This window comes from Lactuca sativa, chromosome 3 (assembly GCF_002870075.4).
Source record: "Lactuca sativa cultivar Salinas chromosome 3, Lsat_Salinas_v11, whole genome shotgun sequence".
In the NCBI taxonomy this organism is placed as follows: Eukaryota; Viridiplantae; Streptophyta; class Magnoliopsida; order Asterales; family Asteraceae; genus Lactuca; species Lactuca sativa.
In genome coordinates this window covers 167733365-167877543 of record NC_056625.2, presented here as the reverse complement: position 1 = coordinate 167877543, position 144179 = coordinate 167733365, and positions in this window count along the sequence as shown.

Below are 144179 nucleotides of genomic sequence, written 5' to 3'. Positions count from 1 at the left end.
GAACACTCTAGGGCCGTAAACCCCTAAAATGGTGCCAAACATGCCTTTAAACTTGCCCTTAAGCTTGGAAACTAATAGGGGATCTAGCCTAGGAGTGTTTAAACATCAAAACTCAATGAATTGGGGCATAAAAGTGAGTTTACGGCCCAAGCACATGCTTAGGCCGTAAACCCCTCAAAACCTTGTCAAAATGCCTCCAAAACACTCCCAAACCACACTAGGGCTTATCACATAAATTAGGGGCTTATTCTCTTGGGTTTAGATCACTTAAACAATTAGAATTGGAGGATTAATAGGAGTTTACGGCCCAGACATTTGTCAAGGCCGTAAACTCCCCAAACCAAGCCAAAATGTTGGTTTTCTTCCCCCAAATGACCTTAGACTATTTCCATAAAATAATAGGAAGGATTTAAGGACTTAAACATATGAAATGGAGGGGTAAAAAGGAGTTTACGGCCCAAGCAAGTGTCTAGGCCATAAACTCCCCAAAACACATCCAAATGTTAGATTTAATCCCCCAAAATAGCATCACACTTCATTAGAAATTGCTAGAAAGGTATCAGAGGCTTGAAACTTCACAAAACTCTAAGGGTGAGAGTTTACGGCCGTAAACTCCCTTAGGAGTGTCCCTAGGCCGTAAACTCCAAGTTAGTGCCCTTAGAAGCCTCAAACCCACTCATGCCTTTTATGAAAAGTACTTAGAATAATTCCATGAGCAAGCTAGAAGCCTTAAACACCCTAGAACCCATCACCATGAGTTTACGGCCGTAAACTCATGGTGAGATGTCCCTGGGCCGTAAACTAGTTGATAAGGGTTTATTCTTGGAAAGTAAACTCCATTCCTTAGCCATACACACCCTTAAACGCTACCCGGGACACCCAAACACTTAGCCAAAGTGTTTTCCGCTCCTGTGAGCGCGTATATGTGTTTAATTAGTATTATATATGCTAATTGTATGTGAACATATGTTATCATATGTTAAATAGGTCATTGTGTGTGTTCAAGTCCTTGCGTGACACCGAACGCCCAAACGACACCTTCGTCGGACCTACTTAAACTAGGTGAGTTCATACCCCTGAATGAACCTTTTAAATGTTTTAACATGTTTTATAGGGGGGGGGGGGAATACAAGTGAAACATGCCAGTTATCATATCAATCACATGTGATTGATAACCCGCATGCACAAGATTTTACCACTGTACACTGTTTTACCGAGTAGGACACTATAAATGGCTTTCAAAAAGGGTTTTCACTTGTTCAAGTTCTTACTTTTATTGCTTATCAAAGTCCCATTTTCAAACTGATTTATAAAAGATTCCTAAAGATTTCTAAAGGTTTTCACACTTATTTTACCAAAGAATACAAATGCGATTTTCCTGAGTAATACGGTTTTTCCAAGGTTTTCATGATTACTTTCACTTGTTAGTTACTGCTGCTTCACTTTTACTTATTTTAAATTCCTACTCGATAACGCTTTCACTTCGCGATACGCTTATACCGGATTTTGTCTCTATATCGCTTATACTTGTAGCCTCTTATACTTGATAGACGCTCTTACTTCACTTATTGTCGTCGCTGCTTCGTGATACACTTATACTTGGTACACTTATACTTCACGGTTCGATTATCCCACTCTGTATGCTTATAATTCACGACTCGGATATTTCACTGTACGCTTATACTTCACGACTCAGATATCTCACTGTAAACTGATGCTTCACAAGTCGGTTATTCCACACTGCACACTTATACTTCACGGTATGATTCCACTTGATACACACCCAAGCGTAGTTAGATGTATGTATGTGCTTGTGTAGATGCATATAAATAATGATTGAAGGACTTAGGAAGGTTGTCCGCCCTATTTCCTTTTCTTCGTTGAGATGTGGTCTGGTGGGATCGGATGTCCACCCGAAGGTCGTTTGATTCATTAGTTATATATTATGTACACAAGCATAGACATATGGGTTACTTCAGTCAGTTCAGTTATGAGTCTCTACCTCTAGTTCAACACTTACATTAGAAACCCACTAGTTGGAAGTCTCTACCCACTAATTGGGATGCATCTTCAGGACACGACCTTCTCCGTCGTCTAGTTGGTAACCAGAGTCTCCTGTAGGGAGAGCGGACATTGTGTGTATAGATCTACACGGGATTGACAACCCCGCACCCGGACTGCTAGCTACAGTCCCGGCCTACCAAGCCAACGGGTGGCAAATGTATAGGGTCTGTCTCCTCTGTTTTGACCTTACGAGACGTATCTTTCATTTGATACTGTCTGGGGTCTGTCTCCTCTGTTTTAGACTTTGCTGGACGTATCTTTCATTTGATATTGTCTACGGTCTGTATTCACTGTTTTAGAACTTACCAGTTGTACTTCTCATTTGGTACCTTCTGGGGTCTGCGTCTCCATTTGATTAGACTGAACCAGGCGTGTCATTCGTTCAATACTTTCCTGGAGTCTATGGTTCCTTGCCTAAGTCAGCAGTCCTCACTGCTACGACATATGATATTCCCTGTTGTCGTTTGCTTTCCTCGATAATCAAACTCAGTATTTTGACAATGATAGCAACTTAGGGAAAACTACTTTTTACCACATATAGGATTTTCTGGAAAGAACTCTAATACACTGTAAACACTTAAACTATTACTTTATAAAGTTATTTGAATGAAATGCCACTAAATACTTATGAACTCACCAGCATTTGTAAAAAATGCTGATACTCGCTTATCAAATAACTTGTATTCTCAGGTTAGCATTAGACAGGTACATCCCCGGAGCTGTTGATGAAGATAGCTTAGTACCGCGCTGTATTTATTCTATTACTTGTATTACTTCGATGTATTAATGTAACCATGTAAAAACTATTACTATTAATGCAATGTTTTGTTGTACTTTGACTACTATAATGCATGTGTTGTGATACTTGACATGACGTCATCCACCCCAGAACATTTCCGCCGTTCCGATTTTGGGGTGTGACAGATTGGTATCAGAGCATTGTTTATAGTGAGCTAAGTATATCAATTCATAAAAGATATACAACCTATAAACACAAAGGGATAAAACACTCTGACCAAGAATTATACTTTAAAATATAACCATATTTTACCAAAGTATAATAACATCCAGAATCTAAACACTCGAACAAAAGTATCACAAGAAGAAACAATAATAAAAGTCTTCGGATGTTGAGCACTACAGTCAAACCTGGGTAGTTATGCAATCGTAAGCTGGGATAAATGTAACCTGATCAACTACATTTATCCGAGATGCGATGAACGTGTGCTTGGGAGTGATAGTGGTGTACAACAGGTCTGAAACTTACCAACTAGGATTGCTAGAGCCAAACATAAAGTTAAAATACTATAGGAGTATTTTAGAACACTAAAAGATCCACACTAATCCCAGAATCATAATCAGAAGATAAGAATTAAACAAGAATTAAAATACCATAGGAGTATTTTAGAATCCATAACTAACCTTGCGTGCATAACTAAAAAGGTCCTTATTGATATACCTACAACTAAAGAGGGTGTACTCCCAAGGTTATATATAATAAGGATCCCATAGGCTGAGAATGTGTGGTTTCGCTTTATTTCCTTTTCCTCGTTGGGATGTGGTTCTAGAGTAGTATCACATATTCGAAGGCCTATCGGATCTAAGCTATATATGATTTGTATACCCTGTGTAATCGTAGCAGGACTCGATATGGATCATCTAGTGAAATGTTAATAATCTCTTAGAATTCTGTAGACATTTCCATTCTCGTACGAACCCTGTAGAAAGCCCTACCCACTTCAGTGCTTGACAGAAGAGTTGATTCCGACCCCGAGGAGGTTCATTGAGAAGATTTCCTGTTCGGAAATAAATGAACTGGGTCGAGACTATTGAATTCACCAGGTGCCTATATTCTTTTAGGGACAGTGGTGAGAGACTCGCCTAAACCTCCGAGATTCCAGTCATCCATCATGAAGTGGTGACACCCAGAGTTGGAATCAGAAGGAAGGCGGAGTAGAAATTCAATATGTCTTCACCAGAAAAGAACCCTAGGTAACTACCCGAAGGAAACCAACGTCGATTCTAGTAAAAGATACGAGGCAGACCGAGGGAGCCAATACATGGAACCCGGGAATTGTCTTTTCCTCGTGTTCGTCACACTAATAAACCCTTAAAATAATACAATTTAGTGAGTTAGTGGTTACACTACTCACACTATGTGTTAGGTAAATCGTCGATTCCCGTTGCCAGATACACGATTAGGGCGGATCCCCGCACCTTTATTGAGAGTGCTTAGCCATGAGCTTTCATGAGCCTCTCTTTCCGCAGTTTCGTTCCGACCCGTTGTCAAATCTCTCTAGGCCGGAGAGTGAAACCTTTCCCAGTATAAAAGGTAACTTAGTAGGAACGACTCGCATTTTATGGCCTCTTTCCGATATTCATACACCCACTTCGATTACCAGGACTACATCATAGGGATGTAGGTCAACACTCAGACCACCAGTACCCGAGGCACGGGAAAAATATTATGCCTAATACATTTACGACAGAAATGTCCAGGGTTAGCCATTGTCTCTTATCATCTTGTATTCCTTTCTGTGTAGGAAAAACCATGCCACCGAAGAAGCGCAATCAGTCCACAAGCAAGAAACCTGCTCTCTTATTCGATGAAGCTACGTTCCAAGCTGCAGTCTCAGCAGCTGTAGCAGCTGTCATGGCTCATCTGAATGCTAACACCGCCAATGTTAGCAAGGGCCCTGTCGGAATTTCCAATTCTGGCAATGGACAACAACAACCAATGCTTCCATACCCAGTCACCCAAGAACCTCAAACGAACCCACTAAAGAGAAAACTCAAGATGGAGGAGGGGAGTACCTCGGCCCAAGAACCTTCCGAAGGGCAACGAGCGGAAGCAACCCCTGTCAACCCTTCCCTCCCGACCTCAAGCATACCATACCTAGGAGACCTTCCCCACTGCGGCAAGTGCAGCTACCATCATCATGGTGTCTGTCGGGAACTCCACTGTATTAGATGCAACAGGAAGGGGCACACCTCCCGTACTTGCAGAGCCCCGGTGGAGTTTATTACACCAACCACTAGCGTGGCAACCAATATAGTTTGTCACCTATGTGGTGGAAAGGGACACTTCAAAAGGGATTGCCCAACTGAAAGAAACAACAAAGACACAGAAGGAGCCTGACACTACTGCTTAGGGAGAAGCGGCAAGGAACTCGTTAGAGTTTTGGTACGTCTCTCGATCTCAGATAACTAAGCTAAGAACAATAAAAGACTAATTCAAATGTAAATTCTTCCCAGTAAGGCGAAAGTCACGACACTGTTATAAAATTTAAAATTCATCAGGTAAAACTATAATGGCTAAACATATATGTTATGGCCATGTATATTTAAGATGGACAAACCTAGAGTGAGCGAATGCCGCCTCATTTCCTGTTCCTCGTTTGGTTGTGGATTTAGGGCGGGGTCGCTCAGTCAACAGTCCTCCCCACCTTAAATATACATGACTAGTATATGTGAGGCGATTATAGAAATGCCTCGTGAGAATCCACTCATGAAAAGATACTCTACTCAGAAACACTTAGAACTCTCTATAGTTCCGCGTCGACTCTATCGGTCCAAGTGTCCACGGTAGTGATACATAGGACGAAACCCGAGACGCCTAGAACTGGTATGCCTGTTCGGAACATGACCTATCGATCTTCACTTTATATCATGTCGGAGTGTGCCAACTTTGACGACTCTATTGATCATGGTTTGACTTCGTTCAACCATGTGTTCACCTTTAGTGCTGTGTAAAAGAACTTTCTTCGTAGCCATGTCGGCAAATAAAGGTTCATCAGAACCTAAACCTAACACAAATAATCAAACATAATGCGATCCGTCAATCGTTCCTCTTAACTCAAACCTTCCGAAGTACCCAGGAGAGGGTACTGTACGCTGTTGACCGACCCCTCGTAGTCAGATGGACACCGAAGCCAACGACACAGCAGATACTCTAAGAAGACAACCACCAACCGAAGCATACTCTGTAGAATCCTCCGGGAGTCCCTTCGCGCCTCGCACATCAGGTTCGCGAACCCAGAGAATAGAATTCAAGAGGCTAACCACTATAACCAGGTATACTGCTGGCATCCATCAAGTATTGGCGGTTAAGCCAAGCATGAGCTCTACCACAGACCTCTTTGCAAAACACTTTCACCCTATTCCATGACATAGGAGCCTGAATCAAGAGAATCACTGCGGATTGAGATAGTAAAGTTCCGAGTGATGAGACCCTATACTCACTAGAGATGACCTAAACTGAGGAAACTCAGAACCTTCGGAAGAGTAGTTGCAGTAGATGCACGCACTACTCAGACACCTTGTCCACCCTGTTATAGACAAGTAGTGCTTATCATCCTCCAACCACTCGCAAGGAGGAAATCGTCGTCACCCTGTAGACGATGAATTACACTTTCCAAATTGAATTCTAGGATACCGAGAAACACAGGATAACCTTCGCAGCCAAGAATACTTGGCCAAGTGCGAAAGTAGTTGCGATAAGCCTCATGACCCTGATCCCGAAGTGGGTATAGACTTGACACCAGTCCTGGTGTTAGTCGAAGGGTTATATAGGAGCATGCACTTTACACGCTAGAATAAACCACAGTCTTAGAAATTCCTTGGACTAATAGGTGTTCCACGAATACTATCTCACGCAGGGATAGTGGAACCACCTCCTGAGATAGTCCAACGCTCGTCTGGTGAAACCCTATCTCCTTGACCAGCAGGGTTTCCATATCTCAAGAAACCCTTAGTGCAGATTCAATTTGCACAAGCTTGAGACAGACACTCTACAACAAACCGATAACCATAGTCACGCAACCCGCTCGACGATCTAAAAAGTCTCTATCAGCCAGTTAATGGAAAACACGAAACCAAAGACCATTCGAGATTTCTAAGATCCAACCTGAAGGACTACACTACCAGTACGAGAGAGAACGTTAGGAACTTCAGAATAGCAATCACGCCAGTGATAATCTTGCCATAGAAGTACAATATGTTATAAGTACTGAAAATCTCTACCCTTCCGAGAGCGTAGGACCATCCGAGAATCCTCATGGAGTCATGGTCCAACCCTATTCAGGCCGCTACTACCTTCGGATATACCACAAGATTCACCGCCGATCGATCCACTTCTTAGACTTGACTTGATATGTGGTTTCCCGAAAACACTCTTCGTGCCTCACTCATCTTGATAGAATCCATCGAGAACCCTAACCTTGTAGATACACAAGCTGGAAACCCACTAGTTACACTAGACGGAATCCGCATCCCGTACGTGAGGGTCTGTTGGAATGACAAACACAGACCAGAGATCACTTGGGAATGTGAGGACAACCATATAGGAAGTACTCCCTTACCTCTACTTGGCCATTCATACCTACTTCCTTGCCTAGACCTGAATTTCGGGACGAAATTCCCTCTAACGCGGGGATAATGTGACAACCCAAGTTGTCCCGTTACATTTCCCCGTTACCGTTAACAGAATATTCCACTGTATAAAAGTTCCGTTAATTAGAGGGCGTCAATTTAATAAACATTCCATTTGGTTACATTTAACATGCCGTTAAGTCGTGATATAAAGGAAATAAAAACACAGGACACACATTTCCATTTATTTGGAAAATGTTAAGCTTTATATAGTTACGACCACTAAATCGGGTGCGACCAAAAGCCCCGTTTAACGGCAGTATCGGGTAAAATTCCACTGAGCCCCGACTCGGAACCCTATATAAGGGTGAGTGGAGTCCATTGGAGACTTTTTACACTCTCTCTAGACCCGTTTTTGCCCCGAATCTGCAACCCAACACTTCCAAATTGTAAGTCCACTTACCCTAGCTTGTTCTAAACATTACTAGCTGTAATTATAGCCCAAAAACCATCCTAGAAGGCATGGGATAAGGAGTTTACGGCCCAGGAACACTCTAGGGCCGTAAAACCCTAAAATGGAGCCAAACATGCCTGTAAACTTGCCCTTATGGTTGGAAACTAATAGGGGATCTAGCCTGGGAGTGTTTAAACATCAAAACTCAATGAATTAGGGCATAAAAGTGAGTTTACGGCCCAAGCACATGCTTAGGCCGTAAACCCCTCAAAACCTTGTCAAAATGCCTCCAAAACACTCCCAGACCACACTAGGGCTTATCACATAAATTAGGGGCTTATTCTCTTGGGTTTAGATCACTTAAACAATTAGAATTGGAGGATTAATAGGAGTTTACGGCCCAGACATGTGTCATGGACGTAAACTCCCCAAACCAAGCCAAAATGTTGGTTTTTGTCCCCCAAATGACCTTAGACTATTTCCATAAAATACTAGGAAGGATTTAAGGACTTAAACACGTGAAATGGAGGGATAAAAAGGAGTTTACGGCCCAAGCAAGTGTCTAGGCCGTAAACTCCCCAAAACACATCCAAATGTTAGATTTGATCCCCCAAAATAGCATCACACTTCATTAGAAATTGCTAGAAAGGTATTAGAGGCTTGAAACTTCACAAAACTCTAAGGGTGAGAGTTTACGGCCGTAAACTCCCTTAGGAGTGTCCCTAGGCTGTAAACTCCAAGTTAGTGCCCTTAGAAGCCTCAAACCCACTCATGCCTTTTATGAAAAGTACTTAGAATAATTCCATGAGCAAGCTAGAAGCCTTAAACACCCTAGAACCCAGCACCACGAGTTTACGGCCGTAAACTCATGGTGAGATGTCCCTGGGCCGTAAACTAGTTGATAAGGGTTTATTCTTGGAAAGTAAACTCCATTCCTTAGCCATACACACCCTTAAACGCTACCCGGGACACCCAAACACTTAGCCAAAGTGCTTTCCGCTTCTGTGAGCATGTATATGTGTTTAATTAGTATTATATATGCTAATTGTATGTGAACATATGTTATCATATGTTAAATAGGTCATTGTGTGTGTTCAAGTCCTTGCGTGACACCGAACGCCCAAACGACACCTTCGTCGGACCTACTTAAACTAGGTGAGTTCATACCCCTGAATGAACCTTTTAAATGTTTTAACATGTTTTATAGGGGGGGGGGGGGAATACAAGTGAAACATGCCAGTTATCATATCAATCACATGTGATTGATAACCCGCATGCACAAGATTTTACCACTGTACACTGTTTTACCGAGTAGGACACTATAAATGGCTTTCAAAAAGGGTTTTCACTTGTTCAAGTTCTTACTTTTATTGCTTATCAAAGTCCCATTTTCAAACTGATATATAAAAGATTCCCAAAGATTTCTAAAGGTTTTCACACTTATTTTACCAAAGAATACAAATGCGATTTCCCTGAGTAATAAGGTTTTTCCAAGGTTTTCATGAATACTTTCACTTGTTAGTTACTGCTGCTTCACTTTTACTTATTTTAAATTCCTACTTGATAACGCTTTCACTTCGCGATACGCTTATACCGGATTTTGTCTCTATATCGCTTATACTTGTAGCCTCTTATACTTGATAGACGCTCTTACTTCACTTATTGTCGTCGCTGCTTCGTGATACACTTATACTTGGTACACTTATACTTCACGGTTCGATTATCCCACTCTGTACGCTTATAATTCATGACTCGGATATTTCACTGTACGCTTATACTTCACGACTCAGATATCTCACTGTAAACTGATACTTCACAAGTCGGTTATTCCACACTACACACTTATACATCACGGTATGATTCCAATTGATACACACCCAAGCGTAGTTAGATGTTTGTCTGTGCTTGTATAGATGCATATAAATAATGATTGAAGGACTTAGGAAGGTTTTCCGCCCTATTTCCTTTTCTTCGTTGAGATGTGGTCTAGTGGGATCGGATGTCCACCTGATGGTCGTTTGATTCATTAGTTATATATTATGTACACAAGCATAGACATATGGGTTACTTCAGTCAGTTCAGTTATGAGTCTCTACCTCTAGTTCAACACTTACATTAGAAACCCACTAGTTGGAAGTCTCTACCCAGTAATTGGGATGCATCTTCAGGACACGACCTTCTCCGTCGTCTAGTTGGTAACCAGAGTCTCCTGTAGGGAGAGCGGACATTGTGTGTATAGATCTATACGGGATTGACAACCCCGCACCCGGACTGCTAGCTACAGTCCTGGCCAACCAAGCCAACGAGTGACAAATGTCTGGGGTCTGTCTCCTCTGTTTTGACCTTACGAGACGTATCTTTCATTTGATACTGTCTGGGGTCTGTCTCCTCTGTTTTAGACTTTGCTGGACGTATCTTTCATTTGATATTGTCTGTGGTCTGTATTCACTGTTTTAGACCTTACCAGTTGTACTTCTTATTTGGTACCTTCTGGGGTATGCGTCTCCATTTGATTAGACTGAACCAGGCGTGTCGTTCGTTCGATACTTTCCTGGAGTCTATGGTTCCTTGCCTTAGTCAGCAGTCCTCACTGCTAAGGCATATGATATTCCCTGTTGTCGTTTGCTTTCCTCGATAATCAAACTTAGTATTTTGACAATGATAGCAACTTAGGGAAAACTACTTTTTACCACACATCACTGACCAGTCTTGGTAGAAGGCTGCTTTTATTAAAGAAAATATAGGATTTTCTGGAAAGAACTCTAATACACTGTAAAAACTTAAACTATTACTTTATAAAGTTATTTGAATGAAATGCCACTAAATACTTATGAACTCACCAGCATTTGTAAAAAATGCTGATACTCGCTTATCAAATAACTTGTATTCTTAGGTTAGCATTAGACAGGTACATCCCCGGAGCTGTTGATGAAGATAGCCTAGTATCGCGTTGTATTTATTCTCTTACTTGTATTACTTCGATGTATTAATGTAACCATGTAAAAACTATTACTATTAATGCAATGTTTTGTTGTACTTTGATTACTATAATGCATGTGTTGTGATACTTGACATGACGTCATCCATCCCAGAACGTTTCTGCCGTTCCGGTTTTGGGGTGTGACACCTTGCCACGATCTCCTGATGTACCTGAAACAATAAACGGAAACTTCAAGCCCGAAAGCTTGGCGAGTTCCTGTCACACCCCAAAACCACGAACGGCGGAAACGTTCAGGGGTGGAGGACGTCATGTACAGTATCACAACAGTGTAATATAATAAACAAGCAACAACATCATCCATTGCATTATAAGTAAAGTTTTAATACATGTGTTCTTTGTACGAGTAAGACACCAAAAATATACAATAAAAATAAAAGACGAGACTTGTCTGCTCCGTCTTCTCAAAACCTGGCCTCCGTACCTGTCTACTGATGACCTAAGAATACAAGTTATTTTGAATGCGAGTATCAGCTTTAAAGCTGGTGAATTCATAAGTATATAAGTGTCATTGCCTTGTTTGTGAAAATCTATTATGAAGGCCATGTAAAACGTTGAATGAAAATGTTGATGTAAGTATGAAAAGCCCTAGAAAAAAAACCCTTATTTTCTATAAGTATGAAGTGTAGTCTTCTACCAAGACCCGAATGTTTTGTTATGACTATGTAGTCTTCTACCAAGACTCGAATGTTTTGTAAGTACAATGATAGTTTTCCTTTAATTGTTTAGTACTAAAGTACTTAGTCTGACTCATCGTTTATGTGAAAGTATCACAAAATAAAGTAAACAGGAAAAAGTACTACTGTAAGTGTTGTCACTGGGTACTAGGACTAACACAACATATGTAATTGTTATCCCGAGGTACTAGGGTTAACACGACCTATATAACCTAATGAACATCCGAAGATTGTCCAATTGTCCTCTGTAGCAGCAGCAGGGTGGAGGAAGGGTTAGTCCCTGTAAAGGTACTCCTAGTATAAGTATTAACCGTAGGCATCCGTAGATGTTCATCACCCACTGTTGCTAACAGATGAGTTCCAGAATGGTTAGTCCCATACGTATATCCCGAGGTACTGTGGGATAGAGGCCCACCTAGATATCCCGAGGTACTGTGGGATGGGGTCCTGTCTAGATATCTCGAGGTATTGTGGGATATGCAGGAAGATTTACACAGAAGGTACTAATAAATCATCGTCGCAATTCGAGATACAAGTATTCATGTAATGCGTTCATGTATGCGTGTTCATGTATCATGTAAGTATATGTAAACGTACTCATGTATCAGGTAATCAATTATAAAGGTACTCATGTATCAAGTAATGGACTGATATAGACTCATGAATGAACTGACTCTTGTGTGATTCCTTGTAATAGGAATTATGTTTGAAATCTCCAAATTATCCCTATGATAATTTACTGGAAGGTAATCTGTTGCTCAAGTATGTTTATACACTCTTACTACTCAAAAGTATGAAAAACTAAATGAAAGTTGTAAACTATAACATCATTACAAATACAGGAATATAAGTGTACATGCATTAGTTCAAGAGTGTAAAAATGGTTTTGTAAGACATCATATGGATTTTGAAACCATAATTAACAATGACTTGATGTCAATTTAATATACATTTCAAAGGTAAAACATTTGATAACAATGTGTTTTTAAGATTTAAAACCATTTCTTGTGTCACATTTTGTAGTATGTGAAATCTGTTAAATGAAAGACACAGTTATAAAATACATATCGATGATTTAATAACATGTTTGTTTCTACTTGTATCCCCCCCCCCCTTTAAAGCATTTAAACTCATTTAAAACATTGATTAGGGGTATGAACTCACCTGTAGTTGGTGATTGGGATGAACTGAATGGTATAGGATGGCTAGGTGTCAAGCGAGGACTTGTACACGCACTACGATCCTAATGAACATATAATCACACATATATGCACTCAATTAGACTCAAATCACTAATTGATAATGTTAAGACAACATAGACATCATAAACACTTTACATAAGTGTTTTAAGCCTTAAGGATTGCATCTAAGCTATTGTGGGACAAGGTATTTGTGTTTAGGGTTCCAAAGGACCCTACATGTGAGTTTACTCCCCTTAAACCATCACACATGGAGTTTACGGTTGTAAACTCTTGAGTTTCCGGCTGTAAACTCCCAACCATGGGGGTTTGGTGTGTTTTGAAGTCCCAAATGCTTTATAGAATCATTCTAACTTGGTGGTTCCATCCTTGAAGTGGTTTAAGGTCTAGAAACACTCCATTTAGGAGTTTACGGCCCTGAGGCCAATCCCCTTAGAGTTTACGGCCATAAACTCTAAGTATGGTGTGTTTTTGATGCTTTTAAGTCCTTTGCACTTGTGGTATAGGTTCTAGAGTTTTATTCCAAGCATATGAAGGCATTAGGCACACCTTGGTGCCCCTTTTAGGAGTTTATGGCCCAAGAACCATGTCTTGGCCGTAAACTCACTTTGTTAAGTGATTTTGATGTGGTTTGGTCCCTCCATTAAGTGGGTAACAATTTCTTGTAAAGGTCTAGGGCTTTAGGTGTCATAAAAACACCCCTTTTGTCCATTTCAATGGAGTTTACGGCCTAAGATACATTTGGGCCATAAACTCTCATTTGTATGTGTTCTTTGATGTGTTTAAGGCCTTACACTAAATGGGAACTAGTCTAGATAAAAGCCTTAAAGTGTTAGAGTCCTTAAAACACCATTTTGAGTGTGAAAAGGGAGTTTACGGCCTATGAATCTCTTTGGCCGTGAACTCCCAAACTTGAGTGATTTATGGATTTTTTCTTGTTCCTAACATGCATACATATGAGTCTAAGGCTTTAGCATAACACAAGGGTCGGTTTTGGCTTCGTTTCGGGAGTTTACCGCCCAAGAACACCTTGGGGAGTAAACTCCTAGATCTAATGATTTAGCCATCTAAATCATGTTATAAGCATCTAATAAGCATTCTAATCACTACTAGAAAGAGTAACTCACGTTTTGGTATAAAAACCCGAAGACCCGTGAGAGAGAAAATGGCTTTTCTTTAGTTGGAAATGTGAATAGTGAATGAATTTGGTTCAGAAATCTATTTATAGTCCTGAAATATTTTTGGCAAAAAATATTTTTATTCCTGAATTGATCTCTATTATAATAGAGTGTTGGAATAACAGTGTTGCACAAAACCCTAGTGCACCCACTCTCCTGATATTTCCTGAAGTGTAAACCCTGAATTACTCAATCTTATGTGAAAAAGTCTGAAAATTAACCGTGACCACTATAACTTCTATCGAAGTGATATAGATTGTACAGAATGGATATTTCGGGTTGTCACATCAACCCCCTGTTAGAAGGAATTTCGTCCCGAAATTAGAATTTAAGCAAGTAATAAATTACAAATAACTAAGCAAAAAGGTGAGGGTATTTCAGTTTCATCTGGTCCTCACGTTCCCAAGTGAATTCCGGTCCACGCTTTGCGTTCCAGCGCACCTTCACTATCGGGATACGGCTCTGCTTTGTTTGCTTGACCTCTCGGTCCATGATCTCTACTGGTTCCTCCACGAAGTTGAGGCTCTCGTTGATCTCGATCTCGTCGAGTGGAATAACAAGAGTCTCGTCGGATAGACACTTTTTCAAGTTCGACACGTGGAAGGTAGGATGTACGTTACTGAGTTCTTTCGGTAGATTGAGCTTGTAAGCCACAGGGCCGATTCTTGCGAGAATCTCGAAAGGCCCTATGTATCTTGGATTGAGCTTCCCACGCTTTCCAAAGCGTATCAAGCCCTTCCAGGGTGAGACCTTCAGTAGGACTCGGTCGCCCACCTGGAACTACAATGGTTTCCTACGCTTGTCGGCGTAGCTTTTCTGTCGGTCTCTAGAGGCTTTTAATCGTTCACGAATTTGAACGATCTTCTCTGTCGTTTCCCGAATGATCTCCGGACCCGTGAGAGTGCTTTCGGGAACTCGTTCCTTAGCTAACTGGGTATCACCCACTTCAGCCCAGCACAGAAGGGATCTGCACTTTCGGCCATAGAGGACCTTGAATGGAGCTGCCTTTATGCTCGTATGATAACTGTTGTTGTAGGAAAATTCAAGAAGGGGTAAATCGATATCCCAAGCTTTTCCAAAGTCAATCACACAGGCACGCAACATATCTTCTAAGGTTTGGATAGTTCTCTCACTTTGCCCGTCGGTCTGTGGATGGTAGGCTGTACTCATGTCCAGCCTAGTTCCTAGGGAACTTTGTAATGACTGCCAGAACCTCGAAGTGAATCTACTATCTCAGTCTGAGATGATAGATAAAGGAACACCGTGCAGCCTTACAATCTCCCTAATGTAAGTTCTAGTAAGTTTCTCCATCTTGTCTGTTTCTTTGATCGGTAGGAAGTGTGCAGACTTGGTCAGTCTATCGACGATGACCCATATGCAATTAAGTCCACCCGTCGTCTTGGGCAACTTGCTTATGAAGTCCATAGTGATCCGCTCCCACTTCCATTCTGGTATCTCCGGTTGTTGTAGAAGACCGGAGGGTTTCTGGTATTCGACCTTGACCTTTGCGCAAGTAAGGCATTTACTCACGAAGGTAGCAATATCTGCTTTCATGTTAGGCCACCAGTATAGCTTTTTAAGATTCAGATACATCTTATCTGAACCCGGATGGACGGAATAACAAGTGTTGTGAGCTTCGGTCATGACCAAGTCTCTGAAGCCACCGTGTTTCGGTGTCCAGATCCGATCCATGAGGTATAAGGCTCCGCCACCCTTGACTTACAAGTTCTTTTCCATCCCTCTAAGGGATTCACCCGCCATGTTTTCAGGTTTCAAAGCGTCGAGCTGAGCCTCCTTTATTTGCGTGGACAAGTGTGAATGGATAGTTAGAGTCAAAGACTTGACTCTACGAATAGTATATTCTTTCTGACTTAGGGCGTCGGCTACTACATTGGCTTTACCCGGATGATAACGAATTTCGCATTCGTAATCACTAAGTAGCTCGACCCACCGTCGTTGTCTCATGTTGAGCTCTTTCTGGTCGAAAATGTGTTGTAGACTCTTATGGTCTATAAAGATCGTGCTTTTTGTACCGTACAGGTAATATCGCCAGATCTTCAGAGCAAACACAACTGCTCCAAGTTCGAGATCATGGGTTGTGTAGTTAACCTCATGTGTCTTCAGCTGTCTCGAGGCATAGGCGATGACCTTACCTCGCTGCATCAGAACACATCCGAGTCCTTGATTGGATGCATCTTAATAGACAATGAAGTCTTCTATTCCTTCGGGAAGGGATAGTATCGGGGCGGTGCACAAGGCTCGTTTGAGCGTTTGGAACGCTCTTTCTTGTTTCTCTTCCCAGTCGAAGGCCACGCCTTTCTGGGTTAGGGTTGTAAGAGGTTTTGCTATGCGGGAGAAGTTCTAGATGAACCTGCGATAGTAGCCAGCTAGACCTAGAAATTGACGAATTTCAGTAGGTGTCTTTGGTGCTGACCAGTTCTCGATGGCCTTAATTTTGGAAGGGTCCACATGTATACCTTCTTCGCTAACTACATGGCCCAAGAATTCGACTCGCCGAATCCAAAATTCGCAATTGGAGAACTTCGCGTAGAGCTTCTCCGCTCGCAATGTTTCTAAGATTTTACGAGATGTTGACTATGTTCTTCCTTACTTCGAGAGTAGATAAGTATGTCATCAATGAAGACGATGACGAACTGATCCAAGTAAGGACGACACACCTTATTCATCTGATCCATGAATACTGCAGGCGCGTTAGTTAATCCGAATGGCATCACTACAAACTCGTAGTGTCCATAACGAGTTCGGAAGGCTGTCTTGGGAACATCCTACTCTAACACTCGTAGTTGGTGATATCCGGATCGTAGATCTATCTTCGAGAAGTACTTGGCTCCTTGAAGTTGATCAAACAAATCGTCAATGCGGGGAAAGGGATAACGATTTTTAATGGTAAGTTTGTTGAGTTCTCTATAGTCGATGCACATGCGAAACGATCCATCTTTCTTCTTGAAGAACAAGACCGGTGCTCCCCATGGTGAGAAGCTTGGTCGAATGAATCCCTTCTTGAGAAGTTCGTTAAGTTGACTGGAAAGTTCCTGCATTTCAGCCGGTGCCAGACGATACGGGGATTTGGCTACAGGGGTAGCCCCTGGCACTAAGTCGATTCTGAACTCGACTTGGCGTTGCGGTGGTAAACCGGGAAGTTCTTGTGGGAATATGTCGGGAAAGTCGCGTACTTCTGGGATTTTCTGGATGTCTTTCAGTTCTTGACTGGTATCGACGACGTGTGTGAAAAATGCATGGTACTCCTTCCGCAAGCACTTCTGGGCTTGAATGCACGAAATGATGCCAAGGCTCGTACTAGGTTTGTCGCCGTAGATAACTAAGGTTTCGTTGTTAGGAAGGTTAAGACGAACTGCTTTTTCGAAGCACATAATGTCGACACGAAGAAGACTCAACCAATCCATCCCGATGATAACGTCGAAACATTTAATTGGGACTGGCATGAGATCTATCTTGAAAGTATGGCCATCTAAAGTTAAGGTACAACCTACGTATATGCAGTTTGTACTCTCTGTTTTCCCGTTATCCATTTCTACCGTGAATGAACTATCTAATGCATGTGGTTTTTTTTAAGCAAGTGTGCAAATTTGTGACTTACAAAACTTTTCTCGGCTCCACTATCGAAAAGTATGCAAGCATATGAGTTATTGAGGAGGAATGTACCAGTAACTATCGTAGGATCAGCTACTGCTTCCTCGTGGCCTAGGGTCATAACTCTTCCTACCTCTCCAGCCATTCCTGCTTTAGGGCAGTTCCTCTTGTAGTTGGAGCCTTGCAGAAACGGGCAGTGTGCCCCTTCCTGTTGCAGTTAGAGCAGAACATCTCTTTGCAAGGTCCGTGGTGGTGGAAGCTGCACTTGTTGCACTTCGGAAGATTTCCAGCATAAGTTTTTGCTGGTAAGGGGTTCGCAGGGATAACAGGAGTCACTGTGGCAACATTGATTTCCATGCGTTGTTGTTTATTGGAGGATCCTTGCGAAGTCCTTCTTTTCCTCTTATTCCACCCCTTATTGTTGTTGTCGGGGTTGGACTTTTGGGGTGCGGGTGTAGGGATTGTTGGGCTCTGATGTTTCCGGTGATCGATGAGGGATTGTGCCAGTTCCTTGGCGCTATCAAAAGTAATAGGCCTGGAGGCGATCACACTTGACTGGATCTGGGGCGACAGTCCCTAGATATATCTCTCGATCTTTTTGCTCTGGAGAGCAACCATGTCGGGGCATAAGTTTGCCATATCACATAACCTATTTGTGTAGGTGGTGATGTCGGATCCAACCATTTGTAGACCCCAAAATTCTTGCTCGAGTTTTTGTATTTCACCTCGAGGACAGTATTCTTTCATCAGCATGTCTTTCAACTTTTCCCAGCCGATGGAATACGCCACCACCAAAGTTAGATAGTTAACATGGCTGTTCCACCATGTTAGCACTCGGTCGGAGAAGGTACAAGCTGCGAACTTTACCTTGTTGCCCTCCTGGCAAGCACATATTTTAAAGACAAATTCAATCTTTTCAATCCATTGTCTCAACACCATTACACCCCCAGTTCCATTGAAGCTGTGGGGTTTGGCGTTAGTGAAGTCCTTGTAGGTGCATTCCCGAGGGTGTCCATGGCTTATTAATTCATGCCATATGAAATAATAACTAGTTATACTTTCTTATAATTATTATATTCAAAAAACAATAATTATTCTCTAATTAAAATACAATTATCGATATCATTTATTAATAATAAAATTAATAACAAATATACAAAATGTGCTAACTTGATAAAGGTGTGATCCTATAAGATTATATATTATTAGCAATATCACTCCATAATGATACTTGGGCATATAGATTCAACAATTAGCGTATAAGGCATCCGTCCTAAAGAATGTTAGTTCACATTTAATAGGTACGGGGTACAACCTAATGCATGCTATAAAATAAATCTATTAGCACCTCATAGCAAAAAGGAATATGCCTTAAAGAATTTTAGTTCTTATGTCTATATAATAGCAATTTAAGTATACAACCTAAAATATACTAGACACACCTCACACCATCATCACTTAGTCTCTAAGTTTAAGTTGACAAATAATCAATTTTCCATATTTAATTGACCTAAATACAAATATTACCAAGTCTGAGTATTCTTTTTTGTTTATAAGGTCATATTAATCACTACCAGATTCTTCAATAATCCCAAGAAAATACCGAGTTCTATCAGATAAGGAAGGACTAGGTAAAATCGCTCTGGAGGTATGATCCGTTTGGTATACAAATTAAGTATACCATTTGGAAAATCCAATTTAAACATCTCACCAGATCTAGCCTAAACATCACTCCTTTATGTAGATTGATCAATATTTTTTCCGGATTTACTAATAAATCTTATTTATAAGTTCTTAATAACGTGTATAAACATAAATATAAATTTGACTTCAAATGTAGTAAGTATAACTCGACCTACAATTTTTTTAGCAAAAATTCCAAAAGTTCGCGGGTAGAACTTTGACACTCATTAGTCTTTTTATCGGGATCTCTGATGCCATAACTCTTCGTTACAAATACTCCGAAACTATGAAAGTCGAGCGTCAGGACGTGGAAAAGTTTGAGAGAGATTCGAGAGGAAATGGGGTGCAAAATGAAGCAAATGAATAGTTGATCACTTGTCTAAGGACTAAATTTTGATTCTTATCAGAGTTTGGCAGTTGTATTGAATGATTACTCTTTGTTGATTGTTAGTGAAATGTTTATTCCTAAAACTTAACGACTCGTTCAAGTAGGAGACTATTGGAAATAGTGTCCAAGGTCATTAGCTATTTTGGTAATATTTCTAATAATAGCAAGGTTATTTTGGGTTGGCTTAATGATCCAAATAAAAATAAGGAAATGGAGAAATAAATTATTAATTTATTAAGGAAATAATAACTTAATTATAATTTATTTTGGAAATTAGTTAAATTGCTTTAAAAGAGTCTCAATATTAATTAATCGAAGAGATTAATAGGAATATTTTAGAAGCTCCGAGAGCATAGGGGTGGATGCTTTGGCTAAGTCCCTGGTAAGGATAAGGCAGGTATCTGATAAGGTACATAGATACCCTAAGAGTCTGTATCCTTTAGGGTTTCATCAGTTGCCTATAAATAAACTAATAGGGAACAAGCCTTAAAAGTTGAATCCCCTAAGAAACTTGTCCAACATATGTCTCTCTCTATTTTTCTCCATATACAAAGTTCTAGCCTTTCTCCTTGGGTTAGTAATTTCATATAAACCCTAATCTAGGGTTTTGCCTTTTTTTTTCTTTTGGTGTTTGTGGGTCTGACTACATTAGAGGGATTCTACTTTGTATGCTTCATCCATTGCATTCAACTGAAACTTACAAGATTCTAATTGAGCAATCAAGATGTTAGTATGTTTCTTTTATGTTGCAACAATGTAACTCCATAAAAAAATCATAACAAATTTTGAAGTTTTCAAAACAACCCATTACTTAAAAAGTGTTTACAAAATCATTGTTTTCAAAATATTATCCAATTCAAAGTCTCCCAAGATCCATCAATATAAAAATCGAGGTTGTGTACGGTCACACCTTCGCCTTGCCATGGTCCTTAGAATTACATGAAACAAAACTAAAATTGTAAGTCAACGCTTAGCGAGTTCCCCCAAAGTACCACCACATAAGCTCAACAAGCCACAACATGCATAACTGAGCCTTCAGCCTGGCTGGACCGCCTCGCAGGCTCTATAGCCTATCTTGACTGCTCTTGAGCCTTCGACATGACTGGATCGCCTCACAGGGTATATAGCCTATCCAGATTGCTCACCAGGCCTCCGACCTGACTGGACCGTCTTATAGGGCCACACCTCATGCTACCATCAATTGCAAAATGAGTCCCATTGGTGCCAGTTGTGACAACCCGAAGTTCGTACCATTATTTGTAATCCTTTTCGCAAATCCATTTGTCGTTTCCAAATTCGTTTCCGTTTCCGTTATTAAATTAAGTCATTAAATTGAGATCGCTATTATGACTTAATTGGTGTCCCAACGCATTTAGAACTCATATTAACACCCCATGCTTGTAATGGGAAAAATTTTAGAATCAACCATATCGGGTTACGACAACTTGATCTGGTGTGACCAAAAGCCACGTCTAACGTCGGTATCGGGTAGAATTCCACCGTGTCCAAATCTTAGACCCTATTTAAAGAGGATTAAGCTTCCATTTGAAGCTTTTTCTCTCTCTCACTACTCTCTCTCTAACCTCTCTCCTCAATCCAATTCAAGGTCCAAAATCATCCAATTTCAAGCTCCAAAACACCAAGGTAATCACCCTAACTTGTTGTTCAACCTTTTTAGCTTCCAAATCCGAGTTTAATCTATGAAAATGGACAATATTCATGAGTTTATGGCCCTGGAGCATGATTGGGCCGTAAACACATATTAAGAGGGTTTTTGAACCTTAAAACCCCTCCAAATCACTTTTGGGACTTAGATATGACCTTATGGCTTACCAAATCGGACATAGAACACTTTGAACATCATTTTTGAGGAGTAACCATGAGTTTACTGCCCAAGAACATGCTTGGGCTGTAAACTCATCCTCATGGAGAGTAAACTCAAATCTAAGTGTTTAAATGCCACTTAAACACACCAATAGCCTTGGATTAAAGTCTAGAACCAACCACCATCGAGTTAGGGACCTTAAACATGATGAAAACCACCCCTTTGAGTGTTCACGGCCGTAAACCCCCCAAGAATGGGTTCCTGGGCCATGAACTCACATATATAAGTCAAATGGTGCCCTACATTCATTCTAAGGCTTGTATAATTTGTCTAAATCACATGTGATTAATCTAAGGCCACTAAATCATCAATTTAAGAAAGGTATAGGAGCTTACGGCCGTAAACTCCTAGTTTAGGGCCGTAAACTCCCATTGACGGTCCCTTTGTTGGTATAACTCATTCCTATGCCTTAGATTAAATCATAGTAACCTTCCTCAAGTGTTATTTGGCCATTTAGCAACATAAAACTCTCATCCATGAGTTCAGGGGCCGTGAACTCTTATAGATGTGATGTTTAGAGCCGAAAACTCCAAAAGGAGTTTACTCTTGAAGAGTAAACACGTTATCCAAGTCCCATACATCCGTAGATGTCACCCGGGTCACTCCAAACACTTGATTTGAAGTGTTTTCGCTCATTGGAGTGTATTATCATATATAATTAGTGGTTTAAAGTCTAATTAGATACATTTGGATATGATTTCATATTACATAGGAATCTCGCGTGTTATCAAGCCCCGAACCAACGCTTAGCATCCAAACTGTCACATTTTCTCGTCTGGTGAGTTCATACCCCTACTCTTTTTCAATGTTTTTCACTGTTTTCAGGGGGGAATACAAGCAATGTACAAGGGATACTTGTACTCAAAACTTGTTTTACATGTGTTTTGTTTCATATTACATATGCTTTTAACACTGATAATTGTAACAGACAACCGTTTGAACATGCAGAACACTTATACACATTATTTGTGAAATTAGTTATAAACTGTTATGTTTTATATTTCACAAATGGTTTTTCCACAGTAAATCAGTTAAAAGCATGACATTTGAACTTTGAACATAAAACTTAGTACACTGTTTTGTCCTCGGTAGCACTCCATAGAGATACGCGAGTGGAGGATTATTGTTCATAACAGGAATTTTCTGTATTATTACTAGTAAATTTGTTATTCCTATAAATTGGAGACACATCCTCGGTGAACACTCCACATAGGTACACGAGTGGAGGACCGCACCCGTAACCACAATCTCTTAGATAGGGAGCATGACTTGAGTGTATAGATCTATACAGGGCTGACTACCCCACACCTGGCTGCTAGCTACAGCCGAATCGAAAGGTTCAAGGGTGACGAAAGTCATAAGGTGATGTGGACTACTTATTGCCATATCTAGTCTATCGTATGGTTATGGAACTCGCAATTTGGATAACATAGACTTACTTGTTAGTAATAATGGATTTAGTGACTAATTTACTAAGTTTGGTAACCAACATTTAGGAAAATATGGGATTTTCCTGGGGTAACATCTGTACATAACCAGAATCGTGTAACAATTCAGATAACTAAACTTTACAATTCAGAAGGGCAAACATGTTTTTCAGTGTACATCTTTTACATTACATTTTGGACTCGATAACCAACAATTAAGAAAATATGGGATTTTCTTGGTGTGTAACTTTTTCAGAAAACAGAAAGGAACTTGTACATTTTCAGAAAACAAAACTGCTTATGAACTCACCAGCGTCATGCTGATTTTCAAACAGCTTGTATTCTCAGGTCCGCATTAGACAGGTACCCGATGATTCCTTTTGGCGAAGACGGAATGCGTAGAAGACTCGTCTTACTTTTGTTCTTATATATTATGTATCACACTTGTACAAATTTACATTCAAACATATTTAAACTTTTATATGTAATGTAATGGTTGTTTACTTTTCTTACTATGTGCATTCGATTTGATACTCAACGTGGAGTCAACCCCGAAAATGTTTCCGCCTTCGGTTTTTGAGGTGTGACACCAGTTAACTAGTACATGAATACAATCTCATGCAACATAACTTAAATAATTTTTTAATAAAAGATTCAACCCTACAACGGTTGGACTCATACAAGAGTTGCGCCATAGGACCAAATCCTTGAATCAAAATTTATTTAACCCATGCAACATGTAGCTTAACGTATTAAATTAATAGTTAAGTCACACGCGAAAGAGTCCTACAACAATAAGAAAGAAAACTCTATAGGAATAAGGCATCATGCAACAGACAATTCTATCATGCAATTCCTGAAAATCCCTATCCTACAACTAGCACGTTGTTTTACCATATCATAACAAATAATAGTGTGGGTATCTTGGGGTATACTTATCGGCTCTGACTGATCATACACATGACATTTTTTTTTCTTGATTATTTTTGAAAACAATTTTTAAAATTCATTTTTAAAACTTTTACAGCTCCTTAGTTTGAGACTGGATTCACACAGATGTTTATCCAATTCACTCAAACAAAGGCTCTGATATCGATTTGTAACACCTAAAAAAATGACAACAATTTTAAACTTTTCAAAACAACCCATTAATTAAAAAGCGTTTAAGAAATCACTGTTTTCAAAATATTATCCAATTTGGAGTCTCCCAAGATCCATCAACATAAGAACCAAGGATGTGTATGGTCACATCTTCACCTTGCCGTGGTCATCAGAAGTACCACCACATAAACATAACTGTTGGGTCTATTGTGTTGCGTCTTGGGCTCGGTTATTAGTCCAATTTTGTCACCGGTTTTGGCCTGTCCAGCCATGTGTTTTGTTTTAGGGTTTTGTATATATGTTTCATGCATGCAATCTTATCGTTAACGATTTCATTATTTTTTTATTGATTGTATTGTAAAACCCTAGCTCACCTCTACAGCGGAAGTTCCTGATCGAGCTCTGCTGAGGTGTGACTATATTGGAATCATTAAGCTCTATTTTGATTCAACTCGTGTTTACATTGTTTGATTAGTCATTTTCTATTAAACTGTTGAAGATCTAAAATGATCTAAAGAGTTTTTTAACTCATCAATTGGAATTAGAGTAGGAGACTGTGTAATCTATACACATCTCTACTATCAAAGAAAGTTTTAGAGTTTTCTGCTAATATTGATCTCTGTTAGTAGCCATCATCTTGTTGTTGATGTAGTTCTTGGATTTCAATTTTAACCTAACTTTGTTTAGAAGTCTGATCTTGAACATGTTTTTCACAATATTATCATGTCACATGACGATTGCAACACAAACCATATAAATATCTCCAACAACATTGGATCCACAACTAGGATTCCCATTCAATATACTCAGGATTACGAAGTATGGATGCATCACTTTGAAGACTATGTGATCGTTTCTGAAGACTATGGGTATTTAATCTGGGAGGCGATCATTGTAGGTCCGTTCACTCACTCTGGCACAAACCGAATCATAAAGACTCAAAAGGAGTACAACCAACTTATGGTTGATGTTAAGGATGTTCCTCAAGATGAAAAGGATAAGTTTGTACGCAATATTAAAGCGCTTAGAATGATCAAATTTTCCCTACAGTCTGACACCTTTCGGTTGGTTAGCTCATGCATGACGGCAAGAGAGGTTTGGGACAGGTTGAAAGAGATGTAATCTACCGATGAGGATCTTGAGCTTTCGATCCAGACTCTATTGCTTTCAGAGTTTGGAGACTTCAACCAGAAACCTGAAGAGAAGCTTATCCAAGCATGTTATCACTTTAATCATCTTCTTAGCAAAATGATAAAGCATGGAATAGAGAGGAAAGTTATTGAGCATTAGGTCTCATTCATGGATGGCATTAGGTCACATTCATGGATGGCTGTAGTGTCTACTTTAAAGTCCTATGAACAATTAAAGGCTTAGTCTTGGGCGAAGCTAGTGGGGATACTTAAGTCACATGAAGGTGCAGTGACTAACAAACGAATATGGTTTCTAGGATGGGTTCTTTGGCCCTAATTTTCAAAGGAAAGAATGCAGTTGAAGAAGAAGAAAATTTAGATCTTTCTGAATTTGATCTGACCAATGAAGAATATGTTTTGATGGTTTCAAACCCAAAGAAGTTCATTCGTAGAAGGTTTCCCACCTATAAGAACCGAAACTGGCAAGGAAACTATAGTTCAGAAAAGGCACAGGAGGAACCGAAGATAACTCCTCAGCAAGAAGAACCAAAGAAGGAGAGCAAGATGTTAAGTGACTCAGGATTTAATTGTCACTTTTGTGGAGGCAAAAACCACTTTGCCAAGGACTTTATGTTGAGGAAGATGGATGAGAAGAATGAGAGTGAAGATGATGAAGCATATTATCTACGAAAGATAGAAGAGATTAAGAAGAAGAAAGCTGCTGCAAATAAAACTATGAATGTTCTTATTGTGTAGGAAAATGTTGCAAATGATGAATTTGGTGGTGTAGAAGTCTGATCAACTGACTCAGAGGATGAAGAAGTGAGAAAGCATACACAAGGAAGGGCTTTCATAGCGAAAGAAAATGAGTATGTTGCTGAATGAAAGTGTTTGATGGTGACAGCTGGAGTGTGACAGATGAGGGGTTACACCACTGATGGGGGTCAGGATGAAGCAAAGGAACGAGAAGACAGGTGCTTCGCTGCCATGCCTGTACGTGAGCAGATCAATGAGTGCGACCAGTTGATCAAGAAGGTACAATCTATTCTCGAATCAGTAAAAATCCCTGTCACAAACTATGAAAAATAATTGAATGGATTAAAATCTAAATTTTCTAGTTAAGTGGTAGTTTAACCCAAAATCGACTCACAAATTCTACCCTAGCTGATCAACTCAGTAGGGTGTCTTTGAAGAATGAGAAGAGAGGCGAATCTGGATTGAGCAAAAGGAGAAAGAGTTAATTAGAATTATGGATGAGATAATTTATTTGCAAAGGGATATTTTGAAGCTTTTAAAGTAGAGAAATGTTTTTTGTTTAATTGCTAAATGTCTATATTCCAATATCACTCGATTGCATCTGGATTGTGAAATATGCAGGAAAATTCACAATATGATTCTTCCTTTCCATGAATTAAAGGAGGACGGAATTGATGTTGGTGTTTATGATTGTGAAGTTGTTGTCTCGTATGATGAAGTTTCTCCTAGCTATGAAATTGGTCTTGAAAAAATTGAATCTTTTATCCAGTCCAAAGACCACAACGACATGCTTAAGAATTTATTGGACGAAAAATGATAAATTGAAAATTAAAACCGAAACTATGCAGAAATTTGACTCGTTGGACACCAAGTTGAGTTTAGAAACAAAAATTAATGTTGAAAATACTTTTGAGTTTTATGATGACGATGATATGAGTGAGATATCTGTAGAAGATGAGGTAGACTGTTCTGAATTTTTCAAGAGCAAACCCGAACCTACCAAAATTCTCATTTCTGAAAACTCGCTTGAATTCACTCGTTTGTCACAAAATAAGTCCAAAGTTATGAAAGAAAAAGGCTATGGTGTATTAGAAGGTCCAAACCACGCCAAATCAAGTTTATGCAGTTACCGAAGTTACATAGAAGCAAACAGCCGAACTCACAGCATTACTAAACGAAGATAATTGTAACATCCCAAAATTTTGGAACATCTCTTAAACCCTTCTTCTCTTCCAAGTTGTCAAGTTTAGCCCTTAAAAGTGAAATAAGGAAATTGAGTACTCTGGGCGTACAAAGGAGTACGTTGCGCGTACTCAAGGGCGTGTTTTGGACGCAGACTCCACCCGGTACGTTCTGCGTACCTTGAGCTACGCTGGGCGTAGCGGCTCCAAACTCAAAACCCTAATTTAGACTTGAGCCCTATATAAGGAAGGCTATGGCCATATCCTCAACCACCAGTTGAGAGAGTGAAACCCTAAAAGAGAGCCAACCTTCGTTCTAAGCTTGTGTGAGTGTTTTTGGAGCTAAAAGTGCCTTTGGGTGTTAGTAAAGAAGAAGAGGAGATTCTTGGGAAGGATAGAAGTTGGAGTGCAAGCTTGGATCCGAGTTCTACAGAGGGGAAAGCTTCACTTGGAAGTAAAAAGCTCAGAACTTTCCTTGTTGTTATTGTGGTGTGCTTCTTGGACAAATTTTAGGGTTTTTGGTCCCAAGGTGGAGACTTTATGAGTAAAAGGTCTCCATAAGCCTAGATCTTGTATATTTTATAGTATTATGAGTTGTGGGTTCATAAAAATCCAAACTTGGGCGTGGATCTTAAGTCATGCATGAGATCTAAGCTTTATGGGGAAAGAGGAGAGGTGTTAGAGTGATTAGTGACCTTTACAGCCATGCAAAGGCTTAAAGGTACCGACTTTATGGAATAAGAGGCTTAAGGAGAGTCAGATCTGAAAGTTAGATAAGTTTCTTAACCGTTTAAGACCCAAAGATGAAAGAGCATAAATCTTGGAGTTACGGGGGGCGTAATCCCAGAACACACAGCGTAAGGGGCCGCACACCCCGATTCTATGAGTGGCCAGGTATGCCCAGCATATAGTTTTGGTACGTGTAGCATAACCCGGAGGGATGACTTCTGGTTAACTTTTAGGGTTTAGTCAATGGTTGGATCTTTGAGTCATAAGAGGGGTAAAAGGGTCATTTACCCTTCAAGAAGAACTTTGGAGATTAGACTATGATGGAGTATTGATTGGGAATGTTATTTGGATAATAGGAGGAGGCTAGGTCGGGATGTTGAGCAAGAGAGTTATCCGACTTCATTTGAGGTGAGTCTTCTGACTATACTGTACCTGGAAGGGTACCTATGTATGACCGGAAGGTCTTATATATGCTATGAGATATATGTGTTACATGCTGATATGTGATATGTATGTGTTATGTATGCTATGTATGATAAGGACCGGAAGGTCAAGATGATATGGACCAGAAGGTTGAGATGACATGGACCGGAAGGTCAGGAGGTTACGGACCGAAAGGTCGATGCGGGAAGGACCGGAAGGTCTACCGGGATTCAGGACGGAAGTCCCCTGAGACACTTGGACTGGAAGGTTCCATAGAGTTATGCCCTGGAAAGGCGTATGTGTTGTATGTGGTATTTTGGGAAACTCACTAAGCATTTATGCTTACCGTGTTATGTGATATGTGTTTCAGGTACTAGCCAGGATCGCGGGAAGGCGCCGACATGATATGTACACACTGATGAATATTATGTGCTTCAGATTCTAGGATATGCTTTGTAATGATAACATTGGATACATTATGTTTTGGTATTACCTTGTGAATAAAAGTATGTTTTAAAAATGAAAAATTGTTTTAAAAATTTACGTCATTACAATAATGCTGAAGGATGTAATGAATTTTTCTAGTCGGCACCAATAGACAATGTTGATGAAACGGTCGGTCTATCTGAGAAAACATCATGGAGGGTATAAGGCAGATATGTGGTAGAACCACTCAACAAGCCTATACATTTCGATATGCCAACAACTAGTGGTACCAAAAAAATTCCAAGTGAATCAGTTAAGGTGACAAGCGAAACCTCCTCGTTAAAGAGTGAAACTCATGATGAAAGATCAAAACCGATGGTCAACGTCCATAAAACTCCCAAACAGGTGTATGAAAAGAAACATCAACATAACAGGAGATACAAGAATAATCTTACTGAAAGGAAACAGTCAAATTATGTTCAATCAGACAAGAGTTCAACTGCTAAGGATAAAGGAGTGTCAAAGAATCAATCTACTTCTTGCACTCAATGCTATTCATGTAGCCAAGCAAACCGAAAGGGAAGTTTCGGTCCCCAAAATAGAAGCGAAAGAAACCGAAAGAGTGGTTTTGATTCTCAACTCAACAACCGAAGGGGCAATTTCAGTTCCTCATCCACAAGCGAAAGGACCTGAAACCAAGGTTTCGCTTCTAAAACACATTCCTCTCACTCAAAGCACAATCCTAAAGAAGATGTGAAGGGAAAAGGGAAGATCGTCTCAAGAGACGAAAATAAGATGAATACTAACCTAAGGAAAAATAACCAAAAGTTAGAAAACAATAAATATCCAATTCCTAAACCTAAGGTTAAAGCGTCAAAAGATAATAAAATCAAAGTTTTTACAATCAAAAGAAAAGATGAAACAACCCTAATAAAACAAACTTACTTGGTTGATTCTTCTATTGCTATACCATGTTCTGTAAAAGGCTCAGAAGGATTCAAGAAACTTTGGGTTCCTAAATCTACTTGATTTCTGTAGGTTATGCGTGATGAGAAGTTCGACAACGAATGGTACATTGATAGTGGCTGATCACGTCACATGCAGGGAGAAAGGAAGAGCTTCGAGAGTTTCAAGCTCCTATGGATGGTGGTTGTGTCAAGTATGGAAACAACTCATTTAGCACAGTAAAAGGCTATGGAATGATCACAAATGTAGATTTCTTGATCAGAAAAGTAGCATACGTAGAGGGCTTACAATGCAATCTCATCAGTGTTTCACAACTGATGGTAGGAACTGGACTGAAGGTTTCGTTCGATGATGAAGGGTCTGAAATAGTAGAGAAGAAGACCAAAACACATCTATTAAAATCCAAAAGAAAAGTTGAAATGTACCCACTGAACCTCAATCCCATTCGAGGGAAGCTAGCTGTGTGTCTGCTAACGAAAGCACACTAAAACGAAATTTGGTTATGGCACCGAAGGCTCTCGCACCTCAACTTCAAAGAAATCAGCAAGATAGTTCTTAGTGATCATGTTCAAGGACTCCGAATACTGAAGTTTGATAAAGAACATCTGTGTGCTGCATATGAAATGGGAAATCAAAGCAGGAAAAGTCATCCAACACGTGTCAACACGAAGATCATAGAACCACTTGAGCTTCTGCATATAGATTTATGTGGACCTTCGGCTATTGAAAGCATTGGTGGTAAGAAATATATACTAGTAATAGTAGATGACTTTTCTCATTTCACCTGGGTGTTCTTTCTTAAACAGAAATCAGAGCCTACACCAAAGCTCAAGGTTTTTGTCAAGCAAATAGATCTTCAACTACGAAAGTTGGTAAGAAATATTCGAAGTGACAATGGGCTGGAGCTCAAAAAAAATGAATTTGAAGACTTTCTTGCTGAAAAGGGAGTATCTCACAACTTTTCTGCTCCCTACACTCCACAACAAAATGGTGTTGTTAAAAGGCGAAACTGCTCGTTGTGTGAAGTAGCCCGAACCATGCTCAGTTTCGCCTCATTGCCTTTATATTTCTGGGCTGATGCTGCTGGTGCTGGTTGCTACACAGAAAACATATCTCTTCTCAACAAGCATTTTTCTATTACTCCATATGAGATCTTGAACAATCGTAAGCCAAATGTCAAGTTCTTCCATGTGTTTGGTTCCAGATGCTTTATTTTAATTCAAAGGGGCACCGAAACAAGTTTGATGTCAAAGCTGAAGACGGAATTTTTCTTGGCTACTCATTAAACTCCAAGGCATATAGGGTTCTGAACAAACATTCCAAGAAAATCCAAGAAACCTACTATGTCACCTTCGATGACAACTACGTCAAGAAGCTTCAAAAAACCGAAGGTTCAATGGAGGAAATCTTTCCAACGTCTGGTTAAGTCATTGTTTCCATTTCGAATTTATTTGAGCAATACATGTTATTATTCGATGAACCAGAGAAATCCATTCACTCTGAAGCAAAGGAAACTGAAAATAAGATTGATACCTTGAAGCAAATCATTGATGACGCAGCGAAGGATATGGAAAAAGAACAACTGGGAACTACCAAACAGCCTTGTCAAAGCGAACCTCCAAAAGAAATTTCTACATTTCAGGGGTGGGTTCATCTTCATCCGATAACGCTGAATTACCATTCCAGTGGGAGAACCCATCAACTACCATATCAACTGAACGTCCAATTGAGGGGGAGAATTCAATGCCTGAAGCCGAAATTGTCTCATCATTTGATGGGGAGAATGCAAATACAAATGATGATGAAACTTAGTCAGAATTCGAAGAAGAAGTAAATGCTGAGTTGGATCCCTCCTATGATCCAAATTACACTCCTCTCACCAAATGGACAAAAGATCATCCAAAAACCTAAATCATTGGTGATTCATCAAAAAGAGTTCTTACTCGTTCTCAACTGAAAGCGAAGCAAACTGCATTATTCTCTCAAGTGGAATTTTGCATGTTTAATTCGTTAGTCTCCAAAATTGAACCGAAGATTGTCAACACTACGCTCGACCACTTTGATTGGGTACAGGAAATGCAAGATGAACTCAACGAGTTTGAGCAAAACAAGGTATGGAGACTGATTCCTACACCAAAGGATGCATCTATAGTTGGACTGAAATGGGTATTTCGAAACAAAATGGACAAAGAAGGGAATGTAATTCGTAACCAAGCAAGCCTGGTTGTGAAGGGATATTGTCAAGAAGAAGGGATAGACTATGAAGAGACCTTCACTCCAGTAGCAAGGCTAGAATTAGTAACAATCTTTCTGGATTATGCTGCTCACAAGAACTTTGAAGTATATCTAATGGACGTCAAGTGTGCATTTGTAAATGGAGAATTAGAAGAAACGGTGTATGTAGAGCAACCACCAACTTTTGTGAACGAGAAGTATCCAGATCATTGCTACATTATGGACAAGGCGGTTTATGGTCTGAAGCAAGCACCAGGAGCATGGTATGAAACATGAACTCGATTTCTAAAAATATCAAAGTTTAAACAAGGTTCGGTTGACCCAACCTTCTTTCGTAAGAAAGAGGGTGACCGCCTTATGATTGTTCAAATTTATGTCGATGATATCATCTTCGGTTCCACGAATCCTGGCTTAATAATAGAATTCAGGAAGTTGATGGAGACTAAGTTTGAAATGTGCTCAATGGGTCCAATTAACTTTTTCCTTGGCTTAAATATTGGATAAGGACTCGAAGGCATTTTTATTAATCAAGAGGCTTACACGAAGACCCTGGTTTCCATGTTTGGAATGATGGGAGACTCAAAAGTGAAGGTTCCTATGGAATTTGGCATGAAGTTAACACCTTATCTGGACAAACCGACTGCCGACATGACCCTCTATCGTCAAATGATAGGGTCCTTGATGTATCCAACAACAAGTCGACCAGACATAATGTTTTATGTTTGTTATTGTGCTAGGTTTCAAGCTAATCCACACAACGTCACCTGTTGGCTATGAAGAATATCTTTCGATATCTGAAGCGAACCTCTTCTCTCAGTCTATGGTACCCATTAAAATCAGGGTTCTTTGTTCAGGCATTCTTTGATGCTGATCTAGGAGGATGTGTACTAGACCAAAAGAGCACTACTGGAGGATGCCAGTTCCTTGATGGCAAACTTGTCAGCTAGCAATCAAAGAAACAAACATGTGTGTCTCTTTCTACAGTCGAAGAAGAGTATATATCTGCAAAATCATGTACATCACAGGTCATTTGGATACAAAGTCAAATTCGAGACTATGGCCTGAACATGAAGAAAATTCTATTATATTTTGACTCTGAAAGTGCAATAAGGATATGTTACAACCCAGTGTAACACTCCAAAACGAAACACATAGCACCGAGGTATCATTTTATTAAGGATCACGTGGAAGATGGTAATGTCGAAATACATTTTGTAAGAACCACTGATCAATTAGCTAACATCTTTACAAAAGCCTTTCCTGAAGCAAGTTTTAATAAAATCTTACAAGGATTACGAATGATGGAAGCTGAATCTCTACCGAAATCGCTTTCGCCTCATTAAAAGTTGGAAGCAATATTTCGGGTCCTGATTTTTCGGGAACGGAAATGAACCGAACGCTCGGTCCATTTTGCCTCATATACAATGTTGACATTTCAGTTGTATCTTTTGTACACTTTATTCTATCTTAATTTATTTTATGTTTTTCTCTTACTTTTCAAAAAAAACAAAAATATTTTCTTTTTTGTTTTTATTTCTTTTTCAGAAAAATCACTACAAAAATTGCAAATGTTGTGTTTTATGTTCCTTAAGAAATTAACAAAAGATCAAAAATAATTTTGTTTGTTAAGTCTTATTCTTAGTCAAGGTTATGGACTACTTCTTATGATGGAGTTGGGGCATGTATTATTCTTAATTTTTGTACTAGCTAAGTGTCCCTAGAAGCATGTTGCTGCATGTCGACCAAAACCTCCAAAGACTCTGAATAAAGCCTTAATGACTTGATATATACAAATCTTGTCTTCCCAATTAGGCTTCCAAATTTACTATAGTCATGAGCTATCTTACTCTTTTTCTTTTGGGTTAAGATTTTTCTACATGGTCCTTCTATATAGTAGATTTTTCTACATGGTCCTTCTATATAGTAGAGGTACTTTCGGCTCTTTTACCACCTCAACATTTTTCTCCATCTTTTTTTTTTGTTTCATGAACGTAACCCTTAAGACTCTCAGCACTTACCACTGAGGTTTACGGTTACACAACATCTGTGTTATTTATCTTAGTTTCGTTCACCACGATCTAAGTGAAAACCAAAATTCAATAACTTATATAAATTGATGGTGAGCAATCAAATGTTCTAGCTTTCACCCATAAATTAACAACCTACATTTGTGGATGTACCATGAAATCTCTTTTTATTTTTGAGAGGTCCTTAAGAAATTGTCTATCACCAAGGCATTTCTTCCCATAGGATCCAATTTAATTTTTTTCTCTGAGATTTCTACATAAATATCACCAAGTCACTGTAAAATATCCAAACCTATTTGTTTAACAGGTTACACTGGTCTCACAAGTACTTCTTCCACTTTCGGTCTTATGTCAAGTACCCATGTATGGATTGAAGCAAAAGCCATCCTTATAGCTTTATATAAAAAGATTCCTTTCAATGTATCTTTACAGGAATTTGATCGTAATTCAACGGGAAACCAAACAAGCACTTTGAAGTCTCTCCTGACATCGAAGGTACAGATTCGTGCCTAGGATCCATTATTTTATGTCTTGCTAGACATCACATATATCTCACAAATTATTTGCTTTATTTCTTTATCTTTGAAACTATCTTGCACGAAAATCTTTGATTTTCCAAAGTATGGTTCGGTTTCTAATAAGCTATTTTCAGAAATATAGCTTCGGTTCATTATGATGGAATGGAGTCTTTTAAAAGCAAAAGGATGAGTCAGCATGAATTTGAAGGGCCTGGAATCTAAAACAATAAGGATGAGATGAACATGGAAAGGCGTGTTAATTTGCAACGATACCTGATGTCATGCCTATCTTCACCTTTTTCAGTGTAACAATTGTCCAATCACGATTTTCTAGGCGTCGATTGAGATATTTTCGCCTGTGATATGATTGCGATTTGTTCTCTCTCCTGATTGACAATATAAAGGGTTTTCTCAAATTAAATTTACCCCCTTTACTGCTCTCATACTTTTCAAAGATGAATACCGGCGATTCTTCCTCCACTGTTCATCATCTTCTTCATCGAGCTTCAACAATGGCAGAATCTTTTTCATTCCAAGAAACTTCTGATCAATCGACTCTTCTCTCTATCAAGGTGAATCAGAACCTTCTAATCGATCTCACAACGTTTGCATATGATCCATATATGCTTAATGAGGTGGAATGTCTCAAGTATTCTCCTTTCGTTATCGCATCGCCGAAGGTTGAATTGGTCCCAATGTCTTTTCTCTCTCAGGTGTACTCTACTGCAACATATGACAAGACAAAAGAGAGGGTTTTCTTTGACATTATCGATCAAAAGGCGTCGATTTCCAAGAATCAGTTTTTCTCACTGCTAGGACTTTATTATGAAGCCTCCGTGGTCAACCCTGACTCCACCACCACTACTCAGCTCTTTTCAATGTTGTACAACATGGGGTATATGGAACTCTTCACGATAGTGACTAAACTAAAAAAGTCTTGCCTTCCTCCTCAATGGAATGGCCTATTTACTCTGCTGTTCAAAGGCCTTTTTGAGAAGGTTGCTGGTTCAGATGGGGCTAGCAAGGATTTCAACTTTTCATGACCCTTCTCTATGGTATTTACACTGGAATCAACATGGGTATGGATCTGTTGTTTGGATTCAATTGGTGCAAAGTCTATCCTCTACTTCGTGTCATTCCAAAATTTTATGTGGAAGGTTTTGGACTATCGTTACTCACTGATCTATCGAAAGGTTTCACGTCCCTATTATGGCAGACTTATTACTTTCTTTGATCGCTACTTTTCATATGACTAAGATCATAGTCACCGATCCTTCCAAGTTTTCCTTCAACGGGTCTATTCCAGCCTCTATGTATGCTTGTGTGCCTGATGCAAGCAAATTGTTCCAAAAATACAAGAACCATCCATCTTCCGGGCCAAGGGAGTTAACTCTGGAGATGATCAAGTCCATAGAGGAAGCTGATAAACTAGCAAAAAGGGGAAAAAGCCTGATTTGAAAAAGATTAAGAAGGAGGGTCAAGTGTCCAAGGTGACTACTCTAAAGAAGCAAAAGTCTGAGAAGGCAGCTCCTTCACAACCGAAGAAGAAAAAGGTTAAAAAAATTTCCAAGAAACCACGACGTGTTTCCACCAGTGATTTAGACTACACTCCCTCAGACCAGTAACCGAACACTCCACCAATCAAAAGCGAAAGTACTAACTCAGACGATGAAGGTTCGCTCCATGGTGATACACCTCCAATTTCGCCTACGCATGAGGTACCAGTTCGCTCCAACCCACCTTCACCTCCACCTATCTCAATCCCAATATCCATAATTCCAATCCCTCCTATTATCACCTCCCAACCCAAAACAACTATTCCCATTCCTACTCGAGTATTCTCTGATGTAGCCACCATCTCTGCTACCTATACTACCGAACCTGAGGTTTGTGCCAACGTATCTGATATGGGGGTTCGTACCTTAGTGGCTGAAACCCCTGTTATCTCAAAACCTCTATCTCCTACACCATCAACAAAAACCGCCATAGTTCTTGGGCGTTAAGAAGTCGAATTTGACTCTTTATATTATAGTCCCTACATGGTGGAAAGCGATGATGATGATGATTCCCCTGTCACCAAGCGGCATCTCAAGGAGCTGAATGAAAATATAGACAAGCTTATGGACTCCTCATCTACTCAGGATTCTTTTTCTGAGTCTGCTATGAAAGGCATGATGGCCACCTGGGTTAAGGAACATGAAGCTTCAATCACCAACGCCACCTCAGCTATTGATGCTTTAACCAAAGTCTGCACCGAAGCAACTGAAAAAGTCGTTAAACTAATTCATCATGCTAATCTTTTTCTTGAGTCTTTACAGGGTGCTGCAAAGCAAAATTATAACCAAGTCAATGCATCAGTTCAAACCCTAACTCAATCTCTTCAACAAGAGAAAGAGCATTTTCAGGCGTTTCGACAGAACCTAACCTCTGATCATGTCAAGCATCAAGTATCTGTCTCTGAGCGTTTGGATAAACTTTAGGCAGATATTGCCTTCAAAAGCAAAGTAATGGATGACCTTGCTCTAAAAACCACTCAACTCAAAACCGAAACTCTGAAGTTTAATCAAGCGAACAAGGAACTAGAAGCACTGCGTTCGGAGTGGTCTGTGATAAAAAGCTCAGTTGGTGATGTATACTCGATTATTCTTCATCTTCTCGAAGCCCACGATTCAGTTCTTACGATCTCAGTTTGACGCCATTTGGCTGAGAAGTTGAGGCCTGCTTTTGACATTCGAAGTCGAATTGAGGGTGTTCCGGAGTCCGTTGTCCCTCCACAACTAGGGGGAGAAGAAAAAAAGCCTTCATCTCAACCACCAAAATCTCAACAACCGAAACCGCAACAACCGAAGGTAGTTACTGAACCGAAGGGGAAAGAAGCTTCAGGTTCTGGTATACAAGATAAAGGTAAAGGAATTGTTGTTGTTGATGATGATGAGGACGATGTTGATGATATAGAAGAAACGACTCCTAAATCAAGTTCTCACAAAGTCAAGCCCACCGTTCAAGAGATTAAATAAAGAGTTGACGAAGCGATTAATGAGGAGAATGAAGAGAGAGAAGTGAATCTGCTTAAAAAAAGGAAATTGAGGTTTCCTCTGTGGTCATTGGAAAGGTTTCAAAAGGAGGTAATTGAAGCTCCAAGCTCACATTGGCTAGATCCTGTTCTTTCATTCGATGTTGAGAATTCTAAATATTCTCAATTCGATATGTCGATCACTCGTAAGTCTTTCATCTTTCATTGCTTTGAGTCTACAGTGGCGATTCCTTTTCCTGACCAGAAGGTTGATCAAGACTTACTCGAGTACTATCATGTGTTCTCTCAACCACAACACCTGACTTGGAGTAGCAAGAAGATCACAACAGTGAAAGTATTGAAACCTACTCCAGCAGGGAAGTTCATTAATATGAAGCTCAAAGTGACCCGAGGATCATACGGTTCGGTTCATACGATCGCTCTTGCTGGTTTACCGAATCGGAATCCACATGATTGGATTCTCCTGAAAAACATCTTACTTTCCAACCCAAAGGAGTATGAGCCAATTATAGGTCACATCAAGCGTATGCTGGTGTGTTACACTCATCAAGTAGCAAAGATGGATCATGAGATTTCCACTGCTAAATGAAAGAAGCCCTCAATCAAGACAATCAGGAATGCAGGTGACATTAAGCTGATGGCGAAGGGTAAAATAGACCCACAGTTTCAAACTGTTATGTTTCTTAGATGCGAGGGTCAAAAGTGTCTATTTGCTCTTGTTGATAAACACCTATTCTCTAATTCTTGCTTGGAGGACATTCTTGAGATTATCCATGGGTGTGATAAAAAAAGTGAGGCAGATAAGAAGCTGTTTTCAGATATGCTTCGGTGGTATATTGTTTTCAGACACACTCTACTTGCCAGCATAACAAGGATGTTCAAGTTTGTGAAGCGAACTCCTCAACCTCCACCAAAGTGAAGTCTCGCCCTAATTGACGCAAAGGGGAGATTGTTGGGTCTATTGTGTTGCGTCTTGGGCTTGGTTATTAGTCTAGTTTTGTCACCGGTTTGGGCCTGTCCAGCTGTGTGTTTTTTTTAGGGTTTTGTATATAAGTTTCATGCATGCAATCTTATCATTAACGCTTTCATTATTATTTTATTGATTGTAATGTAAAACCCTAGATCACCTCCACAGTGGAAGTTCTTGATCGAGCTCTGCTGAGGTGTGACTATATTGGAATCATTAAGCTTTATTTTGATTCACCTTGTGTTTACATTGTTTGATTAGTTGTTTTCTATTAACCTGTTGAAGATCTAAAACGTTCTAAGGAATTTTTCAACTCATCAATAACAAACCACAACATACATAACTAAGCCTACAACCTTACTGGACCGCCTCGCAGAGCCTACGACCTATCTGGACTGCTCCTGAGCCTTTAGCATGACTAGAATACCTTGCAGGGCCTACAACCTATCCAGACCGCGAACTGGGCCTTCGACCTAACTGGGCCACCTCGCAAGGACTACAGTCTACCCGGACCGCCCTGTATATCTTCCCCTTAAGCACAAAGCAGGACCGCCTCAACCCAACCAACCATAACATGTCAACATATAAATAACAATCACTAGCTAGCATATACATGTAGTCATAAAGGTCTAACAGATCACCACAACATAGCAACATCCTATATACCAGGATACATATGTAACATATCACTATAGCATAGCAACTTCCTATCTACAGGATACAAATGTAACAAATCACTACAACATAGGAACATCATATGATCAGGATACAGATGCAACAGATCAGTACACCATAGTAACATGTGGTAAACCAGGATATCAACCTAGTGGGTCGGCCTTGGTGCCTTCGACCCGTAAGTACAGTGAGGAAAACTTTCCTCACAGTTTGACGAAGAGTTGTACGATAAACTACACCAATTACCAGATCTACAGGTTCCTATTCAACAGATGGAGACCATGACCCAATTATTTCTCAAAATACCCTTAGGTCAAACTTTGTCAAACTGAAAGTCAACAGCCAATTTCTAAAACTCAATATCTCTTCCTAACAGAGTAGGCCCTGCTTACCAAGAGAGTACACCCAATGTACTTAGAGGTTGACCAATAGCAGGGCACTGACCGTGTATACACAATGTGCCACTAGGTACACCTAACTTACGTAGCTCAGTCCCAAAATTCCATGAAGAGTTATTCCATTAAGCCCTTACATCCAAAACTCAGATCCAAGCCAAAAATTATGTCGTAAGTCATAAAGTTTCCAACTTTATGACTTTTCATGTCTATAAAGTGCTTAATGTCCAAAACCATAAATTCTTTACCCAATAAGACATTACAACTCCTACATGGAAGGGATAGAAGGCCAATATCACATTTTTTTTGGGTTCATCATAGCTCCATAATGGATAAAGTTACCAAGTTTACCCATTAGAATAGTCCTAACAGACAAGATCAAGTCTTCAAGTCTCAAATGGACCCAAAAGTGCATCTTTTCAACTTAATCAATAAAGTCCAAGTCTCTAACCTTCAGATTTGTATTAAAATGATGTTTAGATGGATAAAGTTTCCAACTTTGTCCATAACAACGTCACAAAATTTCAAGGTCTAAGCTTTATGAACTTAAAGTGAACAAAATCTCATAACACCAAAAACTAGCTAGATCTAACAATTTCATCATCAAGATTTAAACTTTATACATGTAGTGTAGCACCGAATTCCCGATATATATGTAATTCAAACTTTATTGTATTTGTTCGAGGACTCGATGAGTTGATGGCCCAAGTCATCGAGTATATTCGTGACCGCGGTAGAGTTTAAGTGGCCTACTCGACGAGTCGGAAGAATGACTCAGCGAGTATGTGTTGGTTGGGTAAAACCTAAATGGAGGATTTGCACCCTATTTAAACACCTTATGTTAGCCTACATCGTCCCTATAACTCCTAGAAAGGATTATCTCGAAACCCTATCCGTTTTTGTGTGTTCTAAGGCCATTTTGGTGCATTTTGGTAGATTGTGAAGCTTGAAAAGAGGAAGGGAGCTTGGGAGTTCGAGTTGGGGCCTGGAGATCTAGAGATTTTGTTCCATTTCCAACTCATTCATGGTAAAATACCCCTGTCTTGGTCTTCCATGTGTTTATTTATCCTTAGGGCTTGGATTTTGAGTATCTTTAGGGCTTTCTAAGCCATTTTCGGAATTGTGAAGGGTCATTTGGGGTTTTGACTTTAGATATGGGCCATTGGAGGGGTCTCATGGCATAAAGGTGCCAACTTTATGGCCATGAGAGCCCCATGCATCTTATAGAGCACCTTTTATGGCTTTTTGAGCTAAAGCCCCATGCATGTTCACCATGTTTGGAACTTTACGTATAAAATGGACATTAGGAGGCCAGATCTATGGTTTTGGTGTGTTAAAACACATTTAAATAGACTGTATAGTGTTGGTAAAGGATGAGCTCGCCGAGTTGTTCTTGGGACTCGGCGAGTCACGGCGTATTGACCGCCAAATCTTTTTTGTGGATGGACCAGTTGTTAAGGAGGAAAGTCCTGTAGATGTTTAGACACAAAGAGGGACCTAGGAATCATGGGACTCGATGAGTGTATGAGCTGGCTTGGCGAGTCCAAGGCAATCTCCCAATCTTTAAAGATGAACTCGACGGGTTATTCTGCAACTCGACGAGTCATAGACCGGACACATTCTTATGAAGGAGATGAACTTGTTGAGTTTAAGGAAGAACTCGGTGATTCGGATGAAGATGGTTCCTATGGTTGAATGAAGGAGAACCCGTCGAGTTCTTGCTAGACTCGACGAGTGATGTAACGACCCATAAATCACGACTAAAAATTTCTTTTAAAACACTACTAAAAATAGGTTTATAAACAACGTATCATAAATCAAACATAACTTTTGAGTATTAAATTCAAAACATAATAGCATTATCAGAGTCAAACATTCCCAGGCTAACTGACTATGGTGTGTGCTCTTCAATCTTCCCGAGCTCCTCTTTTGAAAACCGAGTACCTGAAACCAAAACTGAAAACCGTAAGCACGAAGCTTAGTGAGCTCCCCCAATCTACCACATAGTACACAAAAACATATAAAGCACATATTGGGCCTTGCCCACTGCATCGGACCGAAGTCCGGACTAACTGGGGCCTTGCCCCCTGCATCGGACCGAAGTCCGGAAACTGACTGGGACCTTGTCCCCTGCATCGAACCGAAGTCCGGGCTAACTGCGGCCTTGCCCCCTGCATCGGACCGAAGTCCGGACTAACTGGGACCTTGTCCCCTGCATCGGACCGAAGTCCGGACTAACTGGGACCTTGTCCCCTGCATCGGACCGAAGTCCAGACTAACTGGGACCTTGTCCCCTGCATCGGACCGAAGTCCGGGCTAACTGGGGCCTTGCCCCCTGCATCGGACCGAAGTCCGGACTAACTGGGACCTTGTCCCCTGCATCGGACCGAAGTCCGGGCTAACTGGGGCCTTGCCCCCTGCATCGGACCGAAGTCCGGGCTAACTGGTAAGAACATAACATAAACATATCAACTAGCATGAACACACGTATACTGCATACTACTTCGGGCCGTAGCCCGGAACACATAACACATAAATCCTGTCTGAGCCACGAAGGCATCAAACATACTATCTACTATATCAGATCAACATCCGAAAACTACGGCTAGCTAAACGGGCCGACATTGTGGCCTTAGACCCGTTCCTACTGGAAGGAAACTCACCTGAAACTGCTGAACTGATGCTGCTAATCCTCTTGACTGCTACTTGACTTCTGACTCCGAACTGCTGCTCCACTAACTCTTCGAGCTTCAAAAGCCAATATAACACTTAGTCCAACTGGCCTCCAAAAGTCACTAGGTCAACTCTGGTCAAGGTCAAAGTCCTGGTCAATGTCAACCTTCCAGGTCAACCCTACTCGCCGAGTCTACCTACTGACTCGCCGAGTTCATAAGCTCAGGGTCTTTCTTATTCGCGACCCGACTCGCCGAGTCAGTCCATGACTCGCCGAGTCCACTAGTTCCAAGTCCTGTCCTGACCAACTCGCTGAGTCACCACCCGACTCACTGATTCGAGTCTCAACTCAAAGGGTTTAGGGTTTCGCGATCTGACTCGCCGAGTCCAAGAACAGACTCGCCGAGTCGAAGACAATCTTCAACCAACTCGTCGAGTTGTTCATCCAACTCGCCGAGTCCAAGCCTAACTTCAACCGACTCGACGAGCTGCTCATCCTACTAGCTGAGTTCCTCCTCATCTTCAAGCTACTCGCCGAGTCCACTCGAAGGACTCGCCGAGTCTATCCAGTCCTCAATACATGCAGTGGCTTTTCGAGCCAAACAGAACTTCCAACTCATAGATCCATACTTCTAGGGCCTATTCCCCACGTAAAGTGGCAAACTTTACGTGTAGATTGAGAGATCTATGCTCAAAACACACTAAACTAGGGTTTATGGCAAACATGCTTCTTCAACATACCAAGGGCTGATACTTTAGGGGATTCAAGACCAAAACCAACATGGATTTGAGGTAACAACCCCAGATCTGAACCTCCAACCCGAATTGGTTACAAAACATACCAATAATGACCAAAACTCACACATAAGAATAGGTCTAGATGCAAAGGGAGTCCAATCAACAGCTTATTACCTCCGAATGATCTGAAATGTCTTCTCAATCTCGGATCTACAGTCCCTTCTTGCTCTTCCAAGGCTTTTCTTCCTTCTCCAAGCTTATAGTGCTCTCTTTGATGCAAGATCTAGCTCAAAAACGGATATGGCAGCTAGGGTTGATGTTCTGGGGGTAAAGAGGCACTAAAGGAACCCTAGGAAGGAGAATGAGATGCTTAAATAGGCTCCACGTCCCGGATTTAGGGTTTTCCTCGTTCAGACCCAACTCGTCGAGTCTCCTTGGCCGACTCGCCGAGTCGGTCGCTAACACCTCAACCCGGATCCCGCTCGGACTCGCCGAGTCTCTCCTTGGACTCGCCGAGTCTCTCCTTGGACTCGCCGAGTCTCTCCTTAAAATTGAGGTCTTCTTTCTTTTCTTGACTTTCCAAACTTTGGGGTGTTACAACTCTCCCCCACTTAAACTAAACTTCGTCCTCGAAGTTTGCTATGATCAACTGCCTGCGAACTGCCTCCAACTCTCTGTCTGGAAAATCTAACACCCTTTTGTCCGACACTCCAGCCACTCACCATGCCGATCATTACCGATGGAACATACTGGATCCTTCTCTTTTCCATAATTTCCTCAGCGTTACATCCTCCGACTGAAAATCCTGCTGCCTCCCATCCGCCTACTGGATGCACTGAGACTATTCTTGTCTAACCAATCTCCCGATATCTGAGTTACCGGACTCCCACCGGTCATTACACTCTATCGCAAACTCCTAGTCTCTTCCAGCGACTCCTGAAGATACTTCGATTATCTATAACTGTTCTATCCATCCTGCCGCTCTTACCGAAACAATGCTGCTGGAACCAGCTTGCTTGTATCCCACCTGATTACTCATCTCCTACTTACTCGAGCCTTCCCTCCTGAAGGAAAAGCTACCTGCCTAGCCATCCCTACAGATCACTTATACTCGGCAAAAGGCTCAACTGATCCTGCTGGGAGGGACTTGCCATTTCCCAATCAACCAACTGTATCGTCAGCACTTGCATTCCAACGCAAATACAATATTGACCCAGAACCCTGAAACCTTCCAAACACTAAACTGCTTGCAATACTGAACATGCCTGAAGCACTAAACTGCCTGAAACGCTGAACCGACTGAAACACTGAACGGCCTGAAACACTGAACTGACCGAAACACTGAGCTGTCTGAAACACTGAGCTCCAACTCAACTGTGGAGTCAAGGGACTCCTCACTTAGTCGCTTCCACGACTTCTGAACGAAATCTTCCTCTAGGACTAGTTTCCACTAGTTATCCTGTCACTGTGGCTCTAGCAACCTTCCGATCCAACCGATCGGGTCCATACGTCACATCCTGACATCATCAATTCCACGACTAACAACATGATGGCTCCCAGACTGACGGTAGCCCGCAACATACCCGAACCCCAACGGTCCACTGCTACTCTGATCTCATAACTGATGTGACGATCTATAGCCCAAATTCCTGACTTAACCATAACTGATCCATTTGGGAAATCCGAAATCTAACCCGTGGATTCCCACATCCTCACTGCTGCACCCGAACTGGTGGGTACAACGGCTTTCCCGCGTCTAACACGCGCTCATGCTACCTACCAATCTGATAAAAGGCTGCGACTACGCTCGCGGACTTACAACTCTCTAATACTATCTGGCTGCTAGTGGATGCTACGGCTACCCCCGCAGACTTACAACACCACTACTACTATCTGACTGCTAGTGAATGCTACGGCTACCCCCGCAGACTTACAACACCACTACTACTATCTGACTGCTAGTGAATGCTACGGCTACCCCCGCAGACTTACAACACTACTACTATCTCGAGAACATCCTGACTATCCCTAGTCGCGCTAGTGATTCCTCATCCCGATTTCAAAAAAACAGTCCTTAGACTTTGAATTCTGCATCATCCTCGACATCTTATATCCTTGATATTCTTAGCGCTTCGTCGAGGAATCCTTCGTCTTGGTTCCCAAACCAACCGTCTACTAATCCGGATACAAGAAGCTATTGTTGGGAAGTTTCCAACCTCCCAACTCCTGAATCTACGCAACCTGCATGCTGGCTCAGACACTGACCACTAATACAAAAACATCTCTTGATACCCGCTCTCAGGATCTTCATTCCGACTCTCATTCGTCCGACAGGTGGTCCTCTAATCCTGGATTCCTAACCAGCTTCTACCATCTCGATTACATGAACTAATTGCTGGGAAAAGTTCTCGAACTCCCAATTCTTAACTTCTCAATCCATCCATCACTGTGCTACTACCATTTCTTCTCAGAGGCCGCGCACTCATTCTGAATCTACGAGACTCTTATCCATGTATACTCGGAGGGTTCTCCCCCACTTCGATCCTGCTTACCCCTTGTTGCTCGATACTCAAAAGAGATCCCGATCTTTGCTGCCATTCCATAATCATTCTGCTAAGGAACCCAAGCCTGCCATAGCTAGGGATCTAACCAATCCATCTCTAACACTATGCCACTTCGAACTAGCGAAACGAACCAAATTTCTCTCAACCATGCTACAGTTGCTGCATCCTCCGAAACCTTCTCCATAAGAGCACATTCCCTAACTACCAACCAATTATCCGAGGTATGCAAATGGCATATAACATAATCACAAGCAAGCCACACTATAACACAACACTTATACCACAATTTGATGCAGAACCATAACAATATAATCATGACATAAGCTGACAGAAAAACAAAAGTTACATACCTTCATTACTCAGTGCTGCTCGAATCCCTGCTGAAATCTACCGGAAAACTCGGCTCTGAGCCGTAGGCTCCCTTGCCCGGCCTCGACAACTGATGGCGGTACTCGAAGTCCCAAGGGCAGGAGCTGGCACCTGCCCTGCTGGATACAAACTCGGACAGTGGGCCTTCTTGTGGCCCCTCTGACTGCAATGGAAACATAATGGATCAAGCCCCTGGGCGATGGTAACAACACAGTCTCTGCTAAAATGACCAATCTGGCTGCACTTTAAACACCCAGCATCGCCACCACTCCTACGCCTACACATACCCATGTGCGTCCTTCCGCACTTCCAGCATCGACTGCGGCTCTGATAGTTCCTCGTCCTCAAATCTGGACCCTTGGGCCTCTTACCCGAACCTGTGGCTACCTGAGTCTCATCAATTTTCCTTTTCCCTTCTGACTCCCTGCCCGACTCTCGCTCCTACGTTACCCCAATGGCAACGCCTGCTAACTGAACAACAGGTGTCTGATCCTGAAGCCTTGCTATCAATCTATCAGTGATCCTCACGACCATGTCAGGCAGATCCTCGCGAATGGCTCGCGAAACTTCCTCAACTATCCAATCATGCAATGGTCTCTCTTGGAGACAGAATTCCCCACTCACCCCTGCCCCCTGATGGCAGGAACTAGAAATGGGATCTCCCTCCCTGATGGATCCCTGAACTCCATAAGATTCGGGACCTAAACGAGCCCCAATCTGTCCTGAAACTAACCCGGCCTTAAAGGCCTCAAGATGACTGTCCATGAGCTCCACAATGGCCTCTCTAACCGAACCGAAAATCACTGGAGTCTGATCAATGATGTTGCGCGTAACCTCTGCGGAAGTGAAGTCCCTCATCTGATCATCAAGCTGCCTGGCTCTGAAGCCCGAGCCAGACCCCTCCTCGACACCTGAACTGCTAACTTGTATCTCGCGCAACGTCACCATGCTGAAAATATAACAAAATCCTGATCAATTTACATACTACTGCTGAGGAATTTCTCGCATACTCTACTAGTTCCTTGATTTTGCCTCGGCCCCCCTTGAATCGAATACGGATCCTCTGCTTTCAGTAGTATGGGCCCCTACTACCTTCCACATCTATCCGTACTTTCCTCAAGAGTTACCTCAACTCCCCCAAGTCCCCTTTACTCTTCAACTGATCTCTGCTACTCTCATCCTAGGCTTGCCCTAGGGAATCTCTGACTCTACTCAAACCAGTCCTCAGCTGCTGAAGGCCTCCTTGTTATGCCAATTAGCCACCACCTGAATACCATCACATGTAATGAGGCTCGGATAATCCTTCGAGTAGAAGTCTCGTCCCTACAACGGTTGGACTCAAACGAGAGCTGCGCAGTAGGGCCAAATCCAGCACTCTGAGATTATTCAACCCTGATCACATGTGATGAAACGTATTCACCTAATGGCTAACTCCCATCACTCAGAGTCCCACAAAGCACAAAGCAAGCAGCATTTGGATAAGGGAAACATACTCAGGCAAAACAATTCTCATAACAAGAAACTGCACTAGCATATAATGCTAAGCTCATACTATCAGGCATAACCTACACAGGCTATCCTACTACTGTCTACTCATTACTAGCATGCAATTCTCATCAAGCTGGAACACATAAAGAAGGCACATAAGGCATCATCCTAGATCCTTAGTCCTATTCTAGCATGCTGTTCTACTGAAGCTGGAACTGAAACTGAACTGAAACTGATATTGAAAATAATAACATAACTTGTATGGGTATTTTGGGGTACTTACTTGAGCTCGGCTGATTGCATGCACCACACCCTTTTCTCTTTTCAAAACTCTTTTTGTTTTTTCTAAAAATTGTTTTCTTTTCTCAAAATTCTTTTGTAACTACGATTTTTCTTTTGAAAACTATATACCACTTTCTTAGTTTGAGTTCAGACACACTCGGAAGTGCGCCCAAATCCCTCAAACCAAGGCTCTGATACCAACTTGTAACGACCCAGAAATCATGACTAAAAATTTCTTTTAAAACATTACTAAAAATAGGTTTATAAACAACGTATCATAAATCAAACATAACTTTTGAGTATTAAATTCAAAACATAATAGCATTATCAGAGTCAAACATTCCCAGGCTAACTGACTATGGTGTGTGCTCTGCAATCTTCCCGAGCTCCTCTTTTGAAAACCGAGTACCTGAAACCAAAACTGAAAACCGTAAGCACGAAGCTTAGTGAGCTCCCCCAATCTACCACATACTACACAAAACCATATAAAGCACATATTGGGCCTTGCCCACTGCATCGGACCGAAGTCCGGACTAACTGGGGCCTTGCCCCCTGCATCGGACCGAAGTCCGGAAACTGACTGGGAGCTTGTCCCCTGCATCGGACCGAAGTCCGGGCTAACTGGGGCCTTGCCCCCTGCATCGGACCGAAGTCCGGACTAACTGGGACCTTGTCCCCTGCATCGGACCGAAGTCCGGACTAACTGGGACCTTGTCCCCTGCATCGGACCGAAGTCCGGACTAACTGGGACCTTGTCCCCTGCATCGGACCGAAGTCCGGGCAAACTGGGGCCTTGCCCCCTGCATCGGACCGAAGTCCGGACTAACTGGGACCTTGTCCCCTGCATCGGACCGAAGTCCGGGCTAACTGGGGCCTTGCCCCCTGCATCGGACCGAAGTCCGGGCTAACTGGTAAGAACATAACATAAACATATCAACTAGCATGAACACACGTATACTGCATACTACTTCGGGCCGTAGCCCGGAACACATAACACATAAATCCTGTCTGAGCCACGAAGGCATCAAACATACTATCTACTATATCAGATCAACATCCGAAAACTACGGCTAGCTAAACGGGCCGACATTGTGGCCTTAGACCCGTTCCTACTGGAAGGAAACTCACCTGAAACTGCTGAACTGATGCTGCTAATCCTCTTGACTGCTACTTGACTTCTGACTCCGAACTGCTGCTCCACTAACTCTTCGAGCTTCAAAAGCCAATATAACACTTAGTCCAACTGACCTCCAAAAGTCACTAGGTCAACTCTGGTCAAGGTCAAAGTCCTGGTCAATGTCAACCTTCCAGGTCAACCCTACTCGCCGAGTCTACCTACTGACTCGCCGAGTTCATAAGCTCAGGGTCTTTCTTATTCGCGACCCGACTCGCCGAGTCAGTCCATGACTCGCCGAGTCCACTAGTTCCAAGTCCTGTCCTGACCAACTCGCTGAGTCACCACCCGACTCACTGATTCGAGTCTCAACTCAAAGGGTTTAGGGTTTCGCGATCTGACTCGCCGAGTCCAAGAACAGAATCGCCGAGTCCAAGACAATCTTCAACCAACTCGTCGAGTTGTTCATCTAACTCGCCAAGTCCAAGCCTAACTTCAACCGACTCGACGAGCTGCTCATCCTACTAGCCGAGTTCCTCCTCATCTTCAAGCTACTCGCCGAGTCCACTCGAAGGACTCGCCGAGTCTATCCAGTCCTCAATACATGCAGTGGCTTTTCGAGCCAAACAGAACTTCCAACTCATAGATCCATACTTCTAGGGCCTATTCCCCACGTAAAGTGGCAAAATTTACGTGTATATTGAGAGATCTATGCTCAAAACACACTAAACTAGGGTTTATGGCAAACATGCTTCTTCAACATACCAAGGGCTGATACTTTAGGGGATTCAAGACCAAAACCAACATGGATCTGAGGTAACAACCCCAGATCTGAACCTCCAACCCGAATTGGTTACAAAACATACCAATAATGACCAAAACTCACACATAAGAATAGGTCTAGATGCAAAGGGAGTCCAATCAACAACTTATTACCTCCAAATGATCTGAAATGTCTTCTCAATCTCGGATCTACAGTCCCTTCTTGCTCTTCCAAGGCTTTTCTTCCTTCTCCAAGCTTATAGTGCTCTCTTTGATGCAAGATCTAGCTCAAAAACGGATATGGCAGCTAGGGTTGATGTTCTGGGGGTAAAGAGGCACTAAAGGAACCCTAGGAAGGAGAATGAGACGCTTAAATAGGCTCCACGTCCCGGATTTAGGGTTTTCCTCGTTCAGACCCAACTCGTCGAGTCTCCTTGGCCGACTCGCCGAGTCGGTCGCTAACACCTCAACCCGGATCCCGCTCGGACTCGCCGAGTCTCTCCTTGGACTCGCCGAGTCTCTCCTTAAAATTGAGGTCTTCTTTCTTTTCTTGACTTTCCAAACTTTGGGGTGTTACAAGTGAAGTCGGGGTTGAATCGGGTTAGTGGAGCATGGAATCGACGAGTTGTTAGAATAACTCGACGACTCAGGTCAACTGGGCGTTGACTTTGACCAATGTTAACTTTGTCTGGTTTGGTATGACCCCGGTTCGGGTTGCATACTCAAATAAATAACGTTCAAGCATTTTCGCGTAGGGATCGAGGAATCGAGGTGAGTTACCTTCCAGTAAGGGTGGGTTTAAGGCCACAATGTCGGCCCACCATCAAGGGTATTTGGTGGATAATAGTCTCTGTGATAATTATCCTGATGTGCTTATGTGATATGGTCATGAGATATGCATGTATGATATGCAATGTGTATGTTAGTGGTAGTAGTAGGGAATAGTTTTTCCCTAACATTGGTCGTTAGGATCGAAGGGTAGTTCAGTACCCAGATGTGCCTAACTGTATGATTATAACTTGATATTGTATGATAGCAGTAAGGGGTGAAATAGTCCCCGGTTACCGGTTGAAAGATACCGATGACAGATACTGGTTGAAAGATACCGATGACGATTACCGGTTGAAAGATACCGATGGCAGATACCGGTTGAAAGATACTGATGGCAGTTACCGGTTGAAAGATACCAATGATATGATATTGTATGTGGTATGATGGGGGAACTCACTAAGCTTTGTGCTTACATTTTTGGTTTTGGTTTCAGGTACCTCTTCGTCGAAGGGGAAGGAGCCGAAGGCATAGCAGCACGTCACACGCACACATGGTTTCCGCATTGGGTTTCTGGGATTGTACTATGATTTTCATTCCTTTTGATGTCATGGGTTGGGAAAAAACTTTCTGATTTTGTAATGTGTTGTTTTATTGACAATTTTTTATGTAAAATGTTTTATAAAAAATTAAATCAAAAATGAAATTTTTGGTCTCGAAATTTGGGATGTTACATGTAGAAGAAAGATGATAGTGAACAAACTCTGGATCTACAAGATCGAATCTAACCAACACTTCTTCAATGAGTTCCTTCTTCTCCAAGTTGCACCAAGGACACTCTAAATCACTTAAAAATACCTTCTTTTTGTTCACAAGGCTCAATCTAGGGAAAGGGTTTCAAGAGAGGGTGTTGGAGAGGTGGAGGATGAGATGGAATGGGTTTGGGGAAGTTAAGGAGCTTAAATAAGGCTCAAACCACGAAAATAGGGTTTGAGAACTGATCGCGTACCCGCAGCATACGGAATTTACACCCAACAATACTTGGGATGCCTTAGTATGCCTAACGTAAACATTTAGTTCACCCATCGCACGCAGCTCAACTCCAAACCGCCCTAACATCAAACGGTCATAACTTCTTCGTTCCAACTCCATGTTCGATGTTCTTTGTATCCATGGAATGGTGTTGAAGAGCTCTACAATATTATTTAGATACCTTGGACTAAAAAAATTCTTGAAAAAAAATCAAGTTTTAATACAAGAAACCGACCTATGACTTTTTTCTTTCTACCCTTCGGCCAAAAACACAATGCAAGGCTAAAATCTCTTGATTATCATTACCTACATACAGAAGGACTAAACTTTGCCTACTTCAGGCCCAAAACCTTACAAAATCGACTACCGGTCCATGGCTCAGAAATGGCAGGAATCAGGATGTTACAATTCTCCATCACTTACATTAAAGGTTGTCCTGAAAATCAACTCTCTCTTTTGCTTCACAATGGAACGCCTAGCTGAATACCTGCACATTTGATCAGCTCTAAACCTCACCGGCCAATTGTCGTCATGCTAATCCCGCACATAATTGCATAATCAAAATGAGAACCAAATAGAAAATAGAACCCTAAATACTTATTGTTGTTGAAATCTCCATACAAAACCAAGGCAACTCCCAACACAAGTCTTATCTATATAACCGCTATAGAGAAGCGTGTACAACACCATCATATTCCACAACTTCCTAGCTATATGACCGAACTTCTGGTGAGAACCACAAAGTTGGGAACTCTCATAACTACAATAACCGAATCAATTCTATCAATATGCTTCCCGAGACCGAGAACCTATTAGATCAAAACTTTAGAACGCATACACCAGGATTGATAATCATCCATTCGATGAACCCACCCCTTGTCTTTAGACTAAGAACACCACCAAACATGCAGAATGAAGTACTCAAAACACATTGATCGCGAATTTCAAGCAATTCCAAACCCATAAGATGTACCAAAAACCTTAAATGAGCCCTTGACTCCCTTACATGACATTACCAATCACTGCTCCTACGAGCAAAGTTGATCAATCAAAGAATTTTCACATTGCATTGAACCCCTATCATCTTAGGTGTATCCCGAACTAGCAAATCACTCGATACATTCATAAAGAACTTCATGATTCGAGACTCCATACCGATACCCAACCTTGGTAACTAGAACCCTAATAACAACTCATGAACAAATGGGATTTATAATGCAAACACTCTGCAAGAGACTTTCTTCTTGCACGAATGATACTCCCAAAAAACCTTAACTTCTCACTTTATCCAAACCGGCTGGTTCGTGAGTCTCCCAACTTCCAACAATGCACCAACACCAAAAGTACCACATGCACAAAAGATAAATAGTCATGATCATTTGGCCGATATACACTCCTCGTGAAAATATCTAATGAACTATTGCATAAACCACACCCTTAGGAATCCAATAACCTTACCCAAAAAGGGGCGAAGCACTAGAGTTCTAACGAAATGACGAACCTACAAAATTAACAAAAGATATCCTTGTGATCGATGCAAAACAAGAACCCATACCTTGTTTGACATTGAACAAACCCAAGAATACATAACTATCTCAATAAAACTTTTAAGATTATCCAGAAGTGCTGCTAAGACTCTAGTTGTATCATCCAAATACTAACCCTGCCAGCACGACATGCCAAAAAATAGATTTCACGTAGATCTAATGTCTCGTCTGGAAAACTGAGCAACACTGTCCCAAATTCTAGACTCCCAATAACCAAGGACATATTTCAAACTTGAGCCAAACTTGAAGATAGGTCGATGAATCTGTTGAACTTCAATTGATACAATGCTCAAAACTTCTGAAGAATCTCCGCTTTGATGATTTATGAAAAGAACAATGATCGAGAATGCATTGACACCTAATCTAGTGAACCACGATCCATACATAGTTGAACACACCTATCTCTGAAACTGATTACTGATCAACGACTACCCAATGTAGACTGTAATTACCAATCCATACAACAAGCTGGAAAGTCCCACAACAACCGATACTCAACCTGAGCGATCCTAGCGCTTCCTTATCTATTAATTGGCATCCCAAAAAGGAACCAATGGCTACGACGAGCTCATTGAGAAACTACTTCCTATTCCGATACAACTCATGTATTTCCTAAACACATACATCCGATAACCACTTGCTCTATACCCATGACTTGACAAAATCTAAAACCAACATCACATATACCCGCATCACATATCCATATGAACCGTTCTTCTGACACCACAAACTCAAAGAGATCAATTATCCTCCAAGTAGAATACCTAATTCTACCACACCTAGGCTTCTAACTACCACCCACTGGTGTTGTAACCAAACCATATCTCAAACCAGGTAAACCAAGTACCAACCATCCGTGATTCTTAGAAGGTATACCACACACAAAATGATCTTCCATATAAGGAGCAAGCCAACCCTAAGAGATTATGAATCTCAGATGAAGTCCTCAGAGATTTTCAATCATAACCACCTTTAACATAATGGATTACATGCAAATGCATAAGCAAGACACAAACTTACTATGCAAAAACATACACTCCTTTCCTGCAATCCCAACTGTTAATTTGTCGCAAAAATCGATCATAAATACCAAAAGGTATCATTCACTTAGTCGGAATACATCAGAGACAACAAAAGTTGTTGCTCCTGATTCTCCTGAAACCATCAGCTAGCACCTGACCTGCCTATATCCCAAGAAGTGGACCCTTGAACTCATCATGAGGCATCCATACGACAACTACCCTCTTACGCATTCACACGCTGTCATACAGCTGCCAAACACCGTATCCAACTAGACGCATCCTAGGTTTACATCCCAATTCTGAAAGTTACAAGCCTGACCACTATTCTCTGAACTTGGAAAATTGAAAGGACATAACCCTCTCCATAGATAGTGACATTCCAATCCATCTGCCAATCACTCATCCTCCAACCAAATTCTCGATCCGCTCCTGACAACCGTTTCCTTCTTCAGTCTCGTTGCCCAAATGGTACTGCTTGAGCAAGGCTCATGAGACCTCAAAATCAACTAACTCGCTTAGTTTTGTACCATTCAAGTCCCAAACTGACATGACCACTAAAGCACAACAATCACCAGACTTATCCTAAGACTGAACAACCACAACTAAAAGATTGACAGATACATAAACACTGCGACAAGTCTTGGTTATCTAACCATTCTATCTACCCTCAACCAACTCCTTATAATCCTCATGACTTCATTGATTTGATTATCGATCCTATGCTTCTAATAGTACGAGCCCAATACTACCTTCTACACCTATCCATACTTTCTTAAGAATCATCCCGAGTCCTCTAAGTTACCTTCTCATAATAGTACTTCTAACACCCACTAAATAGCGTAGCAACCACATTGAACCACTTCCTAGGATCCACACCTCACCTTACCATCAATTGCCAAATGATCCCATTGGTGCTAGTTAACTACTACATGAATACAATCACATGAAAAATAACTTAAATATTTTTTTATTAGAAGATTCAACCCTACAACGTTTGGACACAAACAAGAGCTACGCCATAGGACCAAATCCTTCAATAAAAAATTATTTAACCCATGTAGAATGTGACTTAACATATTCAGTTAATAGTTAATTCACACCCGAAAGTGTCCTACAAGAATAAGCAAGAAAACTCTATAGGAATCAGGTATCATACAATCGTCAATTCTATCATGTAATCTCTGAAGATCCTTATCCTACAACTAGCATGTTGTTCTACCATATTTTAGTGTGGGTAACTTGCCATGTACTTACTGGCTCCGACTGACTGTACACATCACATCTTTTCTTGATTACTTTTGAAAAAAAAAAATTAAAATCATTTTTAAAACTTTTGCAGTTCCTTAGTTTGAGACTCGATTCACATGGATATTCCTCCAATTCACTCAAACCAAGGCTATGATACCAACTTGTAACACCTCAAAAAAATCATAGAAATTTTAAACTTTTCAAAACAACCCATTACATAAAAATGTTTACAAAATCATTGTTTTTAAAATATTATCCAATTCAGAGTCTCCCTAAATCCATCAACATAAAAACTGAGGATGTGCCATGGTCCTTAGAAGTACATGAAACAAAACTGAAACTCTAAGCCAATGCTTAGTGAGTTCCCCCAAAGTACCACTACATAAACATAGCAAAACCACAACATACATAACTAAGCCTACAACCTTACTGGACCACCTCGCAAGGCCTACAGCCTATCTTGTCACACCCTTAAATCAGAACGGCGGAAACGTTCGGGGGTAGAGGACGTCATGTCAAGTATCATAACAAATGAACAGTAAAGAAAGTACACACTACCATAATATAATTATATTTGGAAAGTTTACATGATTGTTTGTGTTACATGTTTTCAAAAGAAATCAAATACAATATGGTGATCCAAAATATGTTACTAACGCCAGCGCATTAGTCTTCAAAAGTAGTTGCTACCTGGTTTAGCGGTTTCCTAAGAATACAAGTTATTTCAAAGAAAAAGTGTCAGCAATAAAGTTGGTGAGTTCATAAGTAGTGTTTTGAGAAAATGAATGCCATTTGAAAGTTTGTGTATGTTTTCCAGAAAATCCCTTATTTTCTATTAGATGTATGAAATGAGTTTGAAAGATCGTTGTATAAACTGTGTGTATTTGAACCAGGAAAATGCCTTATTTTCCTAAGAATGATGTTGAAAATCGTTATTGTACAAAATGAATGTATTTGAACTAGCAAAATCCCTTATTTTCCTAAAAATGAAATGCAGTCTCACATGACCAAGACCGTAAGCTGTAAGCAACTATGACATGCTCAAAAGAATGATGTATAGACTTATTATAAAACAAAACTATAAGAAGATCGTATTTGTAAATGAAAAGTGACTACAATAGTCACTTTGCCCGTGAAAACATAATACCATCATAATTGTCTATCCAATTAGTTTTTATAACCGTACTATCATAATTTTCTTGTAGCGACGTTCTTCAGGCGTCGAAATGAGATGACACTTGTTACCCCGGGGACTGTAGCTAGCAGTTAGGGCGCGTGATCATTAGTCCCTTATAGATCTATACACACTTGTCACATTCTCTAGACGGGAGATTCTGGTTATAAATATGAGTTCTAGCAATACCTTAATAGGTATAATGAAGATGAATGTCTCACAGATTCTCAACTATGTCCCGTATTAAAATGAATAATGTTGCTTCTGAAATGATTATCCTTTATCACAAAGTTAACAAAGGCATAATAAAAGGTGGATGTTCTTGTATGTATAAAAATGGTATACTGGAATATAGTTACCCTTAATATGATTCAAACATATAATAAGCTTATAGTATTTATAATCATGTTTTATTTTGAGAGGGTAAAGTAAGGTAAGATGTTTTGCATGTGAACAGATCCATATGATAGTTATTAAAAACAATCTGAAATGTATAAGAAAGATAGATGTTTTCACACAAGATTAACCATGTGTTTACTTGTATTCTCCCCCGTAATGTGTTAAAAGCATTTAAAAAGTATCTAAAAGCATAGAAATGGGGGTATGAAATCACTTGGTTGAAGAGGCGGGTTGAAGAAGATAATGCAATAATCGAGCAGAACTTCGACAGGGGAAAGCGGATTTCTCGGGATTCTCGGGAATCTCGAGTGCGTAAAACTTCCTTCGGGACATGGATATGAAAAACGAGACTTCAGGATATTTCTTGGACGTAAAACGATGTAAAAACGCGAGAGAAGGAGATAAAATGAGAAAAGAAACCCGGAACTCTCGCATCCCTTTTATAGGGGCTCCCCACGCGTACGCGGGGGTACCTCCGGGTTACACTGGGCATACCGGACGTCATACGTGACCGCATCCTTGGTTGCCATTCTTCGGATTTGATAGGTGCATAGAGGCGTAGGGGCGACGTGGACGATCCGAAGCCTAGCACCCGAGTACGCTGGGCATACGAGGGTACGTTGGGCGTAAATCGTCTTCATTTGTGTACCTCGAACTTGTAAAATCCGTAACTTTCGCATATGGGCTCCGTATGTGACGTTCTTTATATGCACGCATAGGTGAAAATGTAGTCTACAACTTTCGTTTAGACTCTGTCGGCTAGTTTTCACTTTATTTTTAATAATATATTTTTAACAGGCCGGGACTGGAAAGTTCGTTAAAAATGCATAACTTTTTCATCCGACGTCCATTTTCTTCTGTCTTATTACCGTTGTATTGCTATTGTCGAGACCTTCAACTTTCATTTAGGTTGCTTTGGCTAAAAATCGCTCGATGTCTATTTCAAGTTTTTAGCTGTCTACTGCTATCCCGAAACTTCGAAAAATCATAACTTCCTCATACGAAGTCAGATTTGGGCTTTACTTTTATGTATGTTCATGGTTTAATGATATCTACAACTTCTATTTAGATACATAAGGCTAATACGTATTTTTATGAGATTTCTCGTTTTATGCTTAACAGTGTTTTACCGATATTGTCGCATATATTTGATCGGTCATAACTTCTTCGTTGTAACTCGGATTTTAGTATTCTTTATATTTTTGGAAACCTAGTTATGATCTCTATCATTTTATTTATCCCAATTGACTTTATTGAAAAATTTATTTTTGACCTAATTTTTGCTGGTGTTACATAATCCACCCATTAGAGAGAATTTCATCCCGAAATTCGCATTTTGACTAGGACTTCAATTGTCGAGGAAGGGTGAATGTACTTCTATTCCATTTGATCTTCTTGTTCTCTAGTGAATCCAGATCCTAGCATGGGTGTTCCTGCGGACCTTCATTACTCCGTCTATTGGTTCGACTGGTAGAGGTCGTGTGGATTTGGGTTTGTCATTATAAATCGATAGAGTTTCGTTAGCCAAAGGTAAAAGCGAAGGGTCTTTTTATAGCACATGCAATTGACATGTTGAAGACCAAGCAAATCCATTTCTAGTAGCTATATGGGAACCTCTTATCGAAACAATTGTGAAGTCGATCAGGAAAAGTGTTGTTACTACTACGAAGGTTTTGCTTAATGATTTGGGGTGCTTGTTTGAAAAGATTTTTAAATTTAAGACTCACGAACTCCTCTCCGTTCCACTAAAAAATTCAAAATCATGCTAATGTGCTATCGAGGAAACACGTACCTGTAACAACAGTGGGGTCTGCAATGCCTTCCTCCCGGTGCATTGCGAATACTTGGTCATTTCTCCCAGTTTTCCTGTTTGTTTTCCTTCGGGCAGTCCCTTTGGAAATGCCCCGTTTCTCCGCACTCATAACATGTATGGTCTACTACGACATTTGTGGCTGGAGTGGTTGGTTGGGTTGGTTCCCTACAGCAGCGGACGGTGTGCCCCTTACTACTGCACCTAGTGCAATGCATTTCATGGCAGGGTCCATGATGATGAAAGTTGCATCGTTTGCACTTAGGTCGGTTGCCGTTGTACGACCTTGTGGGTGTGGGGGTGGTAGGAACAGTAACAGTATGAGCTGTCACTAGACGTTATCTTCTTGTAGACCCTTGTTTTAAACTGCCCCTTTTTCATTCCCGAACTTTCGTTTCGTGTTACTAGGTTTGTGGTTTGGAGTATCCTTGTGGGTATACATTCGTTGATTTCCTTGGTTGTCACAAACATTTCAATTTTTGACATCCATCCCAGTTTTACTAGTGTTTCTTGCATTGATATGTGCCCTGATGACTGTCACGGCGGCTGTCACCACAACTTGAAAAGTAGCTGAGTCAATATGCAGGAGTGGCGTTTCGTTGGTTGGTCGGTTATTTCCATGTAAAGACATGATTCTGTTACATGATGAGAAACGAGTTGGTTAGATAACTATGATCGCTATGAGTTGGCTTCTATAAGTATAATTTCCTCATTTTGTAATTTGGTTTCTAATGTTTCGACTTACATTCCTTGTGATGTATTTGTGATTGAGGGTTGAAATAGGTATCGTATTTAAGCTTAGTTTTAACAATTTAGGGTAGGGATATTGAAATCATAATTCGATCAAGTTTCATGGGTTTTTGGGAGAGGTTATCTTTCTTACTATCTCGAGTTATGAAGAAGGATGTGATGTACCTATCTCATATCGTGAGTAATATAATTATCAACTCAATAGGTAATAATAATTATTACTTATTAGTCCGACGTATCAGGTTCTCTACCACCTCGTACGCTTGACGAGTAATTTCTTTTATTCTCTGTCCTATCCTCAGTGGTACTGATTTTCTATAGCCTGGTATCTATATTTATGGCGTCCTTGCTTTTCCTCAAGTATGTTTAATCTCCGTCATTGTTTGGATTGCCCTAAGTTGAAGTTGTAAGGGTTTGTTATTCTATGGTAACTGTCTCTTTCTCTAAAGGGTGTAGGTGTTAGAAAAGTTGAATTTATCAAAGGATTGAGTCTGTTTGAATAGCGACAAGACAATTCCAGCTATAGGGTTACAGATGAAATGGTGGCAAGACTTCGCCAGTGTTGTTGAGTTTAATATCATTGAACTACAATAGATTAGATCGACAGGGACAATGTAGTGAGTTGCTATAACAGTTTATGACACGAACTATTTACATAGCCCAAAGCATGGATTTATAATGATGATCTTTAAAAGAAACAAGAAGTCTATCATAATAGTTGGTATAGAAGTTACATAGAATTCGGAAAACATGACCTTTGCGTAGGCCTACAACATACCATACAGGGAAAATTTGACAACATAGAGGGCTAGTGAAACAGAAATTGCTAGACATGAATATTTACACGAAAATAGTACTACTTTGAGTGCGCACGAAGGTTATTCCACAACCCAAAAGAAGGGGTGAGTAGAGTATCCTCTACTTGCGGCGGGAAATTTTCGGCTAAGCCATCGGTTAGCTCTATCTGCAAAGTTTCATTTTGATTTATGGTTCTTCCACGAGTTGACTATAACTGTCGGATGCGAACTGTATTGACTCCAGTGTTCGCATCAATTTCCACGGTTCGATGGATATGTAACATTTGGAATTTCGGGTAGGATGGTTCGTGTTTCAATTATGAGGATTTAGGGAGGGACATGACGAGTCGTAGGGATGTCTCGCCGAGTCACGTCGAGTTGAGTATGTGGATTTAATGAGCGGACTCGAAGAGTCCAAGTATCGACTAGCCGAGTAGGTGCTGGGCAGAGAAAACCATAAGTTCCACGGTTGGAGCCTATTTAAAGGAACTTATGACCTTGGGTGCGCCTCATATCTCCTGTGAGAAACCCTAAATCACCAATGGAGCCAAGGGAGAGTTCTTGTGAAGAAATCAAGTATCTTTGGTGGGTTTCGCCAAGGAAGAGAAGGGATTCAGCTAGAAGGACCAAAGGAGGTTGCTATCCTGAGACATCCATGCAAGGATCTCCATTCTAAGGTAGTATCTCACCCCTTCTTTTTGTTTTGTGTAGGATCCTTGAATCTAGGGTTTTCCTTACACTTTCTTTGATAGCATGTGATGCGTATGAGGTCCCAATGGGGAATAAGCTTTAGATCTGGACCTTAAGAGGCCCAGAGAGTCTCAATCCTCCAGATTTATGCAGTCCCTTTGGGGTTATGGATCTAGGTTGCCATTTAAGGAGCTATTTCTTCATATAAGGGCATAAGTGTGTTGCATGAGCTTAAAGATTGAACCTTTATGTGATATTTGGGTGTAAGAAGGTCAAATCTATAAATTAGAGAAATAGATCTGACCTCAGAAGGTCATTTGAGTGATGCCATGGAGGGATATCGCCGAGTCCATATGGGGACTCGACGAGTTGGGTCGCGTTACCCCGCGATTCGTGACCAGTGGTAACCCATCGATTGAAAGGTTAACTCGACGAGTCGAGTGAGGCTTTTTGAGGATTCAGAGGACACGCATGGACTCGTCGAGTCACCCACGTGCACTCAATGAGTCTGGTCAAAGTTTGACCGTTTACTATAGTTGACTTCAGTTGACCTTGGGGTCTTGGTGAAACTGATTCAAGAGAGGTCAGGGAGGGGTAGAATGGTCTTTTACACATTATTAGAGATGAGAGCATGATAGGATTCTGATTATAGATGTTATCCTATTTATACGAGGAGGCTAGGTCGGGGTATTCGAGCTCAGGAGTTTATCCGACTTCATACGAGGTGAGTCTTCTCACTATACTATACGTGGAAGGGTACCTATGTGTGACCGGAAGGTCTTATATGCTATGAGATGTATGTGCTATATGTTGTTATATATGTGTTCTGTATGTTATTGATGAAATGGACAGGAAGGTCAAGATGATATGGACCGGAATGTCAAGATGACATGGACCGGAAGGTCAAGAGGTTACGGACCAAAAGGTCGATACGGGAAGGACCGGAAGGTCTACCGGGATTCAGGATGGAAGCCCCCCGAGACACTTGGACCGGAAGGTCACACAGAGTTCTGTCCTGGAAAGGCATATATGTTGTATGTGGTATTTTGGGGAACTGACTAAGCTCTTATGCTTACTGTGTTATGTGTTTCAGGTACTAGCAAGGATCGCAGGAAGGCACCGACATGATTTGTACACACTGATGAAGATTTATGTACTCGAGATTCTGGGGTTGTTTATTGAGATATTATGTGATACAATGGATTTTTTATGAATGAATTATGTTTTAAAAATGAAAAAAATTGTTTGAAAATTCGCGTTGTTACAACTTGGTATCAGAGCCTTTATTTGAGGGATTCGGATGCACCTTCGGGCGTATCTGAACTCAAACTGAGGATTTCAGGAAAATTTTCAGAAAAGAAAAAATTATTTTGTAAAAGAGTAAAATATTTTGAGAAAAGCAGAACGGGGCAGTGTGTATGATCAACCAGCGCCCGAATGGTGATTTCCCAAAATACCCTTACATTATGTGTTATGAGATATGATATGATATGTTATGCATGATAGAGTAGGCTAGGTATTCATATTAGGACTAGAGTAGCCTGATTTGTGATGCCTTAGCCTAGGAGATTACTGCTGCTATGAAATGCTTCGAGAGTGAGTAGGTAGCAGTGAGGAGCTTATGAGAACTCTACCGAAGGGTAGCCTATGTTTAGTGAGATGTAGAGTACTTGTGATTTGGGATCCTAGGAGGAGGACTTGTAATGAATGCTGATGCGGTGTGGAAGGTAGTATTGGGCCCGTACTACTAAAAACACTGGATCAGTGCCCAGTCCAAGTAAGAATCCTTAGGGTACTGAGGAACAAGTAGGCCTGAGTTATCGAGTGCGAGTACACTTGAGTGAGTCTGTGATATTTTATGTTGTATTTCGGAGACATCATGGTTGGGACATACCCCAGACCAGAGACCAGTGGTGTGAGTGACGAGGAGCTTCGTCAGATGATCCATAACGAGGGGGCTACAACTATCCGCGCAAAGATACCGGGGATGTTTGGGTCTATCAAGACCACTTTGATTGAGAGATTGACTAGAGATACGCAGCGGTTACTGAGGATGCGGATGCTGCAACTACTGCATCTGTGGCTGCTGCTAGACCTCATAGGGGGAAGGGTGTGACTCGATGCTGTTCCGGGAGTTCAGCAACACGAAGCCACCAAAGTTTGATGGGACACAGGATCCGATTGCTGCGATGAGATGGATTTCTGATATCGAGGGATGCTTCTACTCCTATTCGTGTCCGGAGCATCTGAGGGTTTGGTTTGCGTTGAACTAGTTTCGCTTGGGGTCAAAGGACTGATGGAAGTTCATGGCGATGAACTTCACTCTTGCAAAGATTTCGGAAGTGACCTGGGAGAGTTTCACCACCATATTTAGAGACGAGTATGTTCCCCTGGTGGAGCGGGAATGGTTGGCACAAGATTTCTTGTCCCTCGAGCAGGGGACGGAGTCCGTGACTGTGATTATAGGGATGTTTCACGAGAGGGCATTGTTTTTCCTTGAGCACGTGTCATCTAAGAAGGCATGCATGAGCCGGTATTTGAGCATTGAGAAGTGATGTCATGGTTCGAGTACCATGATAAGTGGCAGATTGAGAAGTGGTGTCATGGGTTGAGTCCCTTGAGTTGTAGCAGGATGAGAGTTGATGTCATGGTTTGAGTGCCATGATTTGAGGTGGATTGAGAAGAGGGAATGTGCTTCGTGTATCATGATTCGTGGAAGATTAAGAGGAGATAACATGGTACAGGTACCATGATTCATGAAAGATCGAGAGGTGACCACACGGTCTGAGTATCATGAAACGTGGCGGTTAGTGTTTCTGGTTTTTACCAGTTATTCCGTGGGGATTGTGTAGACTGAGATCGAGGTGAAGGAGTGAGGCGCCAGAAGGCAAAGATGAACAAGTTTTAGTGCAGAATCCCTTGTAAGGGGAAATCGAGTGAGCTCTGAGGGATTGTGGGTGATATGCCAGTTGGAGTCGCAAGACTTAGGGATGAGTAGTGATGGTGCGTTATGAGAGAATATTGTCTAGGCTGGGCGACCGACCGATAGTGGAGAGGTCACTTTCTGTGACCCGAGTGGTGCTATATCCATTTCCTTTGGGAGACATAGGAGGTGTTGAGATTTCGGTTTTTGAGTATAGGGGTGAGCCCTATGGGATTGCATGGATGGTGATCTTCAACCAGAGTATGTGGCAGGAGGTCTGCCACGAGGTAAAGATATAGCTTGAACTGGTCATCAGTGGGGACTGAGATGGTCAAGGACCAGGAGACACCCTAATTGAGTATAGTAGGGCATATGTTAGTTGAAACGTCGGACAATCAAGAGGAGTATATCAGGGAGGTGGCCCTTATTGTCTTTGATGGGTATTAAAAGAGGAAATATGGTTTCTACTGTTATGACAAGTGACATGATGGAACATTGGTTAAAGAGTCGATGAGAAGGAGTACGGTAGATCATTATTTCCAGACTAAGAGTTAGGGTTAATACTGGACAGTTGGGATGTCCGGTAATGGAATGGTGTGAAATTCTGAATGACTAAAGGCAGTCATGGTAGGAAGTTGTGAGGATTTCATCTGAGTTTTGGGGCATTGGAGTTGCTCGATCTCTGTCAGGAGATCATCGAACGCTGTGTAGCACTGTCCAAGAGTCAGTGCGATGTTACTAGTGGAAACAGTCTATGGGATAGATTGTTGGTGCGCCTATTGGGGTTGGTTCAAACCCTAAGTGGGGGAGAACCGGGTATTTTATTGAGGAGATTAGAGATTCGATCGAGAATGGTTAGAGATCTAGATATGGATAGATCGCAGTGCTAACTCATGAGCCAAGGGTTATTGGTGATTTAGACGAGGTGTAGAGCGAGATAATGAATGTGTTATGTTTGAAAAGGATGACTGTCTCCACGACAATTGGCCGTTGGTCGGAGACCTTGGGGTGAACGGAAATTCTTCAAGGTCAAAATGGTGAATTTGAGATGGTTGGCTCGTAGGGTGAGTTCGACAGTTGAGAAATTCTGGTTCAATGATGAGGCGGTTATTTAGCTTGGGAAGGGCAGAAGTTGATTACACAACCAATTTCAGATTGTGGAACAGGAAGATCAATGGATCAGACGAGATGTCATGAGGTTCTATGGTGGTGTATCGAGGTATCTGAATTTGATGCATTGGATTTCGGATAATTTTGAGTCTTGAGTGGAGACGACACCTGGTAGGTCAAACACTTATGATTCCAGTAGGAGTCCTTTTGGTTAATGATAGAAAGTGAGATTGTAGAAGAATACGGATTGCCGCAGAGAAGGGTGTTTTATTATGGCGATTGTTGCCAGATATAGTGATGCATAATTTGGGTAAGTACATTCATCTATATATGATTGGTCCGCGGAGTGTGTGTGAGTCAGTCAGATGTTGTTGTGATGCTACGGGAAGCCGTAGTACTCACTAGTCAGAGGTTGTTGTGATGCTACGGGAAGCTGTAATACTCACTAGTCAGAGGTTGTTGTGATGCTACGGAAAGACGTTGTAGTTACTAGTCAGAGGTTGTTATGATGCTATGGGAAGCCGTAGTACTCACTAGTCAGAGGTTGTTGTGATGCTACGGGAAGTCATAGTACTCACTAGTCAGAGGTTGTTGTGATGCTACGGGGAGCCATAGTAATCACTAGTCAGAGGTTGCTATGATGCTACGGGAAGCCGTACTACTCACTAGTGATAGGTTGTTGTGATACTGCGGGAAGCCATAGTACTCACCAGTTAGTTAAAGGTTGTGGTGATACTGCTGGAAGCCGTAGTACTCACCAGTCAGTGAGAGGTTGATGTGGTGCTACGGGAAGATGTAGTACACACTAGTTAGCGAGAAGTTGATATGATAAAGTACTATTTGATCAAAGCATGGCGCATAAGAGTTTTAGGCATGGGGTTCCCTAATTTATTAATTTTTGGGAACCTGGTGGTCGGACCAGGGGTGAGATCGGGTCTCCTCAATGTTAGGGGATCATTATGTTCTGAGTAAGGTGTGGTCATTGCAATCCTAAAGAATGGGATAAGTGAGGTATGCATGGGTTGCGGGAAATGAGTTCTGAGTGGAGTGCTTCGTTGGGACGAGTGGTTCCAACTCTGGGTCAAACAAAACTCTCGAGTTAGAGTTTGGCTCTGGTAGTGAATTGGATAGGCGAGATGAGGTTCTGGAATCTGAGGTGGGTTCCATGTTGAGGAGTATTGTTTGTCATCTGATGTCTTAGACCTGTGTGGGTCAGTACTCGGGTACGGGAGGTACCGCAAGTTGCATGGGACTACGAGTAGTAGATGACAGAGGTCAGGGTTGAGTTGATCTTCAGTTGGGAAGGTAGCATTCGCTTAGGGTTAAGAAGACTTCATTACTCGAATGTCACTTTGGGCCGATGTGGTTATGGTTAGAAGGAAACCATGGAGACGGTTAGGATAATGCAACGGATGAACCTGGAGGTTTAAATATTGGGTCGAAATCAGACCTGGTACTCAGTGTTAAAAAGGGATACGAGGAATGGAGCAGAGGCTTATGGTTTTTAGATGTCTGGGGACACTTCAGAGCGAGCACGATTATTCTTTTGGGTTTGAAGGCAGAGAGTTGATAATTCTTTGTCCGGTTGGGTTCCGATATCAGTTTAGTGGATGGGCCCTGCTGAGACGTGAACCATTTCGTTCCTTGGGTCATGATTCGGATGGTTGCTATGTTTGGTATGAGGCATCGGTAGCCGATTGTTGGATTATGTCTGGAAAGAATCTGAAGGGTTGGTTTTCCTCCGGGATTGGGAATCCCTATTGGGATCCAGGTGTCTAGAGAGGATGGAAGCTGTGTGGCATAAGATCCTATCGATGGTGCAATTTGGTTGATGGATTCAATCTGTATCTGGAGGAGCGATTTCGAGGGAGAAATCTAATTTAAGTGGGGTAGAATTGTAACATCCGGAATTTCGGGTATGATGGTTCGTGTTTCAATTTTGTGGATTTAGGGAGGGACATGACGAGTCGTAGGGATGAGTCGCCGAGTCACGTCGAGTTGAGCATGTGGATTTAATGAGCGGTCTCGACAAGTCCAAGTATGGACTCGCCGAGTAGGTGTTGGGCAGAGAAAACCCTAAGTTCTAGGGTTAGAGGCTATTTAAAGGAACTTATGACCTTGGGTGCGTCTCATATCTCCTGTGAGAAAGCCTAAATCGCCATTGGAGCCAAGCGAGAGTTCTTATGAAGAAATCAAGTAATTTTGGTGGGATTTTGCAAAGGAAGAGACGGGATTCAGCTAGAAGGACCAAAGGAGGTTGCTATTCTGAGACATCCAAGCAAGGATCTCCGTTCTGAGGTATTATCTCGCCCCTTCTTTCTGTTTTGTGTAGGATCCTTGAAACTAGGGTTTTCCTTACCCTTTCTTGGATAGCATGTGATGCGTATGAGGTCCCAATGTGGAATAAGCTTTAGATCTGGACCTTAAGAGTTCAAGAAAGTCCTAATCCTCCAGATTTATGTAGTCCCTTTGGGGTTATGGATCTAGGTTGCCATTTTAGGAGCTATTTCTTCATATAAGGGCATAAGAGTGTTGCATGAGCTTAAAGATTGAACCTTTATGTGATATTTGGGTGTAAGAAGGTTAGATCTATAAGTTAGAGAAGCAGATCTGACCTCAGAAGGTCATTTCAGTGATGCCATGGAGGGAAATCGCCGAGTCCACATGGGGACTCGACGAGTCGGGTCGCGTTACCCCGCGATTTGTGACCAGTGGTAACCCATCGATTGAAAGGTTAACTCGACGAGTCGAGTGAGGCTTTTTGAGGATTCAGAGGACACGCATGGACTCGCCGAGTCACCCACGTGCACTCGACGAGTCTGGTCAAAGTTTGACCGTTGATTATATTGACTTCAGTTAACCTTAGGGTCTTGGTCAAGCTATTCAAGAGAGGTCATGGAGGGGTAGAATGGTCTTCTACCCATTATTAGAGATGAGAGAATGAGAGGATTTTGATTAGAGATGTTATCTACTTTATAGGAGGAGGCTAGGGAGGGATATTCGAGCTCAGGAGTTTATCCGACTTCATACGAGGTGAGTCTTCTCACTATACTGTACCTGGAAGGGTACCAATGTGTGACCGGAAGGTCTTATATGCGATGAGATGTATGTGCTATATGTTTTTATGTATGTCTTATGTATGTTACGTATGACAAGGACCGAAAGGTCAAGATGATATGGACCGGAAGGTCAAGATGACATGGACCGGAAGGTCAGGAGGTTACGGACCGGAAGGTCGATACGGGATGGACCGGAAGGACTACCGGGATTCGGGACGGAAGTCCCTGAGACACTTGGACCGGAAGGTCCCACAGAGTTTTGACCCTGAAAGGAATATGTGTTTTATGTGGTATTTCGGGGAACTCACTAAGCTCTTATGCTTACTGTGTTATGTGTTATGTGTTTCAGGTACTAGCGAGGTTCGTGGGAAGGCGCCGACATGATCTGTACACACTGATGAAGATTTATGTACTCGAGATTCTGGGGTTGTTTATTGAGATATTATTTGATACAATGGATTTTGTTATGAATGAATTATGTTTTAAAAATGAAAAAAAATTGTTTGAAAATTTGCATTGTTACAGGATAGTTGCCGTTCCTTTTTCGTCAATGCGAGCAATTCGGTGAACCGATATAGGAAGGACTCTGTCTGCTGAGCCTCCCTCTCTCAGATTGTAGAAGCTTCGGCCTCCATTGTATGGATGGGGTTGACCCTGTTCGCGACTCCACCTATTCAGGTTGGGTTCCCATAGAGGTGTCTAGCCATGAAATTCCGGTCGAGGATTAGGATTTTGGATCGGAGTCACTAAGGGTAGGTTATTGTCCTCTGGATCTGAGTCAGAGTCTTCTTGCGTTCCTTCTTCTACATCATTCTCTATCGATCCCCCATTTTCTTGGTTCGGGTAGTAGGGATCCCTGGTAGATGGAATCCGGCCATTGTGTCTGTACGAGAATAGGGAGATAAGGATTGCTTAGAAATAAGGCACATAAGGTTGAACATTAAAGTTAAACTATGTATGCATAAAATACACCTATAGTATTCTGAATGTTATGTTTGATTCTAAAGTTTATAAGTTTGGTAAGTTTTAGACTTGTTGTCCACTGTAGCTATCCCATGAGATGCGTAGTTCGGCTCTTGGGAAAATATAGTTGATCAGGTTATATTCATCCTAGTCCCGATTACATATCCCAAGGCATACCTGTATTGTACAACTCATCTATAATACTTCTATATTAGTTTCATTATGATACTGACCCTGTTATATAATGTATGCAACTATACTTTATAAAAATTTCATTTTTAAAAGTATAACTCTCACTCAGAGTGTTTTTGCCCAATTGTGTTTATAGTTGTATATCAAAAATTGTTTTGATATACTTAGTTCACTATGAACAATGCTCTGATACCAATCTTTCACACCCCCAAATAAGAACAGCGGAAACGTTTGAGGGCGGCGGACATCATGTCAAGTATCATAACCAATGAATAGTAAAAAACTACACACTACCATAATACAATCATGTAAACTTTCCAAATATAATTATATTATGGTAGTTTGTACTTTTAGAGTCTCCCTAGATCCATCAACATAAAAACTAAGGATGTTCCACGGTCCATAGAAGTACATGAAACAAAACTGAAACTGTAAGCCAACGCTTAGTGAGTTCCCCCAAAGTACCACCACATAAACATAACAATCCACAACAAGCATAACTAAGCCTATGACCTTACTGGACCACCTCGTAGGGACTACAACCTATCTGGACTGTTCTGAAGCCTTTAGGATGACTGGACCACCATGCAAGGCCTACAGTCTATCCGGACCGCTCGACGGGCCTTCGACCCTAACGAGGCCGCCTCGCAGGGCCTACAGTCTACCTGGACCGCCCCGAGTATCTTGGCTTTCAGCATAAAGCAGGACCACATCAACCCAACCAACCATCACATGTCAACATATACATAACAATCAATAGCTAACATATATAGGTAGTCATACAGATCTAACAGATCACCACAACATAACAACATCCTATATACTAGGATCCAGATCACTACAACATAGCAACATTCTATATGTCGGATAAAGATCTATCAGATTACTACAGCGTAACAACAACCTATATACCAGGATACATATCACTAAATCATCGCAACATGCGGTAAACCATTATATCAATCCAATGGGCCTGCCTTGGTGCCTTCGACCCATAAGTACAGTTAGGAAAACTCACCTCATAGTCTAACGAAGAGTTGAACGATAAACTGCTCCAATTAACAGCTCTACAGGTTGTTATTCAACAGATAGAGACAAAGACTCAATTATTTCTCAAAATACCCAATATACCCATAAATAAAAAAAAAGTTAACCCTGGTCCAAGACAAAGTTAACAGTCAAGTTCCAAACATCAACATCACTTCCCAGCAGAGTGTGCCCTACGTACCAAGAAAGTACGCCTAACATACTCTAAAGTTGACCAACAACGGGGCGCTGACTGCGTACGCGTAACGTACCAACAAGTATGACCAACGTACGTAGCCAAGTCCTAAAATTCCATTAAGAGCTTTTTCCATTAATCCTTTACGTTGAAAATTATATACAAGACCAAAATGATGTCCTAAGTCATCAAGTTTCTAACCTTATGAGTTTTCATGTCTATAAAGTGCTTAATGTCTAAAACCCTAAGTTCTTAACCCAACACTACAAGAAAAATAGCCTTTAATGACGCGCAAAAAATGACACTCGTTGATTCACGTTACGCATTTTTGGGCGTCCTTAAAAATGATGTCAGACTTCCAAAATTTGAAGGATAGTGGACACGCATATTTGTGTGCCCTTAAATTAGTATCTCAAGAAAAAAAAAATTAAAAACACAGAGGGCGCTTCATCTTAAACGTGCGTCTTCTGTAGGTGTCGCTTTATAATTTTAGTGAAACGCGCCTTGAGAAGATAATGGGGGAAAACTAAACCCTAAAATTTTGAAAACCCGCCTTTCTTTTCTACCTTCTTTTCTTCATCTTCACAATCGACTCTCCCCTCTTCTTTTCTTCATCTTCACAATCGACTCACCCCTCTAGAGCCTTACTTGTAAGTCCACACCACACTTGTTTGTATCTTGTTCTGGAAAATCAAGAAACATTCGAAAAACCTTAGGGTTTCGCTTCTTCTCATCGGTGAGATCGCGTTTCTTCTTATCAGTACTAGGGTCTCGTTTCTTGCAGGTTCGTTCATTAAGTTGCTACCCTCATCGACATACAATTAAATAAGTACCGGCCAAATATGCTACAATAGAGGATGGTTTCGTGGGTTCTTTCACCTTTACACCAACGATGGTGGAGCTAGAGAGAGAGAAAGAGTTTATGGAGTGTAAAATACAAAATTCTTAAACCAGGTGATTCTAATAAATAGCATAATCCAAACCCTTTATGGTAATTGGGAGCCAATCAGGGCAAAACGCTACCGTCAGACAACTTTTGCTCTCAAGAAACCTACGGTACGTACAAATTTTCTTTTCTTCCTTTTCCTTTTCTTATCGGTATTCTTTCTCCTCCCTTCCTCTCCGGTGGTCGCCGTTGCAGCCTACTTCGACCAGCCCTACCTTTCCCTTTTCCCCAACCTAGGAGCATCTGTCGACGACTTCTCTTCTTCATCTGTTCATCAGATCGTCGATCACCACCTCTACGATACCATCAACTGCTCCAAACCTGTGAACAACATGTCTAAATCTCGCGTCTATGCAGATTTCAACGTTTTTCGCCCTATGGAATACTAGTATTAAGAAGCACTTACTGTTCAGTGGGGGTAACCTAACTAAACCCTAGATTTTACTTTAATTTCTTTGATTTATCTCATTATATGAATTAATAGACATAATACTTTGATTTATGTGTTGCTACTTGGCTTAATTTGATTCAAATTCGTTTCAAATTGTGATTGATCTCTTGTGTAATTTTGTATCTACAAACCCTGATGGTATTTTGTTTGTTTCAAAATAAAAAAATCAAAACAGGGGAAGCTTTTGCAAAAGTGGTATGTTATGTATTTTGTACAATCAAATCTTTTTCATAGTAATTTTACAATGTAAATACCAAGAAGGGTTAGTGAATCATAAAAGCAATAGAAATGGCTGAGTAAATCATAAAAATCTTCCAAATTCATAACAATGTAAAAATCTATTAAGAGATGAAACTCATGGATTATTGAGCTTCCAAGAGTGAGTTTTGTTCTCAAACTCATCCCTATGGTGATTTAGTTCGAGCAATCTACAAATATGAATCATGAATGTAAATGCTTAATCCAAATTTGTTGTGTTGAAAGTTGACACTATATATTGATTATGAAGACTATTGAAGTTCTCGATAATAACAATTATGTTGTCATAAACTCAATAACATAATTCGTATCCATCATCTTATGCATTTGAAATGATTATTTAGTTCTGGTTTACATCATCTGTTTTGCATTTTATCTTAATCACACACGGTGGAATGCGGGTCTATATAACTGATCATGACACAACACCTCCAGGCCATCTTCCTAGGTAGGTCTCTCTCTTTCTCTCTCCCTGTCCCTAATATATTTCTATGTTTATGTTCATCTTTTTTCACAACAGATTGATTTTATTTACTTACAAATACCAAATTAATTCCTAAATATTTTGCAAGCAGATGAGCGATTCCGTCAAGAAAGAAATTTAACATATATTTCAAAGTGGATAAGGAAATGCATTAGACAATATGACAATTTAGACTAGTCATTGGAAGGATTAAAGTCCTTTTTCAAGAACATCAAGGTTCTTTCGCTGACAATGTACCTTTTCACATTTTGGTTCGAATGCAAGAAATAGCAACATACTTTTATTTATTTGTTTATTATAGTAATTTTACTTCTTGCTAGATAGGATTTCCATCACTAACAAAAGTTGTTGCTAATTTTGTGAAAACAATGGAAGAACAAGTTGAGAATGATGCAAAAGAGGTGGTTGATGCTGAAGTCATTGATGTGGAGGAGCCAAGAAACCCGTTCACAGAAATGATGAACCATAAAATTATAAGTAACCCAAAACCAAAAGGAAGAAGATCTGTGTCAGATGCTGTTATTTCACCACCTGAAATACTAACAAATAAAATAAAAAAGTTTACAGTTACAAGTAAAAAGTTCCACTGCCCTTCTCCCAAAACAGAATCTAGACCTCAGGAAACAATTAGGGGAGTGAAAAAGAGTGACAACAATACTGGTATAATTTACATCGACTCCAAAGGTGATTTGGACATACAAAACAAGTATTTTAAAATCGTTATTTTATCTATATGTCTTGTTCTTTTAATCATTGAAATAAAAAGAGTTAGTTACAAGAATAGTCCTTGTGTTATACCCACTGTTGCATATTCAGTCCAATGTTTTTTTCTGTTTCAAATTGGTCCCTAACATTGGTTTTTGTTTCTAATATGTCACTAATCCATGTAAAATGACATCTAACAATAGTTTAAAATAAACAAATTATAGAAATGTTAAAAAGAAGAGGCAAATTACATTTTTGTTCCTTGAGTATGGTTGCTTTTTGCAATTTTGGTACTAAAAGGTTTTCTTTTGCATTTTTAGTCCTTATTTGACATTCGTGTAATGTTTTTGGTCCCGGTTACAAATTAAGTGACCATTTTGGTCTATTGGTGTGATTTTTGCAATTTCGATCCCAAAAATAGCCATTTTACAAGGAACAGGGACAAAAAAACGTTACACAAATCTTAAATAAGGAACAAATTAGCATTACAACCTTTTGGGACCAAAATTAAAAACATCAGCTATACTTGGGGATCAAAAATGCAATGTACTTTAAAAAGAAACATGTGAGGGTAGGAAAGTCATTTTATCATAGAAGTTGGACTGAACCTGAAATGTTGGGAATAACATAGGGACCATTATTGTAATTACTCTATAAAAAAAATAGAAGTTGGTAACAGATGTTTGTCTTATGTTGGGTGCAGGTTTCCATCACCACCATCATTTAATATATCTCATGATGACGAATTTTGACTTAACCGATGTACATGAAACCTCCAGAAATGACGATAATGCCCTTGACCATGAGCCACCTATTGTGAAGGAAACACCAATCGAGAACAGTTACCCTGCTACTCTTGAATCTGTCTCTGAGTCAACCATAATCCAATGAAAGTTTCCCACTCGTTCCTTTTCTTCCCCCTGTTCCACTTCAGCTTCTAAATGCATGAACACAACAACAACACCTAAAAAACAACAAATCCCTCAAAAAAATTCACCTCTAGATTCAATTGTTCTATTTTTATATTAAATGCAACAGAAGCTTATTCGTTGTGTTTGTTTACAATCTACAAGCAGTGCAAAACTTATTGAGATAGATTGGAAACGACATAAATAATTAACTTTTTAAATATGACAAAAATTGTAAAAAAAGGAGTCAGAGAATAATCTTGATGATGATCTGGTAAATGGTTGGGCAACAGGTCTTGCTGATGATGGCTTGTGGGGAAGCAATGCTCCAGAAATGAATAGGGTGAGAAATGATTAATTTCTTCAAAACTTAAATAATTAACTTTTTAAATATGACAAAAATTGTAAAAAAAAAGGAGTTTATGTTTTCAGCTGTTTTGCAGGGTGAAAACTTTTGCTTCAATTCTGGAAGCTTTTGCCCTTGAGGTGGTGACAAGGTTTAAGCCTTTCTTAAATCTGCTTGTATATCCTCATGTTTACAGGGCTTAGTTATGATAGATCATTCATACTGAGCACTGGGTACATTAGGTATATTAGGAACAACAAGGGTGACTTTATTAGCAATATATATGTTTTCTTTAGTGGATTTTAATGCTTCTGTTTCTTGACTCCATGTTTCTGGTTTCACATATTTTTTTTTCTGAATGTGTATTGTGGATGAGTGTCCAAGATAGGTGTGATGCATGTGTTCCCATGGTTCACTATAGATTGTGGACTGGGGTCCTTCTCAGTACATTTGGATACCCCACAATGCATCTTATAGCAGAGGGTAAGCCGTCATTTTACAAGCTCATTAAAGATGTTATTGTTAGGAAAACGGTCTTAAAGATAAAATAATAAAGGATATTGAACATTAGAATATACGTGGAAAACTCAAAAACTAGTGAAAAAAATCCAATATATGACAAATTATTAGTCACATCTACTTTGTTGTGTCGTTTTAAAGTTTGTTTATTTGATCCCTTTCAGGGAGAAAGGAGGTTTCATTTTTGAGTGGTTTAGAGTGAAGTATAATGGTAATAACAAGGAGAAGCTACATTCTAAAGGTGAGTTTATTTCCTCATATATATTATCACTTACATGCACAGTTGGCTACCCTACCCCGATGACTTCCTAACCAAGTGTTTTACATACATTCTTAACATATCATTTGGATTTGACTCTAGAGGAGGTAGGACCATGTGTGGATAATGCTCCTGCTGATCCTACATGCTGATCCTAAAGGTGTCAAACTCGTAATTCCTGATTGTTGTGAGGAAGTAAGACCATGAGTGGATAATACTAATTTGTTGATATGAAAACAGGTATCATGTGGAAACAGAAGAAGCAAGGGTGAATTTGCATAGATTAGTTAGCTACTTGTAGATTTATCTTGAATAAGCAAAGGGGCAATGGATTGTATTTTTTTGTATCTAATTTGTTTGTAAAATTTCGTTACAACTTCTATTGATTTGTTTTATCTTTCCGTGGAACAATTATTTGTATGACATTAAATTTATGCAATGGATTCTATTTTTTGTATAAGATATTTTATTTTCTATTATGAAACATTAAATACAAATTTAATTTGAAAATAAGTAAATCTATAAAAAATATATTTTTTTAAACATTTAAAATTATGATACGCAAAAATGTGTGTCATATTCATTTATGACATGGCCTTTCTTGACAGAGGCTTTCTTGATACGCATTGTGTGTCATTAACAGGCGCATCGTAAGGTTACGACACGCGAATGCGTGTCGTCTTCCTTTATGACATGGTCTTCCTTGATACGCATTGCGTGTCGTAAACGCACGTCGTAACTTCGCGTCGTAAATGAGTGTCGTAAATGCGCGTCGTCTATCTTTATGACAGGGTCTTCCTTGACGCGCATTTGCGCGTCATCTGAGCCTTTTACGACACGCAATGAGCGTCGTAAAAGGCTGTTTTTATAGTAGTGCAATAACACATTACAACTCTTGCATGGAAGGGATATAAAGCCAAGATCACATTTTTTGGTTCATAAGAGCTCCATAATGGATAAAGTTACCAAGTTTACCCATTAGAGTGGTCCCAACAAACAAGATGTAGTCTTTACGTCTCAAAGGGACCCAAAAGTGCATCTTTTCAACTTAATCGACTAAGTCCAAGTCTCTAACCTTCAAATTTGTATTAAAATGATGTTTAGCTGGATAAAGTTTCAAACTTTATCCATAACAAGGTCACAAAATTTCAAGATCTAAACTTTACGAACTTAAAGTGGCCAAAAGCTCATAACACCCAAAATTAGCTAGATCTAACAATATCATCATCAAGATTCAAACTTTATACATTTAAAAGAAAGATCAAGGTGAACAAAGTCTAGATCTACAAGATCCAATGCAACCAGGTTCACCTGTGTTGGTTTGGGGTACAGTCAGTTCACCGGGAGGATCGACCTCCAAATTCGACGTTTTTTCCTAGAAGTTTCAACCTTTTTGACTATGACAACAGTAGCGACAATAAATAGACTCGCGACTATGACTGGGTGGTACACTCTGCTCTCTTGCGACCCCTACTCTAATCAAAAGACTAAAGGCCCCTACTAAAGATTCAAAGGGCGAGCACTTAAATGAGAAAGGCTTCTTCAATGCATTCCTTCTTCTCCAAGGTGCACGGAGAACACTCCAAAGTGCTTAAAAACACCTTCTTTTTTCACACATGGCTCAATCTAGGGTCAGGTTTTCAAAAGAGGGTGTTAGAGAGGTGGAGGCTAAGAACGGAATGAGTTTGGGGAAGTTAAGGACCTTAAATAGGGCTCAAAACACGAAAATATAGTTTGGGCCCAATGTACTAGGGATGCCCTAATACGCCTAACATACACGTTGAGTATTCCCAACGTACGCGGCTCAACCCAAAACCGTCCTAACTTCAAACAATCATAACTTCTTCATTCTAACTCTATTTTTGAGGTTATTTATATCAATGGAAAGGTGTTGAAGAGCTCTACAATATTTTTTTTAAATATTATCGACTAAAAACTTCTCGAACAAAAATCCATATTTCATGCAAGAACCCGACATATTACTTATTCCTTTCTACCCTTCGTCCCAAAACACACTTTAAGGGTAAAATCTATTGATTATCATTACTTCCTTCCACAAGGACTAACCTTTTCCTACTTAAGGCCCAAAACCTTACACAATTGACTACTGGTACATGGCTCAGAAATTTAGGAAATAGGATGTTACATATAACTACTGAAATGTAGATCTAAGGTTCATGTATAGTTAGGTAAATCTTTTGATTGTTTTCACTTCCTTTAGATAGTGTATTGATGCTAATAAATCCCAACAATACTTACAATCATCACTAAAAGAAAATTGAAGGGTCATTAGAGTTTCAAATGCATGAGGTTCAAGTAGTTTAACCTCTATTATCATAGATATATAGACAGATAAATTTCACAATTGGTCAATTTGTTTTATAAAAAATAGAACATTTAGTCCCTACATTTCTTTTATGTGGATGGTTCATGATGTTTTAGTTTCTTGCGTCGTTAGTACTTGATGCATGGAAAATATTATTTATACTTTCTTTAATTTAATTTTGATGTTATTTCAATTTTCATTAACAAATTTATGTACCTAACTCCTTAAAACTAATCCTTAATCCCTTTATTCCTTAGTACTTTCACTTTCCATTTGAGAACATATACCTTTGAAGCCTACACCTTACAATGAATACCCTTCCCCATGACTCCTAATGTCCACCATTTAAGGAAATTTGTAACGTAGATCTCGGCTAGCTTCTCAACCGATATACTCTCCTGGATCGGGATGAAATGAGCACTTTTGGTCAACCGATCCACGATGACCCATATCGAATCTTCTCCACATGCGGTCCTAGGAAGTTTGGTGATGAAATCCATAGTGATATCTTACAATTTCCACACAAGAATGTCTAATGGCTGCATATTGCTGTGTGGTTGCTGGTGCTCGGCCTTGACCTTCCTTGACCTTCCTACAGGTCAAGCATCGCTCCACATGCCATGCTACGTCTTGCTTGATGCCACGCCACCAATAATCATGGCAAAGATCCTGATACATCTTTGTAGCCCCGGGATAGATAGAGAACCTAGTCATGTGGGCCTCATCCATCAGAGCCTATCATACTCTGGCCCAATATGGAACCCAGACCCTCCCATGAAGGGTAAACAACCCACGACTATCATAATAAAATGAGACCACTTGGCCTATGATCCGCTCGCACTTCCGACCCTCCTCCTTCAAGCCCTCGACCCGTGCCTCCCAGATCTGCTCTAGTAACGGAGTGATCACTATCATCCTCATATATATATCTCGAATTGGAGTTGCTACTACCTTGCAACTCAGAGCATCGACCACAACATTGGCCTTGTTGTTGGATAAGGTGTCTAAGTCCATAACTATTTTGGGCATGTACTTGACCCGACCCGGCATGGTCCATTTGGGTTGCATGGCACCATGCAATTGGATAGACTCAATGAGAGAAATAACACTTGGAGATTATTAATATATTATAAGTTCTAATATATTAATACTATTATTTGATTAGTTTGATCAATAATTAATTTAGAATTCATTAAGTGATCAAAAGAGAACTAATTAAATACATGGGTTGATTATGTAAATCATCCATATCTTGTATAGTGGGCTAAGAGGCTCCATGGATTATCAAGTTGGGTTCTACCCATAGGATGCTCCATGGATGCTCCATGGGAGTTACAAACCCATGGGTCATGGAAATGAAGAGTCATGACACATTAGGGTTTACATGGTGTAACCCTAGATGTGTCAACACTATATAAGAAGCATATTCTCCACCAAAATCGGGGCTACACTAAGAAACTAGAGGGCTTGGCCGATTTTAAGAAGTGTGTATTATCTCAAGAGTCTTTCCAAGAGCATTTGGTGTTGTGTGAAGCATTTGAGGCATCACACTTGGGGTGCTAGGCTCACAAGGTTTCAAGGAACACAAGCAACAACAAGGTAAGTTATTCTATCTATTATTCAAGTTAAAATTGTTCCCCATGTATGCTAGATAGGAATATAGCCTTGGAATTCAACTTAGTATGATAATTAGACAAACATAGATCCAAGGTTATTAGGGTTGCATGTACACTTAAGAAGTGTTAGAATGCTCAAAACCCATCAGTGGTATCAGAGCCTAGGTTTGTTTGTTTGTTTGTTATTTGTGCTTAAAAGTTGAAGAAAGTCGAAAATCTTGCTGTCTGACTGATGGACTCGGCGAGTCCATGGGGAGGACTCGTCGAGTTCACTTGTATCTTCAACCTACTCGGCGAGTAGGTTTATGCACTCGGCGAGTAGGGTCGACAGAGTGCAGAATTTCGACTTCAGTTGCTGGAAATGGATTAGAAACATTACCCTAAATTGTTTTGATACTTGAAAACTTGTTTTAGAAGGTGTAATGTCTTTTCTAACTCATTTACAACAACTAGTTATCAAAATTACAAAGATTAAATGTGATTTTGATTCTTGAAGATGTTCATATTCATATTCTTGTTCTTATGATGTTTAGATGATCATAGGAATTATTTGTAACCTATGTGGTAGATTAATTCATGATCATAATGTGTTTTAATGGAGTCCATAACTTGTCCTCAAGTTATGGAAAACCAAAAGTCTCTTGGATTAAAAACCATTAAAAGAACACAAGAGTTAGGAAAAATGAAAAGTCCTCATTTTATTACTCTATTAAACTCATAAGTTACAAGAAATGAAAAGTTTTGGAAGTTTACAAAACTTGCCCTCAAGTTTTGGAATAAGTAAGTTAAGTTAAAACTTTAGTTCCAACCCCTAGAATTTTAAAAGTTAAAATTCAACCCTTATACTTATATTATTATGATTTAATAATTATATATATATATATATATATATATATATATATATATATATATATATATATATATATATGTATAAGAACAAAGTCGTCTTACCGCTAGTACGCCTCATTCACGAAGCCGGTCTATAAGGTGGGTATAAGGTTGTTGCCTATAAAATGGTGACTTAATGGGTGTCCACTCTCACCCACCGCTTGCTTGACCGGTGGAGGGTCGTTAGCCGAACGGGTAAGACAAGGACTTATTAATTCTCATTCTAAGTATGATGAATATTATAAAGTAACTAAATGTTTTATTAAATTCCCAATCTTAGTTACTTTAGAAAAAATGTGAATAAGGTGCTATTCCATGAAATTACACTTTACACTTTGATTAAGTTGTTGGTGGAGCGTATGTGGTTAACCGGCACACTAACTTGGACTTAACAAGGTAGGTAAAGGGTGACTTAGGGTTTATTATAGTATCGATGGAGCGTGTGTGGTTTACCGGCACATCGATTGAGTGATGAACTTTAAGGGTACCAAGTGATTTGCATGGTTACTTCACACCTCGTTTTGTGATCCTCGGTATCCCAGTCACAAAACTTGTAGGGCACACTCGAGATTGAAACATGCCTTTGAAAAAGTTCATTGAATCTCAAAGAATCTAGGAATTTCTAAGAACCATTCAAAAACCTAATACTAAAATATTGCGGTTTTCGTGGTGGAAATTGGTGAATCGTCATTCACCTACCTTTCAAATATGATATAGCTTAGATTACGGCATACCTTTTCTAAGTTATATTATATTGTGATTGGATCCTAGCCTTAATATTACATTTGGGTGTTTTATTAAGGACTCTCTTATATCTAATCTAATCTTGTTCTCTTTTCTTCAGATGTCTTTCAACAATACTTCTGGCTCTAATCCTAATGGCTCCTTTACCCTTATGAACTTGTGTGGGAAAGTCACCTTTGATGGATCCAACTTCAATGAGTGGATCAGAAACATCAGGATGATTACTCGCTACGAGGACAAAGAATATGTGCTTGACAAGGAGCTTAAGGAGATTGATGAGACCACTGCAACTCCTCAGGAGATCGCTGACTTTCGGGCACATGAAAGGGATGCTACGAAAGTGGCTTGCATCATGATGGCCACGATGACAGCGGAACTCCAAAAGTCTTATGAGGATTTCTACCCTTATGAAATGCACCAAGATTTGATGGAAAGATACCATCAAAGTGCAAGACAAGAGAGGTATGAAATCATCTGCTCCATGATAACAACCATGATGAAGGACGGGGAATCCGTCACGAGCCACATGCAGAAAATGCAAAGATATGTGGATCGTTTGCTGAAGCTTAATGTGAACTTCCCGGAGGATCTTGCAATAGATATCGTTTTGCACTCCTTACCATCGTGCTATGATCAATTCCGCATGACATATCACATGAACAAGGAAGAAGTCACCCTCAGCAAACTTCAGGGACTTCTCAAGACTGCAGAATCAGGTCTTAAGGGGAAGTCGGTTGCTATCACTCCTACTCAAAACTCTACTCCGGTTTTGGCAATCGGGAAAAGTCGAGGGAGGAAGAGAAAGAGATCTTCGAAGGGTACCAAGGCTCGGACCCTTGATGGCTCTTCTTCAAGTGGAACCAAGAAAGGTTTCATTACTCCTTCTTCTGACCCAAAAGAGGCTGAATGCTTCTATTGCCATGAAAAGGCTCATTGGAAGCGGAACTGCCCAAAGTACCAGCAGGATGTGAAGGATGGGAAAGTCAAACCCAACCATGCAAGTATTTACACTATCATTTCTAATAACTCACCCCATTCTAATTCTTGGGTCCTTGATACCGGTTGTGGTATTCATATTTGTTGTGACTTGCAGGGACTAAGAAGAAGTGAGGATGTGGAGCAAGGAAGAATAAACTTGATCATGGGGAATAGGAAAGCTTTACCTGTTACCAAGATTGGAGTTTATACTTTATCGCTAAGTAGTGGGTTTAGTTTAGATTTGAATAAATGTTGTTACTCGCCAGGAATGGCAAGAAATATTATTTCCTTTCATGCTTTGTACAAACAAGGGTTTACCTTTTCGTTTAATAATGAAGTTGGTTCTATTGATGCTTTCTTTAATAATGTTCTTTATTTTAAAGCATTACCTTGTGATGGTGTGTATGAAGTTGTGTCTGTTGTAGATAACTTAGGAAATAATGTTTTGTGTATTGATTCTACCACTAATAATAACTTGGATAAAGCATCATTATGGCATTGTCGCCTTGGACATATAAGCAAGAAATGCATAGGCCAACTTCAAAAGGATGGAGTTTTGGATTCCTTTGACCTAAAGTCAGATGATAGTTGCGAATCATGCTTACTTGGAAAAATGACAAAGTCACCCTTCACAGGTTCGTGTGAGAGGGGTGAAGGTTTGTTGGACCTTATACACACGGATGTGTGTGGACCATTCAAACATGCCACAAGGGATGCTAATTGTTATTATGTGACTTTTACTGATGATTATAGTAGATATGGATATGTCTACTTGATCAAGCATAAGTCAGAGACTTTCGAAAGGTTTAAGGAATTTAAACAGGAAGTCGAGAATCAATTGGGCAGGAACATTAAGATGCTTCGATCCGATCGTGGTGGTGAGTATCTTAGTTCAGAGTTCCTTGACTATCTAAGGGAATGTGGGATAGTCTCACAATTGACACCTCCCAGGACACCACAGTTGAATGGTGTGGCTGAAATGCGTAATCGAACCTTGTTAGATATGGTTCATTCCATGATGAGTCGAGCTTCGCTACCAATCTCATTTTGGGGGTATGCCTTAGAGACTGCCGCCCATATCCTTAATCTAGTCCCTACAAAGAATGTTGCCAAAACTCCTCACGAGATGTGGACTGGTAAAGTACCTAAACTAAACCACATCAAGATTTGGGGTTGCGAGGCTTTCGTGAGACGCGAGACTCATGATAAGCTCGAACCTCGAAGCGAGAGGTGTATTTTCATCGGTTACCCACAACAATCCTTTGGTTACCTCTTCTACAGACCCAGTGACAATGTGGTCTTTGTAGCAAGAAGAGGAGTCTTTCGAGAAAGAGAGTTTATAAGCCAAGGAGACAGTGGGAGGCAAATTGATCTTGAAGAAATTCAAGAATCAAGTGGTGAAGGAACTTCAAACTCTAGCCCTCAACTTGGGGAGGAAACTCCTGTTGAGCCAATTGACAAATCTGTACCTCTGAGGCGTTCCACGAGAGTTAGGAGTGCACCTGAGCATTACTATGGATTCCATATTACTGCAGAAGGTGAGACACTTATTAGTGATGGGACACTAGTAAGTCAAGATGACCCTAACAGCTACGAGGAAGCCATGGCAGGCCCCGAGTCTGCTAAATGGAAAGAGGCTATGGATAGCGAGATACAATCCATGTATGACAATCAAGTTTGGAACTTGGTTGAAAATGTACCAGGTCGTAAGACAGTAGGGTGCAAATGGGTCTTCAAGAAGAAGACCGACATGGATGGTAAAGTACACACTTATAAGGCTAGACTAGTTGCAAAGGGCTTCTCTCAAATTCTTGGAGTGGATTATGATGAGACCTTTTCTCCGGTAGCCAAGATTAAGTCTATTCGGGTTCTGTTAGCCATAGCTGCATTTCATGACTATGAAATATGGCAGATGGATGTCAAAACCGCTTTCCTTAATGGAAAGTTGGCTGAAGATGTTTACATGAGTCAGCCAGAAGGTTTTGTCAGCAACGAGTACCCTAATAGAGTGTGTAAGCTTGAGAAATCCATCTATGGATTAAACCAAGCACCTCGCAGATGGAATCTTTGCTTTGATGAGAAGGTCAAGGAATTTGGCTTTACTAGGAGTGAAAATGAATCTGGTGTGTATGTCAAGGCTAGTGGGAGTATAGTTAGCTTTTTGGTATTGCATGTGGATGACATACTACTCATAGGAAACGACATTCCAACCCTGCAGGAAGTAAAGTCCTGGCTTGGGAAGTGTTTCGCTATGAAGGACCTTGGTGAAGCTGCCTATATTTTAGGGATAAGGATCTTGAGAGATCGGAGTAAAAGACTAATCGGACTTAGTCAGAGTACTTACTTGGATAAGGTGCTGAAGAGATTCAGCATGCAGGATTCCAAGAAAGGAGAGTTACCCATCCAGAATAACACCAGATTGAGTAAGACACAAATCCCTAGCACTGAGGCTGAGATAGCAAAAATGAGTCGAACACCTTATGCTTCGGCTGTAGGATCGATCATGTATGCTATGACGTGTACTAGACCTGATGTAGCCTTTGCCCTGAGCATGGTTAGCAGGTATCAGCCGAACCCTGGCAAGGCACACTGGACTGCAGTAAAGAATATCCTCAAGTACCTACGAAGGACTAAGGACTGGGTCCTTACCCTCGGTGGGAGTGATGACTTGAGAGTAGTAGGGTACAGTGATGCTAGCTTCCAGACTGATAGGGATAATTTCCGCTCTCAGTCAGGCTGGGTCTTTATCCTAAGCGGAGGAGCAATTTCTTGTTAAAGTTCCAAGCAAGAGACAGTGGCAGATTCTACTTGTGAATCAGAGTATATTGCAGCTAGTGAGGCAGCAAAGGAGGCGTTATGGCTGAAGGACTTCATTGGTGACCTTGGAGTTGTACCAGCTATTAAAGAGCCAATGGAAATTTTCTGTGATAGTGAAAGTGCTGTTGCCTTAGCCAAGGAACCAAGGGATCACGGGAGATCCAGACACATCGACAGAAAATACCATTTCATCAGACATCGGATCGAAGAAGGACTCCTCGTGGCGAAGAGGGTATCATCAGATGAGAATCCAGCAGATCCCCTCACAAAGGGACTGACTCGGGTTAAGCATCTTCAGCATGCTCGGAGCATAGGGCTGAAGGATGATATTAGATTTAGTAGTTAGATAACCTCGAAATTTGTAAAGTGTAATTGACATTTGATGATGAATAAAAATGTTTTATTTATGAGTAAGGTGTTGCTATCTCTTGTCGATCGTTTACTATATTTCTTTTGCATGTTTTGACTTCCAGAATAATTTTTGTTTGGTATAACATATTATTCAAACCTCCACAGTCAGTCATATGTCGGAAGTAGGTATGAATCAAGACTGTCATGTTTGGTTGTAGAGGTCTTGGACAAGGATATAGCAATCATGAGTGCTCATAAGTTCTGAGCATTGGACTCAACCCACGATCACTGGAATCACTTCATGGAATTCTATCTCGGGTGATCGTGAGACGGTAATATCGTATAAGTCTTCAAACCTAGAGATATGATTTGTTACTTACAAGTTGGTTATACATTGATTGTACGAAAAACGCATTGGTAACTCGATGTTATAAATCGTGCTCTCGTGTGTAATTCAATGAGTGGTAGAACAAACATATGAGTCGAAGTTTATCTGTTCCTTCTTGGATTAGAAGCTGATATCTGGGCCCCTCGATGATTTTGTTTTGACCCATGTACCGGGCCCGGTCAGAACAAAGTTGATGTGTTCAATTAAGTTCTTTGTCAAACAAATCGGAAATCGGGAAACAAATGCTGGACAATAAGCAAGACAATGTTCCATGTATTTGTCCGGCTGATATCTGGAACGGAGGATTATATGATCACTTATCTTAAATGGCGTATCATCATCTTCTCAGTTCCGAGAAACCTTGAAAGAGCTACGATTGTCAGTCGGTTCCTGAAGTACTAGAGATATAGTTATTAGACTTATCCAAGTGGGAGACTGTTGGATAAGGTGTCTAAGTCCATAACTATTTCGGGCATGTACTTGACCCGACCCGACATGGTCCATTTGGGTTGCATGGCACCATGCAATTGGATAGACTCAATGAGAGAAATAACACTTGGAGATTATTAATATATTATAAGTTCTAATATATTAATAATATTATTTGATTAGTTTGATCAATAATTAATTTAGAATTAATTAAGTGATTAAAAGAGAACTAATTAAATATATGGGTTGATTATGTAAATCATCCATATCTTGTATAGTGGGCTAAGAGGCTCCATGGATTATCAAGTTGGGTTCTACCCATAGGATGCTCCATGGATGCTCCATGGGAGTTACAAACCCATGGGTCATGGAAATGAAGAGTCATGACACATTAGGGTTTACATGGTGTAACCCTAGATGTGTCAACACTATATAAGAAGCATATTCTCCACCAAAATCGGGGCTACACTAAGAAACTAGAGGGCTTGGCCGATTTTAAGAAGTGTGTATTATCTCAAGAGTCTTTCCAAGAGCATTTGGTGTTGTGTGAAGCATTTGAGGCATCACACTTGGGGTGCTAGGCTCACAAGGTTTCAAGGAACACAAGCAACAACAAGGTAAGTTATTCTATCTATTATTCAAGTTAAAATTGTTCCCCATGTATGCTAGATAGGAATATAGCCTTGGAATTCAACTTAGTATGATAATTAGACAAACATAGCTCCAAGGTTATTAGGGTTGCATGTACACTTAGGAAGTGTTAGAATGCTCAAAACCCATCACTTGTCCGGGTGGTAAAGGATCTCACAGTCATAATCCTTCACACATCTAACCACCGATGCTACCTCATGTTCAGATTGGGCTGATCCACGAGGAACCTCAAACTCTTATGGTCTGCGTAAATGGTACAACAAACCCCATAGAGGTATTGCTTCCAAATATTGAGGAAAAAGCCATAGCCCCCAACTCTAAATCATGCGTTGGATAGTTCTCCTCGTGAGGCTTCAACTGCCTCGAAGCATAAGCTATCACCTGACCCTGTTTCATCAATACCGCACCCACGCCCGTGATCGAAGCGTCACAGTAAACCACGAAGTCTTCGATGCCCTCTTGCAAAGTTCGAAGCGGTGCCTCACATAACCACTTTGTGAGAGTCTCGAAGGTTGCATGATGCTCAGGCCCCCAACAGAATGTCACCAACTTCTTGGTCAGTCCGGTCAGAGGATTAGCGATCTTGGTGAAATCCAGTACCAATCTCCGATAGTAACCCGCTAGACCAAGAAGACTCCAAATCTCAAATGGAGACCTCAGAACCTCCCACTACATCATGGCCTCAATCTTGGCCGGATCGACCAAAATACCCTTCTGGTTGACAAGACACCCCAGAAAATGCACCTCTCGCAACCAGAACTCACACTTGGAGAACTTTGCAAAAAGTCTCTCCCTCCTCAGTGTCTCTAGACACTCCCTCAGGAGTTAACCATGTTGCTCCTGAGTCTTGGAGTAAACCAAGATGTCATCGATAAATACTATCACAGACCGGACCAACATCGTTCTGTACATGCAATTCATGAGGTCCATGAACGCGGCTTGAGCATTGGTGAGCCCAAATGGCATAACCACAAACTCACAGTAACCATAGCGAGTCCGAAAGGCTATCTTCAGCATGTCATTGTCCCTGACTTGTATTTTGTGATAACCTGATCGTAGATCATTATTGGAGAACCAAGATGCACCATGAAGTTGGTCAAACAAATCGTCGATCCTCGGAAGAGGATAACAGTTCTTCATGGTTACCTTATTCAGCTCCTGGTAGTGTATGCACATCCGATGTGACCCATCCTTTTTCTTCACAAACATGATTGGGGCTCCCCATGGTGAACTGCTCGGTCTGCTAAATCCCTTGTCTAACAGCTCCTGCAGCTGTGTAGACAAATCCCGCATCTTGGGAGGAGCCAACTGATATGGTGCCTTGGCTATCTGAGCCGCACCTGGGACTAGGTCAATCCTGAACTCTACCTATCTCTCCAAAAGTACCCCATGCAAATCCTCTGGGAATACATCTGGGTACTCTCGCATGATCGGTACGTCATCCACTGGTGCCTTGCCCTTCTCTCGAGTATCCATGACAGAGCCAACATAACCTATGTAACTCTACCATAGATAGCGCCTCACTCTCGCTGCTGACCATAGAGTCGGTCCACTTTACGGCCTCTAGCCCTGAATCACTAACCCTACCCAACTAGGATCCCGAATCCTCACTAGTTGCTGCTCGCGGTCGATCACTGCCCCACTAGGGCTCAATCAGTCCATACCGACTATAACCTTATTCCCTCGCAAGGGAATATGGACCAAATCCACGGAAAAATTCTCATCGAACAACTGCAATGTACATTCTCGGTGAACCCTCACAACCCTAACGATCCTGTCATCTTGTATCTCCACATCAAGTGGGCAATCAAGTTCCCCCAGAGGCCCTACGAATCGCTTGTTGAGCGCGAGAGACACAAAAGATCGGGTAGCCCCCGAATCAAACAATACTAGAGCAGATATACCATTCACAAGGAAGGATCCTATAATGAAACACATAAACATAAGTAGTAATCAAAATAAATAAAGAGATAAGGAGAAGACATATACCCGTCACCACGACGGGTGCTTCACGTGCCTCCTTTGCTGTCAACTGAAAGGCGTTGCTCCTCACCACAAGTGCCTCGGCCCAGCCCTACCGGCCGTCTGTAATCCTCAACATAGAAGGACTACGAACCACGAACTGGCCTGCTGCTGCTAAACTTAGACACTGGGCCTTCTCGTGCCCCCTCAGATAGCACTAAAAGCAAATCAGATCTGAAATTGCAATTGTGGTGGTAGCTGTACAGTTTCTACTCATATGACCAGTTCAACTGCACTTGAAGCAGCTCGAACTCCCTTCCTTGCACGTCCCCCCCCCCCCCCGTGCAACTTACCGCATTTGGCATAATGGTTGCGGTCCTGGTGGCTCCTAGATCTTTGATCTGTAACCTTGGGCTTCCTGCCCGAACCGTCCATACCAGAAGCCGCATCTGGTTTCCTCTTCCTCTCCATTTCTAGACTTATCTCTCTTTAGCTCTAGTAATCAGATCCTACAACGTTTTGCAGCTGGATCAACTCATGAACTGTCGGATATAGCTCCTCAACATCTTATGATATCAGGGCTTTTTCATATTCTCGTCCACCACGCACTGCGGAACGAGAAGGGCCCTCTCCCTGAGTATAATGGTGATCTCCATCATCGTCTCAGTCGCCTGTCAGAGGTCTTGGAACTCCCTAGAAAGCTACTGCACCTCAATCATAGGTGCAAACATGGCCCTAAACCTATCCGAAAATTCACTCCAAGTCATCACATCAAGAGCCGCATCATCCCTAATGGCATGTCCAACTTCCTGCCACCAGTCACGTGCTCGGTCCTTCAGAAGATAGAAAGCAAGTCAGACCTTGTCACCCTCGAGACATCGGCTCGTACAGAAGGTGTTGGCGACATTAGCCATCCATCTGTTGCTAGCAATGGGTTCTCGAGCCCCATGATAGTCGGAAGCTCCACAGGCTCTGAACTCCCTGAATGTCATGGTGCATCACCCCATCATGGCTGCCACCTCAGTACAGAATGCACTCAGTCTCTCATCCAAAAGCTCTGTGATACCATTCTGGATTGTACCGAAGATTACAGAGTCTGGTCTAAAATGTTGCGTGTGACCTCAGATGAGATGAACTCTCTGATGGGTTTTATCCAAAAGAACATCCAATGTCTCATGTAGACCCTAAAGCTTGGTTCTAGGTTTCTCTATCCAAGACTTAGGAACCCTATATCTAGCATACATATTTCAAAATTATCATATAAAATTAGATCTAGAGAATACCTCTTCAACAATGGCTTGAATCTTCTTGTCTTGGAGCTTAGAGTCACAAATGTCACTCCTCTAATGGCTTACAAACACCACACAAGCAAGAGGATGATATTGGGGAGTGGAGAGGAGGCTCAATTTTGGCTTTGAACTCTTCTAGGGTTTCTAGTGGTTGAAAACTGATGCTCATGGGTCTATTTATACTTGTGATGCTAGGGTAACCCTAACGGACAACTTAGGCCTTAAGCAATCCAAGGAACCTTCTGGAATGAGGCCTCTATGGCTGAAATTAAGATGGACTCATCCTTATTTTCGTCCATCCCTAGTCCATAAGGATTCTCAACCCAATGTTCAACTATCACACATTTGACAGTTTAAGTCCCCTTTATTTAATTAATGTCTTTTAGCCACAAAATTTATTCTTAATTATTTCTTGTCTAATATTAATTAAACTATATGCCTTATCTTTTAATATATTATTCATATAATATATTAATGAATCATAATAACCTCTTTCTATTCTTAAATCACACTGTGAAGTTGCTCTGGTGAAGGTAACCCAAAAGGACCATGCACAACTGGGTCAAGCACATACCAAATATAGTTACGGGCTTAGACATTAGTCCAACAGTCTCCGACTTGGATAAGTCTAGTAACTACAAATGTAAGTACAATCTGATTAGCAATCATAACTCTTAAAGTCATTGTCGAACTCTGATCTTATTAGTAACTTGTCCTTTAGATAAGTGATCGTATAGTCCTCCGTTCTGGATATTGTGCGAACAATTACATGGAACATAGTCATACTTATTTTCCAACAGTTTGTTTCTCGATCTATGATTCGTCTGACATAGAACTTAATTGAAACATCAGTTCAGTCCTGACCGAGCCCGACACATAAGTCAAACCAAATCATCGAGGGCCCCAGATATCGCTTTTACCCTCATAGGATAAAAGGAACAAATAAACCTTGACTTATATGTGTTTACCAGTCACTCATCAAATCATGCACAACGATGTGTTTTATAACATCACGTTACTGATTCATTTACGCATTATCAATGCACAACCAACTCGCAAATGATAAACCATATATCTAGGTTTTAAGACCATATTATATTATCGTCTTGCCATCATTCGTGATAAATTCCAGGAAGTGATACCAACGAGTGCGGGTTTAATCTAATGCTCAAATCAAAATCATAAGCACTCATGAACGTTGCAGCAATTCTTTGCTATGTCCAATACACTTTAGACAATCTAAACAATTCATGACAATCTTCTTTCATAACTACTCCCAAAGTATGAGCAACTATGGAACGTTTGAATAATGTTACTATTCAGGAAGTCAAAACATGTAATGTGAAACAATAGGTAAATTATCAACATAAGACAGTAACTTTACTGATAAATAATACTCCTTTATGTAGTCATCAAATATCAATTACATTTATCTATTACATGTTTCAAAGCTATCTAATCTAAAACAATATGGTCCTTCAGCCCGATGCTCCTAGCGTGCTACAAGTGCTTAACCTTACTAAGTCCATTCGTAAGGGGATCTGTTGGGTTATCCTTCGACGATACCCTCTTCACTACAAGGAGTCCCTCTTCCACCCAATGTTGAATAAAGTGATATTTTATGTCGATATGTCGAGATCTACGATGATCCCTTGTTTACTTGGTCAAGGCAACCACTCCATCATTATCACATAAAATTTCCATGGGCTCCTTTATGGCTGGCACAACTCCAAGGTCTCCGATGAAGTTCTTCAACCATATCACCTCCTTTGACGCTTCGCTCGCCGCTATATACTCTGATTTGCATGTTGAATCAACTATGGTCTCCTGCTAGGAACATTTCCAAGTTGCTGCTCCTCCATTTAGGATAAAGACCCAGCCCGACTGTGAACGGCAGTTGTCCCTGTCGGTTTGAAAACTGGCGTCACTATACCCTCGCACTCTTAAGTCATCACTCCGAACGTGGACTAGAAACCATTCCTTGGTCCTCTGAAGGTACTTAAGAATCTTCTTAACTATGGTTCAATGTGATTTGCTAGGGTTCCCTTGATATCTATTGAAAATGCTCAAAGCGAAGGCCACATCAGGGCGAGTACAAGTCATAGCATACATAATCGAGCCAACTGCGGAAGCGTATGGTACTTCGCTCATTTCTGCTATCTCGACTTCGGTACCCGGGCTTTGCGTCTTACTCAACTTGGAATTACTTGGATTGGTAACTCCCCCTTCTTAGAATTCTCCATACTAAAACGCTTTAGTACCTTCTCCAAGTAAGTATTCCAACTAAGTCCTATTAGTCTTCTATTTATGTTTCTCACTATCCTTATTCCCAAAATATAGGCAGCATCTTTGACGTTCTTCGTAGCAAAACACTTCCTAAGCCAGGACTTGAATTCCTGCAACGTCGGGATGTTGTTTGCTATGAGTAGTATTTCATCGGCATACAATACCAGGAAGCTAACTATACTCCCACTGGCTTTGACATATACACATGATTCATCCTCGCTTCGTAGAAAACCAAACTCTTTGACTTTCTCATCAAAACAAAGATACCATCGACGAGATGCTTGTTTAAATCCATAAATGGACTTCTCAAGCTTACACACTCTTTTGGGGTGCTTCACATCGACAAAACCGTCTAGCTGATTTATGTAATCATCCTCAGCCAACTTTGCATTAAGGAAAGCAGTTTTGACATCCATATGCCATATTTCATAGTCATAAAATGCAGCAATGGCCAGCATCACCCTAATAGACTTTATCTTTGCAATAGTTGAGAATGTCTCATCATAGTGAACTCCGGGAGTTAGAGAAAGCCATTCACAACCAATTGTGTCTTATAGGTGTGTACCTTCCCATCCATGTCGGTCTTCTTCTTGAAGATCCACTGGCACTCAACCCTCTTACGACTCACAACACTTGCTTTGTTGATCGAATCGATCGGGATGCCCTCGGGGGCATCCCTCCCTGTTGTTGTTGATTGAACAACCTTTGATTTGTCAACCAAATTCCAAACTTGGTTGTCATACATGGACTGATTCTCGCTGTCCATAGCCTCTTTCCATTTTGCAGACTCTGGGCCTACCATGGCTTCCTTGTAGCTGTTAGGTTCATCAAAATTTATTAATTGTACTATCACTAATAAACGTATCACCTTCATTTGTTATATGAAAACCATACAACTGTTGGATAAGGTGGCTAAGCCCATAACTATTTCTGGTATGTATTTGAGCCGACCCGACATGGTCCATTTGGGTTGCATGGCATCATGCATTTGGATAGACTAAAGAGAGAAATATGACTTGTGATTTATTAATATATTACAATTTCTAATATATTAATAGTATTATTTAATTAGTATTGATCAAGAATTAATTTGGAATTAATTAAGTGATCAAAAGATAACTAATTAAATATACGGGTTGATTATGTAAATCATCCATAACTTGTATAGTGGGCTAGAAGGCTCCATGTATTATCAAGTTGGGTTAAACCAATAGGATGCTCAATGGGAGTTACAAACCCCTGGGTCATGGAAATGAAGAGCCATGACACATTAGGGTTTACATGGTGTAACCCTATATGTGTCAACACTATATAAGGAACTCTTTCTCCACCAAAATCGGCTACATAAAGAGAAGTGATGGCTAGGCCTATTTTTATAGTGTTTGTATTATCTCAAAAGTCATTCCAAAAGCATTCGTTGTCGTGTGAAGCATTTGAGACATCACACTTGTGGTGCTAGGCTCTCAAAATTTCAAGGAATCAAAATCAACTACAAGGTATGTAATTCAAGCCATCCTTTTAGGATTAAAGTTCCCCATGTATGCTAGATAGGATTATGAAACATGGAAACCATATTTTTTGTATCTATTTAGAAAAACATAGATCCAAGGTTTATTAGGGTTGCATGTACACTTAAGAACTGTTAGAATGCTCAAAACCCATCAGTGGTATCAGAGACTTGGCTTGTTTGTGAATACTTGATGCAAAATAGTGTTGAAAAATCGATTTTTTGCTGTCTGTTCAGGGAACTCGACGAGTTCATGGGGAGGACTCGACGAGTCCAAGTGAAAATGAAACCAACTCGGCGAGTCTGTTCGTGTACTCGACTAGTTGGTCATGAAGAATCCATAAATTCGATTTGTGCTACTAGAAATGGACTAGAAACATTACGCTAAACTGTTTTGGTATTATAAAACTTGTTTTAGATCGTGTCATGGTTGTTCTAATCCATTTAGAATGGCTAATATCAAATTTTTATGATTATATGTGTTTATATGTTCTTGAAATTTTTATATGAATGTTCATGTTCTTATGAGTTCTTGATAGATCATAGGAGTTACTTGTTTATATGATTAATTCATGATCTTTATGTGTTTTAATGGAGTCTATAACTTGTCCTCAAGTTATGGATAACCAAAATTCTCTTTGTGTAAAAATCCATTAAAAGAACACATAAGTTATAAAATGAAGAGTCTTCATTTTAATGACTCAAAAGTTATGAATATGAAAGGTTTTGTAAAGTTACAAAACTTGCCCTCAAGTTTTGGAACAAGTAAAGTCAATTAATAAACTTTAGTTCCAACCCTTTGATTCTTAAAAGTTAAAAATCAACCCTTATACTTTATAATATTATAAGTTAATATATATATATATATATATATATATATATATATATATATATATATATATATATATATATATATATATATATATATATAAGATCAAGTCGTCTTACCGCTAGTACGCCTCATTCACGAAGCCAGTATATAAGGGGGTTATAATGTTGTTGCCTATAAAATGGCAACTTAATGGGTGTCCACTCTCACCCACCGATTCCTTGATCAATGGAGGGTCGTTAGCCAAACAGGTAGGACAAGGACTTATAAACTCTCATTAAAAGTATGATGAATATTATAAAGTAACTAAAATGTTTTATTAAACTCCCAATCTTAGTTACTTTAGGAAAAAGTGAATAAGGTTCTAATTCATGAAATTACACTTTACACTTTGTTTAAGTCGTTGGTGGAGCGTGTGTGGTTAACCGGCACACTAACTTGGACTTAACAACATAGGTAAAGGGTGACTTAAGGATTATCATAGTATCTTTGGAGTGTGTGTGGTTAACCGACATGTCAATTGAGTGATGAACTTTAAGGGTAGTAAGTGATTTGCATGGTTACTTCACACCTCGATTTGTGATCCTCAGTATCCCAGTCACAAAACATGGAGGGCACACTCGAGATTGAAACATGCCTTCGAAAAATTCATTGAATCTCAAAAGAATCTAGGAATTTCTAAGAACCAATTAAAAACCTAATATTTGTATTTCATTTATTCATGGTGGAAATTGGTGAATCGTCATTCACTTACCTTTCAAATATGTTATAGCTTGGATTACGACATACCTCTTCTAAGTTATAATATATTATGATTGGATCCTAGCCTTAATATTACATTTGGGTTTTTTATTAAGGATTCTCTTAATATCTAAACTAATCTTGTTCTCTTCTTTCGGATGTCTTCAAACAATGCTGCTTCTGGCTCTAATCCTAATGGCTCCTTTACCCTTATGAACTTGTGTGGGAAAGTCACTTTTGATGGATCCAACTTCAAAGAATGGATCCGAAACATTAGGATGATTACCCACTACGAGGACAAAGAATATGTCCTCGACAAAGAGCTTAAGGAGATTGATGAGACCACTGCAACTCCCAGGAGATCGCTGAATTCCAGGCACATGAAAGGGATGATACCAAAGTGGCATGCATCATGTTGGCCACCATGACAACAGAACTCCAAAAGTCCTATGAGGACTTCTACCCTTTTTAAATGCACCAAGATATGATGGAAAGATACCATCAAAGTGCACGACAAGAGAGTATGAAATCATCGTGAGATGATCAATTCCGCATGACATATCACGTGAATAAGGAAGAGGTCACACTTAACAAACTTCAGGGACTCCTCAAGACCACAGAAACATGTCTTAAAGGTAAGTCGCTTGTTAACACTCCTACTCCAAACTCCGCCCCTGTCTTGGCAATCGGGAAAGGTAGAGGGAAGAAGAGAATGAGTTGTTAGAAGGGTACCAAGGCTAGGACCCTTGATGGCTCCTATTCAAGTGGAACCAAGAAAGGTTTCATCACTCCTTCTTCTGACCCAAAAGAGGCTGAATGCTTCTGTTGTCATGAAAAGTCACATTGGAAGCGGAACTGCCCAAAGTACCACCAAGATGTGAAGGATGGGAAAGTTAAACCCAACAATGAAGGTATTTACACTATCTTATCTAATAACTCACCTCGTTCTAACTCTTGGGTCCTTGATACCGGTTGTAGTATTCATATCTGTTCTGATTTGCAGGGACTAAGAAGAAGTGAGAATGTGGAGCATGGAAGAACAAACTTAATCATGGGGAATAGGAAAGCTACACCTGTCACCATGATTGGAGTTTATACTTTATCGCTAAGTAGTGGGTTTAGTTTAGATTTGAATAAATGACGTTATTTTCCAGAAATGGGAAGAAATATTATTTCCTTTCATGCACTGTATAAAAAAGGTTTCACCTTTTCATTTGATAATGAAGTTGGTTCGATTAATGCTTTCTTTAATAATGTTCTTTATTTTAAAGCATTAGCTTGTGAGGGTGTGTATGAAACTGTATATGTGGTTGATAACTTAGTAATTAATGTATTGTGTATTGATTCGGTTAATTATAATAACTTGGATAAAGCATCATTATGGCATTGTCGTCTTCGACATATAAGCAAGAAAAGCATAAGCCAAGTCCAAAAGGATAGAGTCTTGGAGTCATTTGACTTAAATTCAGGTGATACTTGCGAATCATGCTTACATGGAAAAATGACAATGTCACCCTTCACAGGTTCTTGTGAGAGGGGTGAAGGTTTGTTGGATCTTGTACAAACGGATGTGTGTGGACCCTTCAAACATGCCACAAGGGATGCTAATTGTTAGTATTTGACTTTTACTGATGATTACAGTAGATATGGATATGTCTACTTAATCTAGCATAAGTCAGAGACTTTTGAAAGGTTTAAGGAATTTAAACAGGAAGTCGAGAATCAATTGGGCAGGAACATTAAGATGCTTCGATCCAATCGAGGTGGTTAGTATCTTAGTTCAGAGTTCCTCGACTATCTTAGGGAAGGTGGGATTGTCTCACAATTGACACCTCCCAGGACACCGCAGTTGAATGGTGTGGCTGAGAGGCGTAATGGAACCTTGTTGGATATGGTTCATTCCATGATGAGTCAGGCTTCACTACCAATCTCATTTTGGGGGTATGCCTTAGAGACTTCCACCCATATCCTTATTCTGGTACCTACAAAGAAACTTGCCAAAACTCCTAATGAGATGTGGACTGGTAAAGTACCCAAACTAGACCACATCAAGATTTTAGGTTGTGAGGATTTTGTGAGACACGAGACTCATGATAAGCTCAAACCTCGAAGTGAGAGGTGTATTTTCGTTGGCTACCCACATAAATCCTTTGGTTACCTCATCTACAGACCTAGTGAAAATGTGGCCTTTGTAGCTAGGAGGTATGTCTTTCGAGAGAGAGAGAGAGAGTTCATAAGCCAAGGAAATAGTGGGAGGAAATTTGACCTTGAAGAAATTCAAGAGTCAAGTGGTGAAGGAACTTCAAACCCTAGCACTCAAATTGAGGAGGAAACTCCTTATAAGACAATTGACAAGTCTGTAGCTCTATGGCGTTCCACAAGGGTTAGGAATGCACCTGAGCATTACTATGGATTCCATATTACTGCGGAAGGTGATACACTTATCAGTAATGAGACACTGATAGGTCTGGATGAACCTAACAGTTACGCGGAAGCCATGGAAGGACCTGAGTCAACCAAATGGAAAGAGGCAATGGATAGTAAGACATAGTCCATGTATGATAATCAAGTGTGGAACTTGGTTGAGAATGTACCAGGTCATAAGAATGTAGGGTGCAAATGGATCTTCAAGAAGAAGACCGAAATGGATAGTAATGTACACACTTATAAGGCACAACTAGCTGCAAAGGGTTTCTCACAAACTTTGGGAGTTTATTATGATGAGACCTTTTCTCTAGTGGCCAAGATTAAGTCTATTAGGGTTATGTTAGCCATAGCTGCATTTCATGACTATGAAATATGGCAAATGGATGTCAAAACCGCTTTCCTTAATCAAAAGTTGGCTAAGGATGTTTTCATGAGTCAGCCAGAGGGTTTTGTCAATACAGAGTACCCTAATAGGATGTGTAAGCTTGAGAAATCCATTTATGGATTAAAACAAGCACCTCGCAGATGGAATCTTTGCTTTCATGAGAAAGTCAAAGAATTTGGCTTTTCTAGGAATGAAGATGAATCTTGTGTATATGTCAAGGCTAGTGGGAGTATAGTTAGCTTTTTGGTATTGTATGTGGATGACATACTACTCATAGGAAATGACATCCCAACTCTACAGGAAGTTATGTCCTGGCTTGGGAAGTGTTTCTCTATGAAGGACCTATGGGAAGCTGCCTATGTTCTAGGGATAAGGATCTTGAGAGACCGGAATAAAAGACTAACTGGACTTAGTCAGAGTACTTACTTGGATAAGGTGCTGAAAAGGTTCAGCATGTAGGACTCCAAGAAAGGAGAGTTACCCATCGAGAGTAATGTCAGACTGAGTAAGACCCAAAGCCCGACTACTGAGGCTGAGATAGCAGAAATGAGTCGAGTACCTTATGCTTTAATTGTAGGACCGACCATTTATGCTATGATGTGTACTCGACCTGATGTAGCCTTTGCTTTGAGAAAGGTTAGCAGGTATTAGGGGAACCCTGGCAAGGCACACTGGACTTCAATAAAGAATATCCTCAAGTACCTACGGAGGACTAAGGACTGGGTCCTTACCCTCGGTGGGAGTGATGACTTGAGAGTTGTAGGGTATAGTGATGCTAGCTTTTAGAGTGATAGGGATAATTTCCGCTCTCACTCAGGATGGTTCTTTACCTTAAACGGGGGAGAAATTTTTTGGAAGAGTTCCAAGCAAGAAAGAGTGGCTGATTCAACTTGCGAATCAGAGTATATAGCAGCTAGCGAGGCAGCAAAGGAGGCGATATGGATGAAGAAGTTCACTAGAGAACATGGAGTTGTACCAGCTATTAAGGAGCCAATGGATATTTTCTTTGATAGTGAAAGTGAAGTTGCCTTAGCCAAGGAACCAAGGGATCACGGGAGATCTAGACACATCGACAGAAAATACCAATTCATCAGACATCGAATAGAAGAAGGACTCCTCGTGGCAAAGAGGGTATCATTGGATGAGAATCCAGCAGATCCCCTCACGAAGGGACTGACTCAGGTTAAGCATCTCCAACATGCTCGGAGCATAGGACTGAAGGATGATATTAGTTTTCCTAGTTAGATAATTTTCGAAATTTGTAAAGTGTAATTGACATTAGATGATGAATAAAAGGTGCGTTTATTTATGAGTAAAGTGTTGCTATCTCTTGTCAATCATTTACTATATTTCTTTTGCATGTTTTGACTTCCATAATAATTATGTTTGGTATATCACATTATTCGAACCTCCACAGTCGGTCATATGTCGGAAGTAGGTATGAATCAAGACTGTCATGATTGGTTGTAGAGGTCTAAGTTGTTGGACATGGCTACAACACTGATGAGTGCTCATAATTTCTGAGCATTGGACTCAACCCACGCTCACTGGAGTCTCTTCATCGAATTTATCTCGAGTGATTGTGAGACGGTAATATCATATAAGTCTTCAAACCTAGAGATATGATTTGTCGCCTATGAGTTGGTTATGCATTGATTGTACGAAAACGCATTGGTAACTCGATGTTATAAAACGTGCTTTTATGTATAATTCAACAAGTAGTAGAGCAAACATATGAGTCGAAGTTTATCTGTTCCTTCTTGGATTAGAAATTGATATCTGGGCCCCTCGATGATTTTGGTGTGACCTATGTTCCGGGCTCGGTCAGAACTAAGTTGATGTGTTCAATTAAGTTCTTTGTCAAACAAATCGGAAATCAGGAAACAAACTACTGGACAATAAGTAAGACATTGTTCCATGTATTTGTCCGGCTGATCTCTAGAGCAGAGGATTATATGATAAATTATCTTAAATGGCGTATCATCATCTTCTTAGATCCAAGGGACCTTGAGAGAGCTACGATTGAGGATCGGTTCCTGAAGTCATACTTGCAGTTATAGTTATTAGACTTATCCAAGTGGGAGACTGTTGGATAAGGTGTCTAAGTCCATAACTATTTCTGGTATGTACTTGACCCAACCTGGCATGGTCCATTTGGGTTGCATGGCATCATGCATTTGGATAGACTAAAGAGAGAAATAACACTTGTGATTTATTAATATACTATAAGTTCTAATATATTAATAGTATTATTTATTTAGTATTAATCAAGAAATAATTTGGAATTAACTAAGTGATCAAAAGATAACTAATTAAATATATGGGTTGATTATGTAAATCATCCATAACTTGTATAGTGGGCTAGAAGGCTCCATGGATTATCAAGTTGGGTTAAACCCATAGGATGCTCCATGGGAGTTACAAACCCATGAGTCATGGAAATGAAGAGCCATGACACATTAGGGTTTACAGGGTGTAACCCTAGACGTGTCAACACTATATAAGGAACTCTTTCTCCACCAAAATCGACTACATAAATAGAAGTGAGGGCTAGGCCGATTTTTAGAGTGTTTGTATTCTCTTAAAATTCATTCCAAAAGCATTTGGTGTTGTGTGAAGCATTTGAGGCATCACACTTGGGGTGCTAGGCTCTCAATGTTTCAAGGAATCAAAATCAACTACAAGGTATGTAATTCTATCCATCCTTTTAGGATTAAAGATCCCCATGTATGCTATATAGGATTATGAACTTTGGAAACCAAACTTTGCATGTATTTAGACAAACATAGATCCAAGGTTTATTAGGGTTTCATGTACACTTAGGAAGTGTTAGAATGCTCAAAACCCATCAACAACACAGGCGGAACACTAACTCCACCGGAACGTCTAAGAGGTAATGATTTGTCAATAGGTTCAACCGGAGTTTCCTACTCGGGTTGAGCGCCAGTGTTAAAGGTTCCTTCATCGCTCGACTCGTGAAGCTGTTCAAGACTGATTTGCCTCCCACTATCCCCTTGGCTTATGAGTTCTCACTCTCGGAAAACGCCTGTCCTCACAACGAAGACAACATTGTCACTCGGTCTATAGAAGAGATATCAAAAGGAATTCTTTGGGTAGCCGATAAAAATACACTGCTCACTACGAGGCTCGAGCTTTTCATGAGTCTCTCGTCTTACAAAAGCCTCACAACCCTAAAACTCGATATGTGCCAACGAGGGAGCTTTCCTTGTCCACATCTCGTGAGGTGTTTTGGAAACCTTCTTCGTAGGGACCAAGTTAAGGATATGGGCGGCAGTGTCTAAGCATACCCCCATAATCAGATAGGTAGCGAAGCATGACTCATCATGGAACGAACCATGTCTAGAAAGGTTCGATTACGCCTCTCATCCACACCATTCAACTACGTTGTCCTATGTGGCGTCAATTGTGAAACGATTTCGCATTCGTTGAGGTAGTCGTGGAATTCGAGACATAGGTACTCTCCACCTCGATAGGATCGAAGCATCTTGATTTTCCTACCCAACTGATTCTCCACTTCTTTTTTAATCTCTTTGAACTTTTCAAAAGGTTTCTGAATTGTGTTTGATTAAATAGATATACCCATATCTGCTATAATCATCGGTGAAAGTCATATAGATGTGGCTCGCATCTCTTGTGGTGGATCTAAATGGCTCCACTTCGATAGGATCGAAGCATCCAATAAACCCTCACCCCTTTCACAAGTGCTGGTGAAGGGTGACATGGTCATCTTTCCAGGTAAACAAGACTCGCACACGTTATCGTCCCTATGGTCGAATGACTCCAACACTCCATCCTTATGGAGTTGGCCTATGCGTTTCTTGTTGACATGTCGAAGACGACAATGCCATAAGCATGATTTATCCAAACCATTGGAAGAATCAATACACAACACATCATTTCCTAAATTGTTTACAACTATCACAGTTTCATATATTCCATTACAAGGTAATGCTTCAAAATAGAAAACACCATTAAGATAAGCATTAATATAACCATTTTCAATATCAAATTAATATCTAAAACCTTGTCTATATCAACCATGAAAAGAAATGATGTTTCTTGCCATATCTTGCGAATAGCAACAATTATTTAAATCTGATCCTAATCCATTACTAAGTACTAAAGAGTAAATTCTAATCTTGGTGACATGCGACGCTCTTCTGTTCCCCATGATCAAGTTTATCTTCCCTTGCTACACACCCCTATTTCTTCTTAGGCCCCGCAAAGCAGAACAAATGTGAAAACCACATTCTATATCAAGTACCCAAGAAATAGCATGTGATGAATCATTATATTTAATAGTGTAAATACGTACGTCGGACGAATTGATCTTTCAATCATGGTAGTGGTGGAACTCTGCTTCCTTAGGGTTGGAGTTGGGTTTAGTAGAGCTAGCCTTGGTTCCACTAGAAGAGGTGCCATCATGGGACTTGCGATTATGGTGGATCGTTGAGGGAGCCTTCCTCTTTTTGCCCTTCCCTTGCCCAATTTCCAAGACTGGGGCAGCAGTAGGAGTAGGAGTTGATGCAATAGATTTGTCTTTGAGGTTTCTCTCAATAGTCCTCAGCAAGCCTTGAAGCTTGCTCAAAGCGACCTCCTCCTTGTTCATGTGGTAGGTCATGCGGAACTAGTTGTAATAGGGAGGCAAGTTGTGAAGGATGATGTCAATTGCCATCTCTTCATCGAATTTAACATTCAACTTTAGCAGGCGATCAACATATCTCTGAATCTTTTGCAGATGAGCAGTAAGGGACTCTCCATTACCCATTTTGGCAGTGATCAGCGATGTTATGATCTCGAACCTCTCTTTCCTAGCGCTTTGGTGGTACCGGTCCAGAAGATGTTGATGCATCTCATAGGGATGCATTTCCTCATAGGACTTTTGGAGTGCTGCAGTCATAGTCGCCAGCATGATGTAATGGACTTTCGTAGCATCACGCTCATGGGCCTCAAAGGCAGCGATCTCTTCAGTAGAGATAGTGTTGATGTTGATTTCCTTCAGCTTTTCATTGAGGACATACACCTTGTCCTCACACCGAGTGACCATTCGAATGTTGTGGATCCAATCATGGAAATTGGACCCGTCAAAGATCAATCTCCCACACAAGTTCATAAGTGAGAATGAGTCAGAAGAACCAGAAGCGTTGTTGTTCGCGTTCGACATCTGAAATAGAAAAGAGACAAGTTTGATTAGAAATGAATCCCCAACTAAACACCCAAATGAGAAATTAGGGCTAAGATCCAATAACATTATTTACAAATTAGAAGAGGGATGCCGTAGTCTAACATGAAAATAATTTGAAGGTAAGTGAATGACGATTAACTAATTTTACATCATGAAAAGCAAATTAAATTTAAGTTTTAATTGTACCGAAAAACTCCCAGATCTTTTGAGATTCATTGAACTTTTCAATGGCCTTTTTAAATCTCGATTTACCCCTCAAGTTTGTGACTGGGATGCTGAGGACCACAAAGCAGGTGTGAATAACCATGAAAATGTACATGGTGTCCTCAATGTTACAGTCACCTATTCGACGTGCCGGTTTACCAAACACACTCCATCGAACTATGACAAACATCGAGTCACCCTTTGCCACCTTTGCTTAGAGCCCAATTAGTGTGCAGGTTAACTACACACGCTCCACTAACGTCTTAGCAAGGGTATAAAGTGTAATTTCATGGAATTGCATCAATTCACTTTTGCCTAAAGTAACTTAGATTGGGAATTTTGTAAAAACGTTTAGTTACTTTATAAATTCATTATACTTTTAATGAAGAAACGATTGCCTTATCCTACCCGTTCGGCTAACGACCCTCCGCCAATCAAGGAAGTGTTGGGTGAGAATAGACACCCATTAAACGACCATTTTATAGGCCATAACCTTATACCCCCTTATAGATCGGCATCGACAATGAGGCATAGTAACGGTAATACTAGCATTTAATTTATATGTATATCATAATTATTCTTATAATATTATAATAATATAGGAAGCATTTTAAACTTGTAAAATTCTAGGGTTTGGAATTTAATAATTTTAAATTAAACTATTAATTAAAAGATTTTAATTCTAAAACTTGAAGGCAAGTTTTGAACTTTTCAAAACACATAGGATCAAATAGCAAATAATTTAAAATTAATCAATGAATTTAATAGGTTAAGAAGTCACACATTGATAGGTTAAGAATGTTGGGATCCGTTGTTTGTGAGGAGCTGGCTGTTGACTGGGTTCTTCAGTCACTTCCTAACTTGTATAGTGAGTTCGTAAGAGAGTACTATATGATGAACCGTGACGTGACCCTTATAGATCTAACCTATATGCTTATTGCTGCTGAATCAGCAATGTTTTGGCGCAATGGAAAAGCAAAGTTGATTGGTGAATCTACCTTCCAGACCTCTATGGATATAGGCAATGGAAACGAAAGGCATGCCATGATCGAAAAGTTTGATCATAAGAGAAAGGTAATGTCTGAAGTAGTTCCATGTGCTGTTCCAAAAGAGTCAATTTGCTTTTATTGCCAAAAGAAGGGGCATTGGAGACGAAGCTACCCTATTTACCTAAGAAATCTAAGAGATGGGAGAGTCAAAACGTATGGCTCTGCTTCAGGTAAAATCCATTAACTAACTCTTTTAAGTTCCTATTCTAGATTCTTAATACATAATGCGATAAGATTACAATTGATGTTTTGAAGGATCGAAGAAAAGAAAGGAAGCTTAAGGGAAGAAGTGAGCGGAATCTAATCGTGAAGAAATGGATTTCGATCGCATTACTTGAAGATTAGAATCTTGAGCTACGATTTAGAGTTAGAATAGATTGCTAAGAAATATATATTAACATAGTTTTTCAATGAATTGCATTATAAGGACAAATTTTTCCGCAATAGAATAAAATTTGATTTTGTTTATTTATTTATCCTTGCAATGGGGTCTATGAAAAATTGACGTTTGTAAGTTTCTGTTATTAGCAATAATGGATTTGATTCTTAATTATGTTATTTGTGGAAATGTCAAGAATTTACCAAATAGGTAAAGTTTCTCATCGCCCAAGTTTAAATTGGATAGAAATTTGGAATCACACAACGAGTATTGCATGATGAATGAGAAATTTCATATTTGGAAATTAGACTAATTCGTTGACAAAGTGTCAAGTGAAGGACTAGGAGATCGAGTACACACAGTTGTGTATTGATCAAGTCCACCACAAAAGTAAAAAAAATATTTGTCATGATTTACTAATGGTTTAGTAAATAAGATTATACTTATAAGATTAAGTATAATTCTGAATTGATTGAAAGAGTTTAAATCAATAGCAGAACGAATAAGAAGAATCAAGTAGGCAGAAAGATAAAAGTTTCTCCATTCTAAGAAGAAGGGAGAGTACCTTTTATTATGTTTCATGATAAGTCTTAATGATTAAGAACCATACTCAATTGATCCTCTAAGTGAGTCTTAGTACAATTGTATCTCTGAGAAGAGGAATCAAGAATTGAAGAAATGGTTAAATCAAGAAGTCAATCGTACTTCGTTCCAAAATAAGTCTTAAAGTTAAGATTGTGACATTGAGTGACAAGTATTAGGAAGGTTTATAAAATTTATCAAATGCGGAAAGTTGTGATGTCTTGGATAAGACAAAGACCAACTAGGACCAATTTTATGAAGTGTTTCGTCTTGATAAAAGCTACACTAACTCTTGAATATTTGTTTGTCAAGAAATGTTTATTGACAAGAGAATCTTATATGTCAAGGAGTCAGTGGGAGTCTTAATGGTTTTGAATGGTTTCAAGAACAAATCAACATTAACCTTATCGATCATCACTAGCACATGACTTGAGGTTTACGACCTATCGTGTTGACACTATCTTGTTTATGTGCTGTTCCAATTGAGTTAATTATGCATATGAGTTCTATGAGTTCTCATTTGGATGCATAAAAGGCAAGGACCTTGATCAATGAAAAGTACATTGATATGAAAGGGTGATCTGCTTAACTACTTGGAAGACATGGTGAGCACCCGTGTTACCATAAGGGAAGAAGTCAAGATAAAGAAAGTTCAGTCCGTATGAGTTTGGATTTGTCATAAACATTGGTTTTGACAAATTCGCATGGATAGGAACACATACACCATTAAAATCTAAGTGTCCTTCATGAAAATGACTGTGAGGAAATGCTTTCACTAAGAGAGATTTTAAGAAGATACTAATTGTGAAAATTGCATTCTCGAATTCGATTGTGGTTACGGTATCCCTTTCAATGATTCGAATTCTGAGATTTGACAATTAATCTGAATTGTTTAGACACACATATGAGCTATCTAAATGCAAAGGTGTATAAGTTTAAGAAGCTTAGATAAAGGATTATCATGTCAAAGCTAATGGGAGCATAAATGTTATGCTTATAATAATCATCATAGTGGGAGCATAAATGTTGTGCTTGTATGATTATTATGGCAAGTATTGCAAGTTAGTAATATTAATTATAGAAAACAAGAGTTACACTTTGCAAAGTCGTAAGCGATAAATAGTTGTTTTGCTATAGTTAAGGGAGAGAATATTATGCGTAATTTCAAATCTAAAGGCTTAGGTTGTGGAACGTTAATAAATTTAGTCTAGGATACATAGTGCGTTCTCAAATTTCAATTATCATATGGCATACCTCTTCATAATTCGAATTGTGAGAACGTGACACAATAAAATATTATCGCAAAAGATTGATAAAGTATCATATCTTTATGTAAGACACTATGCATCGTGTCTCATACGCTTCGGGTAAAGGATCGATTGCAGATGCTATAATATTTAACCATTCTAAAATTTTCCAAATGTGTAGCGCATTTAGAGGGAAAAAGGACAAGAATCGGTTTTGACTAAGATAATTAATCAACTATCAAAGGACGATCCAAAGTTCGCCGAGGATTGGTCGCTTGTGAGTAGTTGGAAGTATAGTATTGGATGGACCATATCGACATTATTATGAATAGATGAGATTCTATTAAGAATGAATTGTCATATGGGAAATATGGAAATGGTTCTGTATTAGGAGTTGGATATTGAGAGTCTATGTCTAGGTTAGAAAATTTTATGCAAAACGATATTCAAGGAATGTACTTTCAGTGAGAGACATCACGTCTATGGAATTGTATTGTAACAATCTCATATAGAGGACTTTGTAATTTCATTGGCAATAGTCATTGTGACTTTTGTACTATGACATTATGAACGGATCATTGCATGAAATGTTAGAATCTAGCATATTCTATAAGTGGTAAGAATTTGATATTCTTTCAATTGTGAAAAGGATTAGGAGTTGTGAAATGAGTATGATTGGAAATGTGTTCATTTGATCTATATCACAAAGTAAGAACCGTAGGTAAACATTGTGTGCATGCTAAGAGTATGGGACAAGTGTAGTAATAATTCAAGTAAGAAGTTGATTACCCGAAACAACAAATAATGAGTAATCAATATGGTGATAGATAAAAGGTGTTTTATTTATACTCAAAAGTTTAGGGCCATATGGGATTAGTATTATTCTTGTGTTTCACTTTGCATGTTTTGACTTCCTGAATAATTTAATTGGTTCAGAACAGTCAAATTATTCGAACGGACCATAGTCATTCATATGTTGGAAGTAGGTATGAATGAAGACTGTTGTGAATTGGTGTGTGGATTGTCTAAAGTATATTAGACATAAGCAATTGTTTGCTGCAACATTCGTGAGTGCTTATGAATATGATTTGAGCATTGGATTAAACCCACACTCACTTGGATCATTTCATGAATTGTATCACGAGTGATTGGTGAGACGATAGCATCTTACATTCTTGAAACCGAGATGTGTAAGTTGTATCTTGTGAGTCGGTTGCACATTGATAATATGTAAATGCACCAGTAAATTGGTGTTATAAAACATATTGTTGTGTGTGATTTGGTAAGTGAGTGCAAGCGAGCATTGAGTTAAAGTTTGTCCGTTCCTTTTATCCAGAGTAGGATAAAAGCGATATCTTTGGGCCCCTCGATGATTTAGTGATGGCACCTAAGCGCTTGGCCGAGCCGGGACTAATTTGATGTGATCAATTGTAGTCTGTTGTCAGTCATCATAAATCGGAAGTTGGGAAATAGTATAGGGAAAATGATTAGAATTCATGTCTTATATCTATACGATATCTAGAATGGAGGAATATATGATCCCTTATCTAAAGGACGCGCGTATCTGATAAGATCAGAGATGACAGCGGCTTTGGAAAGCTACTATTGCAGATTAGGATCTGAAGTCATACGCAAAATAGTTATTAGACTTATCCAAGTGGGAGACTGTTGGATTAGTGTCTAAGTCCATAACTATTTTGGTATGTACTTGACCCGATGGTGCATGGTCCTTTTGGGTTGCCTTCACCAAAGCAACTTGATAGGATGAATTATGGAGAGAAAGGATTAATTATGATTTATTAATATATTATGAGAATAATATATTAAAGGAGAAATCATAATGTTTAATTAATATTAGTCAAGAATTAATAAGAATTAAGTGTGTGGCTAAAACACATTAATTAAACTTAAGGGACTAGAACTGTCAGTTGTGTGATAGTTGAATATTGGGCTAATGAACTCCATATTCGAGGGGTGGATGAATTCTATGGGGAAACCCATTAGAAATCGTCCTAGGACTCTAAAGAGGGAGTCCATGGGTTGCTTAGGGCCTAAGCATCCAAATTAGGGTTTCCTTGTTAGATAACCCTAATAGCCTCACTATTTAAAGGACCCTTGAGACTCAAAAACGTGGTGAACTTATTCCTTAGGGTTTCCACACGTTTTGGGCAGCCTCCCCTCTCCTTATTCTTCATCCTCTTGCTCTTGGTGTTTGTGAACCATTAGAGGAGTGACATTTGTGACTCTAAGCTTTCTAAAGTCATTACAAGGAGGATTTGAGATTGTTATTGCTACACAACAATCAAGGTAAGATCTAAAAACCCTTTCACATGTTAATATGATTAATTGTATGTTAGATCTATGGTTTAAAGTCTTCGATGAATTCCATGTACAATAGAGACACCTAGATCCAAGCATTAGGGTTGCATGAGCACATAGGATGTTCTTATGGCTAAAACCCATCACTCTCCACCTCCAAAGGATCGAAGCATCTTAATTTTCCTCCCCAACTGAATCTCTAATTCTTTTTTAATCTCTTTGAACTTTTCAAAGGTTTCTGACTTGTGTCTGATTAAATAGACATACCCATATCTGCTATAATCATCGGTGAAAGTCATATAGATGTGGCTCACATCTCTTGTGGTGGATCTAAACGGCTCCACTTCGATAGGATCGAAGCATCCGATAAACCCTCACCCCTTTCACAAGTGTCGGTGAAGGGTGACATTGTCATCCTTCCAGGTAAACAAGACTCACACACGTTATCGTCCATATGGTCGAATGACTCCAACACTCCATCCTTATGGAGTTGGGCTATGCGTTTGTTGTTGACATGTCGAAGACGAAAATGCCATAAGCATGATTTATCCAAACCATTGGAAGAATCAATACACAACACATCATTTCCTAAATTGTTTACAACTATCACAGTTTCACATATTCCATTACAAGGTAATGCTTCAAAATAGAAACACCATTAAGATAAGCATTAATTATCAAATGAAAATCTAAACCTTGTCTATATCAACCATGAAAAGAGATGATGTTTCTTGCCATATCTTGCGAATAGCAACAATTATTTAAATCTAATCCTAATCCATTACTATGTACTAGAGAGTAAACTCCAATCTTGGTGACATGCGACGATCCTCTGTTCCCCGTGATCAAGTTTATATTCCCATGCTACACACCCCTATTTCTTCTTAGGCCCCACAAATCAGAACAAATGTGAAAACCACATTCTATATCAAGTACCCAAGAAATAGCATGTGATGAATCATTATATTTAATAGTGTAAATACCTATGTAGGACGACTTGATCTTTCCATCATGGCAGTGGTGGCACTCTGCTTCCTTGGGGTTGGAGTTGGGTTTAAGCAGAGCTAGCCTTGGTTCTACTAGAAGAGGTGTCATCATGGGACTTTCCCTTATGGTGGCTCGTTGAGGGAGCCTTCCTCTTTTTACCCTTCCCTTGCGCAATTTCCAAGACTGGGGCTACAGTAGGAGTAGGAGTTGATGCAACATATTTGTCTTTGAGGTTTCTCTCAATAGTCCTCAGCAAGCCTTGAAGCTTGCTCAAAGTGACCTCCTCCTTGTTCATGTGGTAGGTCATGTGGAACTAGTTGTAACAGGGAGGCAAATTGTGAAGGATGATGTCAATTGCCATCTCTTCATCGAAGTTAACATTCAACTTTAGCAGGCGATCCACATATCTCTGAATCTTTTGCATATGAGCAGTAACAGACTCTCCATTACCCATCTTGACAGTGATCATCGATGTTATGATCTCGAACCTCTCTTTCCTAGCGCTTTGGTGGTACCGGTCCAGAAGATGTTGATGCATCTCATAGGGATGCGTTTCCTCATAGGACTTCTGGAGTTCTGCAGTCATAGTCGCCAACATCATACAATGGAATTTCGTAGCATCACGCTCATGGGCCTCAAAGGTAGCGATCTCTTCTATAGAGGCAATGTTGATGTTAATTTCCTTCAGCTTTTCATTGAGGACATACACCTTGTCCTCACACCGAGTGACCATTCGAATGTTGTGGATCCAATCATTGAAATTGGACCCGTCAAAGATCACTCTCCCACACAAGTTCATGAGTGAGAATGAGTCAGAAGAACCAGAAGCGTTGTTGTTCGCGTTCGACATCTGAAATAGAAAAGTGACAAGTTTGATTAGAAATGAATCCCCAACTAAACACCTAAATGAGAAATTAGGGCTAAGATCCAACAACATTATTCACAAATTAGAAGAGGGATGCCGTAATCTAACATGCAATTAATTTGAAGGTAAGTGAAAGACGATTCACTAATTTTCCATCATGAAAAACAAATTAAATTTAAGTTTTAATTGTACTGAAAAACTGCTAGATCTTTTGAGATTCATTGAACTTTTCAATGGCCTTTTAAATCTCGATTTGCCCCTCAAGTTTGTGACTGGGATGCCGAGGACCACAAAGCAGGTGTGAATAACCATGAAAATGTACATGGTGTCCTCAATGTTACAGTCACCTATTCAATGTGTCGGTTAACCACACACACTCCATCGAACTATGACAAACATCGAGTCACCCTTTGCCACCTTTGATTAGAGCCCAATTAGTGTGCAGGTTAACGACACACGCTCCACTAACGTCTTATCAAGGGTATAAAGTGTAATTTCATGGAATTGCATCAATTCACCTTTGTGTAAAGTAACTAAAAACGTTTAGTTACTTTATAAATTCATTATACTTTTAATGAGGAAAAAGTTGCCCTATCCTACCCGTTCAGCTAACGACCCTCCACCAATCAAGGAATGTGTTGGGTGAGAATAGACACCCATTAAACGGCCATTTTATATGCAATAACCTTATGCCCCCTTATAGATCGGCATCGAGAATGAGGCATACTAACGGTAATACTAGCATTTAATTTATACGTATATCATAATTATTCTTATAATATTATAATAATATAGGAAGCATTTTAAACTTGTAAAATTCTAGGGTTTGGAATTTAATAATTTTAAATTTAACTATTAATTAGAAGATTTTAATTCTAAAAGTTGAGGGCAAGTTTTGAACTTTTCAAAACACATAGGATCAGCAAGATAGATATATAAGGCATCAATACAATAGAAACCAATCAAGGCTCAGATACCACTGATGGGTTTTAGCCAAAAGAACATCATATGTGCTCATGCAAACCCTAAAGCTTGGATCTAGGTTTCTCTATTGTACATGCAATTCATCCAAGACTTAGGAACCCTATATATCGCATACATATTTCGAAATTATCATATAAAATCAGATTTAGATTATTACCTCTTCAACAATGGCTTGAATCTTGTTGTCTTGGAGCTTAGAGTCACAAATGTCACTCCTCTAATGGCTTACAAACACCACACAAGCAAGAGGATGATATTGGAGAGAGGAGAGGAAGCTCAATTTCTGCTATGAACTCTTTTAGGGTTTCCAGTGGCCAAAAACTAATGCCCTAGGGGTCTACTTATACTTGTGCTACTAGGGTTTCAGTCAAAACCCTAATGGAAAGCTTGGGCCTTAAGCAATCCAAGGAACCTTCTGGAATGTGGCATCTATGTCCGAAATTAAGATGGACTCATCCTTAATTTCGTCCATGCCCTAGTCCATAAGGATTCTTAGCCGAATATTCAACTATCACACATTTGACAGTTTAAGTCCCCTTTATTTAATTAATGTCTTTTAGCCACATAATTAATTCTTAATTACTTCTTGTCTAATATTAATTAAACTATATGATTTCTCTTTTAATATATTATTCATATAATATATTAATAAATCATAATAACCTCTTTCTCTCCATAAATCACTCTGTTAAGTTGCTCTGGTGAAGCCAACCTAAAAGGACCATACACAACCGGGTCAAGTACATACCATATATAGTTACGAGCTTAGTCACTAATCCAACATGCTCTTGTCTGCTCGTCTAACTGCCCGACTCTAGAGCCCAAGCCTGATCCTTCACCAATGCCTAAAGTGCCAATTAGACTAGTGGGTAGCGTCACCATACTGAAAATACACCATAATAAACATCAGAATAATCATCATACATTGAGGGATCATACCACTGAAAGTTCCCTAGATTCATCTTAGCATTCTTTGATTTGAGCACAGATCATATGCTTTCACTAGTACATGCCCATACTACCTTCCACATCTATCCGCACTTTCCTCAAGATCTGCTTCGACTCCAACAAGTCACTTCCACTACTACTTCTCTCTTCTGATCTCATCGTAGGCTTTCCCCAAGGTAATCACCAACCCATTCCCCGCTAACTAGCTCTCTCTGCTATCTCCCCTAACTAGCTCGTGAATACCATTACATAGCACAAAGACTAGATAATAATTCGAGTAAGAGATCCTACCTTATAATTGTTGGCTCAAACAAGAGTTGTGAAATAGAGGTAGACCTAACCTTCTAAAATTATTTAGCCCTCGCAATATGTAACTTAAAATATTCATTTACTAGTTAGTAGAAGATACGTAGAACTGCTAAAAGCACAAAGCAAGCAGCATTCGAGCATTGAGTAAACATAATCAAGCATATCCTAATCAGGCCGTCATATCATTGACTAATCTGTACTAGCATGCAGTTCATTAAGCTGATATACATATAACATGCACATAAGGCATCCTTCCTAGATCCTTAGCCCTAATCTAGCATGTAGTTCTCATAAACATATCATAAAATAAACTTGTATGGGTAATTTGGTAGTACTTACTTGAGCTCGGCAAATTACGTGCACCACACCCTTTTTCTCTTTTCAAAGTTCTTTTCTCTTTTCAAAATTCTTTTCATAGAAATATCACATGAGTGAAAAAGGGGAATGCCACTTGTAAAGCTCTTTTGTCGAGTGAGCGATCATGACAAGACTCGAGGAAGAAGCCCTGGCTAAAAATGATTTTCTTTTGAAATTTTCATACCAAGTCCTTAGTTAGAGTTCATACACACCCGGGAGTGTGCCCGAATCCCTCAAACCAAGGCTTTGATACAAAGTTGAAACATCCCAAAAATATGGTCCAAAATATTCATTTTTCATTTATAAGTAATACCATGGTAACCTAAAAACATCTCATAAAAACATAAGTAATAAGATGTCAAAACATCATATAATAATGTTGTATCAAAATCACATGTATAATATTAGAGTAAATCCTCAAGGCTAAATGTTGTGGTGTGTGCAATGCAGTCATCCTGAGCTCTTCCCTTTACTTGCGGAAGTAGCTGAAACCAACACGTAAAACTATAAGCACGAAGCTTACTGAGTCTACCCAAACTACCACATACCATGCACATAAACACATATAACATATATTGGGCACCGCCCTACTACATTGAGCATTGCTCGACATCGGGCCCCTCCCGGCATCAGACTGCATCTTGCATCAAGCCTTGCCCGACATCAATCTAAACATGGCATACATATGAGCATAACTACTAGTACACATAACATGAGCATAATCTCCTAATTATTCCTCGGGCCCCACCCGACATCGGACCGAAATCCAGAAAGCATACAAACATTCCTCGGGAACCGCCCCGGCATCGGACCGTAGTCCGAAAACATATAGATACAAACACATGCAAGAATCATAAAGATACCAAGCATACTAACATTCTTCGGGTACCGCCCCGATATCGGAACGAAACCCGGAAAACATATAAACCTACATCAGGCCTCGCTCGACATCAGACCTTAGTCCGGAACATACTATCATTCATAAACAGGTCGGCTTTCGTGTCTTGGACCCGTTCCTATAGGAGAAAACTCACCTCGCAAAGCTAATTGTGAAATCTCGTGTGAGGAATCTCTGACAGCTGCTCCAACGACTCCCCGACTATCATTATCATAATAAAACTTAGACAAAATCTAATAATACTTCTTAGGGTAAAATGACCAAAGTCAACATTCCAGTCAAAGTCAACATTCTGGTCAAAGTCAAATTTCTGGGTTGACTCAACTCGCCAAGTTGGCCCATCAACTCGCCGAGTTCTATAAATCAACAACCCTGAACTCGCGATCCAACTCGTCGAGTCATCCCCCAAATCGCCGAGTTCCCTGGCCACTCATTGTCGTGATAGAACGAGTCAACTCGTCGAGTCCATTCATAGACTTGCCGAGTTCTACCTTGTACAAAGTTGGTACAAATCGTCACAACTCGTCGAGTCCCTCTCTGGACTCGCCGAGATCCTTAGTATGTTAGGGCCATTTTAAAGGATTAAGCCCATACTCTTCAGATCTATGCTTCTTGTTTCTCATATACACTGAAAATGTCCTTTTAAGGGTAAAGTTTCCAACTTCACCCATTAATACCCTCTTTTGATGGGTTTAGCTCAACCCCTAAATCATTAGGGCTTAGATCTTAATCTACAATTCATCCATACACCAAACTAAAGCATACAAATAGATATCTTGGCCTTAAACATCTTTTGAACACGTAAAGTTTCCGTCTTTACCTCCATGCATGTCATTTTGGGGTTTAAAAGGCCAAAATGACATCTTAGAGCGTGCGTGAGGGTTCCAATGGCATCAAGTTTGCACCTTTATGCCATAACAACACTTCAAGGTCCTAGATCTGGGAGAATACCCACTTGGGTTATCCATTTCTCAGAAGCTAAAATTCTTGGAAAAAGAACCCCATGAATGTGAAATGAAGATATCGAAGAAATCATTGACCAAGTTTGAGACTTGCTTACCTGAAAATGCTGCAAATGGAGTGAAGTTTCTAGATCTACTCTCTTCTTCTTGAGTCCTCTAGCTTACTCTTCTTCCACAAGCTTCATAATCACAATTTTTCTCTATAAAAGGTCTCACAAGCTCACACAAGGCCCTAGGGTTTCGTGGCTAGGATTTTGGGATTTGGAGGCTATAAATGAGACTGGCATTAAGATGCATAAATAGTGTGCAAAAACCCAAAATTAGGGTTTCATCCTGGCAGCCCTACTCGTTGAGTCGAGGCTCTCAACTCGTCAAGTAGGTGACTTAAAATACCACGTCAATACTGTTTTCTGCTCGACGAGTTTGGGTCTCCCAAGTCGTCGAGATTCTCTACAAAAGTGAAAGAAATTTAATTAAATGCGTACCAGGAACCGGACGTTACACATTCCATGCTGAGGGATGATGTCCGGGAGTTTGTTAGTTTTTCAGGGTGTAAGACCCTGAATGACGTGGTAGAGAAGGCCCGGAATAGAAAATGGAGTTAGAGATCCGCACAAAGTGGAATCTAGAGCAAGTTTAGCAGGTTATGGGTTAGGATAAGAAGCCTAAGACTCTGATCCTCCCAACAGGCGCTAGCAGGGCCGTGACCGATGTGCCAAGAACGGTAAGTTGCATAGTGGATCCTGTTGGGCAGCAGGCTCGACATGTTATGCTTGTGGCCATCAGAGCCATATGAGCAGGGATTTCCCAAAGAAGGGCTTGATTTGTTTTCACTACAACCAGGCTAGTCATAAAATGGCCGATTATCCGTGGTTGGATAGAGGAGGAGGAGGAGTGGTGGCAGCACCTGCGCCCGCCATGATGAGGATCACTAATGGCCGCCCAATCAAGGTGGAAGCTCCTACAGTGAAGAGCCGCACATTTCAGCTAACTACTGAGGAGGCTCGAGCGGTGCCAAACGTCGTGACTGGTATGTGATTTATTTTTGTCTTGTTAGTTTTATGCTTATGTTGTAATGATCTTATATAAGGACCGTCATGGTCAATGGTTTTTCGGCTTAGATTGTTTTAGATTCAGGGGCTACCAAATCATTTGTATCTCTTGCTCGTAACAAGAACTTTCGAGATGCTTTAGGGACTTTGGATTCCCCACTCAAGGTAGAGATTGTAGATGACCGCACCATGAGCGCTGTGAGGGTATTTTGGAGAAGTGTTCTGAATATGTTCGGGGAGAGGTTTCCTATCAATTTGATTCTGATCCCTTTGAGAGGATTGAAGCTGATCATCAGGATTCACTGGTTGGGGCCGAATGGTGCTAGGATAGATTGTGAGCGCCAGTTGGTGAGAGTGTGAACCCCAAGTGGGGAGAACTGGTTATTCATGGAGAGAGAGCCTTAGATGGTCCTGCTCTTTGATCGACCGCGAAGGCTAGGAGACTCCTTTAGCAGGGTCGTTTTGGGTTCCTGGCTTATGTTTTTGATATGAGGGCGGAGGCCACACCAAATATGAGCAGAGTACCGATTGTGCGAGAGTGTCCTGACGTATTTCCAGAGGAATTGCCTAGGGTGCCTCCGGAGAGGAAAATGGAGTTCCATATTGATTTAGTGCATGGTGCGGCTCCGATAGCAAAGACGTCATAGCGTATAAATGAAGGATGGGTCACACAGGATGTGTATTGATTATCAGGAGCTGAACAAGCTAATGGTGAAGAACTGTTATCTGATTATGAGGATTGATGATTTGTTTGATCAGCTTCAGGGTGCATCGTGGTTTTCCAGGATTGATCTTCGATTAGGGTATCATCAGATGAGGATCTGGGATGAAGACATAATGAGGACGACATAAAGAACTCCTTATGGCCATTATGAGTATATGATGATGCCATTTGGGCTCACTAATGCTCCAGCAATGTTCATGGATCTCATGAACCAGTTTTGCAGACCGATGTTGGATCAGTCTGTCATTTCTTGATTGATGATATTTTGGTCTATTGTCAGACCAAGGAGCAGCACAAGCAGCATTTGAGGGAGATGTTGGAGACCTTAACGAGGGAGATAATTTATGCTAAATTCTCCAAATGCGATTTTTCGTTGCGTGACGTGCAGTTTCTAGGGCACATCATCAACCAAGAGGGTATTTTAGTAGATCCCGCCAAGATTAAGGTGATAATGCGTTGGGAGGTTTCAAAGAACACATCCAAGCTCAGGAGTTTCTTGGGATTAACAGGGTACTATCGAAGATTCATACATGATTTCTCCAAAATTGTTGTACCCTTGACCTATTTGACCAAGAAGAGTGTGACCTTTCAGTGTGGTCCATATCAGCAATCGACATTTAAGAGATTGAGGTAGAAATTTTGTAAGGCCCCGATTCAAACCCTACCGAGGGTGTGGAAGATTTTTTAGTTTATTGTGATGCTTCTATTTCGTGATTGGGAGCTATTCTGATGCAGAGGGGGCATTTGATTGCTTATGCCTCGAGGCAGTTGAAGCCTCATGAGGCGTATTACCCCACTTGTGATTTGGAATGAGGGGCAATGGTATTTTCCCTCAAGACCAGGAGGCGTTATCTATATGGGGTTCAATGTACCATCTTCACCGATCACAAGGGTTTGAAGTATTCGACGGATCAAGAAAATTTGAATATGCATTAGAGGAGGTGATTAGATGTGGTGAAATATTATGAATGTGAGATTTTTTACCAGCCCAGGTAGGACAATATGGTGGCCGATGCTTTGGGTCGTTAGACGATGAGTGCCCCAATCCTAGATGTCTACTTGAGAATGATGGTAATTTCACCTTTACATGATATGATCAAGGAGGCCCAAGTGGAGGGTTTGAAAAAGGAGAACTGGAAGACTGAGTGGATTTGCGGGAAGATTCCATCATTTTTCCAGGACAGCCGAGGATTATTGACTCAATGTGGCAGAGTCTGGGTTGTTGAATCATAAAAGTGACCCTCTTAAACTTGGTCTGCCGCAGTCTTCCAAGATCTAAGGTCAACTCTGTCAAGCAACCCCATCCGAAGTCATCATCATCTGCAGTTCATTATTTAGCTTTCTTAGTTTAGCTCTTTATATGTTATTCTTAGAATACTCTCTTTTTTCCAGTATGCCTTACATCGATACGCTTAGATAGTTGAACAAATGTAATATTTGAGTCTCTATAAATAGAGCTCAATCTTTCTTATTTAACATAGGTTAACACTATGCATCTTGAATCTCATATGTTGTGTTTTTACTCTCATTTCCTTCTTGTTCTCAAAGTTCGCCAGAATATAACTAAATATTATTTCTCTTCGGAGCAAGTCATTCTTAAATTAATCACTAAGTTTGATCTCACTTACTAACTTTGTTTGAAGGCATTCCTTGTTAAGAATCAACTTATGTGTATACTTCATATAGTACTTGCTGTCATTTATATTTCTTTACATTTCCGCACCTAACTCCCTAAGTATCTAACTCTAACTTATTACTATTGTTTAGCTTTTAGATCCTTTGAGATAAACTATTCCGCAACTATACTTTTTCTAATGTTTGTTCAAGTGTGTCTCAAGTTTTTCTCTGAACATGGGTCCCGACATTTGGAGAAGTAAGGCAAAGGATCTTAGACAAGGCACACAAGTCCAAATTTTCTATTCATCTATGAGCCACAAAGATGTATAGAGACCTGATATTGAGCTATCGGTGGCCCTACATGAAGCGAGAGGTTGTGTGGTACGTCGAGCGGTGTTTGACCTGCAAGAAGTTCAAAGCCAAACATCAGAGGCCTCACGACATGGTGCAGCCGCTACCTATTTCCATGTGGAAATGGGAAGACATCACTGTGGATTTTATTACGAAGTTACCTAAGACGGCACGAGGTGTGGATTCCATTTGGGTTATTGTGGATAGGTTAACCAAGACTGCGCATATTATTCTGATTTCCAAGAGCATCTTCGCCAAGAAACTAGCAGATATTTATATGCAGGAAATGGTGGTCAGGCACGGGGTGCTGGTATCTATGGTCTCGGACCACAATGTTCGTTTAACCTCCAGCTTTTCGAGGAAGTTTCATGAGGAATTGGGTACTCAATTGAATTTCAACACTTCTTAACACCCCTAGACCGATGGTTAAAGCGAGAAGACGATCCATACTAGAATTTATAGGAACACAGTCCTTTTGGGTTGCCCTCAAACCTAACAATTGGACAATGAAATTATGAAAGGATAGATATTACTTTATTATAAGATTAACAAATTAATATAAATGATTTATTAATATGTTATGAAAATGATATATTAATTAGAAATCATAATATTTAATTAATAGTTTGCAAAAAATTAATTGGAAATAATTTTGGGGTTAATTGTATTAATTATAAAGTAAATGGACTAGTTTTGCAATTGTTAAATAGTTGGAAGGAACATTCTAGAACCTCCTTGGAGGAGGTGGACGAAATTATTAGGGGAAACCGTAATGATATTGTCCAAGGGCCCTGGATAAGGCTTCTAGATTAGCTTGGGCCTTATCCGAAGGTACATTAGGGTTATCCCTTAAACCCTAGCTACCTCAACTATTTAAGGAGCCTCCTAGTTCCAAATTTCGGCCACCACTACTCCTGAAGAAACCCTAGGCCGAAGTTGCATACCCTACCCTCTCTCCTCATAAGTTTCCTTCTTGCTAGCTCTTTAGTGTGCTTCCATTAGAAGCACGCAAATTATGGTGCTAGGCTTCCAAGAAGATCAAGATTCAAAGGGATTATCAATTGTTTGCTTTAACAATTAAAAAGTATGTAATTCTACAACCCTTCTTAATCTTTTGTTTTTTTTCGAAAATAGCCTCTTCTCTTAGGGTTCTTGTTTTTGCAATTCAAAATTATATGTTCAATAATTAAAACATAGATCCAGTGTAGGTTACATGTGAATTTAAGAATTGTTTTTATAGTTTATTTGTTTTACCTAAAACCCATTGGTGTTCTCCCTCAAGATCTGGAGATTATCTTTATGGGGTCCGTTGTACTATTTGCACGGATCATAAGAGTTTTTGATATCTTATGGATCAGGCAAACCTGAACATGTGGCAACGTAGGTGCATAGACGTGCTCATGGATTATGACTATAAGATCCTTTATCATCCGGGTAAAGCGAATATGGTAGCAGATTCTTTGAGCCACAATTCGGCTAGATGTTCAGTTGGAGAGATGTGTATGAGGATATCCATTGATTCTTCGCTTTTGGGTTTCATCAGAGAGGCACAAAGAGAGCGAGTTCGGAAGGAGAACTGGAAAAAGAGAGGATTAAGGATGAGATCGATAGGTTTGTCACCGATAATCGAGGGTTGTTGACCCAGTGTGTTTGGGTTTGGGTTCCAGTTTTCGGAGGTATCAGACAAATAATGCTATAAGAGGCTCATAAGTCTCATTTTTCTATGCACCCGGGAGCCACCAAGATGTATCGGGATTTGCGATTTAGTTACTGGTGGTTGTGTATGAAGATGGAGACAGTCTGGTATGTCGAGAGGTGCTTGACCTGTAGGATGGTCAAGGCCAAGCATCAGAGGCCATATAGGATGTTGCAACCTTTGGAGGTTTCCTTGTGGAAGTGGGAACAAATCACCATGAATTTCATCACCAAATCATCGAAGACTGTCAATGATTTTGATGCTTTCGACTGAAAATTTGGCCGACGTGTATGTCCAGGAGAATGTTGCTCGCCATGGGGTTCCGGTCTCCATTGTTTCGAACCTAGATATTCGGTTCACTTCCCGCTTCTGGCAGAAGTTTGACGAGGAACTGGGCTCGTGAATACATTTTAGCATGACTTATCACCTGCAGATCGATGGTCGAGTGAGCAGACCATCCATACCCTTAAGCATATGTTGCGGGCTTGTGCCATAGATTTAAGTGGGATTTGGGATTCCAACCTACTTCTTGCGGAGTTTTCGTACAAGAACAACTATCACTCCAGCATTGGTGCCCCACCTTTGGAGCTATTGTATGGTCGGAGATGTCGTAGCCCAGTATGTTGTGGAGAGGTTGGTCATAGGCTCATGGGAAGGACCGAAGTGGTCCTTCAGACCATGGAGCTTATTCAACAGATCAGACAGAATTTGCAGTTAGCTCAGAGTCGGCAGAAGAGTTATGCTGATCGGCACCACTCATAGATGGAGTTTTAGGTCAACAATATGGTATTACTGAATGTCTCTCCTTGTAAGGGTGTGATACGCTTCAGGAAGAGGGGAAATTGGGTCCTATTAGACCTTTCCGGGTGATTGCTAGGTGGAAATTGGGTCCTACTGGATTTGCCGAGTGAGCTCATTAAGATCCACAACACTTTCCATGTATCTCAGTTACGAAAGTGTATGATGGACGGTGATGCAGTGTTTCCTTTGGATGATATTGTTGGACTAGGTGTCTAAGTGCATAACTATTCCTGGAATGTACTTGACCCGGTTCGCATGGTCCATTTGGGTTGCATGGCGTTGCAACACTTGGATAGATTAAATGAGAGAAAGGACACTAAAGGTTTATTACTATATTATAAGTTCTAATATATTAATAATATTATTTAATTAGTATTGATCAAAGAATTAATTTGCAATTAATTAAGTAATCAAAAACAGACTAATTAAATATATGGGGTTAATTATGTAAATCATATATTCTTGTATAGTAGGCAAATGATCCATGGTTTATTGAATTAGGCTAAAACCCAGAAGGTGCTCCATGGATAGTCCATGGAGGTTACAAACCCATGGAGCATGGAATATGGAAATCCATGTCAATTAGATTTTACATGTTGTAACCCTACTTGTGACACAACTATAAAAGGACCCCATGACTATCAAAATCGGTACTACTAAGTGTAGAACAAGAGGGCTAGCTGATTTTGAGTGATAAGTATCTTCTTTCAAGGTTATTCCAAGTGTTTTTGGTGTTGTGTGAGACATTTGAGGCATCACACTTTAGGTGCTAGGCTCACAAGGTTCTCAAGGAATCCAAGCACCAAGAAAGGTATGTTTTCTTACTAGCTTTTATGATTCAAGTTCCCCATGCCATGCTAGATAGGTTAATACTCTTGGAAATCAAATTTGCATGTATCTTAGTAAAACATACTTCCAAGATTTATAGGGTTGCATGTACACCTTAGGAGTGTTAGAATGCTCAAAAACCTTCAATGTGTAATATCCGGATTCCCAGGTATTTTATTTTAACCTTTTATTTTGAGTTAAAGAGAGGGACTCGACGGGTTGACGCCTAGACTCGTCGAGTAGGACTGCGATTCAGTGACTGGATTAATGAATGGACTCTACGAGTCGGCTAGGTGACTCGACGAGTCTATTCTGGTGGCAAAAACCCTAAATCATTGGGCCTGTGCCCTACTTAAAGGCCTTTATGGCCTTCATTTGCGGCCACTACACCCCTGGGAACCCTAGAGAACAGAAAGAAGGCTTGTAGAGCAAGAGGAGGGCTAATTCATTATTCTTTGGTGTGTTTTAGCAAAGGGAAAGAAGGATTTCGAGCTAGGCTGACTTGTGGGACTCAAATCTACCATCATTTCGTTCAAAGATGCTCTGGGAGGTAAGGATTCATGTTTATCTTCATTTGAGTAACAAATTTCATGAATCTAGGGTTTCCTCTCTTCACTTTTGGTAGAGATCTAGTGTGTGTGATGTACCCTTGTGACAATATTATCAGATCTGGACCATCAGAGGTCCAGATAGTCCCTATTCTTCAGCTTTATGCAACCCTTTATGAGTTTTGGGGCCTAGGTTATAATATTAAGGGTTATTTTGGCATATAAGTTGCTAGTGTGATGCATGGGCATAAAGTTCGAACCTTTACGTGACTTTTGGGTTCTAGGAGGCCAGATCTATAGGTTAATGAAGCTGATCTGACCTCAGAGGGTCGATTGAGCATGAGCATAGGGGAAAGGTCCATAGAGTTAGGAGCAAAGGGTCCACAGAGTTATGGGACTGGAGGTTCCCACTAAGACACATTGACCAGAGGGTCATACAGAATTATATCCTCGAGTGGCTTATATGTGTTGTATGTGGTATTTTGGGGAACTCACTAAGCATTTATGCTTAGAGTGTTATGTGTTATGTGTATTAGGTACTAGTGACGATCGCAGGAAGGCACCGACATGATCTGTACACACAGACCGAGGATTTTATTTGTGATCTTGGGATATGTTTTATTTGATGACAAATGTTGAACATCAGATTTGAGAATGTTTAAATGATAATTATGTTGTTTGAAAAATGAAAAAAAAATTCTTTTGAAAAGTTACGTTGTTACATGTTGGTATCAGATCCTTGGTTTGAGGGATTCGGACGCACCTTCGGGGGTATCTGAACTCAAACTGAGGATTTGAGAAATTTTTCACAATAAAACAATTTTTTCTATAAAAAAGTAAACGGTTTTGAGATGAGCAGAATAGAGCAGTGTGTACGGTCACCTTGTGCCCGAACGGTGATTCCCCAAAATACCCTTACATTATGTGTTATGAAATACATTATGATATGTAATGCATGAAATAGTAGTCTAGGTACTCATATTAGGACTAGAGTGGCCTGATTTGTGATGCCTTAGCCTAGGAGATTACTGCTGCTATGAGATGCTTGAGAGTGAATAGGTAGCGGCGAGGAGCCTATGAGAGGTCTGCTGGAGAGTAGCCAATGTATGTCGAGATTAGAGTACTTGTGATCTGGGATCCTAGGAGGAGGACTTGGGGTGAAAGCTGATGCGGTGTGAACGGTACTATTAGGCCCATACTATGGAAGACACCGGATCAGTGCATAGCCCAAGTAAGAATCCTTAGGGAACTAAAGAGCAAGTAGGGTTGAGTTATCAAGTGTGAGTATACTCAAGCGAGTATCTGATATTTTGTGTTATATTTCAGAGAGACATCATGGTTGGGACACACCACACACCTGAGAGCATCGATGTTAGTGATGAGGAGATCCGCAAGTTGATTCATAAGGAGGTGGTTGCGACCATCCGGGCTGAGATACCGGAGATGTTTTGGTCTATAAAGACCTTGTTCATCTAGACTTTTGATGAGCGGTACCCCGCTCTTATTGATCCTGCTGTTGCAGCGGCCACTGCAGCCGTTGCTGCTCCCAGACCGCAGAGGGGTGACGCGTTGCTGTTCCAAGAGTTCAGCAACATGAAGCCACCAGAGTTTGATGGGACTTAGGATCCGATAGTTGTGATAAGATGGATCTCTGACATTGAGGTGTGCTTCTACACATGTTCATGTCCGTAGCATCTGAGAGTACAGTGCGTGCTCAACCAGCTTCGCTTGGGAGCGAAGGACTGGTGGAAGTTCATGACAGCGCACTTCACTTCTACAAAGCTTGTCACGGTTACCTGGGAGAGGTTCAGCACTATGTTTCAAGATGAGTAAGTTCCCCAGTGGAAAGGGAACGGTTGGCCCAGGAGTTCTTGACCCTCAAGTCATGTACTGGGTCTCTTACTATGATTACCAGGATGTTTCATGAGTGGGCGATGTTTTTCCCTGAGCATGTGTCTACGGATCAGGCAGGCATGAGTCGATATCTGAGTATTATGATGAGAGACATTCGCGAGTTCATGGCGAACTCAACGTACCGAAAATTTGCTGATCTTTAAGCAAATTCTCAAAAGAGGGAGATTGAGCTCGAGACTCAGGCCAGGGAGGAGGCGGAGTCTCAAGGGAGAGATCGGCGACCAACACAGTCTCAGCCGGCAGCCAAGCGGGCAAAGCCCGCCGATTCGAGATCAGGGAACCAGAAGGGCCGCACTTGTGGCAAGTGAGTAAAGAGCCACGAGGGGGTTTGTCGAGCAGGGTCTTGCTACAAGTGTGGCAAGGAGGGGCATATGGCTACGGACTGCCCCAAGGGATTTGCAGTGTGCTTCCATTGCAACCAGACTAGCCATCGGAAGACTAAATGTCCACAGTTGCAGGGGTCGGTATAGAGAGCACCGCACGGATTTACCCCTGCTACCATACGAGTTACTGAGAGTCGGCTAGTAAAGGCCAAGGTGCCAAACGCTTGCAAGAGAGCCTTCCAGTTGACAACGGAGGAACTCCGCGCAGCGTCCGATGTTGTGACTGGTATTTATTCCTTCATCTATTTATTTTCATTTTGAGATATTGTGCTTATATTGTGATATTTTTAGGTACTTTTTCTTGTGAGTTCTGTACCTGCTTTGGTGTTATTTGACTCAGGTGCAAGTCGATATTTTGTGTCGTTAGCCTTTAGTAAGCACATCGGTATCTGTCGAGAGGTGTTGAGTCGACCTCTACGAGTTTCGATAGCTGATGAGCTAGCGGTATATGCTACCGAGGTGATTTGAGGTTGTGTACTCAAGATCTTCGGTGTTGAGTTCCCGATAGATCTGGTCCCAATTGCAATGGGGGATGTCTGTGTCATCGTGGGCATGGACTGGTTAAAAATTATTTGGAGCAGTCATCGACTGCGAGCAACAGCTGGTGACCATACGAGACTCTAGTGGGGGAGTGCTTACAATGTACGGCGAGGGTATCCGTTCCGAGTCAGCATTTTGTTCGGCTGCTACAGCGAGACAGATTCTACAACAGGGATGTAGTGGGTTTGTAACCTATGTGATGGATACACGGGTGGCCACGAAGAGGCCATGTTCGGTTGATGATGTACCGATAGTGCGAGAGTTCCTGGACGTTTTCCCCGAAGACTTGCAGGTTGTGCCTCCCGAGAGGCAGGTGGAGTTTCACATCGATTTAGTTCCGGGAGCGGCGCCTATTGCTAAGGCACCCTATTGCTTTGTGCCGCCAGAGATGAAAGATTTATCCTCGCAGCTTCAGGAGCTGCTGGGGAAGGGGTTTATTCGACCGAGTACCTCACCGTGGGGAGCGCCAACCCTTTTTGTCAAGAAAAAGGATGGTTCACACCGGATGTGAATTGATTACCGAGAGTTGAACAAGTTAACGGTCAAGAACCGTTACCCCTTACCGAGCATCGATGATCTGTTCGATCAATTGCTGGGAGCGTCTTGGTTCTTCATGTTCGACTTGAGGTCTGGATATCATCAAATGAGAGTGAGCGATGAGGATATCCAGAAGACAACATCTAGGACTCGTTATGGCCTTTACGACTTCGTGGTGATGCCTTTTGGGCTCACCAATGCACCGGCAACATTCATGGATCTCATGAACCGGGTGTGCAGGCCGATGTTGGATCATTCGGTGATCATGTTCATCGATGTTGTATTGGGGTACTCGAGATCCAGAGAGAAGCATGATGAGCATTTGAGAGAGATTCTCGGCGTTTTGAGATCGGAGAGGCTTTACGCCAAATTCTCCAAGTGTGATTTCTGGTTACGATAGGTCTAGTTCTTGGGGCATCTCGTTAATCATAATGGGATATTGGTCGACCCGGCCAAGATTGAGGCGGTGATGAATTGGGAGGTGCCGAGATCCCCCACCGAGATCAGTAGTTTTCTGGGGTTGGTCGGCTATTATCGGAGACTTATCTGGGATTTCTCCAAGATTGTCGTTCCTCTCACCAGTTTGACTTGAAAGGGTGTGATTTTCAGATGGGGTCCAAAGTAGCAGGCTTCATTTGAGACTCTTCGCCAGAGATTATGCGCCAGAGGATTTTGTGGTACATTGTGACGCATCAATATCGGGTTTGGGTGCGGTGCTTATGTAGAGAGGGCATGTGATTGCGTATGCATCGAGGTAGTTGAAGCTGCACGAGGTGAGATATCCCACCCACGATTTGGAGTTGGGGGTCGTGGTGTTCGCCCTCAAAATATGGTGTCAATATTTGTATGGGGTTCGGTGTACCATATACATGGACCATAAGAGCTTGAAGTATTTGATGGATCAGCCCAACCTAACTATGCGCGAGAGGAGATAGTTGGATGTGGTAAAGGATTGTGATTGTGAAATCCTGTACCACCCGGGCAAGGCTAATGTGGTAGCCGATGCTCTGAGCCATAGGGCGGAGAGTGACCTAATACGAGACGTATGTATGAGGTTGACGGTGATGACTCTGGTGTTGGCTACCATTTGAGGGGCCCAGGCAGAGGCAGTGAGACCGGAGAACTGCAAGAGAGAGCTGGTAATCGGGTAGATATCTAAGTTTGTTACCGATAGCCGAGGGCTTATGAACTTACAAGGTAGGATTTATGTGTTGTTCATGGGCGATGCACATACTATACCGATGAAGGAGGCGCATAGGTCAAGACCCTCGATCTATCTCGGGGCCACTAAGATGTATTTTGACCTGAAAAGAGAATATTAGTGGTCGTGTATGAAGAGGGATGTAGCGTGGTTCGTTGAGAGGTGCTTGACCTGTCGCAGGGTTAAGGCTGAGCACCAAAGTCCACATGGTAAGTTTTAGCCACTTGAGATTCCCCAGTGGAAGTGGGAACATATTTCTATGGATTTTATCACCAAATTGCCAAGGACCGTGAGGGGTGTCGATGCAATTTGGGTGATCGTTGACCGGCTGACGAAGAGTGCCCACTTCGTTGCTATCAGTGAGAGCTATTCCGCTGAGAGGTTGGCAGAGTTGTATGTGAGAGAGCTGGTATCGCAACATGGAGTACCGATCTCAATTGTGTCAGATCGATATGTGCGTTTCACTTCCAGGTTCTTGAAGAAATTCCATGAGGAGTTGGATACTAGGTTGCATTTTAGTACCACCTACCACCCACAGACTGACGGACTGAGTGAGCGAACGATTCAGACGCTCGACGACATGCTTCGATCATGTGTGTTGGACTTCGGAGGAAGTTGGGACACGTATCTGTTGTTGGTTGAGTTTTCCTATAACAACAGCCACCATTCGAGTATTGGCATGCATCCCTTTGAGTTTTTGTATGGGAGGAGGTGTCAAACTCCCATCTGTTGGGAAGAGGTAGGGCAGCAAGTGGTAGGTAGAACCGAGATAGTGCTTCAAACGACAGAGTAGATATAGCAGGTCAGACAGAGATTGTTGATAGCTCAGAGTTGCCAGAAGAGTCATGTAGATAGGCAACGATCCGAGCTCGAGTTCCAGGTGGGAGACTTCGTTCTCCTAAAGGTATCTCCTTGGAAAGGAGTGATCCGATTCAGGAAGAGGGGCAAGCCGGGACCCCGATACATTGGTCTGTTCCGGGTGACTACAAGGGTGAGCAATGTAGCGTATCGTTTGGAGCTACCTGAGGAATTGATCCAGATACATGATAGATTCCACGTGTCTTAGTTGAGGATGTGTATAGCCGACGAGTCGGCGATAATGCCACTACAGGACTTTCAGGTGGATGCGAGCCTTAATTATGTTAAGAAGCCGATCGTGATCCGGGATCGAAAGGTCAAGGTTCTGAGGAACAAGGAGGTGCCCCTGGTTCGGGTCCAGTGGCAACATCGGAGAGGGTCTGAGCTGACTTGGGAGCACGAGCTTGAGATGCGGGAGCAGCATCCAGAGTTGTTTGCAGAATGAGACTTCGAGGCGAAGTCTGATTCTACTGGGGGAGAATTGTAATATCCGGATTCCCAAGTATTTTATTTTAACCTTTTATTTTGAGTTAAAGAGAGGGACTCGACGAGTTGACGCCTAGACTCGTTGAGTAGGATCGCGATTCACTGACTGGATTAACAAATGTACTCGACAAGTTGGCTAGGTGACTCGACGAGTCAGTGCTGGCGGCAGAAACCCTAAATCTTTGGGCATGTACCCTATGTAAACACCTTTATGGCATTCATTTGCGGCCACTCCACCCCTTAGAACCCTAGAGAGCAAGAGGAGGGATAATTCATCATTCTTTGGTGTGTTTTAGCAATGGGACGAAAGGATTTCGAGCTAGGATGACTTGTGGGACTCAAATCTACCATCATTTCGTTTAGAGCTGTTGTTGGAGGTAAGGATTCATGTGTATCTTCATTTGAGTAATAGATTTCATGAATCTAGGGTTTCTTCTCTTCACTTTTGGTAGAGATCTAGTGTGTGTGATGTCCCCTTGTGACAATATTATCAGATTAGGACCTTGAGAGGTCCAGAGAGTCCCTAGTCTTCAGATATATGCAATCCTTATGAGTTTTGGGGCCTAGGTTATCATATTAAGGGTTATTTTGGCATATAGAGATGATAGTGTGATGCATAGGCCTAAAGTTCGAACCTTTACGTGACTTTTGGGTTCTAGGAGGCTAGATCTATAGGTTGCTGAAGCAGATCTGACCTCAGAGGGTCGATTGAGCATGAGCATGGGGGGAACTCGCCGAGTCCATTGGTAGACTCGACGAGTCGGACCGGGTTGCCCGTTTATTCGTGGCCATTGGTGACCCGACGAGTTAGCTGAGTGGCTCAGTGAGTCGAGTGAGACCTTGGGAAGGAATCTAAGATCGTGTATGAACTCGCCAAGTAGTCGCATGGACTCGACGAGTCTGGTCAGTGTGGACCGTGACTTTCGTTGACTTTTAGGGTTTAGTCAACCAGTGGACCATTGGACCAGTAGGGGGTAGAATTATCTTTTACCCTTCTAGAAATTATAGTAAGGGAATAATTTAGCCATTAAGAGCCGTAATTGATTTAGAGAAATTTATTTATGTGATTAGGCGGAGGCTAGATCAGTATTCCGATTTCGAGACTGTTTGTGGTTTTCCGAGGTGAGTCATCTCACTATACTTTACCTAGAGTGGTAATTAGAGTTATGTGACAGAGTATGTTGTATGTAATTTATATGATGTGATATGTGATTCTGTGTTATGTGTGATTCAGAGTTTACAGAGTTAGGACAGAAAGTTTCACAGAGTTAGGATGAGAGGGTCCACAGAGTTATGTGACTGGAGGGTCCCACTGAGACACATTGACCAGAGCGTCGTACAGAGTTAGAGCCTCAAGTGGCTTATATGTGTTGTATTTGGTATTTTGGGGAACTCACTAAGCATTTATGCTCACAGTGTTATGTGTTATGTGTTTCAGGTACTAGTGATGATCGCGGGAAGGCGTCGACATGATCTGTACACACAGACTGAGGATTTTATTTGTGATCTTGGGATATGTTTTATTTGATGACAAATGTTGAACATGGGATTTGAGGATGTTTAAATGATCATTATGTTGTTTGAAAAATGAAAAAAAAATTGTTTTGAAAATTTACATTGTTACACATTGGTATCAGAGCTAGGTTTGTTTTCTTGATACTTGATGCAAACTTGTTTTTCAAAACTAAATTCTGCCCAGACTGAAAAAATCGACAAGTTCTAGAGAAAAACTCGCCGAGTTCATGAGTCAATACATGAACTCGACGAGTTTGTGTTCCAGTTTGCAGTTTTTTGAGTTTTGCTGCTGGAAATGGACTAGAAACATTACCCTAAAGTGTTTTTGTCTTATAAAACTTGTTTAGTTGGTGTAATGGTTATGCTAATCCATTTTCAATGGTTGTTATCAAAATTTCAATTTTTGTATGATTTATTTATGATTCTTGAAATTGTTGATATGAATGTTCATGAACTTATGAGTTTAGAAGATCATACGAATTATTTGCAACTTGCTTGTTAGTTAAATTCTTGATCTTGATGTGATTTAATGGAATCCATAATTTGTGCTCAACTTATGGATTACCAAAAGTCTTTCTTTTAAAGTCCATTAATAAACACATAGTTTACATAAAATGAAAAGTCTTTTCATTTAATAAACCATTAACTCATAAGTTATCAAAGATGAAAAGTTTTAAAAGTTACAAAACTTGCCGTCAAGTTTTGGAACTTGTAAAGTAACTTTAAAAAACTTTAGTTCCAACCACTAGAATTTTAAAAGTTAAAATCCAACCCTTATACTTTATAATATTATAAGTTAATATATATATATATATATATATATATATATATATATATGTATAATAACAAGTCTTTTTACCGTTTGTATGCCTCATTCATGAAGCCGTTCTATAAGGGGGGTATAAGGTTGTTGCCTATAAAATGGCAGCTTAATGGGTGTCTACTCTCACCCACTGCTTCCTTGACTAGTGGAGGGCTGTTAGCCGAATCGGTAGGATAATTACTTTAATCCTCATTAAAAGTATGATGTTTATAAAGTAACTAAATGTTTTTATAAATTCCAAATCTTAGTTACTTTAGGAAAATGTGAATAAGGTGCTAACCCATGAAATTACACTTTGCACTTTGCTTAAGTCATTAGTGGACCGTGTGTGGTTAACCGGCACACTAAACTGGACTTAACAAGGTAGGCAAAGGGTGGCTTAAGGTTTATCATAGATTGATGGAGCGCGTGTGGTTAATCGGCACATCGGTTGAGTGATAAACATTAAGAGTACCAAGTAATCTTCTTTTTTGGATGTCTTCCAACAATTCTTCTTCTGACTCAAACCCTACCGACTCCTTCTCTCTCATGAACCTTTGTGGGAGAGTCATCTTTGATGGATCCAACTTTATGGATTAGATCGGGAACATCAGGATGATCACTCGGTATGAGGACAAGGAATATGTCCTCAACAAGGAGCTTAAGGAACTTGATGAGTCATCTGTTGAGAGAAAAAACTTGAAGACACACTTGAACAAAAGTTAGAACAAGCATATTGTGGAATAGTTAATCTCAATGGATCTAAAAGCTCAACAATAATATCGTTAGATAGTTAGAGAGCTAGTTGCAGAAAGTAAAGAAATATAAATGACAACAATTGTTATATCAAGCATACACTTAAGCTGATTCGTAACAAGGAATGCATTCACTCCAAGTTAATAATGAAGATCAAGCTTAGTGATTAAGTCTTAAAGACTTGCTCCGGAGAGAGGTTATAATCAGATATGCTTTAGTACCAATTGAGAGTAAGAAGAATAGAAAGATAGACAAATGAAGAAGATAACTTAGAGAAATGTATTCAGAATAATACGCAAGTTATCAGTGATTGAGAGGTATTCAATACAAGAGAATAAGTCTGTATTTATAGAGACTCTGAACTATACTAGACTACAACACTATAAGCATCCGTGCAAGGCATACTGGATAATAGAATGTATTACATAAAAGACAAATAAAGTAATCTAGTTAAGTAGACTGCGGTAGCAAAAGATTGATTGCGGTTGCTGATGAAGAACTGACTCCGGGTGCTTGATTGGCTGCGGGTGCTGAACCGTTGCGGTAGAGAGATGGTTGCGGTAGCTGAGTTCAAGAGGGTCAATTTTATGATTAAAAAATTTCCCCCTAAGTGACCTCTTTAACTCCGGTTCAGCTATAAAGTTTGAGGAACTTGATCAGAATCCACCTGAACTTCCTGACATTTTCCAGCAATGTGATTCTTCTTGAAATTTCAAACTTGACTTCATAGTAGTATGCTTCGATTTTTCAACCGCGGTTCGGCCGATGTCAAGTTGTTTCTTGGGCAGGCGGTGCATGGCATTCATCGGAATGAAGTATTTGACATTGTTAGTCTTCCATTTGAGTATGATTCCATGTTCAGGGAAGTTTGCTGCGCCTAGTGATCTTTCTTCGAAGCCTTCGGTAGGCATTGGCACAGGTTCAACTGGTAGGAGATCAAACTTCTTGATGATGGTGGGGTAGATATCCGCATCTATCATGGCAAAGTCACAGACTGTATCCCTCAGAAAGGAGTTCGCTTTTTCAAGCGCTATTTGCATTTTAGGGTGCTTTTCTGCCTTGTTCTAGAGCACCCTGGCAATAAGTAAGATTTCTTCCGGATTCATGCATGGGAAGTCTGCCTGGGTGCGGATGTAGTCATGCTCCCTTCTGGTGAGGGTATACTGGATGAAATCAGCCTTCATGAACTTCCGCATCTTGTAGTTCTTGACTGTGGATGGTCTATCGTTAGACCATATATTCTCAATGGAGGAGCCATGCTTAGCACAAAATCGGTAAAGTCTTTCAAACTCCATTGGCAGTCGTTTGTGAGCAGGAAGGCTGCAGTCAAACGGCTCAAATACTGCAAAGTATTTGGCATTTGGAGAAATTGGAATATCCCAGTATCCATCAGCAGGGGGTTCAGAATATGTGAGGTGCGGGGTGTAGTCTTCATCCAATAGCCTGAGGTGCGGACTGACCCATGAGTTAATCAAGGAGTCATCTATCATAGTGTCGAATCCGCATTCTCTCCAAATATGTTCAGCAAGCTTGGCCGCCTTCCAATCATGCTTTCTTTGGGCTGTGGCAGGGGAGTCTATGGAGCTTGCGGATGACATTTTCTCCTCAAGATTTTTGAAGTGAGGAGGAGTCTCAGGGTTTTTGGGAGTGTCTTTTGGAGGTGAAGTGTGGGGAGATGGGGTATGTTGAGATGGTGGCGGTGAGGGCTATGGTGTGGGGATCTTCTCAGTGATGATGGGGGGACTCTGATGAATGGAACTATCAGAGTGGTGAACTTCTTCATCTTCACTTCCCCCTCTTGAGGGATGCAACGGAGGCGCTTCCTCAAGCCATTGCTTAAGTCCATCCACCTTGGCACAGACTTCTTGAAACTGAGCTTTGATAGCCTCTAACCAATTGGTAATTGTTTGGAGTGGAGGAGTTGAAGAGCAGCTTGTGTATTTCTTTGGTAAGCTGGAGGATCTCAGGGCCATGGAAGTTGGAGGTAAGGGATTTTTTCATTCTGTTGATGGTTGCATGACGAATAGAGATAGTGGACTCATAAGCAGTATGAGTCTCATCTATCACTTTCTGAGACTGAGCAGCTTGATCCGTGATGGCTAATTGAAGATCCTTTTTGATTGCGGTCACCTCAGTAATGAGGCATTCCACTGCAGCCATGAAGTCCTTATGGTCAGCCTTGTAGTTGTTGTCAAGGGACCGGATCCCCATCTCTACTTTGAGAGAGAAACGTTCAGCAGCCATATGCTCCCTTGTCTCCAGTCGTTCAATTCTTTCAATCAATGACTGCGATCCTGGAGTGTCTTCAGGTTGAGGTTGAGTAGGTGTAACCGCAACCAAGATTTGATCTAATTTGGCTTGAAGGCTCATGAACTCCTTCCGGGTGACAACAATTTTCTTCTTCTTCTTATTCTCTTTAGGCTTGGAAGTTGAATGTTGAGAACCAATGGACTCCTCTTCTTCTTCAAACATCATCAGGTCATCGTCTGAAGGGTTCGGTTTGTTGACCTCTTGGATGTCTTCATCATCAAGACCGAAGGTAGGAGCTGAGCTGAGTTCGATTACAGGCCCTTCGTCTTGTGATGGGTTAACTGTAAGAGTGGGAGATGGAATAGGAGTTGGAGTAGGAGGAACTATGGGGGTACCTGCGGCTACGCCTGAAGCGTGAGCTTTCAGCATTGTTTCTGCCATCTGATCCATCCAGTTTTGAACCTTTTGAATTGTGGCTACGGTATTGGCATTGCTGATGGCATTTGCCCAATACCTAGCCACAGAATGGATCTCCTGTTCTTTCTATTGCTACTGCTTGATCTGTTTCTCCTTGCGGGCTTGGAAAGCCCTCTAGAATGCAGCATACTTCTTTTTATTTGACTCGGTTACTGGATTGTACTGTAAACAGGAGTCATTTGAGTTATCGTCGTCAAATCCTTCAAATTGCACAGAAGTGTCCTTCGGGTCCATGGATCCTTGCACATTTGTGCTCACCGTGCCTAAACCACCCGTGAAAGATGAAAGCAGAGTACGATTTCCTGGGCTTCCTCGGTATCCTTGACCCGTGGTCAAGTCTGGCCTCGGCCCAGTTCTAGCATGGGCGAAAGAAGTACCCTGCGGGTGGGAAGGTGTTTGTAGTGTTTGGGTAACAGAAAGTGATGGGTTTTGAGCATTCTAACACTTCCTAAGTGTACATGCAACCCTAATAACCTTGGATTTATGTTTGTCTAATTATCATGGAAAGTTGAATTTCCAAGGTTATATTCCTATCTAGCATACATGGGGAACAATTTTAACTTGAATGAAAGATAGAATAACTTACCTTGTTGTTGTTTATGTTCCTTGAAACCTTGTGCGCCTAGCACCCCAAGTGTGATGCCTCAAATGCTTCACACAACACCAAATGCTCTTGGAAAGACCTTTGAGATAATACACACTTCTCAAAATCGGCCAAGCCCTCTAGTTTCTTAGTGTAGCCGATTTTGGTGGAGAATATGCTTCTTATATAGTGTTGACACATCTAGGGTTACACCATGTAAACCCTAATGTGTCATGACTCTTCATTTCCATGACCCATGGGTTTGTAACTCCCATGGAGCATCCATGGAGCATCCTATGGGTAGAACCCAACTTGATAATCCATGGAGCCTCTTAGCCCACTATACAAGATATGGATGATTTACATAATCAACCCATATATTTAATTAGTTATCCTTTGATCACTTAATTAATTCCAAATTAATTCTTTGATCAACTAATCAAATAATATTATTAATATATTAGAACTTATAATATATTAATAATCTCCAAGTGTTATTTCTCTCATTTAGTCTATCCAATTGCATGGTGCCATGCAACCCAAATGGACCATGCAGGGTCGGGTCAAGTACACACCTGAAATAGTTATGGACTTAGACACCTTATCCAACAGTCTCCGACTTGGATAAGTCTAATAACTATATCTCTAGTACTTCAGGAACCGACCGGCAATCGTAGCTCTTTCAAGGTCTCTTGGAACTGAGAAGATGATGGTACGCCATTTAAGATAAGTGATCATATAATCCTCCGTTCTAGATATCAGCCGGACAAATACATGGAACATTGTCTTGCTTATTGTCCATCATTTGTTTCCCGATTTCCGATTTGTTTGACATAGAACTTAATTGAACACATCAACTTAGTTCTGACCGGGCCCGGTACATGGGTCAAAACAAAATCATCGAGGGGCCCAGATATCAGCTTCTAATCCAAGAAGGAACATATAAACTTCGACTCATATGTTTGTTCTACCACTCATTGAATTACACACAAAAGCACGTTTTATAACATCGAGTTACCAATGCGTTTTCGTACAGTCAATGCATAACCAACTTGTAAGTAACAAATCATATCTCTAGGTTTTAAGACTTATATGATATTACCGTCTCATGATCACTCGAGATAGAATTCCATGAAGTGATTCCAGTGAGCGTGGGTTGAGTCCAATACTCAGAACTTATGAGCACTCATGATTGTTGTAGCCTTGTCCAAGACCTCTACAACCAAACATGACCGACTGTGGAGGTTTGAATAATATGTTATACCAAACAAAATTATTCTGGAAGTCAAAACATGTAAAAGAAATATAGTAAACGATCGACATGAGATAGCAACACTTTACTCATAAATAAAACACTTTTATTCATCATCAAATGTCAATTACACTTTACAAATTTCGAGATTATCTAACTACTAAATCTAATATCATCCTTCAGCCCTATGCTCCGAGCATGCTGAAGATGCTTAACCCGAGTCAGTCCCTTTGTGAGGGGATCTGCCGGATTCTCATCTGATGATACCCTCTTTGCCACGAGGTGTCCTTCTTCGATCCGATGTCTAATGAAATGGTATTTTTCTGTTGATGTGTCTGGATCTCCCATGATCCCTTGGTTCCTTGGCTAAGGCAACAGCACTTTCACTATCACAGAAAATTTCCATTGGCTCTTTAATAGCTGGTACAACTCCAAGGTCTCCAATGAAGTTCTTCAGCCATATCGCCTCCTTTACTGCCTCGCTAGCTGCAATATACTCTGATTCACAAGTAGAATCTGCCACTGTCTCTTGCTTGGAACTCTTCCAAGAAATTGCTCCTCCGTTTAGGGTAAAGACCCTGCCCGACTGAGAGCGGAAATTATCCCTATCAGTCTGGAAGCTAGCATCACTATACCCTACAACTCTCAAGTCATCACTCCCACCGAGGGTAAGAACCCAGTCCTTAGTCCTCTGTAGGTACTTGAGGATATTCTTTACCGCAGTCCAGTGTGCCTTGCCAGGGTTCGCCTGATACCTGCTAACCATGCTCAAGGCAAAAGCTACATCGGGTCGAGTACACGTCATAGCATACATGATCGATCCTACAGCCGAAGCGTAAGGTGTTCGACTCATTTCTGCTATCTCAGCCTCAGTGCTAGGGCTTTGTGTCTTACTCAATCTGGTGTTACTCTGGATGGGTAACTCTCCTTTCTTGGAATCCTGCATGCTGAATCTCTTCAGCACCTTATCCAAGTAGGTACTCTGACTAAGTCCAATTAGTCTTTTACTCCGATCTCTCAAGATCCTTATCCCTAAAATATAGGCAGCTTCACCAAGGTCCTTCATAGCGAAACACTTCCCAAGCCAGGACTTTACTTCCTGCAGGGTTGGAATGTCGTTTCCTATGAGTAGTATGTCATCCACATACAATACCAAAAAGCTAACTATACTCCCAATAGCCTTGACATACACACAAGATTCATCTTCACTCCTAGAAAAGCGAAATTCCTTGACCTTTTCATCAAAGCAAAGATTCCATCCGCGAGGTGCTTGCTTCAATCCATAAATGGATTTCTCAAGCTTACACACTCTATTAGGGTACTTGTTGCTGACAAAACCCTCTGGCTGACTCATGTAAACATCTTCAGCCAACTTTCCATTAAGGAAAGCAGTTTTGACATCCATCTGCCATATTTCATAATCATGAAATGTAGCTATGGCTAACAGAACCCGAATAGACTTAATCTTGGCTACTGGAGAAAAGGTCTCATCATAATCCACTCCAGGAATTTGAGAGAAGCCCTTTGCAACCAGTCTAGCCTTATAAGTGTGTACTTTAGCATCCATGTCGGTCTTCTTCTTCAAGACCCATTTGCACCCTGCTGTCTTACAACCTGGTACATTTTCAACCAAGTTCCAAACTTGATTGTCATACATGGATTGTATCTCACTATCCATAGCCTCTTTCCATTTAGCAGACTCGGGGACTGCCATGGCTTCCTCTTAGCTGTTAGGGTCGTCTTGACTTACTAGTGTCCCATCACTAATAAGTGTCTCACCTTCTGCAGTAATATGGAATCCATAGTAATGCTCAGGTGCACTCCTAACTCTCGTGGAACGTCTCAGAGGTACAGATTTGTCAATTGGCTCAACAGGAGTTTCCTCCTCAAGTTGAGGGCTAGAGTTTGAAGTTCCTTCACCGCTTGATTCTTGAATTTCTTCAAGATCAATTTGCCTCCCACTGTCTCCTTGGCTTATAAACTCTCTTTCTCGAATGACTCCTCTTCTTGCTACAAAGACCACATTGTCACTAGGTCTGTAGAAGAGGTAACCAAAGGATCGCTATAGGTAACCGATGAAAATACACCTCTCGCTTCGAGGTTCGAGCTTATCATGAGTCTCAAGTCTCACGAAAGCCTCGCAACCCCAAATCTTGATGTGGTCTAGTTTAGGTACTTTACCAGTCCACATCTCGTGAGGAGTTTTGGCAACTTTCTTTGTAGGGACTAGATTAAGAATATGGGTGGCAGTCTCTAAGGCATACCCCCAGAATGAGATTGGTAGCGTAGCTCGACTCATCATGGAACGAACCATATCTAACAAGGTTCGACTACGCCTCTCAGCCACACCATTCAACTGTGGTGTCCTGGGAGGTGTCAATTGTGAGACAATCCCACATTCCCTTAGATAGTCAAGGAACTCTGAACTAAGATACTCACCACCACGATCGGATCGAAGCATCTTAATGTTCCTGCCCAATTGATTCTCGACTTCCTGTTTAAATTCCTTAAACCTCTCGAAAGTCTCTGACTTATGCTTGATCAAGTACACATATCCATATCTACTATAATCATCAGTAAAAGTCAAATAATAACGATTAGCATCCCTTGCGGCATGTTTGAATGGTCCACACACATCCGTGTGTATAAGGTCCAACAAACCTTCACCCCTCTCACACGAACCTGTGAAGGGTGACTTTGTCATTTTTCCAAGTAAGCATGATTTGCAACTATCATCTGACTTTAGGTCAAACGACTCCAAGACTCCATCCTTTTGGAGTTGGCCTATGCGTTTCTTGCTTATATGTCCAAGACGACAATGCCATAAAGATGCTTTATCCAAGTTATTATTAGTAGAATCAATACACAAAACATTATTTCCTAAGTTATCTACAACATATACAGCTTCATACACACCATCACAAGGTAATGCTTTAAAATAAAGAACATTATTAAAGAAAGCATCAATAGAACCAACTTCATTATTAAATGAAAAGGTAAACCCTTGTTTGTACAAAGCATGAAAGGAAATAGTATTTCTTGCCATTCCTGGCGAGTAACAACATTTATTCAAATCTAAACTAAACCCACTACTTAGCGATAAAGTAGAAACTCCAATCTTGGTAACAGGTATAGCTTTCCTATTCCCCATGACCAAGTTTATCCTTCCTTGCTCCACATCCTCACTTCTTCTTAGTCCCTGCAAGTCACAACAAATATGAATACCACACCCGGTATCAAGGACCCAAGAATTAGAATGGGGTGAGTTATTAGAAATGATAGTGTAAATACCTGCATGGTTGGGTTTAACTTTCCCATCCTTCACATCTTGCTGGTATTTTGGGCAGTTCCGCTTCCAATGAGATTTTTCATCGCAATAGAAGCATTCAGCCTCTTTTGGGTCAGAAGAAGGAGTAATGAAACCTTTCTTGGTTCCACTTGAAGAAGAGCCATCAAGGGTCCGAACCTTGGTACCCTTAGAAGAGCTCTTTCTCTTCCTCCCTCGACTTTTCCCAATTGCCAAAACCGGAGTAGAGTTTTGAGTAGGAGTGATAGCAACCGACTTCCCCTTAAGACCTGATTCTGCGGTCTTGAGAAGTCCCTGAAGTTTGCTGAGGGTGACTTCTTCCTTGTTCATGTGATATGTCATGCGGAATTGATCATAGCACGATGGTAAGGAATGTAAAATAATATCTATTGCAAGATCCTCCGGGAAGTTCACATTAAGCTTCAGTAAACGATCCACATACCTTTGCATTTTCTGCATGTGGCTCGTGACGGATTCCCCGTCCTTCATCATGGTTGTTATCATGGAGCAGATGATTTCATACCTCTCTTGTCGTGCACTTTGATGGTATCTTTCCATCAAATCTTGGTGCATTTCATAAGGGTAGAAATCCTCATAAGACTTTTGGAGTTCCGCTGTCATTGTGGCCATCATGATGCAAGCCACTTTCGTAGCATCCCTTTCATGTGCCTGAAATTCAGCGATCTCCTGAGGAGTTGCAGTGGACTCATCAATCTCCTTAAGCTCCTTGTCAAGGACATATTCTTTGTCCTCGTAGCGGGTAATCATCCTGATGTTTCTGATCCACTCATTGAAGTTGGATCCATCAAAGGTGACTTTCCCACACAAGTTCATAAGGGTAAAGGAGCCATTAGGATTAGAGCCAGAAGCATTGTTGAAAGACATCTGAAGAAAAGAGAACAAGATTAGTTTAGATATAAGAGAGTCCTTAATAAAACACCCAAATGTAATATTAAGGCTAGGATCCAATCACAATATAATATAACTTAGAAGAGGTATGCCGTAATCTAAGCTATATCATATTTGAAAGGTAGGTGAATGACGATTCACCAATTTCCACCACGAAAACCGCAATATTTTAGTATTAGGTTTTTGAATGGTTCTTAGAAATTCCTAGATTCTTTGAGATTCAATGAACTTTTCAAAGGCATGTTTCAATCTCGAGTGTGCCCTCCAAGTTTTGTGACTGGAATACCGAGGATCACAAAACGAGGTGTGAAGTAACCATGCAAATCACTTGGTACCCTTAAAGTTTATCACTTAATCGATGTGCCGGTTAACCACACACGCTCCATCGATACTATAATAAACCCTAAGTCACCCTTTACCTACCTTGTTAAGTCCAAGTTAGTGTGCTGGTTAACCACACACGCTCCACCAACGACTTAATCAAAGTGTAAAGTGTAATTTCATGGAATAGCACCTTATTCACATTTTTCCTAAAGTAACTAAGATTGGGAATTTAATAAAACATTTAGTTACTTTATAATATTCATCATACTTTGAATGAGAATTAATAAGTCCTTGTCTTACCCGTTCGGCTAACGACCCTCCACCGATCAAGCAAGCGGTGGGTGAGAGTGGACACCCATTAAGTCACCATTTTATAGGCAACAACCTTATACCCACCTTATAGACCGGCTTCGTGAATGAGGCGTACTAGCGGTAAGACGACTTTGTTCTTATACATACATATATATATATATATATATATAATATATATATATATATATATATATATATATATATATATATATATATATATAATTATCAAATCATAATAATATAAGTATAAGGGTTGAATTTTAACTTTTAAAATTCTAGGGGTTGGAACTAAAGTTTTAACTTAACTTTACTTGTTCCAAAACTTGAGGGCAAGTTCTGTAAACTTTCAAAACTTTTCATTTCTTGTAACTTATGAGTTTAATAGAGTAATAAAATGAGGACTTTTCATTTTTCCTAACTCTTGTGTTCTTTTAATGGTTTTTAATCCAGGAGATTTTTGGTTTTCCATAACTTGAGGACAAGTTATGGACTCCATTAAAACACATTATGATCATGAATTAATCTACCACATAGGTTACAAATAATTCCTATGATCATCTAAACATCATAAGAACAAGAATATGAATATGAACACTTTCAAGAATCAAAATCACATTTAATCTTTGTAATTCTGATAACTAGTTGTTGTAAATGAGTTAGAAAAGACATTACACCTTCTAAAACAAGTTTTCAAGTACCAAAACATTTTAGGGTAATGATTCTAATCCATTTCCAGCAACTCAAGTCGAAATTCTGCACTCTGTCGACCCTACTCGCCGAGTGCATAAACCTACTCGCCGAGTAGGTTGAAGATACACATGAACTCGACGAGTCCTCCCCATGGACTCGCTGAGTCCATCAGTCAGACAACAGAATTTTCGACTTTCTTCAACTTTTAAGCACAAATAACAAACAAACAAGCCTAGGCTCTGATACCACTGATGGGTTTTGAGCATTCTAACACTTCCTAAGTGTACATGCAACCCTAATAACCTTGGATCTATGTTTGTCTAATTATCATGCAAAGTTGAATTTCCAAGGTTATATTCCTATCTAGCATACATGGGGAACAATTTTAACTTGAATGAAAGATAGAATAACTTACCTTGTTGTTGCTTATGTTCCTTGAAACCTTGTGAGCCTAGCACCCCAAGTGTGATGCCTCAAGTGCTTCACACAACACCAAATGCTCTTGGAAAGACCTTTGAGATAACACACACATCTCAAAATCGGCCAAGCCCTCTAGTTTCTTAGTGTAGCCGATTTTGGTGGAGAATATGCTTCTTATATAGTGTTGACACATCTAGGGTTACACCATGTAAACCCTAATGTGTCATGACTCTTCATTTCCATGACCCATGGGTTTGTAACTCCCATGGAGCATCCATGGAGCATCCTATGGGTAGAACCCAACTTGATAATCCATGGAGCCTCTTAGCCCACTATACAAGATATGGATGATTTACATAATCAACCCATATATTTAATTAGTTATCCTTTGATCACTTAATTAATTCCAAATTAATTCTTTGATCAACTAATCAAATAATATTATTAATATATTAGAACTTATAATATATTAATAATCTCCAAGTGTTATTTCTCTCATTTAGTCTATCCAATTGCATGGTGCCATGCAACCCAAATGAACCATGCCGGGCCGGGTCAAGTACACACCTGAAATAGTTATGGACTTGGACACCTTATCCAACAGAAAGAAGGTTGGAGCAACTCCTCTAGGGAAAAGAAATGCAGTCGGGAAGCCCTGAAGACCTTAAGGCGTGAACCAGTGTCATCCTCTTGGGAGTTCACTGGGGGGAGTCTCCACGTAGATGAGAATTAGACTCACTTTCTATGTCTGACTCGAAAAAGATAGAGGCATCGAATGGGTGTGAGGCCACCCCAAGGACTACCGAAGCCTTTTGAGAGGCTTCAACATCTGTCTGGTCACGCATATGGCTAGAGGTTTCGGTTGTTTTCCTTTTCTTGAGGATAGAGATAGGTTGCCTATCCTCATCTGAATCAGTGGTAGATACGGTTGGAGGAGGTTTTGTCTTGCATTTCTTGGAAGGTGCGGTTCGTTTTGGAGCATCCTTCTTAGGTGTGCTTTGTTTCTTCTTGGATGCCAACTTTTTTCTTCTTTGAGAAAGGTTGGATAGTGTAGTGGCAGAGGGAACTGCGGTACCTTCAGGGATAATGGCTGTAGATGGAAGAGGCGGGGTAGAAGGGTATGGGGCAATACCTTTTTAGATCCTTAGTGACAAAGAAGTTGATGTCACTACCCATGTCAATGCCAACATCCACATGCAAGTCTGAGATGCATAGTGACCAGAACCGAGCAAATGGGAGCTCGGTTGGTTTCTCCGTTGGGTGGTCTTTGGGGATATATTGGAGGAAATTGTCCCAAAGAATCTGCCCATAGTTGACATCGTGGCCTGTGTAAATTCTCCACACCAGTTCTAGCAGCTTCAATCCCATGTTGTCGATGCCTCCAGTTCTGCCGGATAGACAGCGGATGACGAGGTGGCACAGAAGCTGCCAAACCGCAGGCAGTTGGTTCTTTTTAAACTCACCAATCCCTCAGATTGGTTTCTGATACCCCATCTATTAGAGTGCGGTTGTGACGTCAGACATTGATGGTGAGAAAATCTTGATGAAGGGGTGAATCAGAAGATTAATTGTGGATAAGAATTTCTCTTTGGTCAAGATGACCAGAGAATCATTAATGAGTTTGAGATGTACTTCTTGGGGGTTCTCTAATGGTCGATATGCAGAAAAAGCACATTTGAAGAGTGTTGAAACTGGAACGACATCTATAAAAGCATCGAATGAACTAAACATAATATGGTTCCTGAGAAACATGATCATCAGCTTGGTTGAGGCATTGTATGAGGGGTGATATTCAAAAATTGCTCTGAAATTGCTTGAAGCTATTGTTGAAGAGTCGGAACCGGTTGGATTCACAGAACCTGAAGCCTTGGATTGCTTCTTAGATGCACCTGATTTCACCATTGTGAGAGACGAAAAAACAGAGTTCTTTAGAGTTATGGAGGTTTTCAAGGTTGAGAGAGAATAGTTGATAATCAGAAAGCGTAAAGGATTATTTGGGAAGAAGATGGGTTTATAAAGGGGGTGAAAAGATTTTAACCCTAGGTAAAAGGTAGAAGATGGTAAAA